The sequence below is a fragment of the Nicotiana tabacum genome, chromosome 19 (genome assembly GCF_000715075.1).
Source record: "Nicotiana tabacum cultivar K326 chromosome 19, ASM71507v2, whole genome shotgun sequence".
NCBI lineage: Eukaryota > Viridiplantae > Streptophyta > Magnoliopsida > Solanales > Solanaceae > Nicotiana > Nicotiana tabacum.
Window position 1 is genome coordinate 852,929 of NC_134098.1, and position 144,179 is coordinate 997,107.

General features: G+C 35.9%; 6 protein-coding genes, 1 non-coding gene and 1 pseudogene across 8 annotated transcripts; 4 read left to right on the plus strand and 4 right to left on the minus strand.

Moving 5' to 3' along the window:
• Window positions 1-11,116: 11,116 nt before the first annotated feature.
• Window positions 11,117-16,845, minus strand: LOC142173304 (zinc finger BED domain-containing protein RICESLEEPER 2-like). The gene is made up of 7 exons (XM_075238642.1): window positions 16,661-16,845; window positions 12,686-12,985; window positions 12,457-12,586; window positions 12,159-12,339; window positions 11,607-12,003; window positions 11,273-11,303; window positions 11,117-11,158 (listed from the first exon to the last, which is right to left on the minus strand). The coding sequence occupies exons 1-7, from the start codon at window positions 16,843-16,845 to the stop codon at window positions 11,117-11,119; spliced, it is 1,266 nt and encodes a 421-aa protein (XP_075094743.1).
• Window positions 16,846-22,052: 5,207 nt separating this feature from the next.
• LOC107794834 (protein EMBRYONIC FLOWER 1-like) lies at window positions 22,053-29,150 on the plus strand (annotated as a pseudogene).
• A 22,131-nt stretch (window positions 29,151-51,281) lies between these two features.
• LOC107832122 (uncharacterized) lies at window positions 51,282-53,069 on the minus strand. The gene is made up of 2 exons (XM_075239668.1): window positions 52,603-53,069; window positions 51,282-51,991 (listed from the first exon to the last, which is right to left on the minus strand). The coding sequence occupies exons 1-2, from the start codon at window positions 52,990-52,992 to the stop codon at window positions 51,374-51,376; spliced, it is 1,008 nt and encodes a 335-aa protein (XP_075095769.1). The 5' UTR covers window positions 52,993-53,069; the 3' UTR covers window positions 51,282-51,373.
• Window positions 53,070-65,152: 12,083 nt separating this feature from the next.
• On the plus strand, window positions 65,153-71,366 carry LOC107819108 (putative beta-1,4-xylosyltransferase IRX9H). Of its 2 annotated transcripts, none has more exons than XM_016645187.2 (5): window positions 65,153-65,508; window positions 66,054-66,998; window positions 69,214-69,463; window positions 69,617-69,827; window positions 70,703-71,366. In XM_016645187.2, the coding sequence occupies exons 2-4, from the start codon at window positions 66,082-66,084 to the stop codon at window positions 69,782-69,784; spliced, it is 1,335 nt and encodes a 444-aa protein (XP_016500673.1). In that variant the 5' UTR covers window positions 65,153-65,508; window positions 66,054-66,081; the 3' UTR covers window positions 69,785-69,827; window positions 70,703-71,366. The 2 variants fall into 2 exon arrangements, with proteins under 2 accessions (XP_016500673.1, XP_016500674.1); XM_016645188.2 differs by having other exon boundaries at window positions 65,153-65,482.
• An 817-nt stretch (window positions 71,367-72,183) lies between these two features.
• TRNAS-CGA (transfer RNA serine (anticodon CGA)) lies at window positions 72,184-72,265 on the plus strand. The gene has a single exon. It is a non-coding gene; the product is annotated as a tRNA-Ser (tRNA).
• Window positions 72,266-72,369: 104 nt separating this feature from the next.
• On the plus strand, window positions 72,370-77,969 carry LOC107819107 (uncharacterized). Its single transcript, XM_016645186.2, has 4 exons — window positions 72,370-72,711; window positions 73,889-74,002; window positions 74,119-74,189; window positions 77,458-77,969. Exons 1-4 carry the CDS (start codon window positions 72,535-72,537, stop codon window positions 77,714-77,716), a joined length of 621 nt encoding a protein of 206 aa, XP_016500672.1. The 5' UTR covers window positions 72,370-72,534; the 3' UTR covers window positions 77,717-77,969.
• Window positions 77,970-84,509: 6,540 nt separating this feature from the next.
• LOC107819109 (uncharacterized) lies at window positions 84,510-86,311 on the minus strand. Its single transcript, XM_016645191.2, has 3 exons — window positions 85,935-86,311; window positions 85,399-85,582; window positions 84,510-84,908 (listed from the first exon to the last, which is right to left on the minus strand). The coding sequence occupies exons 1-3, from the start codon at window positions 86,210-86,212 to the stop codon at window positions 84,636-84,638; spliced, it is 735 nt and encodes a 244-aa protein (XP_016500677.1). The 5' UTR covers window positions 86,213-86,311; the 3' UTR covers window positions 84,510-84,635.
• Window positions 86,312-95,518: 9,207 nt separating this feature from the next.
• Window positions 95,519-100,529, minus strand: LOC107819106 (pectinesterase 31-like). The gene is made up of 6 exons (XM_016645185.2): window positions 100,104-100,529; window positions 98,650-98,754; window positions 98,491-98,568; window positions 97,923-98,110; window positions 96,499-96,672; window positions 95,519-96,242 (listed from the first exon to the last, which is right to left on the minus strand). Exons 1-6 carry the CDS (start codon window positions 100,347-100,349, stop codon window positions 96,080-96,082), a joined length of 954 nt encoding a protein of 317 aa, XP_016500671.1. The 5' UTR covers window positions 100,350-100,529; the 3' UTR covers window positions 95,519-96,079.
• Window positions 100,530-144,179: the final 43,650 nt, after the last annotated feature.

Below are 144,179 nucleotides of genomic sequence, written 5' to 3' on the forward strand. Positions count from 1 at the left end.
GCGGTCTTAGTGGATTCAAAAATTTAAGTGTGGTGCATAAGGATTTCGAGTCCGTAGTATGGTTAAGTATCGAGCTTTTGCAGCAGATTATGAAAGGGGCTTAGAGTGTTCTACGTTATCTTCGGGTTGCGGTGTAGCATTGGAGAAATGGAAGAAAATGACTTCGGATTCATAGAGGAATTATCACAATGGGTGTACTAGTTGAAGATGTGAATATGTGCACAAGGAGGGTATAAGATGGTTCGTGGGTTTTGAGATAACGTGGTCTCGTGAAATAAGGTCACTCAGGATAAGTGCGGATTTAGTTCGTTATGTTTGAATGAAGTTGCTAGTATTTCTAAGGCAAGTGAAGAGTGAATTTGAAGAAGTTGGGTCAGTTAGTAATGGTTGAATCAGTATGATTGTGGCAGCGATCAGTTCCTTCAGCGTAAAGTTATACATATGATTTGTGGTTGTACTCGTGGTCTTGACATCCACCATAACTTGGTTTATTTGAGAGGTATCTGATTCAAATGGTTTTATTGTGTAAATAGATCCCGGAAGAGTTATGGCGGCTTAGATCGCGACTTGATTTTGGTATATCTCTGGGGTCTGGGAATTCAGTTGCATGTTTCATTGGTTCTTCGGAAATGAGCTAAGTGAAAGGCTAATGGAGTGACTTAATCCACTAGTAGTTCAAGGGTTATAGTGAATACGTGTATTATCGCGTAGCAGCATGATAGGTGTAGTAAGCGGCATGAAATTGGAAGTTGAAGGTCAAGGTTGATTTTCGATTTTGATAAGAATGTCATGTGCTCGGGTGAGCAGGAAAGAAAACTTAGATGTTTAGAGTAAGCTGGCGTTATCTTAGTGTCACATGATAATGGTGTTCGATGAAAGAAGTATTGTATATTGGTTTGCGGATTGTGAATTACCTTACAGATTAGCACGGTCGGTGGTATGGGAATGCAGCCATTGCCACATGGTGCAGAATGGTTGTGGGTGTGTACCCCACATGGAGATTTATATTGGTGTGGCGTGGTAGTCACCTGATTCTTATAGATTGAAACCAAGTATGGAGATTTTGGTGAGGTCGCTAACGTGTGAGTTTATGCAGAGAGGCGTTCTATTCCTTGGGTTGTGGACTGTATGATGTTTGTTCTGGATTTAACGGATGTTATTGTGTGTCATGGAAAAAGGTTATTGTGGATCTTTGGAAGGATATTGCCTAGTATGGTATGATCAGAATCGGCTTGAGGTTAGTGGATGGATCTAAATATGAATGTAGGCTCTATATCAAGTTGGATGTGTTCATTTTAGCATAACGTTGTTTTCGGAGGGGTCTTCGGGCCTTGGATATTATTTCTATTGTCGGCTCTTCAGTGTAGTCTCTATTGTGCCATGTGGGTTGTGAGGCGGTTTAATTATTCGCATTTGTATTGAGATCCCATATAGTTTGCGGTATTATATGAGCAGGATGAGTCTCGAGATGCAGGTCATTTATTGCACCTTAGTCGTGCTTGAGTTTTGTAGCGTATGGCGCTATATGATGGTATTGTGCACTTGGTGTGCTTATGGTTGACATTCGGATATTTCGTGGGTACAAGCATTTTAGCTTGATGGGTGCTTCCATATTTATTGTCATGTGTGGATCGGGTGGCACGCCACCACGGGTATGTTGTTTGGATCGAGTTGCATGCTGCAACGGTATCATGTGTGGATTGGGGTGCATGCTACAACAATGTGATGTTGAGTACAATTCCCTATATCTATTCTTGTGTGTTTTGTTTCTCGTTTATGAGGAAGGTTCATAACATCCTTTCAGTTGTTTAATTAGTTACGTGGGTTGAGTGGTTCTTTCCAGAGTTCGTTTTCTTTATGTATCACATTTGAGTTTGTAGTTGTTGGGCACATTGTGGAATCATATGAGATTTTTGGCAGTATCTAAGGTGGCTTATTGCCTGAGTAGCTTATGCTGGGGGAGACGAGATTATTGGACCTGGGATCAGTGCGATCAGATTTATATGAAACATATTAAAGAGCAAATATCGTTATTTGGTTCATAAAGAGGTAATGGTTCTTGTCAGAAGGATAAACTCAATGATTTGTTGACTCGGCAGTTGGTTATGAATTTCTACACATTTCTTCCATCGTGGAAACATTGCAAGAGTTGGAATAGGACTTATATGTGTTATGATGTGTGTTGTGGGCATCAGATTCGTGGAATTTTGGCTATTGTTGTCGAAGGATGTTATTATGGTCATGTGAATTATGCGGTGCATGGTTTAAATTCAACAAATATATGCAATCATGTATTGGTGCATCGTGTAGTGATTGGTACGGTGTTCGTATGTTGGAAACATGCCTGGTGGAGAATTTTGGAGGTTAGAATTAGGCTCTAAGGCTTATTTGCCCAAAATAAAGGGGAATATCTTTATATTGGCTCGAGCTAATGTGCTCAACTGAGTAGTGGTAGCACTGGAAGGTGCACAAGGTGTTAAACAGTGATTTCGGATAACTCTGCAGTAGTTCTTAGCACGTTCGAGGACGAACGTATATTTAAGTGAGAGAGAATGTAACGACCCAACCGGTCGTTTTGACTGTTAGAACCTCGTTCCCCTAAATAAGACTCCTCGTATGTGCTTTTACTAATTTATGACTTGCAGGGATGGTTGGTTCGGGATTTGGAAGTGTTCGAATTGAAATCAGAGCACTTGGTTCCTTAGTTGGCTTTAAAAAGGGCGAGTTTGACTTCGGTCAACATTTTTAGAAAATGACCTCGGAATCAGGATTTGACGGTTCCAATAGGTTCGTATGATGAATTTGGACTTGGGTGTATGGTCGGATCGGGTTTTGGATGAACCGTGAGTATTTCGGCGCCTATTGTGGAAAGTTGGCATTTTGGAAGAATTTCATAAATTTGGGTTGAAGTGCATTTCAATGTTATCGATGTCCGTTTGGGATTCCGAGTCTGGGAATAGCTCCGTATGGTGATTCTGGTATTGGAAGCGCGTCTGGAAGTGGATTTGGATGTCTGTAGGTCATTCTGGGGTCATTTGGCGAAAGTTGGAAATTTGGATAATTTTGAGAAGTTTGACCGGGAGTGGACCTTTTGATATCGGGGTCGGATTTCGATTCCGGAAGTTGGAGTAGGTCCGTAATGTCGAATGTTACTTGTGTGCATAATTTGAGGTCAGTCGGACGTGATTTGATAGGTTTCGGCATCGAATGTAGAAGTTTGAAGTTCTAAATGTCATAAAGCTTGAATTGGGATGTGATTCGTGGTTTTGATGTTGTTTGATGTGATTTGAGGCCTCGAGCAGGTTCGTGTTATGTATTAGGACTGGTTGGTACGATTGGACGGGGTCCCGGGGGCCTCGGGTGTGATTCGGGGTGGTTCCGGACCAAGTTTGGGTGTTTTGATGCTGCTGGTTGCTGGTTCTGGTGTTGTTCTTCGCGTTCGCAAGGAGACTCTCGCGTTCGCGAAGAAGGATTCTGTTGCTGGGACTTTGTTCTTCGCGTTCGCAAAGAGGCTCTCGCATTCACGAAGAAGGAATTTCTGTCGTCTGTCGTCTCACTTCGAAAGCTTATATCTCTCAATCTATAACGAATATGGAAATGATCCAAAAATGAAAGTTGTAGCCCTTGGTGTCTAGTATTCAGAAAGGTAAACCTTTTGTTATTTTGAGTTGTGTACAAAATTTTATGGTGGATATACTACAGACTATCCGGGAAGAGTTTGGAAATCTCTTCTGCACATGGCTGACTTTGGAAGCTTATATCGTGCAATCTACAATGAATTGGGAGATGAGCAACATATAAAACTTATAGCCCTTGATGTCTAGTTTCCATAAAGTCAAACTATTTGTAATATAGAGTTTTGTACAGAAAGTTATGACCATTATACTAGAGACTGTTTGAGAAGAGTTTGAAAATGGCTTTTGAGAATTTTATTCATCGCGAACGCGAAGAAGGGTCGCCTGGGCAGTGTATAAGTTTGCAAAAACGGGTTTGGATCATTTCATCTCATTTCCTTCATGGGAGCCGACCTAGGAGCGATTTTGGAGCTCCATCTTCATCATCTATGTTAAGGTAAGTCATTCCTACCTATTGCAAGTTAAATACTTGGTTTATATACGAATTTAGGCGTGAAAATTTATGGAAATTAGTAGAAATTTGGGGTTTTGAAGAAAAATCTAGAAGTTGGTATTTTTCGATTTTTACCACGAAATTTGACATGGAATTTGGAATAAATGATATAATCGAGTTCGTGGTGTTATGGGTAACGTTTATATTCAAACAATTTCGGAATCCAGGCATGTGGGCCCGAGGGTGAATTTTACCGAATTTTTTCAAGCGGAGTTGAAAATTATTTAAATTGATTAATAATGGGTATTTGAACACATATTTATTGATTTGCACATTGTTTGTATAGTTTTGGATCGACAAGCATCGGTTTGAGGTATTAGAGTGGCGTTGGAGCTGGCTATGGAGCTTTGGGGCGAAGTAAGTCTCTTGTTTAACCTTGTAAAAGGGAATTTACCCCATAGGTGATTTAAATTAATAATTGTTGCTAATTGTGGGGGCTATGTATGCACGAGGAGACGAAGGTACGTGCGTAGCTACTAATATTGCTATGTCCGGGTAGTTTAGGACTCAAATCATGAATTTCTTGTGATAATTGTATCCTTTATTTAATTAAAGTATTAGAATTGTACTGTAAGTTGTTAGAGAAAATATTAAGAGACTGAAATTTCACATATTTGCATTCTTGCGCAAAATATTTGACTGCTAATGGAAATTGTACATCCTTATGTGATAATCTTATAATATCTTCTCATTCAGTAGGATCATAAGAAAATGATCTCCTTAATTGTAGAGCGGGCCGAACGCCTTGGCAGTATAGATGCATCTATGGATCGTGTCGCACGTCCCTCAGCAGTGTATACGACTCTCTGGATCGGGTCGTACGACTACTGCGGAAATCGTGCCTAATAACAATAATTACACGATACCTTGATATTTTATTGCAGCCTGTGAAGCTAATTGATAAATTGAGAATTTTTGGAATTGAAAGAATTAATTATTTCTGCTTATTAAGAAAATTATTATTGTTCACAAAAATCATGTTTATTTAAATATTTCTATTTTAATATTATTGACCCTTAGTGAGTGTCAAAGTCTACCTCTCATCACTACTTCTTCGAGATTAGGCTTGATACTTACTAGGTACATGTTGTTTACGTACTCATGCTACATTTGTCGCATATTTTTGTGCGGGTACATATATATCTAGTGGCCTTGTAGGCGCAGAGGTGTGGTTAATGTGGAGACTTAGGTGAGCTGCATTCTATATTACGATCCGCAGCCAGTAGAGTCTCCTTTAGAGTTATTTATATTTTTCCTGTCTAATTTGTATTTCGGACAGTTGCTATATTTTATTTTATATTCCTAGCAAATGCTCATGCACTTGTGACACCGAGTTTTGGGAGTATTATGGGCTATTCTGTATTGAATTTGTTAAAAGTATTATTATTTACTCTGTAAATCCCCATTCTTTACTATGTATATTAAATGAAAATATAATTTCAAAAGTAATAAAAATGAGAACCCAATTTAGTATTTATTGTTGGTTTGCCTGACAGTGGTGTCCAGCGCCATCACGACCTTAATGAATTTTGAGTCGTGACACAGGCAAAATTTCAGTTTTATGGTCCTAAAGTGCCAGAAACGAGGAATTGTCATGGCAAAGAAGTGACTTACTTTTCCTTAGATCATTTTTGATGGGCTGGAAAATTTATAGGCGATTCGGGTTCGGTCACCAGGATACACGCACATGGTATGGGTTATAGCACACAAAAATTTGGGACTCGAGTCGAATTCTAATTTTATTACTTTAAAACACCAAAAATGAGGAACGATCATGGCGAAGTGGTGATTATTGTTCCTTAGGTTATTTTTAATGGGCCGGCAAAATTTTAGGCCATTCGAGTCTGGTCGCCCGGATGCATGCAGATGACGTGAGCTATAGCACACGAAAATCTAGGAATTGGAAAGAAAAAATGAGGAGCGATCACAGTGAAGTGGTGACTATTATTCCTTGGGTCGGTTTTGATGGGCCGAAAATTTTTTAGGCGATTCGGGACCAGTCGCCTAGATGTGCAGATGGCGTGGGCTATAGCACACGAAAATCTGAGAATCGGTTGAAGTTCTAATTTTATGGTCCTAAAATGCCAAAAAATGAAGAACGATCATAGTGAAGCGATGACTTATTATTCCTTAGGTCATTTTTTATGGCCCGACAAAAGATTAGGGGATTGGGGTCCGTTCGCCAGTTTGCACGTGACGAGCGCAAATCACAATACAAATTTAATGCTCGCTAGACAAAGATAGTATAGTTATGATTATCGTCTCCATAGTGATTGGATTTAAATAATGTTCAAGTAATTTATAGCTTAATGCTATTCAAGATGATTAACCCGTTGGTTAGGATGATTAATAACTAAAATTAACTATGAAACGAAAAAATTAACAATTAATCACTGAAAGACAAGAGTTGAGCCAATACCGAAATATCGATGGGAGAAATAAGGGCCGTGACATGATATGTGCAAGATAGCTATTTGGGATCTAACTCTTGTTCAATTCACACTAATGTTCAAATGATTCTCACGAATTCACTCGATGATTAGTTCAAATGTTTAGTCAAGAATCCTCTCTCGATTAAATCTTAACTCTACAAGGTGAACTAATATAATCAATATGAAAATGTGCAATCATGCGTTAATGGATTAGTCATCAGGAAAACGTCTCTCGAATTTTCTCCTAACTTGATTTAATCAATAATTCAACAAGCTCTTTCGCTTACTTAAGAGAATTATTGAATTAAACCAAACAAAATAATGCAAGATAATCACCACAATATTCCTTTTTTGATTAAATAAACTGGTGAATAAAGTTGCAAACAATTCAAAGCTCCATAAACGAATTCAAGCAAAGAACTAGAGTTAAAATCTATAAATATAAATCAAAACACCATATTCGTCAAACCCCAAGGGAAACTACTCCATAATCATGGATGAAGTCATCACCAATAGAATTAAAGAGTAAAAATACATCAATCTAACCTTACAATCCAAACTCTCATATTGAATTGATGGAAATATGATGAAATCTTGTGTCTTGTAGCCTCCAATGCTCTCTAAAAGCTTCCAAGGTCAAAAGTCCTTTAAAAATTATGTTTTTGGTGTATTTATACCATGTAGGAACGGACCCGGATGAAACTACCCTTTCCAAGCTGAAACAGAAGAATACTCTGAGAAATTTGTACAGGCGCACCGCCCCTAGCGTCGCCCCATACGGTGTTGTAGTGGGAAGTTCAGAGAGCAGTTTCTGACAGGCATCAGCAATTTACACAGCCGAGCCACCCCATGCGACGCGACAGTGTTAGTTTTTTAGAGTAATTTGTTTTCTTCACTTTTTGCCATCCAAACTTGTCTCCCGACCCCTAAACGCGATCCTAATTTAATCCCTTGGGCTTTTACTTAGATTTCAAAGCTCCAAATTGTTCGATTTAGCTCCAGATTATCTTTTAACTCGGAATCGCTTCCTAAAAGGCATAAAACACATAATAAATGCAATTCACTATCATTTAAGCTCAAACACAAGTAAAATGCAGTAATTAAAGTGCAAACTATGACTAAAATACGGTTTTTAGCCTATAATCAACACCCCACACTTAAACCATTGCTCGTCCTCGAGCAATCAAACTGCACTTTACATATAGACGACCTTCTTATCAGATAACTTTCCTAACGCATCATGCCAAGAATATTTAAAGTAGACTATGCACCCTATCATAACATCCTAGCCTCAAAACGTGACTCAAAAACACCACGTATTTACCCAAAACCTGCTCACCTACTCTAAAACAGAGGCCAAATACATTACCTTTCTTTCGCAAATCATGTGCCCTCACAACAAAGATAAAGAGTAGTTCCACACACAATAAAATTCAATAACAAATAGGAATTTAATATAGAAAGAATTAACTCACTCTCAGAAATAAAATTCATGCACCACAGAATACGTACCATAGGCTTGCCCGTAGTGTAGTACTCTACTAATTTGAGCTCATTCAATCAAGGATCAAGTAGGACTTTAATTGGTTGTAATGTAGGTTGCGAGACGGGTATGATACATTTGGATATAGTCACTACACCTCCCTGAGCACGTTAATACATACAATTTCACATTTTAAAACCCCACACTTGTGTTGAACCATACCCCAACCTTCATAACATAATAACCTCAAATTCCCAATTTCTTTAAGAACATACACGATGAGAACTACCACTAGAAAGGAATCAATTTTTTTCTTTCTACTACATACACAAACTTTTTTTTTTCTTTTTTAAAGTTCTGATTGATTTTTCTTTTTTTTTTTTTCAATCCCTTACATGTGGCTCTCACAAATTTTCAACTAGTGCACATTTCTCCATTATTCTTAGCTCCGCTCAAAAGCCTACCATACCTCCACTCAGCTCGTAACAAGCTCATAATAGTTTCAAGTGCTCACGAGAGAGAAAAGGTTCAAACAGATGGTCAGTTCAAACCAAGGGGCTAGGCTTGTAATGTGATTGCTAAAGAAGTAGGATTACATGCTCAAAGGAGTTAACTAAGATACACAACAATTAGGCGGGTCATAAACATATAATTGGTTTAACAAAGAAATGTCTATATCACTTCCTAGACTGAACAAGACTGCTATTTCGCTTTGCAAACATACATGGCAAGTTCTAGACATCAACTGACATGCACAAAATATCAACAAAATCTCACACACACGTTGGCACATAACTTACTTAGGACCGGATTTATCTCGACTCTCTAGTCAAAGTAGTTAAGAAACATCTAAATTAAATATTTTATGGCATTTATACATGTGTCAAGAGCTGAGCCGAGGTTTCACAACTAAGGCACTCACTACTCTCAAGGCACAAAAAAATCAAGAAAAGTCATCTCCATATAATACCATGGCACAAGACTTCAAATTTCCTAACAAAAGAAAAACTAACTACACCCGATTTAAGTAAAACCCTTGAAAAAGAACCACAACATAAAGAAAAACCAAGGGATAATTGTTACACTACCTAAGAAAAGCATAATATTTTTTCTTCGACTTTGATCCCTCAAGAAGACAGTCGAGGAAATCCATCGTCGGAAAAAGTCAATTTTCTTTCCAAACAAAACACAAGAAAACAAACACAAATGTACATATTTACATCCCCATCTCACACTTTAAATTGTAAACCAATGAAAATAAAGTGGTAAAGAAACTTTCCTGATTCATCTAGTCGGGGTCTGAATCAAAGTCGGGATATCCTTTGCATGCCCGACCTAGTGCACATATCCATGCTGAAAGTTTTTTCTCTGACTTCTTTGGGTACACCCCACACTTATCATGCTTACTCTCTCCAGCTCGTTCTTAGGGCCCCCATCGCTCCTTCCATCTTGAAGACCACCCTTTCTTCCCCCACTCTAAGCATAAGCTGTCTTTCCTGAATGTCCAGAATAGCTCTACCAGTAGCCAAGAAGGGTCTACCTAAAATCAGAGGGACCTCCTTATTCTCTTCTATTTTCACCATAATAAAGTCCACACGAAACACAAATGTATCCACCCAAACTAGCACATCTTTCACTTTTCCTTCAGGTATGATTGTGGTTTGATCCGCCAGCTGCAAGGACACGAGTATCAACCTGATTTCTCCAATCTCTCTCTCTAATTTCCTGAAAATAGACAAAGTCATAAGATTAACAGAAGCACATGAATCACACAAAGATTTTTCAAATTTAGTACTTCCTAAAGAGCAAGGTATAGTAAAACTCCCTAGATCTCCACACTTTTGAGGAAGCTTATTTTGCAGAATAACACTGCAATGCTCTGTGAGCTTGCCAACCGATGTCTCTTCCACTTTTAGCTTGTTGGACAATATCTACTTCAAGAACTTAGCATAAGCTGGATCTGAGAGAGCACCTCTGTGAATGATAGATTAGCATGCACCTGCTTGAGCACATCTAGGAAACGCCCAAATTATGTTTTTCAGCTTTTCTCATCTCTACTTCTGAGAGAAAGGTAGAGCAGGTATGTATTTGCTTTCCTCAGTAACCTCATTTATTGCATTCCCATCTTTCTTCTTTTTCTGAGCTCTAGCCTCCCCCTTCTTCTTCAGACTATAATCTACTACCCCTTCACCTTCTTGGATATTGCTTTTCTGCTCCTCCACAATCTCTACCTGTCTTTCAATCAACTCACCTCTTTTCTTTGCCCTGGGATCCTCTAATACGTGCTCACTCCTCAAAGACACTTCATTTATTATCTCTTTTGGATTTCTTTCAGTATCAGTAGGGAGAGTTCCTAGAACTAGGGCTAGTTATCGGGCGGATCGAGCAGTTATTTACTCCTAATGGTTCGCCTTATCGGTTATCGGCGTTTAAATGTATTAAACCGCTAGCCACAAGATAAGATATCGGTCGAATTGGTATCGATTTAGCTATTATCGGGCGGGTATCGGTTTAGATTGTGCCTTTTTAATTAGTAAATTATGTAATAAACCAAAGTAAAAATCTAACACACACACACACACAGAGAGAGAGAGAGAGAGCATTTCAGACCTGCACGAGTTCTAGCAGCAACAACACGTTTGCGACCTTTCTTCTTCAATGTAAAACTCGATCCAATGAACAAGATTGATACCATTGCTAGAACTAACCCTCTACTATTCTCCGAAAACCCCATCCTCTCTCTGTCACTTCTTCTTACTTCTCCAATATATATACACAATCAAATACTCAATTTGGAAGAATAATTGTTGCATTGTACTAGTAATTAGTAAATACCAGCAAAAATCCAACAATGCTTCAACTAATATAACAGTTAACACATCCTAACATGAAAATTACATCTGTCAAAATGAGTCTGGAATACAACTAGAGATAAAATAGAAATTTAGACATAAAATCTAGAACAAATGGAGACATCCAAAATACAACAACTACAACTAACGCCTAACAGTTCTTCAATTTCTGCAACTTCAAAGTTCAAACAACTTGCAATATTGGCTCCCAAGGATCCTTGTCACCTAACGCCATAGATCCTCCAACTAGTTCCACCGGTTAACTGTTAGAATTTAGAAACATTCAGTAACTACAATAGACATTTTAGCATGGCTTAAACATGAAACGAACTCAATACAACATAACTACAAAGTTTATTATGAGTTCTGAGTATTACCTTTCTTGGCATACGAGTCTTTGGAATCACTCTGCAATGGTAAAACAATTTACATTATTAATAACATTCAAGATAAAACAAACTGCTAACATGTATGGTAAGCCTTTTTTTGTGCTAAGAAATAAATTCTAACATATTTATTAATAATATATTACAATTCGAAGTCTTACCAGATTTATTAACACTACTCGTTAATTACGGAAGGTTCTTTTCCATCGCTAGCTAAATCTGAAGAAAAAAATTAAAATAATGAGTCGTGCGATAAATATAAGCATATCCACAACACTTATATACAACAAATATAGTAACAATATTATTACCTTGTTCAAGCTACTCGATTTTATCAAGATCTTTCTCAACCCTAACAGGTTGTTTTAATTTTTCATTTCGAAGCCAATCTTGAAGACACACTAGAGCTTGCACCAATTTAGGAGTTAATGAACTCCTAAATGAATCAAGAAAACGTCCTCCCGTACTAAACGCACATTCAGATGTCACACTTAAAACTAAAACATGTAATATATCACGAGCCATCTCCGCAAGAACAGGAAATCTAGCTGAGTTCAATTTCCACCAGAGAAGAACATCAAATTCTTTAGTGTCATCCTCAGTTTCTTCACCAAAATATTTATCTAACTCTGTTCTAGTATCCACACCTCCACTCCCACTTTTATATTTTTTTATATCTTTTATGAGTGATTCTAAAAGTCCTGTATTTTGGGTGCTCTTGACTGCCAGAAAGCCCGGAAGTAGAAGTGTCCAATGAAGAACAATCTGAAGATGAAGCAAGCACGACACCTTTTGAGTTGGACTTTACATACTCACTAAATAGTGAAGTCATGTACTTCTTCACTTCTGTTTGTATAGTTGCCCCCCAGATATTCACCAAACATCTTTACAAGTGCATAGCCAACTGATTCGAGCTTGTAACGTGGATCCAAAATACATGAGATGAAAATTATCTTGTTCATTTTCCCTGGATCACCCCAATACTTATCAAACTTTTCTTTCATCTTCTTTGCCATTTCACTTAAAACTATATCTTCATTTGTTATCAATTGCTTCAACTAAACAGCAACCGCACAAATTTCAAGAATATGAATATTCGATGTAACATAACGTGATCCAGATATTTCCAAAGTAAGAAGATAGATGATTTCAAGAAACTTTGTAATTCGCTTTACATTCTCCCAATCACTACTCAAAAATTCACATGTAGGAATTCCAATTTCAATATAAGAATGCTCAAGATAATGTCTTAGGACAATTTCACTAGAAGCATAATGTGAAAATACACTTTCCAATTCAACATCCCTACGCAACATCGAGTAGGTGGAATTTCACATAGTTGGAACATCCAAGCATAAAGTTTTTTTACAATTGAGTTTTTTATCATCAAAACATTCTTGAAACCTCTTCAACCTCGCAGGAGATTGCCTAACATATCTCACTGCATGCCTAAGACGTTCAATAGACACTGAAGATTCTTTTAAACCATCCTGGACCACAAGATTCATGATGTGAGCCATACATCTCACGTGAAGGTGATTACCGTTCATCAAATTAGTTCCCATTTTTGTTAATTGCTTAGACAATTCTTTTACTGTCACATCATTTGAGCTTGCATTATCAAATGTGACAGTGAAGATCTTATTTATCCCCCACTCACGCAAGCACATACCAATACCATTTGCCATATCTTTGCTTTTATGACTAACAATAGGACAAAAATTAATTATTCTCTTATGCATATTCCATTCACTATCAATCCAATGGGCAGTGATACACATGTAATTGATTCTTTATATAGAAGTCCAGGTATCCGTGGTAATACATACTCTTTGTTTTGTTTCTATAAAAGACCTCTTCAAATTTTGATTTTCTTCATTGAAAAGATCAAAATAATCCCTAGTTACAGTACTACGGGAAGGGATCTGAAAATAAGGTTGCGCCACTTTCATAAAGTCTCTAAAATCTTCTTTCTCAACAAAGCTGAAAGGAAGCTTATAAACTATTACCATACGACATAACACCTTCTTCTTGATCAAATTTCCAAGTAACAACAACTACGTCACCCTGACTGCCCTCGGAACAGATTGAAAGCCTAAATTTTATTGTTTTTTTATCAACAATAGTAGGGCGTTTAGAACACTTAAACATATGAGAAAGAAGTACCAACGTATCTTAAAACAATACTCAACAAAGCAATAGTCACATTTTGCTTTTGTACTCCCTTCGGAAGTAATAATTTCTGTAAAATGATCCCACACAACAGAACTTTTTTTTCTTTTTTGGTTATATTTGACTTCGTTGTTTCAGCTTGACTTATTGCATTTGAATTAGAAGCCCCACTTTCACCCGTCACCTTATCACTTTGTATATTTTCAGCCATGTTATGAGTCACTACAACAAGAAAAGAAAAGGAATGAAAATAACAAGTTCCTTAACGGATATTTAAACAGAAATTGTCAAACATCGATCTCAAAACAGCACAAGGTAGAGAAGGTAACATGTGGAATGTCAATTTCAGAAAAAATCTCAGTGATTGGAGATCCGTGAAATGGCTGAATACTTTGAGATTCTCTCTGATTTTAAAGGTGTAAACAACAGTGAGGACCCGATTTTTTTGGAAAGGGCAACTAGATGGTATCTTCACTATAAAGGCATGCTACAATATGTCTATGAATCAGGTGAACCATTCAGCAATCAATCCTTGGAAACAGATCTATAATACTTAAGCTCCTGCCAATGTTATTTGCCTAGAATACTAGGCAGATGTTATTTGCATCCGAATATTCTGAAGACATCAACAAGAAAAGAAACTTACCATTTGCTGCTCCGGCTATGGCGAGAGGGAGATGCGAGATGGCGAGTCGGCGAGAGGGAGAGGCGAGACTCGAGAGGGTAGTCCGCTGGGTTGTGACTTGTTGTTGCTTATGAGATCTGGCTTCTGAGGGAAATTAAGAATTTTAGATGTTAGGATTTCTAAAGTCTAATAGAGTAATACTGGTCCAATACTGGAAGTGGAAGTGTGGAAGGAATTTTTATTATTTAATATACATATGGATAAAAAATTTTTTTATATATATATATATATTCTTAACGGATTATCCATTAAGAAAAATGAATAATCCGCCCCCAAACCGATAAGCCGTTATTAAAAAAAATTCAATCCCTAGGAGAGGGAGTTTTAAGTATCTTGGGTCTATTATTCAGGGGGGTGGGGAGATTGATGAAGATGTCACGCATCATATTGGGGCGGGATGGATGAAATGAAGACTCACTTTCGGTGTTTTGTGTGACAAGAAGGTGCCACAGAAACTTAAGGGTAAGTTCTACATAGTGGTAGTCAGACCAACGATGTTGTATGGGGCTGAGTGTTGGCCAGTCAAGATCTCTCATATTCAGAAGATGAAGGTAGCAGAGATGAGGATGTTGAGATGGATGTGCAGGCACACCAGGTTAGATAGGATCAGAAATGAGGTTACTTGCGACAATGTGGGTGTGGCCCCTATTGAGGACAAGATGCAGGAAGCGCGACTTAGGTGGTTTGGTCATGTGAGGAGGAGGAGCACAGACGCCCCGGTGAGGAGGTGTGAGAGGTTGACATTGGATGGCCTACAGAGAGATAGAGGTAGGCCAAAGAAGAGGTGGGGAGAGGTGATTAGGCAAGAAATGGCGCAACTTCAGCTGACCGAGCACATGACCCTTGATAGGAAGGTATGGAGGTCGAGGATTAGGGTAGTAGAGTAGGTAGTCTAGAGTATTCATAACAGTAGTATTGGCACGCAGTTTTGCTTTCTGTTGGTAGTAGGTTTTTATGACTAACCATTGTTTTCTTTCATCGTTGATCACCTTACTATCTGGTTATTTTTATTCTGCTTTTATATGACTTCTTGGTACTGTCCTTTCTTGTCTATATTTTTATTAATTTGGTGCTTATGCTTTCCTAAGCCGAGGGTCTATTGAAAACAGACTCTCTATCCTCACAAGGTAGGTGTAAAGTCTGCATACACACTACCCTCTCCAGACCCCACGATATGGGATATTACTAGGTATGTTGTTGGTGTTGTTGTTATCCCCATCCATTAAACTGATAATCTAATACCAATAAGCCATTAAGCCACTTTTGCGGTTCAATTTTTGGTTTCGATTCGGTTTTGAAAACCCCTACCTGGAACCCTCTCAGACAATAGATTGACAAGATTCCCCACCTGTCTTTCCAAGTTCCGAATAGTCATGCCCTATCCTCGCATAGTTGTACCTTGTTCTCGAATAGTTGTTCCATGAGTTTCAAGCCTCTCATCTGTCTAGGCCTTCATTAGATCTTCCATGCTAGATTGACTAGACTTTGGAGGTTGATATTACTGCCCCTGCTAATTTTGAAAACCTCGATCTCCCTGTCCTTGGGGTCTGGAGTTATTCTGTTGCCATGCATTTGCACTACCACCTGGTGAACTCCAAGAAAAACCTAGGTGTCTCTGCCCCATAGAGTTAAAATTATTGCCACTTTGGTGTTGTCTCTGTCAAAGCTCCCCACAACATTTACCACTTCATCAGTAGTCGAGGCCTGACGCTCATGCGTTGGATGACCCATTCCACAGAAATCACAGGCTGAAGATGGCTGGCTATGGACTTTGGCAAAAGTTAACTTTCTTATCTCTCTGGCCATGATGTCTAGTTGTGATTGCATTGATGTGTTAGAATCCACTTGATGTACCACAACCTTTTTCCTTCTCTCGGTATTATCTACAGGCCATTGATTTGCATCTTAGATGATTTATTTAGAATTGTAACAATCTCCTTAAGATTTTTCTTCATAAGAGGACCCCGAATGCGTTGTTTAGCGTCCTCCTACCAGAGGGTATCAACCCATCCCAGAAATCTTGGAGTTGCATCCACAAGTCTACTCCATGATGCTGACATCTTCTCACGATATTCTTAAATCTTTCTCGTGCTTCAAACATCGTTTCTGTATCTTTCTACTCAAAGTTATGGATCTCTCTTCGAATTTTCCCTATTTTTGCCGCTGAAAAATATTTTTGAAGGAACTTCTTTGTCATGTCTTCCCAGGTTTGAATTGACCCAGTCGGCAAACTCCGTAACCAATGCTTAGCATCTTTCCTAAGTGAAAAATAGAATGTCCTTAAGTATATAGCATCTTTTGATACCCCGTTGTGCTGGAAGGTATTCATAATCTCATCGAAATCCATCAAATGAGTATTTGGATCTTCGTTGGGTTTGCCTCGGAAGACACAATTATTCTGAATAGCCTGAAGTAACCCTTACTTGATCTTAAAATTATTGGTTGCGATCATAGGAGGCCGCACACTAGATACTCCTTGGTTGTAGACTAGCCCGGCATAGTCTCCCAGTGATCGTCCACACCTAGGCATGTTATTTTCAAATTCATCTTCAACTAGAGGTCGGTTCAGGTTGAATTTTCGTCCTCCATTCCTGTCAACCGTTTTATCAGCTCTGAGAGCTTCCTCAGCAACTGCGTGTGCGGCTACTTCCTGTTGGGCTGCTTCCCGTGCAGCCAAATCAACTACCTCATTACTGTTTTTAGCCATGTTCTCTTGGGTTGAAGATTTCTCCAAGAATTTCCCGGTGAGATCTTTCTCTTTTTAACTGTCGCATATACTTTTCCACCTCTAGATTGTATGGGATCACTTCTTTTGAAAAAGATCGAGTCATACACACATAACTTAACTTGTTGCCTGCACATGGAAGAGAAAAAACATGAAGAAAAAAAATTGATTCCTGAATTAGCACCAAAAACTAATTTGAACACTATTGATTGCCACTCCCCGTCAATGACATCAAAATTTGACGAGCGCAAAACATAACACAAAATTAATGCTCGCTAGCCAAAGATAGTATAGTTCTAATTATCATCTCCATAGGGATTGGGTTTAAATAATGCTCAAGTAATTTCTAGCTTAACACTATTCAGGATGATTAACACGTTGGTTGGGATGATTAATAACTAAAATTAACTATGAAACGAAAATAATTAACAATTGATCACTGAAAGACAAGAGTTGAGCAACACCAAAATATCAATGAGAGAAATAAGGGTCGTGACAGGATAGGTGCAAGATAGCTATTTGGGATCCAATTCTAGTTCAATTCACTCTAATGTTCTAATGATTCTCAAAAATTCACTTGATGATTAGTTTAAACGTGTAGTCAAGACTCCTCTCTCGATTAAATCTTAACTCTACGAGGTGAACTAATATATGCATTGTAAAAATATGCAAGCATGCGTTAATAGATTAGTCTTCAAGAAAAAGTCTCTCGAATATTCTCCTAACTTGATTTAATCAACAATTCAATAAGCTTTTTCGATTATTTAAGAGAATAACTTAATTAAATCAAACAAAATAATGCAAGATAATTACAACAATATTCCTCTTTCGATCAAATAAACTGGTGAATAAAGTTGCAAATAATTCAAAGCTCCATAAACGAATTCAACCAAAGAACTAGAGTTAAAATCCACAAATATCAATCAAAACACCATATCCGTCAAACAGTAAGGGAAACTAATCAATAATCATGGAGGAAGTCATCACAAATAGAATTAAAGAGTAAGAAAACCTCAATCTAACGTTACAATCCAAACTCCTGTATTGAATTGATTGAAAGATGATGAATTCTTGTGTCTTGTAGCCTCCAATTCTCTCCAAAAGCTTCCAAGGTCAAAAGTCCTCTAAAAATCGTGTCAGGCGTGTCACACCTAGCGCTGCCCCATGCAGTGTTGTAGTGGGGAAGTTCAGAGAGCAGTTTCTGACAGGCAACAGCAATTTGCACAGTCGCCCCGTCCCATGCGGCGTGGCAGTGTTAGCTTTTCAGAGTAATTTGTTCTCTTCACTTTCTGACATCCAGACTTGGCTCCCGACCTCCAAATGCGATCCCAATTTTAATCCTTTGGGCTTTTGCTCATACTTCAAAGCTCTAAATTATTCGATTTAACTCAAAATTATCTTTTTAACTCGAAATCACTTCATGTAAGGCATAAAACACATAATAAGTGCAATTCACTATCATTTAATCTCAAACACAAGTAAAATACAGTAATTAGAGTGCAAACTATGACCAAAATACGGGTTTCTAGTCTACCATCAACATACACATAGTGTGGGCTATAACACACAAAAATCTGGGAATCAAATCGATTTTTAGTTTTATGACCTTAAAACGCCAAAAATGAGGAATGATCATGGCAAAGCGATGACTTATTGTTCCTTAGGTCATTTGTTTTGGGCCGGCAAAACTTTTAGGTGATTCGGGTCCGGTCGCCCCGATGCACTCAGATAGTGTGGTCTATAGTACACTAAAATCTGGAAATCGGCCGGAATTCCAGTTTTATGGTCCTAAAACACCAAAAATAACGATGAACGATCATGGAGAAGCGGTCACTATTGTTCCTTAGGTCATTTTTTATGGTCCAAAATATTTTTAGCCGATTCAAGTATGGGCGCCCGGATGCATGCAAATGGCGTGGACTATAGCACATGAAAATATGGGAATCGGATAGAATTCTAGTTTTATGGCCCTATAACGCAAAAAAAAAAAAAATGAGGAACGGTCATGGCAAAGCGGTGACTATTGTTCCTTAGGTCGATTTTGATGAGCCGGCAAAATTTTAGACGATTCGGGTCGTCCTAGTGTACTAGTATATAACCTCTTTCAATTACAGATACTTCTCTCTCTATCCAATGTTATCTCTCTCAAAGCTCGATTGATTTCGCTTGCAAATACTTAGTAGAATCTGTAGATTAATCTTAGATTCGCTAAGCTTACATAACCGACCCTTTGAAACTTCTCTATTATTATAAAAAAGAATACAGACGAAGAAGAAAACGGTACACGTTTATTGGTAGGTTTTTGGGTATTCAAATAACTTGAATGGAGACGTATTTTGGAAAAGTTTGAAAATTTTAGGTAGAAAACAATACATCTTAGATGGTCGAAACTTGGACTGCATAAGTGGAAATATTCAGTTGCCTATTATTTTTGATTTTTTCCAAAATTAGTCTATGATCATGTGCAAGTTAATGGGCATGTTCGCTTGTAGATCTATTTCCCTCGTGCACGATAGAGAGAACTCGGAATAAGATATATTTACAATAATTTTTTTAGTATGACATATTTGCAACAGATTTTTAAAAAATTACATTTCAAGAACTTATCGGATCTTATAATTAAGAAGTTTGTTCAAGGGTTATCTTACTTTTTGAAGAAAGAGAATGGGTTTAATATGTTCTAACACATATGTTCTTTTCCTCATTTTTTTTGTTTAACTTTATAACTGCAAAAGATTCTAACCATCTTATTTTTTTCTTAAAAGAATTTGGTTTGATATAGAATAATTTAGAAGTGAAAGTCATGCATTATAGACAATTAATTGCTTTCTTTTTGTTTCTCGTTGTTTAGTATTAAATTCGGATTGATGCGGGAAAATTTTACGGGCTAAAATATCATTTCATAATAGTAAATTCTATACCCAAAACTCAAACTCGAAATCTATTTAAAAATAGATAAATACTTACTATTCCATGCAACATATGCAAAAGTGAAAGAAAAAGAATACTAATATATAGTATTATTAGTTTTCTGTCACATCATTGGCTTTTCGTGGTAATACATAGGACAAAGTACTTTTGTTGTTGAGCATAATTATTTAGAAAAATCATTCGTTTAGCTTTCTTGTACAGAAGAGTACCGTAAGAATCATTTATGATTTATTGGGACCTAGTGAGAAGGTAAATAAAATGGATGGTAAGAATAATAAAAAATATCAAAATTATATGTTTCCTAGTATTCATATTCTTTTGCACTTATTGTAAGAATTATTGCAAGACAAAATGTTTCTTCAAATAAAAAGAAAGAGCATGTACGTACGGTCTACAAGGGCGGACCTAGTAGTATATGCGTGGGTTCATTTGAATTCATAATTTTTATTCTAGATCAGAATTTATCTCTATAAGACCCGCTAGAATTGCTGAAAATATTGAATTACGAAACCATAACTCAAATACTGTGATAAATACTTTAGTGGTTGAAACCCGAATCCTAAATCCATAAAATTAAAATTCTAGACCCGTCCCTATATACATATACAGATAAGGCTATAAGAATATAAGGCTATAAGAATAGTTAATGATGAACTCCCTCACCTTTACTAAAATGAATGAATAGTTTAGAATCTGATTCTTTTTCGTGAAAAAATGGCCACTTATCTAATTTGGAAACTTAAGTAATTATCTAAAAGACATATTATCATAGACGATCTATAACAAACAAAAAATAACAATAACTATGTTTCAATCCCAAATAGCAATTATTATTATAGAGAATCTATAACGAATTAGATAAATTTATAGTTATAGGTTTAGTTACTACCAAAAAGAAGTAAGTCAAGGTGGCAGTTAATTAATATAAACCTTGTAATTACATTCGCTATGTTACATGAATGATATTTTACAATTTGAAAGTCTATACCCTTTTATTAAACATCACTTTTTAGATGTGTTATGATCTACCTATCGATATTTCAATAATCTATTTGTTGGTTTATATAATTAGTTGGCTACCTTGTATAACCCGGAACTATTGATCGAGGAGCTCGGGAATGGAGCAAAAAAAAAAAAACGAGTCAGAGAACGGATGTAAGTCAATTCTGGCCCTGCTAGGGAAAGGAAGCAAACCCTTGCTCGACATAGGGTAGAGTAACTGTTTTATATATTCTATACTGACACAATATTCTTTTATATATATTTTAATAAAACTTAACTGGTTGTACTTGAATTTATAGTTAATATATATCAAGCATGACATGGATAGTATTCTATAGCCATAAGTCAATTACTCACAGTATTAAAAAAATTATACTGTTTATTGACAAAATACAAACTAAATTTAAAAATCTTAATCGTTGTTAATTACACGAAGTTTTGTTCTTCCTTGATGTTTAGTATGGTGCACGCATCACATTTTTAGAGGCAAATCTGTTGCATGCACAAAACAAACATGGTCAAAACAGAATATATTCACGAAAAATACGGGATAAGAATGTCATAAAAAGAATAAAAGCTACTATGAATTATATACATTAAATTTTTTACATATCATGTTATTTTTACCTGTTATAGCATACGGTCTATCTTATTTTAAAATTACAAATTTAATATTTTATAAAAACTTATCTATAAATATCTTTTGATAAGCATAATAATATAAAAAAATATTTTATGTTGTCGGTATATTAACTTAAAGTTGAGAGAAAATTAAGGAAATTATCCAAAACCAAAACCCTAATCAAATGTTTTTTATTTTTATTTTACATTTTGTATTGGGTCCCACAACTTACAGGTTCTATTTTGTGCCTTACGTTTTCAACAAGTTGTTCCCCTCTATTCAAGATTAGGGTTATCCACCCTCTTTACCCCTGCCCCCTTTTTTACCCCCCACCTCCCCAAAAATAAAGAAAAAACATTAGGGTTCGTAACCACGCGCCAACGTGGCCGCGTCAACACGGATCACTCATATCACCCCTAAGTGCGTGGCATCTGTCCTCAGACAAGGATACCCACGCAGTAACCCTACCTTCACTCCCGGCGCGTATAACACACGCGTCAGACTCATTTTTTACTAGGGTTTCAAAAATGTAGCATAGTTGTCACATTCCAATTGGTCAGTCTCTTTCACTCTCCTCTGTCTGTACACAATGCAAATCTCAAGAATCAGATTGATAAAAAGTTAAAAACTTTAAAAAACCTCAACACTCACTCCTCTTTCCTATTCTCTCTCTACAGCTTCATCTCAAAGCAAAATAAACCTAAAAAGGGTTTCGCTTTCATTTCGCACTCCCAATTCTTCTCATTTTTCTACAAATCACTTCAAGAAAATTGTACAATTGGCTTCATTTCAGTTTCTTATTTACAAAGATAGTCGCTTTATTATCAGCCGTGGGAAAAAAATATTCTGGGTTTTTCTGATCTGAGCTTTCGATTTAGGAAAAAGGTAAGTTTTTTAAAAAAATATTTAGTTTCTGATTATTGGGTATTTTATGTAAGGTGATTTGCTATATGGTCTTTGTTTTTTAACCCGATTTTTAGCTGATTCTTTGGACATCAAATGACTCCCGTACGTTTTAAGTATTTCTTTCTTTCTTTCTTTTTTTCCTTTTTATTTATTTGGTTGGTTGGTTTATTTTCCTCGTCTTCTTTTACCGTGCTTATTAAGGTTGTAGCTTTCGATTTGCTTTTAGGTTTATGCTTAGCTTATCGAGATAATTGGGTACTAGCAAAACCCTAATTTTGATTTTGATTTTTAAGCATGATTAATTTGTTAGGTATATGTATAATTTTATGTGAATTGTGGGAACTAATATAAATTAGTTCTCTCCTTTTAGCTTTGTAATTAAGTCTATATCTGGGGAGTGAAGTCAGCATTTTGCACAAACCCTAGAATGACCATAAATAATTGACCTTGTTATATGTATTCTTATAATGCATGTTGATTTTAAAATTGTTGATGGGAAAAGATTGAATTTTGCTTTCCTTTAGATTAGGGTTTCTAGCATGTGTTCAATTAGAAATTGCAGTGTGTTTTGTTTCCTTCTTCTTTTCATTATCAAAAAAGAAATTGCAGTGTGTTATTCCCTAAAAGGAGTCATGTCATGGATATTCGACATGGTAATTATGCTACAATTTAACTTAATGTTTATACTATTGGTGTATTTTAACCTGTGGTAGTAGTGGTAGTAGGTAACTTACTTTATTTTCCATTGCTACTTCTTCTTTTTTATCGAGTGACGTATAGTTTATCTTTTGGTGACCTGATAAACTCTTACTATTATTATCTGGCACTGCCTTTTGGTTTTTTATGAACTAAAATTTTCTGGTATCTGGCTTGAGCTGTTGCATGTATGCTCCTTAATTAAGTACCTTAAGCATGATTTGATGATAAAGTTCCAATCTTTGAAGTGTACGCAAACACATAAAGGCCCATATGTATTTCAGTAGTACTGCAGATGCAAAAGGCAAAATACATTTTGTCTACCTGATAAATATCTTCTTCTGAATAATCATAGCTGTTTGAAGTACTTTCTCTTTGAGTATCTGACCTGATTTTTTCTTTTTTTAGGCTTTTAGTTGTTCTCCCTTTTACATGGAGAAAAGTATCATAGCAGTGGAAGAAACTTCTCAAGCAAGTGATATCAATACTTCTGTGTCGAAATCTTTGGGATCGGTCATACAAATTGAATCAATATCTATAGACCTTGATATTCCTATGCCGAAGAAAGTGGAAGGGAACTGCCAACATTTTTCAATACGGTGAGTCTCTAATCTGTACAGTTTGTCTTGTTATGTTTTCTTATTTAAGTTTCTGTTTCACCTTTCCGTTATGCTATCTTCGTTGTTGACTTGATTTACAAGCCGATTCTTTTGTCTTGCATATTGATGGTCATCTTATGGATACTCCCTTATGGTATAGACAAATAGACAAAGCGTCTGATAGCAGATATTGGTTCAATAAAAAAGAACACTGCTATACTCGGGATTCATGTGAGTTCCCTTTTCTTCCTTTTGCATAGAAAAGTGACGGAAAAGCTCATGAAATAACCTTACTATCCATGGTTGATAAATGTGTACTCGTACACATCGGATAGTGTGGAAAGTTTTGTGAAGATCTATATCTGGTTTTACTAATATGTTCCAAATTTAAAGTTGGATGAATCGTGCAGTGGCACATATCACATTAACTGTATTGTATGTTGAACTTTTTCATCCGCTTTCACAAGTTCAGGATTGAGTAAAACCAAACAATCACTTGGGATATTGTCTTTCAGTGAGTTTATGCTGCCACGTCTTTTTAGCCAACTCCTATGTTCTCTGTGGCTTATAGTACGACTTCTATAGTCTGATCTCTTTCGGTGGATATCTTCTTGACTACATTTCTTATGCTGAATACAGTGGATATGTTGCTGAGATGAGAAAAAGGGACAGGAAAATTTGTTCACCTTTTGCATCAACCAGTGACTGCAGTACTATTTCTGAGGAGCAGCTTCGTCCTCTAGATGTTCCCAAATTTAGGTGGTGGCGATGCAAAAATTGCATTCACGAGATTGGTACAGAAAGTGCAGGAGAAGAGAGTGGGATCCTTTCTTCAAGCTGCAGAAGTAGATTGATCTCTGCAAACATGGCTTCTACTAGTGCTATGGCAAATGTATTGCCAAAGACAAAGCATGAGTTAACTTCACGAAAAAGTGGCAGAAACAAAGCTATTATTGATAATTCTCCCAATACCAGTAGTGACTATGACTTCTTTTATAAACCGAACAAAGGAAGGTGCACTGTAGTTGAAGACAAAGCTGTCACAACTGGTATATTCTTTAATAATTCATTTACATATTTTGGGTATTTTATTCATTTAGGATGATAATAATTTCTACCTATGTGTTTATAATCCTTATTGCTTTTCAGGCAACAGAACTGGTTCAGGAAATGTTAGAAATATGACGGGATATCCAACTATTGAGGTAGCAATATCTAAAGAACACTCAAGTCAAGAAATAGATACAAAGAGTCCAGGTAATTCTATAGCATTATTTTTTGGATATGTGTTAATTGATTGTCAATTTTAAATTAACCAGAGCTCTTTTGGTTTCCAAAACAGCTGCTAATCTCTCAAACAACAGCATACGAGTTGCAATCTCTGACTCAACCCTGTCAGCGGGTAAAATTGTTTCTCATAGAAATCTCCACATAAGTGCGGATGATGTAAGTGCTGATATTAGTCCAGAAACAGAAATGGATTCTCCAAATGATGGACAGAGCAAAGCCTCAATGGCTTTCAAGGGATCTGATGTACCAGGTAGCAACGGTAAAGCTCTTCAAACTAGCAAGATAAAACTAAGTAGGCTACCTTCCCTTGAATTGAGAGATTATGATGAAACATCTTCAAGAAGTGACATAATTTTGGCTGAAAAAGGACAGTGTGATTTGCACAATCATATTCCAAACGATCTACCGCGTCGAAAAACTCGAAAGGTGCGTCTGTTGACTGATATATTGGGTGGACAAGTCAATTTGGAGACTAGGCATGCCAAAGCAGAGCGTAATTCATCGAGTACGACGCCCTCTGTGCCTTCTGAGCTAGATACAGTTGGTGCTCCTAAGGATAAGGGATCCTTTCAGAAGAAGAGGAAGTTGTCTCAAGAAGATGACAGCAATCTGTCGGAGATGAGCATACAATGTAACGTGGCTAAACGGGTCAGGTCCTTTCATGAAATTGATGGTTCACGTTCAGATGAGAAGGAATCTGACGGAGAAGGTATACCGAGTGGCACCAAAAATCTGCGAATTAAGCATAGAAACGGTATAAATAAAAAGAAAAACAAGCAGCTTCGACCTGTCGGTGGATATTCTCCTGAAATGCCCTGGCAGGATACAACCATGGAAGATTGTGGTTCAAAGGGATATGGTGCTGTGAATAGCTTCATTCATTCTACGCAAAGGGATGGGAAATTTGAACCTCATTTAAGGAGTAGTTATCAGTCATTGGTAGGAACAGACAGAGACTCTGATTTGTGTTGGAACAGTAATAAGTTTCCTGAAGTTGGATGTGTTCCGTCAACTCTTATGCATCCAGACAATAATTTCCCGGGGGAAAGTTCAACCAGGAGGAAAAATCTCGTGCCTGTGACAACTGATATGGAAATGGTGACCTCTCAGCCAACGCATGAATTATCTGACAAAGTAAGGCTAGACCTGTCTTTGAACAGCTTCAGATATTCTGACAAACATGCTGAGAATGATATTACCCAAAGCAGAAATATGACAAACTGGCCATTCATTCTGCATAAGGGAAATAAGAGTAGCGATCCTCGAGGGAAAGATAATACTCTTGTCGAACAGTCAAATGTGCCTAAATCAGGTCAATCTTCAAGGAAAGGAGTGATATATGACCTCAACCAGGGAATTTCCCAGACATCATCAATGTGGCAAGAGATTCAAAGCTCTCCAATTCTCCTTCAGAAGGGGAACCTTCATGTTCCCGATATAATGGTACTGGTTTATTTCTGTGTTTTACTTGAGCTTCCCTTTTGTTTGCGATGATTTAGTTTTCTCCCCCTCCCTCCATTATTTCTGAGGATCTATATCAAATGGAAACATTGCTTTTCTTTGGTTGCTCAGGCTATAAAGTAAAGCTTTCTCGAGTATAGTTTTTCTTTACATGTGACTGCCTGCAGAGAAATTTGCCATTGCCTTCAAAGTCAATGCTACTTTATTCAGATTTATATGATGGAAAAGCAAAAATATTGATAATAAACTAGCAACGATGTCTTAAATAGACTTGAAATCCATATTGTAGCAAGATTAAGTCTTTTATTAAGCAAAAGAAAAAAAAGGAAAGTCTATGTCCTTCTCTCTTACATATCAGATTGACTATTTTTATCTGCCAAATGGGAATGAGGGAGGTTTACAGGCTTCTGTCTCGAAAACTTGTTCTTGATATCTTAGAAGATTGCCAATTTGATGAAAGAACATCAAACGTCAAAAAGGTAAGAAGAAATGGTGTTCACTTTAGACAGCCACGTCTCGCTTTTCTTTTAATTTCTTTTTATGTTCTTAAGCTACTGAAGTTACTGAAGTGACTAGCTGAATATCCTGTCTGGATATCAAGAGACAATATCAAAAAGAAGATATCATTATGTTTACCGGTATGGTTATGCTTAATACTACTCTATAAGTGCGGCTTATTGTTCTATTTTTGTGGTGTTTCATGAAATTTGTAGAGTAAGTCAATGCAACTTATTAGCACAAACTTTAAGGTAACTTCTTGTAGTCAGAGAAGTCACAGGGATTTGCCTTTGCAGGAAATGCCTCGTCGGCATAACAAAGAAAATCTTAACGAATTTCTAGAGCGTTCAGATGTAATTAAGCATCAAAGAAATCAACATTCTGAGAAGGCTTTAGAACGAGGGTTGTCAGATGATATACCAATGGAAATTGTGGAGCTAATGGCAAAGAACCAGTACGAGAGGGGTCTTACTGAGACCAAAACCAAATGCATGATGGAAAGAACTGATGGTATTGCAAGGCCGCATACTGAGATACGTGAGAGTGAAGCAGTGACATGGTCACGTCCTGGTGTAATTAGTTTCCATCCAGCTAATGCGAAAACAAACAATGATGTTGGAGCAAGCAGAGGAAGCACCCTCCAATTCTCTCATGTTAAGAGGAACCACCTCGGGATGGCCCAGGTTGAAAGAATGCCGGTCAAACTGTTTGGTACTTTTCCACAAACTCAACAAGAATTATCTAGTGGAGGGCACGGTTCTGATATGCATGCCATGCATATCAGATCCGGTTTTCAGTGTGGTGAAGAAGCAAACCCTCTATGGTTTTCAACTGTGCAGAACACGCCGTTAGGACATGGACTTGCACAGAAATCCATTGGTCAGCCAAATGACAAAATGATCCAGAAAGGGAGGACTATCAGCGACATAAAGAGTGGTGATGTGAGAATGCAGAATGAGCCTCATCTTCGTTTACCCGAATCATGATTTATATGTGGATTTGAACGTGAAAAGTATGGGGTCTTTAGATCCTTATAATAATGAGACAATCCCGGCTATGCAGTTACTCAGCCTTATGGACCGAAGGATGCCGCCATCTACTCCTCCTTTCAATCTGGATGCAAACAAGCTCCGAGAGAAACCTTTTTCTCCGTGCAGTTATCACCCGAGGTTTCATATGGATGGTAAGCAGAGTATTCTCAACGGGTCATATTTATCACATCATCAGTTTAAGGAGTCTACCGGGGTACACCCTGGTGGTCATTTTGCAGGTTAGAGCTCAAGATAATCTTTCTTTTCCTTTTTAGAATATTTCATCTTCACTTCCTGTACATTAATTGGTTCATCGGCATTCCGTGTGTAAATGAAACAAACTCTAATAAGCTTAGTTTACAGATCAAATATCTTTCAAGTCTCGAGGACAAGAGAAATCAAGAAAATCTCATGCACCTTCTCGATGTGGTGGAAGCAAACCGGAGAGATTTGTGTCTTCAAATGGACTGCTAAGCATGACTCGACATTCTTATCCTGAGAAGGATGAGCAAAACAGAATTCTTGGCACATCAAGTTCTCGGGTGCTTCCGCTGCAGGATCATAATGCTTCAAAATTCTTTGACCTGGAGGGCAACTGTAATGCCAGAGCTATATTGCCAGTCAACGGAAGTAACGTTTGCAGCCTTAACCGTAACCCTGCTGAATTTAGTGTTCCAGAAGAAGGGAACCCCTTCACCAGGAGTGTAAAGGATCCAAAAATTGGGAAGAAGCGAAAGCAGCGGAGAATTACAAAGGAAAAAGAAGGGAGACTACCATCATTAGGCCGTGCATTGTGAATGCCACCAATTACCTATCTTTGTTTGCTGTGGAGACTCAATTCTGCTGAAAGCACACCTCCTAATTATGCTCGGGTATATCAGCTTTTCTTATGGTTCGTGAGATTCATAGGGCATGGTTAATGCTGGTTGGTTTCCCAGCATATACTTTAATTTACTAAAGCAGCTAAAGTTTTCAGGGTAAAATACTCTTTATGATAATAAGAAATGTATCAAAATGTTCAGAAACTTTGAATAGAGTTATACTCTGGACACAAACTTGAACTGATTCAAGAAACCGGAGTTCTTGATTCCGGATCTTGATCCAGCTTGCAGGCATGGTGAATTCTAGATAACTTGTGTGTTGTTGCGCTTCTGTTGTCAAAATAAATAAGCTTAAAATGTGTATCTTTTGTATGTCCCAAGCATGTTGAACAGAGACAATATGAGATGGTACCTTCTATTTTCTGGTATATATTCTGTTGTCTCTTTTAATTTTCTTATAGCGGACTCTATCTAGTGTGAGTTTTAAGCTCTAGAGATGATGGTTACAAGCTTGTAGCTTTTATAATATGCAATTGGATACTCTTGGATGTTTTTTCCTTCAAAATTCTTAAGTGGAAAATATGGTTGGCCATAAAAAGGGAAGTCCGGTGCACTAAGCTCCCGCTATGCGCAGAGTCCGGGAAAGAGCCGGACCACAAAGGTCTATTGTATGCAGTCTTACCCTTCATTTCTGCAAGAAGCTATTTTCATGACTCGAACCCGTGACTTCCTGGTCACATGGCAACAACTTTACCAGTTACGTCAATTTCGCAGCCATACACTTACAATTTCAAAGTAATGCTAATGCGGAGGCTTATTTCTAGGAACATTTGTTCCTTGTAATTAACTCAATTGAAACACTTTGATGGTGGTCTCTTAAATTTTCTTGTTAATTAGAATAACAAACATTCAAAGGTAAATATTATATAGGGATAATTTCACTTTTGATCCCTCGATTATTAGTAAATTCTAATTTTGGTCCTTGTGTACATATATTACCTTGAATTTAGTAAAATATGTGTTTTTGGTCCTTTACATAGAACATAAGTCACATTTAGATTTTTTATTAGAATTATATTACCATCAAACTGACATAGAGTAACGCCACAAATTAACATACCACATGGGTATTTAATCAATTTAATAGTTAATGATTCGTTAATTTGTGAAGATTTCATATCAGAAGGATATGAAAGTTCACATTTTAATTAATTGAAGATTAAATGTGCTTAACAAGATACATAACGACCAAATCAAAAAATAATAATTCAAGGGCGAGAAGCGAGAACTTCTGATTGCTTCGCTTGCTTCTTATTATGGCGGCTATATATCTATACCAGGGACGAAAAGCGTAAATTTCCCTAATATATATAGATGTATTAGAAATTTCTCAACTTTCTTTGAGATAATTCTTTTTAATGAAAGAAAACTTACCTGGGTATTTTAATAACTACAGTATAATTTTATGTATACTAGACTTGATCACAACACATTTATTTGCTTCTTTGAATCATATAAAATCCAGATTTAGGGATGCGCGAATCTAGCGTAAGATTAAAGAGATCTAGATTGTAATTTCCAAAGAGCCCTTTTCTTGTTTAAAACAGTGCTCTGAATATTTGATTAATTCTAGTAGAATCATGTCGTGTTTTAATGTCATTCCATTTTCATAAAATTTTGTAAATTTAGAGAATTTAAACTCATTAAATTATTTGAATAATAAATTATGGTATGATATTCTTATTGTTAAACTAACTTCTCAATTACTACTACTTTAATACCGCCTCCCGTCCACATTAATTGATCGCTTTACCTTTGGCTTGGCACACTCATTAAGGAAATACGAACTCCTAGAGGAAAAAAGATGTATTCATTAAATTAACCTTAATTAATTATTACATTTACACATTAGAATATGTAAATAAGGGCAAATGTTGGAACAAAAAATTAATTCCTTCTTGATTATGTAAATGAACACTTATTTTGGACAAAAATAAAAAAGTAAAATGATCACTTATTATGGATCGGAGGGAGTATTATTCTTCTATATATTATTATTTAAAAAACTAATAACATCAAAACAACACCATTAATGAATATGATGAGATTGATGAAATCTCTCTACTCGGGGTGGAGGGTGAGTAAAAGCTACGGGTCCGATCGAATCTATTAGCTTTAGTCAAAACTACATATTTGTCTGAATAAATTGATTAAATATATAAAAATTATTAATTTAAAATTCGAAGGGATAAACTTCAAATCGTAGGCTTCTGTTTCTATTCCTCCTAATTCGAGTTCTAAGTCTTACAAATTCGAGAAATATCTAGTGGGAGTGCTTTCTTTTTACACAATGCTAATTTAGAAATTGATTGAATATAAAAATTCCGAATACTAATTAGTTAAATAAAAAAATAAAGTAGTATTTCTTAAGGGTCAAACTGGAAATAGTGAAATTTCAGAGTTTTAGACTTTAGTGTTGACAGCTCAACGTATGGGAACATCGACGACGCTCATTCTATGCGCGTGTGCAGCATGCAAGTGCGTACGGATACGCGCGCTCATGTGCGAGTCCCGCAAATTAATTTAGCTTTTTGTTTAAACGTTGTGTTGGTTAAAGGACAACCTCAAGTTAGGGCAAACGTACGATACGCGGTAAGTGTGTCACGAATAAAGCAACTCACGTACATTCTTCCCTATCAATAATTCCAATTTTTAACCAAAGTATTACTACTATAATTTAAAAATAAATAGAAAAAAAGTACTACTATTATTTAACTACTACCAAGGATTTTGGTGAGATGAATAAAATCTTTTCAGTTGTAACAAAATGTGTCGGATTCAAGTCTGAGAATAAAAAAATCTTGGTAGGGAACGCTCACGACGAATTCAAATTCGTTAGGATCCCAATATAAATATCTAACACCAGGTGAAAAATTAAAGAAACTACTTTAATTTTGGGTTATAATATGTCAGTTATTTTATCTCATACTCCGCATAAGAAACTAAAATAGATTCATGTTATCGAGAGAAAAAGTCTATACTTCTTTGTTGGAAAGCTATATGCAGTAGTGGAGCCAGAATTTTCATTAAAGAGAGTTAAAATATAAAGAAACAAACTCACCAAGTAGTCAAAGGGTGTCATTATATAGTATATATACATATTTAAAAAAAAAATTATCGAGCTATACAGTATAATTTTCCGACGAAAAGGTATTTGGCGCATGTGGCTCCGCCACTGGCTATATGTGGTTAAGTGGAACAATGTAAATAATTTATATGGTCCACGCTTACTATATATGACTACTTATAATTAGGTTTTAAATATAACCTAATAGTATAAGACTTTGGAAGAACTAAATATAAGTATTATCCGGAGCTAGTTAATCGTGTGTTTTTCATGATATTATTATTCTATCTTGAGGTTTGTAATACTAACGATCTTTTTCAGTTTTCCACTCGATATTCTGGATACGCATTGGACCTTAATTATTTCTGGTAAGACCCATTAAAAGAGGAAATGATTCCTATCAGAATTTTTTTTATTCACACCCAATATTTCTTATTTTTATTTATTAGGGATTGGCACGAAAACCTGATACTAATAAGTTCTTATTTCTTATTTTCTATCTTTTAAAAAAAATAAATCTGATGATCGTTCAACATTTGATATTGTTTTGAAAAAATTAGGAATTTAATTATGAATCCGGACCAAAAGAATGTGACTTTAAGTATGTGACTACAATCTCGCGCTAATTTAATTGAGTACTCAAAGCAGAGAACAATTTATAGGGGTATATATAGGATTGCATTGTCGGAAAATTATAGTATTATATTAATAACGTAAAATGATGATTCCATTTTTGATAATATATAAGTTACTGAATTCCCTTGGCAGAACAAATATCTTTTTGAATTCTTTTACTTGAATATTCCTGGTTCCGTTAAGGAAAAAAACCTGCTGACTAGTAAAGTTGCCCAGATCAGACGTTCTCTTCCTAAGTTAATTATGTGATGCTTTATTGACTCTTCAATTGTATTAAATTCATATCACATGAATATATTGTTGGGTTTTGTGATTAATAGGTGTGAATGGAAAATGGAAGAGACATTTTTTAAATCACACCGCTCCGTCTATCTTTTCATTGTCTATAAATTTAGAGACTTGTCCTCATTTTCCAAATATTGAAAATTCTAAAATTTCTCTCACTTTCTTTGCATTGCTTTTCCAAAACAAAACATAAGTGCCATGGGTGATTTGTTCTGACTTATTGCGTCAGCTGGAACACTAGGGTTTGAAGTACCGCTACATCAATATGGGTAATCCGTTCTATTTTGAGAGGAACTAATCCTAAACCTCGGATATTATGAGGAGATTAAGTTTATTAAGGACATACTGTAATTTAATGGGCTCGGATTTTGACGTTCTTACCTCTGCATTTTTTTTTCTATTTCTATTTTACTTCGCCGAATTTTCTATTTTAACACAGATTATTAACATATATTGCAAGACTACTGACTTGATTTTGATGGATCAACAAGACCAGGTCTGCTTGCTATTTTAGATTGAAAATGCCACTAAATATAAATAAGGTCCTCAATCTTCACTTTTGTGCATATCTGGAACAATTTGAGTGAGCTTTTAACTTGGATGATTGATTTTTTTCACTTTCATATATCAAATTTGGAAAGAGAGATCGAAACTCTTGCTCATGCAATGGGCGGATCTACCATAAAATTAACGAATTATTCGACAAAACTTAATAGATTTGGCACAAAATTTGTATTTGTGTTTAGATATTCACTCAATATATATAAATAATATATTTTGAACTTAGTAAGTCGTCTTATTCTAAAATTCAAAACTCATATACCTATTTTGCGCGTCTCTAGGTCGTTCAGAGCTAATAATTGCATTTTTTTTTAGAAACTTAAATATGACACTTTCCTTACCTACCTCGATTAATAGTAGTTTAAAAGTAAGCTGGTATTATCACTTTAAAGGGAAATTTTAATGTGTTTAATAAATTTCCTCGGTCCTTATCAGCTTATAGAGATGATGTTTTGCACCCATGGTTGAGTAAGAAGTATTCCTAATAAACAACCTTTGATATTCGAATAGAGAATCTTAAAGAAATGCTAAGCCACTAAATTTTAAGGAGAGAGGAATATAAAAGATTCCTTATTTAAAAAAAGAATCATTTCATATTCAAGTTTTAGTGGGTGGGTTATACAAGATATTCATGCTGAAGAAAGATAACAAATATCCATCTTCAATTAGAGACGTTGAGTTTGAGCTTTAAATATAGAAAAAAGCAATACTCTTTTAAGAGAAATTTTACATAGTTTAGTTAGCCCAATATAGCTACCACAACTACTATATATGGCTAGGCACTTTTTGGATATTTTCAGTTTTTCGTTGCACATCCAATCATTAGTTAGGTTCTCAATTAACCACTGCTATTTTCATAGGAAAGAAATACATGTATTGCTTTGTGAATCGATCGAGCAAAACAAAAGGTAAGTACGAGCGATTGCAAATTCATAATGTAGACGTTGAAAAGAGTGAATTCTGATATGTATATTTAAGTACTCTAGGTACATTTTGGATGGACAATAATAGTGTCCATCTTCTGAACAAATGCAAAGCCCTTCTAAGGCACAATCATCTTATTTTACAGATTGTTTTCTAAATATTACCTCGTTGGATATGGATACACATAATGATGAGTATATAACCTACAAAGATAAGTATTAAGAGTCCATCACATATATGGAATAACTACAAATATTAGACAAATTCTTAGAGTCCTAATATGCCCCCTCAATCTGGACTGGCAGACATGACAGACAAATTGTCACGTAAGAAGCTGAACTGAGATGATGGGTAAACCCTTTGTGAAAATATCAGCAAATTGTAATCAAGTTGGCACATATCGAACAATAAGATCCCCTTGAACATCATTATATATATATATATATATATATAGCTGCAGCAAACTTGTCAAAATTTGAATTTTTTTTTTTAAATAAGGCCAATGACATGATCATGCATGAACTTTTTCACCCGGGACAGATGTATACGAGTTCAACTGAACCATAACTTTCGACGCGAAGAATAAATTTATATATAAAAATAATTCGCTAAACTTATATTAAAGAAACATGAACCCACAACTTTAAAAAATAATTATTTAATGCGAAAAATCTTAAAAGTTTTAACTTATAGAGCTAGCTTAAATTTTAGATGATTTACCCCACCACGAGTTGCCGTGAGCTACCGTACTTATTGTTTATCTTTTCTAAGATTAGTGAAAGATATCATGTAATAAAAATAAGAATCCCAAATGACCTTGTAGGTTAAAATATATTATCAGCAATCAGTATGTAACTACTGATCCTCTAATTATTAAGTTTTAAACTAAATAAAATAAATTTGCTATATGCATCAGATGCAAGTAGAAATTTTCCATACCGATATTGAATTAAAAGGGGCCCACAAGGCCAGCAACAGTGGGTCCAGAGGAAATCATACTTCACACAAAGTAAATAAGAAATGCCTTTGCCCTTTACAACAGCAACTCTTCCATTACAATAATACTGGTGGAAAGCTCATTTGTCGTAAATTAATCTAATAATCAATATTAGATTATTAGGTATAAAAGCATATATATTAAGATCCACGAAAACTCCTCCGTTTGTGTGACATAAAATAATAACTAAACACAGAGGGGCAGGTTTAGGGGCGAAGGGATTCACCGAACCATTTGCCGGAAAATTATACTGTATATATAAGGCAAATCTATTTTTTTATTTTATCTATTATGTTTTGAATCCCCTTAGTATAGCCCAAAAGCATAGCTTAGTAGTCAAGAGTGTTCGAAACATTTGTAAGGCCATTGGTTCAATTCTCACTAACTATAATTTTTTTTAACTTTTTTTTTTTGAACCTCTTAGCAAAAATTCTGTCTCCGCAGCTGCACACGTAGATATGACATGCGAAGGCAAAGGTATGAAAGTAGGACCGACAAGGATATAATTGTGGTAGTGTACATATAGGATTCCTCCATTCTTATCAAAGGTCTAGAGTTTTAGGGCTGGGTACGAAAAAAATCTTGTCTTCCATCCTTCTTTGTTGTAGGATCTGCACAACAAGAACAAGAGCGCTTCCTCTTTCTTTTTCTTTGCCACCATTAGACTGAAAATTAATATTTCGTGCGAAATCCTTATCACTGTAGAAAACTGGCATTCTTCTATAGTTGATCAAGCTATTGAATCTGGTGATGACCGGTGTGATCATGCAATTGTTGCAGCAATTTCTCATTAGAGAGCGTAAGTATGATGGACAAAATTGGACGAAAAAATGAGCAGCAGTACTAATTTGGAGCTGTATGCATTCATCCTTTTTAAAATCAAGTGTAATTTTGCTACATGCAATGTTCAGTCAATATAGATGAGGTCTTACGACTGATCTAAAAATGTTTGATGATAGAATTAATCAAGACTTAGCGCTAGTAGGAGATTATAGATACCTTTTCCCCAAGATATTGGTTTTAAGCTCTTGCGGGTGACTTTTTGTCTTACGACACGGCACCCACTGCTGGAAGGAAAGTGCTAAAGGGCGGGCATGCTCGATTTAAAGGAGAGGAAAGCTTGAAAGAATCGATTACGTTTTTCGTATGAACTTCTCTTATAGATAGACTAAAAAATCGACCAGAGTTTTTTTTGTAGCACTTCGCCTCTCTTTTTATTTATTCTTTTATTTTTTCTGAAATTGAGTCAAAAAAATAAAAAATATTCGAGTTAGTTATAAATTATGAACTAATGAACTAGCCTTATTAATTAGAATTCAAATTCTTAATTTAATTATAATTATTACAAGATATCTTTATTTATATAATAACATAATAACATATACAAATAGTAAATCGCTTCTTAAGGGCCTCCAACGCCTATAAATAGAAGTCGGCAAAAAAACGCTTTGAGTGTAGTCATGGATTCTTTTATAAGACTTCAAGAAATTTCGCAAGAAATCTATAAAGTCGAAAAGGAGAAGCTCCAATCGGAGCAAAGGCTGGGTCTGTTCTGGGAGCATTTGCCTTCTCTCGGCCCTGAGGCTGTAGCAAAGATGATGCAAGAAATCCGGAACCACATTCGCGGTCTGGAAGAGAGGAAGGAGGCCCTCCTCCTCGAACGAAGGGAACTAACTGCGTGGGTCGCCGGCATAGCTTCGAATACCCAGAGAAAGTAGAATAGAAGAGTCCGTCGACTTTTTTTAGTTTTAGAAGGTTTAAATAAGTGTCTGTAAACGCAAAATAATGTGTTTTAATTTAGGGTGTTTTTTGTCTTTTTTAGTAGAGATCTACTCCAATGCCTACTAAAGATAGACTTCTATCTATGCTAACAATCTTTGTTTGGTTTTATTTATTATGTTTGCATGTATGGCAAAAACTCTAGTTTAAAATATTTACTACTTATGCTAATATAATAATTAAGACTTTTTCGTATAAATATGCTGAAAATGTTATTCTTTTCTTTTCTTTTTTTTTCTATAGTGGAGATATTCGCACGTAATGATAGACATATTATTAAAGGACTCTACCTTTGCTTCTTTATCCTTGCTAACTATAAATAAACCTTCACGAGTTGAGTAAAATCACCTAGCCTATCTTACTCTCCCTATGAAAAATAGCAGTTCGTCCAGACGTCTTCTAGCTTCGACCAACCAAGAGGGTTCCTTATATAAAGGAAGAAAGTTTCAAGAGTGATCCTCCACACTCCAACCATTCAGGTCTATGGCCATCGAGAGCTTTTTCCCACGTTGACTTGCTTTGTCTTGCTTACCGGCTAGGAAGTTTTCCAAAAAAAAAAGAGACTAACTCTAAGGATGCATATATTTAAGTAAGTAAACCAACAAGAGGAAAGATCACAGCTGGTCTAAGAGCCGAAAGAGCTCAACTGACTTAGTTGTAGAGGGTGGCTGAAAAGAAGACTCGACCCACAGAGAGAGCAGTGAACAGAGAGATATTGTGAATGAAAAGAGTAAAGGAAAAGTCATCTCATGACTGGAACTGACTCAAGGCAAGGGAAAATTGCTCTTACTTCTCGAAGAGAGGTTGAAAATCTGTTACAGAATAAGCTTCTCTTCTTTCATAAGCAAATGTACTTGGTGCTTTCGTATGTAGAGAATGCTTTTAGCTCTTTTCACGACTCTGCTCCTATCGCATCTACTACTCTAGCTAATTATCCACCCTTTTCAAGTGTGATTTTTATGTTATGTATGGCCGTTCCAAAGGGCATATCACACTACTAAAAATCTGCTAAAAACCGACCAACTATTTTCGACCAACGTTGGTTGGTCAAAAAATGCGACCAAAAACCGTCCAGGTTGGACGCAAACTGGGGAAAAAAAATATTTACATTTTTTTAAAACAAAATACCAACCAACGTTGGTCGGTAAATTGGTCAATAGCTGGTCAGACAAGAAAATTTTGGATTACCGACCAACGTTGGTCGGTAATCTGGATCCAATTTTTTAAATTTTAATAATTATTTTATTATTTAAAATATTTTATAATATTTAAGAATTTATATTTAAAATTACCGACCAACGTTGGTCGGTTAAAGATTTTAATTTTTTTTTAAAAAAAACCGACCAAAGTTGGTCGGTTTTTGGTCAAACGGTCAGCACTTAATGTACCGACCAAAATTACCGACCAACTTTGGTCGGTAATTCTAAAATCAGAGAAGTGAAAAACGGGGGAAACCTCCATTTCTCTGAAATTTTTCCCTCTTCTTCCTTCCCTTCTCTCCTTCTCCCAACCCCTCCCCCTCACCGTCCAGGCCTCCCCCTCGCCCTCGCCCTCGCCCTCGCCCTCGCCGCTGCCACTGCCACTGCCGCCCCTCGATCTCCTTCTCCATCTCCTACAAATTCTAGGTTTGAATTACAACCCATTTATTTATTATTTCCAGGTTTTGTTAATTAGTTATGAATTAGTTTCAATTGATTAGTGTTTCAATTATTTGAACATTGCATTTTATTGAGGATTAGGGTTTAGGTCTTGTTTTAATTAGTTTTGTTAATTAGTTTTATTAACTAATTAATTTTGTTAATTAGTCAATTATTTATGAATTAGTTTAGTTTAGGGTATGGGTTGAATTTCTTTAGTTTAGTTAGTTTATGTTTAAACTCGTAGGATATGAATTGAAATTTTAGTTTTTAGGATTTGTTCTTGTGAATTGAACTTTTAGGATATGAATTGAACTTTTAAGATATGAATTGGACCTTTTGGATATGAATTGAACTTTTAGGATATAAATTGGTGTAATTAGAAAAAAATAATTATCTTGAATTAACTAAAAAAGATATAATTAATTTATAATTGTAGAATAAATTAATTTATTCTTGTGAATCGAACTTTTAGGGTATGGGTTGAATTTCTTTAGTTTAGTTAGTTTATGTTAAACTCGTAGGATATGAATTGAAATTTTAGTTTTTAGGATTTGTTCTTGTGAATTGAACTTTTAGGATATGATTTGAACTTTTAAGATATGAATTGGACCTTTTGGATATGAATTGAACTTTTAGGATATAAATTGGTGTAATTAGGAAAAAATAATTATCTTGAATTAACTAAAAAAGATATAATTAATTTATAATTGTAGAATAAATTAATTTATTCTTGTGAATCGAACTTTTAGGGTATGGGTTGAATTTCTTTAGTTTAGTTAGTTTATGTTTAAACTCGTAGGATATGAATTGAAATTTTAGTTTTTAGGATTTGTTCTTGTGAATTGAACTTTTAGGATATGAATTAAACTTTTAAGATATGAATTGGACCTTTTGGATATGAATTGAACTTTTAGGATATAAATTGGTATAATTAGAAAAAAATAATTATCTTGAATTAACTAAAAAAGATATAATTAATTTATAATTGTAGAATAAATTAATTTGTTCTTGTGAATCGAACTTTTAGGGTATGGGTTGAATTTCTTTAGTTTAGTTAGTTTATGTTTAAACTCGTAGGATATGAATTAAAATTTTAGTTTTTAGGATTTGTTCTTGTGAATTGAACTTTTAAGATATGATTTGAACTTTTAAGATATGAATTGGACCTTTTGGATATGAATTGAACTTTTAGGATATAAATTGGTGTAATTAGGAAAAAATAATTATCTTGAATTAACTAAAAAAGATATAATTAATTTATAATTGTAGAATAAATTAATTTGTTCTTGTGAATCGAACTTTTAGGGTATGGGTTGAATTTCTTTAGTTTAGTTAGTTTATGTTAAACTCGTAGGATATGAATTGAAATTTTAGTTTTTAGGATTTGTTCTTGTGAATTGAACTTTTAGGATATGATTTGAACTTTTAAGATATGAATTGGACCTTTTGGATATGAATTGAACTTTTAGGATATAAATTGGTGTAATTAGGAAAAAATAATTATCTTGAATTAACTAAAAAAGATATAATTAATTTATAATTGTAGAATAAATTAATTTATTCTTGTGAATCGAACTTTTAGGGTATGGGTTGAATTTCTTTAGTTTAGTTAGTTTATGTTTAAACTCGTAGGATATGAATTGAAATTTTAGTTTTTAGGATTTGTTCTTGTGAATTGAACTTTTAGGATATGAATTAAACTTTTAAGATATGAATTGGACCTTTTGGATATGAATTGAACTTTTAGGATATAAATTGGTGTAATTAGAAAAAAATAATTATCTTGAATTAACTAAAAAAGATATAATTAATTTATAATTGTAGAATAAATTAATTTGTTCTTGTTTTATTTGTATAGATGGAACATCGTACTTGGATGTACAATAGAAATTATCCTAATCGGCGGGGATTGCGGGAGGATTTTGTAGAAGGGGTTGATGACTTTATTAGACATGCAATGTCACTTCCACCATACCAAAGTGAAGGAGTAATTAGGTGCCCTTGTGTCAGGTGCGATTGTATGAAGTTTAAAAAATCGGAGGAAGTTAAGCTTCATCTTTATAGGAAGGGGTTTATAGAGAATTATTTTGCGTGGACTAATCATGGAGAGATCGATGGTAGTCGTGGGATATTTCATATCATGGTTGTTGGTGAAAGTAGTAGGTCGGTGGAGAATACAAATCTTGATTCTAGAATTCAGGATATGGTTGCGGATGCTTTTGGGGGTGAGCCCAATGAAAATGTTGAACAAACTCCTAATGATGACGCAAAACGTTTTTATGAACAGTTAGAGGAAGCTAGTCGTCCACTACGTGAAGGAAGTCCGCACTCTGAGCTGTCTGTTGCAGTTAGATTACTAAGTATCAAATCTAATTGGAATATTTCTCAAGCAGCCATGGACTGTTTTATTGACCTTATGAGTGAACTAGTTGACCCTAATATCAACTTACCTGGTGATTTCTATAAGGCGAACAGATTGGTTTCTAAGTTAGAACTTTCGTCAATGAGAATTGATTGTTGTGAAGATGGTTGCATGTTATATTATAAGGATTATGCAACTTTAGACAGTTGTAAATTTTGCAAAAAGCCTCGTTTCAAGAGGCTTTCCAGTGGGAATATGGTCGCTGTCAAGGCAATGCATTATTTACCTCTTATACCTAGGTTAAAGAGGTTATATGCGTCGATGAGTTCTGCTCCTCATATGAGATGGCATTTTGAAAATAGAAGACCACCTGGTGTTATGTGTCATCCTTCAGATGGAGAAGCTTGGAAGCACTTTGATAGGACATATCCAGATTTTGCTAGTGAACCAAGGAACATTCGGTTAGGTCTGTGTGCCGATGGCTTCACGCCTTTTTCTATATCTGCGACACCATATTCATGTTGGCATGTCTTTCTTACACCTTATAATCTACCACCTGAGTTGTGTATGACTAGTCCATATATATTCTTAAATTGTATTATCCCCGGTCCACGTAATCCGAAAAGTTTGATTGATGTATATTTGCAACCTTTGATTGATGAGCTAAAACAATTGTGGTATGATGGTGTTGAAACATATGACATATCAACCAAGCAGAATTTTAATATGCGTGCTAATTTAATGTGGACTATTAATGATTTTTCTGCGTATGGAATGTTGTCTGGGTGGATGACTGCTGGGAAGCTAGCTTGTCCTTACTGCATGGAAAATAGTAAAGCGTTCACTTTGAAACATGGCCGAAAGAAATCATGGTTTGATTGTCACCGTCAATTCTTGCCTGATGATCATGAGTTTAGAAGGATGAAAAATGCATTCAAAAAGAATAAAGTGGAATATGATTCTCCACCTCCGATACTTTCAGGTGAGGAAATTTGGGAGAGGGTCCAGAACTTCAGTAAAGTTACTGAGGCTCCACCTTATAGATTCCCCGGATATGGTGTTAATCATAATTGGACGAAACAGAGTATATTTTGGGAGTTGCCTTATTGGAAGGATAATCTTCTCCGACAAAACCTTGATGTCATGCATATTGAGAAGAATTATTTTGATAATTTGTTCAACACAGTGATGGATGTTAAAGGTAAGACAAAAGATAACCCGAAGGCTAGAATGGACTTACAAGAATATTGCAGGCGGCCTGAATTATACTTGCAGACAGCAAACAATGGTAAGGTGTTCAAGCTCAAAGCAAGTTACACATTCACTTTGGAGGAAAGACGACAAATTTGTGATTGGGTTACGAAATTAAAGATGCCTGAGGGTTATGCGTCGAATCTTAGAAAAAAAGTAGATATGGAGGTAGGGAAGTTGAGCCATTTGAAAAGTCATGACTGCCATGTTTTCATGGAGACCTTAGTGCCTATTGCATTTTGTGGTTTGCCTGAAAGAATCTGGAAACCCATCACAGAGATTAGTTTGTTTTTCAAAGACTTGTGTTCTACCATATTAAGGGAAGAAAACCTACTTCGGATGGACCAGAACATCCCTGTAATTTCTAGTAAGATGGAAAAAATATTCCCATGTGGTTTTTTTGATGTGATGGAACACCTTCCAATACACCTTGTACACGAGGCACGACTTGGAGGGCCTGTTCAATGCAGATGGATGTATCCCTTTGAGAGGTAATATTATAAGTTTGATGTAATATTCTATTTTATTTGAATGTTATTGGCTAACATGAGATTATGTAGGACAATTGGCAAATGCAAACAATTTGTTAAGCAGAGGAATAAGATTGAAGGATCTATATGCGAAGCCTATCTTGCAAAGGAAACTGCACATTTTTGTTCTTATTATTTTGAGAGTAACGTGCCATGTTCTAGGAATAGGCCCAATAGGCACACGGTCGAATGTGTGAATGATCCATTATATCCACCAATGTCCATATTCAATCAACCAGGCCGATGTTCTAAGGATGTTAGAAAGAGAAGTTTGAGTGATATGGAGTACAAGTCAGCTACACTTCATGTGTTGCTAAATTGTCCCGAAGTTATACCATTTCTCAAGTAAGTATTGATTTATTAGTTATCAAAATATAAAATTTACTGTGACTACATATTGATGCAACTACTAAAAATATTTGATATGTCACAGTCACTTCGTGGGTCAATTTGGCCATGATGCTGTATATACGAGATTTGATACGTGGTTCAAACAGTTTGTAAGTGTGTTCAAACAGCTTGTAAGTGTGTGTGTATATATATATATACATATGTAGTGAATGTATAAAAATTGATTCATAAGTTGTGCTAACTTATGACTTTTTTTAACTCTATGTAGGTAAATAATCCAAATAATGGTGTAAATCAATTTTTGAAAGATATATCTTGGGGACCTGGGCTTCAGGTCACAACAATGTCTAAGTACGTAGTGAATAGTTATAAGTTTCATACAGAGGATTGCTCTAAAAATAAAAATAGCAACAACAGCGGGGTGTGGGTTCAAGGTGGTGATGGCAACCAAGTTGGAGATATTGATTATTATGGTGTGGTCAAAGAAATATTACAACTAGAATATACAGGTTGGCCATATAAGAAATTGATACTCTTTAGATGCAAGTGGTTTGACCCAAATCCAACAAGAGGTACAAGAGTACACAACTAATATAACATAATTGAGGTTAATCATACGAGGGAGTATGATCGCTATAATCCTTTCATAATTGCACATAACGTTAGGCAAGTGTATTATGCTCCTTATCTATTGCGGTGGAATAAGTCCGATTGGTGGGTTGTAATAAAAACTAAGCCTGTAGGTAGGGTGGAAGTCGAGAATGTGTTAGATGTTGCATATCAAAACGATATCTCCAATATTCACCAAATAGTGGACGATCAGTTAGAAAATGATTTGGAACATCTTGAACGCATATTGGAAGAAGTTGATATAAATGAAGTAACAATTATAGAAAATGAGGACGAGGAATCAACTGATGAAGCTCAAACAAGTGAGGACGAAGAATTCTCGGACGAGGAACAATACGTCGATGAGGATTAAAAAGTTGGTTTTTTAAAGCACTCTCGTTTTATAGCTAGTTTCTTATATGTTTCAATCTAAATGTGTATTATATTATGCAGATGGCAGGCAAGGGTCAAGGTAACAATGACCCTACTAGTTCTCGGGGTCGAGAAAAGGGTAGGAAGGGAAAGAGGAGGGTAGAAAATAATACTCCCTCTTGTCCACCCTTTTCAGAGATGCCTATGTCTTATCCTCCACCACACGGCTATTCAGACACCCAGTCTTCCATCACAGGGCCACATGACTATACGTCCGACATACAGTCCAGCTGCCTCACAGCCATCTGCATCACATCCACATGGATCACATACCTACATATCACAGCCACATGGATCGCATCCACCCATGTCACAGCCACTCAGGTTACAGCCATCGGTATCACATCCACTTGGGTCACATCCAGCTATGTCGCAGTCACAGGGATCGCAACCATCTTCATCATCGACTCCATCTATTGCAGGCCTTCGCCTGGGAGGCATTAGCTCTGACCCGCCTACACCGTCTTCACATGCCTCTGATACACATGCTTCGGATGGTGATGACGAGGTAGTGCATTATGATCGATATGGCAGGATCATCATAGTCCCTGAGGGTGATGGGTAAGTGTTATTCATTATTTTTGCGTCTATTGTTTTGTAACATTTTTACTAAGATATTAATGTGTTTTTATTGTTAAATTGAAGGTTTAGGCCGGGTAATAAGACTATGAGGATAATCACCAATGCCATCAGAAAGCTTTATGATGGCCCTTATGCGACTTGGACTGATTGCCCATTCTCACTGAAGGAGCAAATTTTCAATCAATTTAAGGTATAAATGTTCTTTTAAACAGTTTAATAATTTATATTTATGATGTTTCCATCTAATATTTAACTTTTGAAATACAGAGCAAGTGTGTATGGGAAGACCGCTATAGCGCGGAAGTGGCTACAAATTTTCATCATAAAGCTCGCAAGAGATTGGCAGATGCTTTCTCGGATGCTAGAAAGAAGAACAAGAGGCCTGGCTGGTTACTTGAGAATTTGTGGAATGATTTGCAAAGGCAATGGCTTACCGCAGAGTTCTTAGAGAGGAGCGAAAAAGGAAAGAAAGCTCGCGCATCCGAAAAGGGAGGCTCCTTGCACACTGGAGGTGCGATCAGCCTAGGGACAATAAAAAGAAGATTGGTACGTAATTGCTTAAATTATTTTACTTTTCTAAGTATATCTATTCTGTTTATTAACTAAATTAATTTATTTTCAGGAAAAGAAGTATGGGCGTCCAATGAGTCATGATGAGCTATTCAAAGAGACACATGTTGTGAAGAAGAAGAAAGAGGGGGATCAAGATAGGTGGGTCGAGGACCGGGCCTCGACTGCATATGTAAGCTTTCAATTTTATTTAAGTATTATAATTTACTTTTATAAATAACTTGAAATACTGATTTAATTTAAAATAATATAGGGTCGCTACCAAAGTAACGTGGAGGAATTCATCCGTAGTCATCCAGCTGGTGAATCGGGTGAGCCAACCCAACCTTCGGACGAGGATGCTGAAAGAATATGGTTGGAGTCTATTGGCGGTCCAAAATGGGGGAAGGTATACGGGCTTCCTACTAAAAACTTCCATCGCTATAAGTGTGGAATGCGAGGAATAGGGACTTCCTCGCAAGACGAGCAACTTAATAGGGAGAGCCTCTCCGCTATGCGGGAGACAGTGACAAAGCTCACATCAGAGCTAGAAGCGGCCAAGGAAAGAGAAAGGCTTAGAGATGCTCAATTCCTTGGCATGCAAGCTCAGATCAGAACTCTCCTATCTAGTGGAACTTTTCCTTTGCCCCGATCTCTTGAGTCATCTCCAGAGGGTCGACCTCCACGTGATCGTTCCTCCTGCCCTGCTCGTGATCGTTCCTCCCGTCCTCCCCGTGATCGTGCTTCCCGTCCTCCACAAGACCGTTCTCTATGTCGTCTTGTAGATAAAAGTTCATCAGACGGTGATGATGATGTTGTACAAAATACCCCTTGACTTTTATATACTTTGAACTAGACAAATAGAACCAGTTTTGAACTAGTTGTAATTAGTTTTAACTTGGTTTTGGATTTTTATGTTCAATTGAACTTTAATTTGTTAGTTTTAAAGTATTTATTGAATGTTTTGGTTGTTGTTGTTATTGTTGTTGTTGTGTTGTTGTTATTGTATTGTTGTTGTTGTGTTTTTGTTGTTGTTGTTGTTGTTGTTGTTGTTGTGTTGTTGTTGTTGTTATTGTTGTGTTGTTGTTGTTGTTGTGTTGTTGTATTGGTATGCTGGCAGGTGGTTTAGCTGCCAAAACAGGCATTTTATGCCAAAATTAATCCCAGAAAAACCGACCAACGTTGGTCGATTTTTAATTAAAAAAAATAAATTATTCCAAAATACCGACCAAAGTTGGTCGGTTAATGAACGTTGAATTCCCAGAATTCAAGACTACCGTCCAACTTTGGTCGGTATTTTGCTTGCATTGTTGAGATTACCGACCATAGTTGGTCGGTAATGTTTAATTTTAATTAGTTTTAAAAAATATATATTTTCAATTACCGACCAAAGTTGGTCGGTTTTTTTTAATTTTAATAATTAATAAAAAAATATAATTTAGTTAAACCGACCAACTTTGGTCGGTAAAATTAAATTAATAAAATATGTTTCCGACCAAAGTTGGTCGGTAAGTAATTAAACTTGTCAGATGGTCGTTTTAATATACCGACCAAAGTTGGTCGGTAATTTCCGACCAACTTTGGTCGGTAAGCCATTCCGACCATCAAAACACCGTCCACACCGTAATGGTCGCGTTTTGGTCGGTAATTTGTCATAACCGACCAACGTTAGTCGGTATTTTTGGTCGGTTTTTAGCGAATTTCTAGTAGTGGAATACAGTTAACACAAGTTGTATTCGTTGCGCGTCTGGATACAAGTGATACAAGCTGATACGAAAGCATGCGGCTTTCTGGATGTAGATGATGATATCTATATAGATGGATCTTATATATATCGTAGAATGACTTTTCAAAAGTGGATATATATATATATATATATATATATATATATATATATATATATATATATATATATATATATATATATATACACACACACACACACACACACACACACACCTACATCCTGGGTCTTCCCGTTCCGTCATCTGCACTTATGTTCTTCATGTAGTATTCAGACCGAATGACTCTATAAAATTACATCGATACTTTCACATATTATGGGTAACGTAGGAGACATCTCTATTTTCCCCCCGAGGAATATTTAAAATTCCCATTGCTTAACTTTCAATTCGCCTCTGGCCATCAAATGAAATGTGAATAACCCGTCTTCCTCTCTTTGAAAGAAGGGCGCTTCCGGTTTTGTCGGTGCTTGAAATAATTTTGTCTTCTCCATATTACTATATCTCTAGAGTCAATATTTTTATATGAGGAACTACTGAACTCAATCACTTGCTGCCGTTACTCTTCAGTTTTCTGTTGAGGTCTATCCTGCAGAGGTACTCAAATTGGATCAGTGATAGATTTCTAGGTTTCGTTGTAAACCTAATTGGTTATTTCCAATTACGTAAATCAATAGTTCAAATCGCACTCAAAGGTAGGGCATTTCCCAATTTTATAGGAACTTCTGTACCATAAATAATGGTATCTTAAATTATAGCCCCTATGGGATGTAAAATATATCTCTTCTCACCATTCCCATAGTGTTTGAGACAAATGTATGCATTTCGATTAGGGTCATATTCTATGGTTACGATTCTACCATATATGTCTTTTTCATTCCGTCAAAAATAGATTTTACGGTATAGACGCTGATGACCTCCCCCTCTATGCCTTGCGGTAATGATTCATCTGGCATTACGACCTTTACCATAATGATGTTGTCCATAGATCAAATTATTTCGTAGATTGGATTTCACTTGACTATCTACGATTCCATTGTGTGTACTCGGGGGTAAAAGTTTTGTATAAATGTATCGCCATACTATTAAGTATTTTTATTTAAGTTCTTTTCTTTCTAAGAGGTGGAATAGAATAATCCGGTTGAAGCGTAATGATCATACATCTGTAATGCATTGTATGTCTCATAATAGGTCTCATTCTTCTACTCTTTCCCGGAAGTCGATGACTATTCATAGCTATTACTTTGACACCAAAGAAGAGTTCGACCCAGTGCTTTATTTTTGTCCTAGTTGATCCTGATTCGACGTTAGAAGTATATTGATTTTTCCCCAATAACCGGATACTTTTGTCTGTAAATACTGCATATTTGATTCCATCTATAAATCGATTTTCTTCCCTATGAGTTAAAGTCTCAATAAGAATGCTAGTTCTTACTGTTCATTATGATATGAATATACCACATCAATTCGTTATGTATGGATGATGAGATTCCATTGATACAGAGCCAATTCCAATAGACTTATTGGAGGGTCCCATTGGCGTGCATCCAGTAGGAATTGAACCTACGAATTCGCCAATTATGAGTTGGGCGCTTTAACCATTCAACCATAGATGCAAAAAGACTCAGCGAGTGAAATAAGGTTCCAATAGTGTGATGAAGAATAGATCCGAGAAAAAAACTTTCATTTCCAATCTCTTATTTATTTATTTATTTATATTAATTTTTTGATTTTCTAAAAGGATAATTAAGGTGTCTGCAAGTTGACTTAAATACCAATGATATAATTAATGAGACTTGTGTGCTAGCTGGAGACAATAAATATTACCTACAAATAATTGAGACGTTTGCAAATTGATTTGGATACTATCCTCAAATAAAAGAAATTGCTCTCTATGAATAATATTGAAGGGCTCATCAAAAAGCTAAAAGAAAAATAAAAGTGTATTATTCCTTTAAAACGATTTCGAGAAAACAAAAAAGAGTAAAATAACTACTATATTCAAAGATTAGTTTGAGCGTAAAATATATAGGTATGATGCTCTTTTTGCTCTTTGATAATAACAAATTAAGAATAAATTATAATGATAAATTATTTTGGTTACCACTAAGGGTTGTGAAGATGTATAAAGATCATTTATACTTGGCCAGAGATTTCGGCTTCAAGCTCTGAAAATAAAAATAGAAATATTAGTAGTAGGGGTGGACATAGTTTGGGCAAACCCGAAATCCAAATCGAAATACGAATTGTTTGGATTTTTGGTTTGGATTTTCAGATTATGGATTGAATTTCGGATTTAATTTTAAAAATTTTTATTTTGGATTTGATATTGGATTTGGTACTTCAAATTTTTGGATATCCGAAAATTTAAAATTTTATATTTAGTTCATTATTCATATGCCAACAGTAACAAGCCCAATATTCTAATCATTAGACATAATCTCATATATTCAATACTAATTACTAAGTTACTATCAGAATACTTTCTATTTTGGACATGATTTTACTATTGCTACTTCTTATCGGCCTTATTAATATCTTTGTTGTATTTCTTTGATGATGATTTCATTACTTGAATACTTTATCTGGATGCTTGTTGTGAAAATGAAAAACTTTTTAAGCAATTTAAAATGAATACTTCATTTGGATGTTCATTATCATAGAAGTTAGAGAAGAAACATCTCAACTTATAAACTCAAAACCAAAAATCTAAAATATTCAAACCGATTAATCCGAGTCTAAACTTAAAAAGTTCGATTCAATCCGAATTTATTTGATTTATCATTTCTTCAATCCGAAAACCGAAATTTTTATGTCGAATCCGAATTACCCGTTAGTGGAGAATATTTCCCCCTCTGCTGACTGATGAGCCTCACGTAACATAAATATTAAGATTACTCCAGACTTCAAAGTAAATTTATTTCAGTGTATACGAAAAATATAAAAGTAATAATTCAGGTGCGGATCCGGCCTATTATATGTGGGTTCTCGTGAATTGAGTAACTTTTGTATATACCATGTATATGTATTAAGAATCCACTAAATATTTATAAATATTTGATTGTGAACCCTGATATATTTACTTAAAATCATTATAGAAACCCATAAACTTTAAATCTTGAATAAGCTACCGCATCTGCTCTTTCGCTCTTTGTGCAATAGTGCAATGTCCTACCTTTTTCAGTACCGATGAATGATGACCTAACTTCATTTCTGCCTCAGCAAACTCTGAGTAATAAAACTACAGACGATACAGTACTGCATGCAGTTTATATCAACCCCACCACCACGTGAAGCTGTCCCAAAAACCCAACACTTTTTTCAACAAAATTATGGTAAGTTTCAGGTGATAGTTTAATACTAAGGAGAATAATCCAAGACTACGTATATTTTATCCGTTTTAATTTATGTTAATTTATGTAAACTTATTTGACTAGACACAGAGAGTTTAAGAAAATAGAGAACACTTTTAAATTTGTGATGTAAAATGAGACACATATATTTTGTGTGAATATAAATCATTGAATAAATATAAATTATTTTCAAATAAGAAAAGATGTAATTTTTTTTTACATAGACTAAAAAAAAAAAAATTAAATGAGTATATTATATTATTATTGCATGGAAAGCTAGATATACCCTCTTATTTAATTCTTTCGTGGATTAACAACATAACAGGTTGGGTTCTACGCTTCTACTTCAATATATTGTGTATATAAAATCCAACCATGTATTGTACAACCATGTAAGGGTTATAATCGTATTCCTTTGATATTATTCAATTATTTTTTCTACCTATCGTTACTAAGTTAATTTTTTTAAAGAAAGTTAAAATTGACAAAATTAAAAGAGCAATAAACAGATATTAAAACGTTAAATTTAAGAGTTCAATCTTTAAAAATATTAGCATAAAACTTATTGTACATTATTCAGAATAGATTTTAGTGAATTTTCACCTAGTCAATGTTTTATGTCAAAAAATATCGAAATCGTTAAACAGATACAAGAAAATAGAGACAGTGAGAGTAAAATTATCCATTTAACCGGTTTTTACTTCCATAACATAGTAGTATATTGTTATAAATCAAGGTAATTTGTACTTATTATATTTCGAGGTCAAAACTCGAGAAATTACACTTCTAAGAAGTAAAGATTTCAATTTTTACGGTATTTACATTAAAATCTAAAACTAATATATAACAAATTATTAAGAAAAAAAAATTAAATGAAAATGGCTATTTTCACACAGAGCATAGGTCACTAGTTAAGCATTACATATTGAAAACAAACAAGGTTTCAAACGGGTCGGGGCTCCACTTCCTCCACTTCCTGGGTCGGGTCGGGCCGTCCATAATTTTGCAGGATTTTTAGAAGCTGAGCCCCTTTTCTCCTCCCTCTAGCACTACAATCACCTTGCAAAGCCAACATCACCGCACGGGCCACCTCTTCCGGCGGAGCATTCACCGGCGCACCGTCACACGCGCCGCCGTATATCACCGCCAACACACCAATAGCATATTCCTTCCCTCGACTCCCTTCCAATCTCCCCATAACTTCCACCATCATCGGCACCGCCAGCGCGTGCGTCCTTACTTCCTCCGCCCCTTCCGCCACCATACACAGCAGTTCCAACGCCGCTAACGACCGCTCTGCCGCCGCAACTTCCAAGTCCGACAAAACTTCCACCACTACCCCTACAGCTCCTGCCTCGACCGCCACGTGTCGGTTATTCTCCGACAAACAAAGTGCTAATAATACTTTGCTTGCTGATTTTGATATTTTTCTGTCCTTTAAACACCCCACTACCCCTTTCATCACTGTCTCCGGGCAGGTCACCGAATTTCCGCCGCCGTCAACGGGCGCCGCCACTGGGTTTGGAACAAGTGAATGCTCCAGCATGTGCATTGCCTTAACCTTGTTTAAAAATTAAATGAAAAATGAACAATAAGAACAAAGTAAAGGAGCGGTAAAGAAATTTAAAAATGGTATTTTAAAAAAAATAACATGCCTTTTTATAAGCATACATTCAAGCAAAAAATTCAAAAAAAAAAAATCAATTACTAGCACAATTTGAACGTATATATTGTATTATTATTTTGACTCATAGAAACAAGAATAGCACAATTATGTATTTCCATAGAAATTAATTATATATATATATATATATATATATATATATATATATATATATATATATATATATATATTAAGCGATAAATTCAGAATTTAAATTTAAAGGGTTTAACTTTTAAACTAAACATTAGCAAGAATATATTTTTTTAAATTATAGATTTAAAGTTCAATATTTTTTAAAAAATTTGCTCATTTTTATGTATATAAAATTCGTGTCGAGAATGCTAGTAGAGTTGAACTAGTTGATTGTATGCTCCTCATTAAACATGCATATTTATAGGCTTATAAAACAAAAATTTCGGAAAAAATCCAACTATTATCACAATTTAAATACCTATTCTATTTTCATTTTGACTAACAAATTGTTAAAAAAAAAGGATCATAAATACAACCTTGTCCAAGTCGGAACAAGTAGTCAACTGTAATTCCGCCACGTGGAATAACTCCTCCAAATTAGTGCACACAACCGGAGGTTTAACTTTCGTTATCTGCATATCTTCTCTTGGTGGGCGTTCTTGTGTGTAATTAGTGTGTAATGGAAACCTCCATTGAGTGAAACTCTGTGAAGTATTAGAAGATGATGAAGACTCCGATGAACTCGCCGGAGGCGGCGGTAATGGTAACGGAGTTGGCTCCGGTAGGTCGTCGGAAAGTGAAATGGGGAGGGTGGGTGGTGCGGTGGTAGTAGGGCTGAGAACGGTTTGAGTACAGCGGCGGAAGAAACCGCAAGAAAAGAGGTGATTTGGTGAGGTTTTGAGCTTGGTAGGGTTATGGGTTTTCATGTTGAAGAAAATAAAGAGTGTGTGAATTTGGTGGTCCAATAATTGTGCATGTGTGAATGAGATAGTTCACTCAATATAAATGCATATATTGATTCAAAATATATACTACTAGCTAGCACTATACTATAGTACGTATATTAGTTGGTGTTACATGAAATACAATGACGCAATATAGTATATCTTCTTGTTGATCAAATTTCGAACTTAGTAGTAGTTTCATTTTATGCAAAGGCGAACCTAGGGGTTATAGTGAGGGGTTACCGGACCTCGTAAGCAACTGGCGAAAATCTTGTATATGTATATGTATATATCTTGAAAATGATTAATTTAAAACGTTTGACACCTTGAACACTAAAAGTCTTTAGGGAACACTGATTGAGCGTAGAATAATATGCCTCCTTTGCGTAAAATTTCTGGATCCGTATATGATTTTACGTGAACCTGTTTGACTGGATATAAGTTTAAGCAGGAAAGTGTTTTAAAACTAGTGACTTAGATATGTCTTAGTCCAGTATAAAATGAAACAAAATGCCTATATAGAGATGTGTTATATTTTTAGGAACCGACTATAAAGAAAATAATGTCACATAAAATAGAACCGCCGGTGAATTATATACGAGTTCAAGTATGGTGGGCAGAGAATACTGTATAGATCTTTTATACTAAGCTCCCGTTTGGCCATAAATTTTGGTTTCATTTTTCAAATATTTTTTTGAAAATATTGTTTTGTTTATGAAATATGATCATGTTTTGGGAGCAAAAATTTCCAAGTTCTCAAAAACTTATTTAGAGCAGTTTTTGGGTGAAATTTTTTCTTTCACTCACAAAACTTCAAGTTTTCTTCAAAGAAAATGCATGGTCAAACACAAGTTTAACACAACTTCAAAAAATTCATTTTTCAAATTTGAATCAAATCTATATTCAAACGGTAGCTAAGTATTAGGTTAAGTTGACCTATAAGAAATAAGTAATTTTTCACTTAATTTCATAGGGAACTTGATATATGATAATGTGATTAATTGAACTAATACTGTAAATATAAAAAGAAAGTTTAAAGATATATTCAGTGATGTAGTAAAATTCAGAAGTAGCAGTGAGGTAGCTGTGTTTTTTAGCCTGCAAAAATGATGGGGACTACTCCATTTTTGACTGATCGAAAAGAAATATAGAAAGCCAGTATTCTCGCGGTGGTTCTATTGGCTGTAGGCACGTGTATGTGAACCCCATGCACGTGAACTCGGCAGAGGAACCTGTTTATTAAGTTACTCATTGAATTACATATTTATACTAGGTTTCAACTTTTAAGGAAATTTGTTTCAAAGGAATATGAAATTTTTGTAAGAAGCAACCTTTTTTATTAGTTTAATTTCTATACATTGATACCTAGAGATGGAGCGTCAATTTAAATTTTATGGGTCATAAATTTTAAGATAATGACATCACGTGTTACTAACTACAATATATCCAATATTAACCTATATTGTAGGGTCTGAGAAGGATAGTGTGTATGCATATCTTACCCCTACCTTTGTGAATGTAGAAAGACTGTTTCCAATAGACTCTCGACTCAGAAAAATATAAACACCACATTAATTAAGAGATCATGTATTACTAACTGAATTTTAAATTTAATTTTTATATAATAAATTTGAAATACAAATATAGAATTTTGACTAAAACCTACTGGATTTGAATTACACTAACCAGTGCGGCTCTAAGATAAGGCAGTTGAAGACCTTACCTTAGGTCCCCAAAAATAGAAAATACTATCTTAGTATTATATGAAAAATGCAATTTTTATTAAGAAAAAATTCAAATTTTTATATTTTTAAAAATTTGACTACGGTTATATGATTGAGCTAGTAAATAAATAATATATTTACCTTCTCTCTCATTAAATAGTGTACTCTTTTTTCTTTAATGTTTTGATTATTTTAGCCTTTAATTTCAATTCATATTCTCTGAATTTGTTATTTTTTTTTGTCATATTTGATTGATCCATACATCAAAATACAAGTTCTTCTGTGTCTCATCTTTTTTAGCTAAGAAATTCTCGAGGGCAATGGCACACAATTCGAACTCGAAAGATAATGAGTCCACCCCTCTATTCGTTTTCACGTAAATATTATACTTACGTATATGAGAGTTCAGAAGTGATGTGAGTCTAATCTACACATCACGCATTGTGCTCTTCTTACTAAATTTAAGTCATGCAGGTTTATTTTATGTCTCATTATCATATGCATTTCCATAAAAATTTAATGCTTTTTAATATATTTTGGCTTTAGGCCACAAAATTCATTAAATCACCCCTGCATTGAATCTGTCTGTTCATGCTAATATGAGTAAAAATATATATTTGGATGCAGGGGCGGAGCCAGCATGCTTCCTACAGATTCGGTCGAACCCAGTAGCTTTGGTTAAAATCCTCTATTTATCTTTAAAAGTCCATTGAATATGTACAAAGTATTCATTTAGAACCGAGTAACTTAAAAAGATTTTTCCCATAAAATTCAAATCATGGCTCCGCCTCTGTTTGGACGATCAAATTACTTATAACCTCTTACTAATATATTTTTATTGGTAATTTGGTAAAAATAATTAGTAATTTACTATTGTAAAATTAAACTTACTGATAATTAATATAAATAAATCTTTTCACGTGTGGATAACTTAACTTTTTTTTTCTTTACACCAGTCCACTCCAAGAATCAATGTCTTTTTATCTCTTTCTTTCACATGACTCGAACTCTTCCGAAAACGTTAGAAATCATTTTTCCAACTTTCCGAAAACAAGTTATTTTACCAAACAAAACAGATAGAAATGTTTCAATATTTCTAAAAACTGAAAGACGTCTTTTAGTTATTTATTTCAAAAACTAAAACACTGTACACATGGTGTTTGGAGTGACATTTTTGGGCCTTTTTCATATATAACAACTTTTTGGCCTACCATTGAAGTTATACCGGCAATGTACAAAGTTTGCAAAGTGTACCCCGCTCGAATCTTAAGTAGTTGAATCTCAACTTCAAAAATCAAATTAGAAGTTTTTCTATCTTTTAAATATAACTTCAGTAAATTCGAATTTGAAGTTGTTCAATCTCTTCGATACAACTTCAAAAATCAAATTTGAAGTTCTTCTGCCTTTCAAATGCGACTTTAGAAATTCAAATCTTAAGTAGTTCAATCTATTGATTCAACTTTAGATTTCAGATATTAAGTTCTGAAACATAAATTTGTTCTTCGAATTTTAACAACTTAATATACGACTCAATGCTCAAATCTACTCCAAATGAGCTCAAATTTGAAACATAACTTTCAAATATGGTAAAGAACAAATCTCAATCATCAAATTATTAAAACAACAATAACTTTAATAACCCATTTTACAACTAAGAAGAAGAAGAAGCTCTAAACATAAAGGAGAAGAAAACAACAGAAAAGTGTATGTATTTGAAGATATCCAAAAATTGGGTATCAGTTAAATTTTTTTTTTAAAGTGAGTACAAATTCAATGGGTGGCGCAAAACTGGCGCCACATGAAAATTTTTACCATTTTTTTTTTGGAAAAAGTTAAAAAAAAATAATCATGAAACTCTTTTTCTTTTACGATTTTCATTCCTAATGCCACCAATGTTTTAGAGTTTGCTTTTCAAAATCTCAATAGATTATCCCCAATCATTCCTTTTAAAAGTTTTCATAATTTGTCTAGCTCTCATAAAATGATTTTTTTGCCATTTATAGAATAAGATTGTGAGTAGGGGTAGATTGTAACCAAAATTTTTTAAAATACGAACCAGTGGCGTAGACTTATAGAGCGAACGATATAAAATTTTTCAGAATAGTTAAACACTTTGAACCCATGAAAATAATCAAAAATTTAAATCTCACTTTTAAAAAAAGCAAGATTAGATACTTATTAGCATCTCTTGTTTATATACCAAAATAATGCAAGTAATCTTAACAGTAAAAAATAAAGTGATAATATAAACTTTGGTTAAGTAAAAAATACATATAAAAGACACTTGTTTTATTTTTATTGATTTGATATAAATATTAGGTACAGATAAATGCAGCGGCGGATGCACATTGACATTTGTGGGTACTTAAGCACCCATTAATTTTTACCATATTTAGTAAATTACATAGGCAATCGTACAAATATTTAGATAAATATTGAGTTAGCACCCATAAGTAAATTTATTTTTCCTCTTCTTTTGGAGTCTTTATCGGCGAGCACCCATAACTTTAAAATTCTAGATACGCCGCTGGATAAATGAACTAGCTAAACTTGAGGATTTGAAATATTGAGTTAGCACGCAAGTGCGGGCACCAACTTGGTGTTGTTTTCTTAAAAATATGAAATTACAACTAGTTATTTCAAAACAAACCCAAAGCACTCCTAAACCATAATCCAATTCAAACACTAAAGGACGGCAAAGGGCCAAATATATCCTTGTACTTTCGAAAATAGTTTAATATTACCACTCGTTATACTATTGGGTTATCTATACTCTTGCAGTCATACTTTGGGTTCAAATATACCCCTCATTTAAACGGAGACACACGTGTCATCGTCATGTTGGTCAATTCTAAATATCTCCTAATTAATTAAAAAGACTCATTACCCATACCCGAAAATCAATTTTCTAAAGCAATTTTTTTTTGTTGTAAAAACTGAAAAAAACTGAATTTTTTTTTACTAAAAACTGAAAAAACGAAAATATTTTTTTTCCAGTTTTTACAAAAAAACTTCTTTGAAAAATATTGAAAAATATTTTCTAAAGCAATATTTTTGTAAAAACTGAAAAAAAAATGAAAAGCAATTTTCTAAAGCAATATTTTTGTAAAAACTGAAAAAAACTGAATGTTTTTTATTAAAAACTGAAAAAATTAAAAATAATTTTTTTCAGTTTTTAGAAAATTATTGCTTTATAAAAGCTGAAAAATAATTTCTAAAGCAATTATTTTTGTAAAAACTAAAAAACAAAAAACTGAAAAGCAATTTTCAAAAGCAATATTTTTGTAAAAACTGAAAAAACAAATATTTTCTTTTTTTCATTTTTTAGGTAAAAAGATTTCAGTTTTTAATTGCTTTAGAAAATTATTTTTCAGTTTTGTTTTCAGGTTTTACAAAAATATTGTTTTAGAAAATATTTTTCAGTTTTTTTTAAAAGCAGTTTTTGGTAAAAACTGACAAAAAAAATATTTTTGTTTTTTTTCAGTTTTTAGTAAAAATAATTTCAATTTTTACAAAAAAAAAGTTGCTTTAAAAAATTGATTTTCGGGTATGGGTAACGTGTGTTTTTAATTAATTAAGATATATTTAGAACTGGCCAACAAGATGATGACACGTGTCCTTCCGTTTAAATGAGGGGTATATTTGAACCCAAAGTATGAATGCAGAGGTATAGATAACCCAATAGTATAACGAGGGGTATTTTTAAATTATTTTCGAAAGTATAGGGGTATATTTGGACTTTCGCCGACTAAAGAAAAATAAACTGAAAAGTCCACGTTTCATCCCTTTCTTTGCTCTCAAATTTGGTAATTTCAGTCTAATTTTTTGAATATTTTTTTGAGTATGAAAAGTTATTCGAATGCGAACATAACTCGTGGATGATGCCCGTTTAGATTGATATTTGAGATAGATATATTTGGAAATCAGATAGTTGCCTTTCCTTCTCAATAATAATACTATAATATATATATATATATATTTGGAAAAATAGAAAGGATTCCAGTGAAGACATATTTTCGTCTTGTAAAATAATTAATTATTAAGAAAGCAGTGTAAGTGTTTCAATTGTCTTATTCTGTAAGAATATTGAAAAGGAAATGATAATGATGGAAAGAAGTTTTCTGCTCTTTTCCCGTGCCTTTACATTGTTATTTACATAGTATATGAAAGAATATAAAAACAACTACTTTATTCAATAAATGTACTATTCTTATTTGTGGGTCACGTGCTCACATGTACTAAAGTGAAAAGTGGACAGCTGCTTTGTATCAAAAGCAGATAAAGAGTTTTGGTCAATGTGACCAAGCTTTTGTGCAGACCAAAGCTCCAATTTCTCTTTCCTTGTCTCTTCTTCTTTCATCTTCAACTTTCTCGGTCATGGAGTCTGGTTTCAAACAACCAGCTCCAACACCCTCCCTCAAGTTGGAGGGGGGTGTAACCACACCCAACTTGCCAATAATGGAGTTGTGTGCCGGTCCTGCTAAAGGTTTAGTAAAAATGTCAGCCACTTGAGAACGTGAAGGAATATAAGAATGAGAGATGATTTCGGCCAGAAATTGTTGTCGGACAAAGTGACAATCTAACTCCACATGCTTGGTACGCTCGTGAAAAACTGGGTTTTTCGCGATGTGAATGGCAGCCTGACTGTCGGAGAAGAGATCTATTGGCAATGGAGGAGAAATCGAAAGATCAGTCAATAGACGAACTAACCAGGTAACCTCTGCTGTGACTCTCCGCATAGATCTGTACTCTGCTTCAGCAGAGGATAATGACACTGAGGTTTGTTTCTTTGATTTCCAGAAAACGGGAGAACCCCCAAAGCTGATGAAGAACCCGCTAATGAACTTGCGAGATTGAGGACAAGATCCCCAATCGGAATCACAGAAAGCAAGGAGCTGATAATTAGGCTTTGAATTCAGAAAAAGCCCTAATCCTGGGTCCTTGAGGAGATACCTGAGGCAATGAAATGCAGCATCTAAATGGGGTTGTCGGGGTATTTGCATGAATTGGCTAAGATATTGCACCGCAAAGGATAAGTCCGGCCTGGTGTGTGTTAGGAAATTCAACTTTCCTAACAACCGACGATAATAAGTGGGATCTTGGAGCAAAGTCCCTGCCTCTGCTCGAAATTTCTGAGTAGGATTCAAAGGAGAAGAAACTGGGCGCATGCTCATGCAATCAAATTCAGACAAGAGATCTAAGGTAAAACGCCTTTGAGTCAAAATTATTCCATGTGCTTCCCTTATAATCTCAAATCCCAAAAAATAATGTGCATCCTCTAGGTCCTTTATTTTAAATTCAGAGTGAAGGAAAGATTTGAGGTCTGCCTGCTCAGTAGGGTCATCCCCTGTGATTAGAATATCATCAACGTAAACTGCAACTATGGTAATCCTTCCTGCTGATTATTTAAAAAATAAGGAATAATCATTTAAAGAATGTGAATATCCTTTAAAATTTAGGGCTGCAGTGAGCCTTGCATACCACTGCCTTGAGGCTTGCCGCAGTCCATATAGTGATTTTTTCAAAAGATAGACATGATTGGGTGAAGGTGGTGTTGTCCCTGCTGGAAATTTTATAAACACTTCTTCTTGCAAATCCCCATGCAAGAAGGCATTATTCACATCTAGTTGTGACACCTTCCATCTCTTTTTCACTGCAATAACAAGTAAGCACCTAATTGTTGTCATTTTTACAACTGGAAAAAAAGTCTCAGTAAAGTCTATCCCCTCTCTTTGAATATCTCCCCTAATAACCAAACGAGCTTTGAATCTTTCCAAATATCCATTAGACTTGTATTTCACTTTGTAGACCCATTTGCAAGGAAGAGCTTTCTTTCCACTAGGTAAAGGCACAACCTCCCAGGTTTTGTTAAGCTCTAGAGCTTCTAATTCTTTTTCCATTGCTTCCTACCACCCTGGGTGTAAAGATGCCTGCGAGTAAGAAGTAGGTTCAACAAGGTAGGAAGTGGAATTAAGTATAGACTGATTGATAGGAGAAAGAGCTGTGAAGGGTAGAACCATGGGCTGGATTGGTGCATTGAAGCAAGAGTTTGTGAGGTCTGTAAGAAAGACTGAGTTGCACACATATTCCTGGAGATATGAGGGTGGATTATGTGTTCTAGTGGATTTCCTGACTTCAGGAAGGGATATAGGTAAGGGTGAATAAGGAAATGATCTAGGTTGGGAAATAGAACTTGTACCTGAGGTTGAAGGAAGAGTGCTAGAGTTGCTTGGGTTTGAAAAGGTGGGCAGTGAAGGTAAGGGTGAGCTAGGAATAACGGGCTCATCCTTTATGTGTTCTGATGAAGAGTCTACACTATGTTCTAGGGATGATGTAGCAGGAAAAAAAGAATCTGTAGGTGTAGTAGTAGAGGCAAAAGGGTACTGATTTTCATAGAAGTATACATCTCTAGATACACTTACTCTTCTTGTATCCAACTCTAGAACTTTATAACCTTTCTGCCCCAAGGGATAACCTAAGAACACATAGGGTTTTGCCCTTGGGTCAAACTTACCTCTTCCGCTAGTCAAAGTAGATACAAAGCAAAGACAACCAAAACACTTCAATAGTTCATAAGAGGGTTTTTGTTTGAATAGAACAAAATAAGGTGTCCTTCTTTTAAGCACTCTAGAAGGTAACCTATTGATCAAATATGTTGCAGTTAGTACACATTCTCCCCAATAAGAAAGAGGAAGCTTAGATTGAAACAACAAAGCCCTTGTAATTTTCAGAAGATGTCTGTGCTTCCTCTCAGCCACTCCATTCTGTTGAGGGATTGCCACACACGATGTTTGATGTAGCACTCCTTGAGAGGCTAAAAATGCTGCCTCCTGAGAACCTTTCCCAAGTTCAAAAGCATTATCTGTTCTTACTTTTTGTACCTTTACACCAAACTGTCTTTCCACCATCGTGAGAAAATTTTTAAGGAGTCCAAAAGCATTGCTTTTGGTGCTTATAAGGAAAGTCCAAACTGCCCTACTATAATCATCTACAACTGTCAAGAAATACTTAAAACCATTGTAAGTTGACTCCTTGTAAGGCCCCCAAACATCTACATGGATTAACTTAAACGCCCTTGTTGATTTAATTTGACTTAATGGAAAAGGAATTCTGGTTTGCCTAGCTTTAGGACAAATTTGACAGAAACAATCAGAGCTAGAAGGTAAAGAAATAAAACTGAGATATTTCATTGCTGAAAAGGGCAAATGTCCTAACCTAATGTGCCAAAGGCTTACATCTAAAACTAAGCTTGCAGATAAGACTGGCAATTGACTAAAGACATTTTGATTTAAAACTGAAGGTGGTACCAGACTTATGCTATTTCTAACTCCACTTGGTTCCAAAAGGTAGAGCCCATCCCTTGCCTTACCAAAAACTCGTGCCCTCTTCACTAAAAGCCCCTGTAACATACAGTTACTAGAGGTAAAAAAGAGGATAGAATAAAATTGTAAACAAAACCTGTTAACAGATAATAGATTATATCTGAAACTAGGTACATGTAATACATTTTCTAGAATAAAATCAGGAAGAATAGATATTCTTCCTATGTGTGTGACAATGACTTTGAAAGAATTAGGCAGATTTATGTTTAATGGAACTGGGAGAGGTGTCAAGGAAATAAAAGCATTTGAGTCAAAACACATGTGTTCAGATGCTCCAGAATCAATAATCCATGAACTAGAATTAAAAACTGAAAGACAAGTTCCGGAATATCTAGCAATAGTACCAGCCACAATATTTGCATTGATATTTGTTTCAGAATTTCCTGAATCTGCACCTTTAACCTGCTTGATCAGTTGTACCAGCTGTGAAAATTGATCATGTGAGAGGTGTTGATTGAGTACTTCATTTTGATTGTTGATGTTCTGATCTGATTCTTCAATTTGAAATGCTCCATTGCTTCTGGCGTGAACTTGATTTCCCTTTGTGAATTCAAAGTCTTCTGGGAAACCTATAATTCTGTAGCAATCACTGACAATATGACCTACTTTCTTGCAATGACTGCATGTTACATTAGGGTTAAACTTAGTTTTCTTTCCCTTGAAAGTTGTGTTCCTTTGAGTAGAGTTAGTCACTTTTTGGATGTTGTTCCCAAACTTTTGATGTTGCATTTGGTTCCTTTGCATCTGCCTTGCACTCCTTTGTGCAAAGTCGTTTTGATTTGTTGCCATGAAAGATGAAGAATCTGGAGAAATGAGTGGGTTAGAAAAAACTTCTTTCTGGCTTTCATCTTGCAATACTAGGGAATATGCATGGTTTATGCTTGGTAGGGGGTTCATCATTAGGATGGTTCCCCTTGCTTGGCCATAACTATCATTTAAACCCATAAGAAACTGAATAAGCCTTTCATCATCTAGTGACTTTTTCAATTTTTGCTTCCCTTCACAGACACACAAACAACTACACTTCACATCACAATTAAGTGAATCCAATTCATCCCATAAACGTTTGAGTTTTGTAAAAGTAGCTTGCTATGTCACTAGTTCCCTGTACTAACCTTGATAATTCCTTCCTCAGGTGATAGAGCTTAGCTCCATTTGACTGACCAAACCTATGTTCAAGGCTGGTCCAGAGATCTTTAGCAGATTTAGAGTAAATGACACTGTCTCCTATGTCTTTGGACAATGAGTTGAGCAACCAGGATGTTACCATGTCATTACACCTGCTCCAAGGCTGATAGTCTCTAGAAGTGAGAGTTGGAGCAGGGCAAGCACCATTGATGAATCCTATTTTATTTTTAGCAGATAGTGCTATAAGCACAGACCTTCTCCATCCTTGGAATCCTTTTCCATCAAAAGTTGTGTTGACAAGAGACATTCCCGGTGCATAAGAAGAATGAAGAAAGTATGCATGGTTTGAGTCGATGGTGGGGATTCCTCCAGTGGTGTTCAGAGCCACTGTGTTTGCAGTGTTATCCGACATTGTTTACAATTGATATGAAGATGAGAAAGACGACTGATGGATCGAGCTTTCACTGCTCTGATACCATGTAAGAATATTGAAAAGGAAATGATAATGATGGAAAGAAGTTTTCTGCTCTTTTCCCGTGCCTTTACATTGTTATTTACATAGTATATGAAAGAATATAAAAATAACTACTTTATTCAATAAATGTACTATTCTTATTTGTGGGTCACGTGTTCACATGCACTAAAGTGAAAAGTGGACAGCTGCTTTGTATCAAAAGCAGATAAAGAGTTTTGGTCAATGTGACCAAGCTTTTGTGCAGACCAAAGCTCCAATTTCTCTTTCCTTGTCTCTTCTTCTTTCATCTTCAACTTTCTCGGTCATGGAGTCTGGTTTCAAACAACCAGCTCCAACATATTCATAATTCATATAGGTCTCGCTTGATCTCTAAGTTCCAATCCTACATTTTTCACTCAAAAAAGATATACGTTCAATCTTAAACAAATTTTAGTTAATTTATTTCTTTTTACTAAAATTTAATGGATACATGCATAACTATAAGACTTAACAAATAGACACATATCTTTGCTAATTTCTACTATCCATGCACCTCATAAAGATGTGGAAATGTGTTACCATATATCTAATATTAAAGCTATATTTACTATAAAAAAAACAAATAACTATTAACATGCATGCACAGATTTTATATACTTTGCTAAAATAAACTAGAACATTGAACCCATTACGAATTATCAATACATGCTACCAATCACAATGATTAGCTCACAATACCAACAAAAAAAAAATAGAAAATTTTAAAATGAAGATGGGAGAAAAAAAAAGAAAAAAAAAGAAAAAGAGAGAAGATAATTCGAAAATTTACGTATGTCTAAATTCTATAGTACTTGCTAAATACAAATTACATCTGTCTTCCAATTTAATCATATGATTACTTTTAGCATGTTATAAAGTATTCTATACCCTAACATTATTCGATATGAATTTAAAATTTGTAACGAATTCAAATTTATTTACTATGAAAAATTTAAAACTCGTCGTGGTATATTATTTCAATATTTTTTCTGTTTCTACTGCTAATATATTACATAAAAAGAGAAAAGGTCTAAATTTAGTATATTATTCGAAATTGTTCAATTTTGTCCTTCGTTACTAGTCTATTCATATTTTTTATTGTTAGTAACTCGTCTCATATTTGTTCCTCAAGGATGAAATGACGTTCAAATCCTCAAGAAAAAATATTTAATTTTACCCCTCAACTTTTAAATATAGTTCAAAATTATCCGCATATTAGGGGTTAGGAGTAAAAATAAGATTGTTTTCTATCGGTGGGGGTAATATTAGACCAATAATTTAATGTTTAGAAAATAGAGATCACTAAACATTGTACTAATGTACTTTTGAGTTAGTGGGACATTTTGCTTTTGTTATCCTTTGTGTTCTTTATTTGGTAAATGAATAGAATTTTAATAGTCCAATAATAAATTTGAATTAGCCTCAGCATCTTTGTCATGTGCTGAGCTCTCATGTACTATTTGTTTCTCCCCTTCTCTCTCTTTATACTTTCTCAAAACACTTTCAACTCAACTATGCATTTGATTTAAAGTCCCAATAAAAGTTCCTCTGTACCCCAAAAAAGAGAAACAATTGGCTTAGTAAATTGTTAAAAAAGAGGTTTTTACATAGCCAAATGAAGTGAGAATTTTATTGTTTCCTATTCACTTGAGTAAAAAATATCAAATACCCAATTCATATTGAACAGAAATGCAATGACCCTTTTCATTTGAGCTCAAGATTTGGTCATCTGAAGTTGAAATCTGGTACTCCTGCTACTTTTGGCTAATGGGTATTGGTTTTCTTGACTTCTGTTTATGATTTAGTTGAAAAAGTTTTGATTTTTCTTTAACATAGAGTGTCATTGGTTGTGTTTATATCACTACTTGCTTACAAGAATGTTTGGAATGATTAGAAATTGAGCTGTGATTAGTTGAGTAATAATCCACTTGACTCTTGTTGTTAAATGAGTCAAATGTTTGTATTTCTGCTGCAAATCCTCAAAAAGAACTGATTTTGCTGTAGTTTTTAGGTAGTTTGAACTTGTATTGAGTATATCAAAACTGAGCATAGTGTTTTGAAAAAAAGATGGTACATAGCACTTGAACTAGCATGGAGTATTTATCTGTTCTGATATTTTCAGATTTTTTTAGGTGAGTTTTAGCTATGTATTCTTTTAGAAGTTAAGTTCATGTTGAATTATTTGGTATGACGAGGACATGAGTTGAGCTTAAGAAACATGGTCAGTGAGTATTCATATACCCGACCGCGACTTGTTTGGCACTGAGATGTAGTTGTTGTAGTTGTTGTTCATATTAATTCAATTTTGCTTGCCAGTTGGAGTGAAGGTATTTTAAGCAAATCAATGGCTTCAATTAGAAGAGCATTGTCCCCAGTACCTCGCCCGGGGAATAGAATTAATGGAGAAGCATGTTCTGTTGCGTCTCCATTGTCCAAGTCATCGTCGTGTAATCAAAGTTATACACCAGCTGCAGGGTTTCTGTATTCTTATTTTGGTTCATTGGATTATGCATTCTATAAAGTTCGGACATTTGTAGTTGGTATTTTGTCGCGAAGATCATCTAGGCCATTAGAGAGGTCAAAGTTAAAGGGCCAAATTTGGAGGAAAGCACTTCTCCAATTTTTAATGTGCTTTGTTCTTGGAGTTTTTATTGGCCTCACTCCATTTGTTTCTCTGAATTTGTCAGCAAATGTAATGTCGAAACATAAAACTTTCTCCTTTGAGGTGTTCCACCCTTACGAAAATGGCAGCTTATTTGCTGATGTGTCTAGAAATATGACATCAACTGTAAACAGTTCGGATTTCCTTGATAATTCTACGTCAAGGACTAATTTAATATACAGTGAATTGAAAGCTGAAACTGCCGTCAATGTGTCTGATAACCAATCGCTGGATCAAGATTTGACGGTGTCCAGAAAACTTTTGATCATTGTGACGCCAACAGAAGCACGGTCATTTCAAGCTTACTATCTAAACCATTTGGCCCATGTATTAAAATTAGTCCCGCCTCCTTTGTTGTGGATAGTCGTGGAGATGGACTTTCAGTCAACAGAGACAGCTAATATATTGAGGAGAACTGGAGTTATGTACAGGCATCTCGTATGCAAGAAGAACTCAACCGAAGTAAAGGATAAAAGTGTGAACCTAAGGAATGTGGCACTAAACCACATTGAAACACACCGTCTTGATGGGATTGTTTACTTCGCAGATGATTCCAACATATACTCAATAGATGTCTTTGAACAAATGCGGCAGATCAGGTAGTCTATTTATTCGTTTTACATATAACTTTGTATGCTAGCTATCTTTCTTTTATTTTTTTTATTGGTGATTAGCCTGCGTATTAGCAATCTTGTGTTTTGAATTGTGATATGTTGAGCGATTCTTGCAGCAGATTATGTCGTCACAGAACATTGAGATTGCTCAGTTCTATTAGTGTTTGCAAATCTCTTTTCCTTTGATTCTTGTGAAGTTGTTCTTATTTGATTTTAGCAGTTATGGAATTGGAATCCATTTTTAAATGCATAATAAATCCATGAGCCGAGTGCCTATCGGAATCAGCCTCTCTACCTGCACAAGGTAGGGGTAAGGTCTGCATACACACTACCACTCCCTAGACCCCACTTATGGGATTATATTGAGTATGTTGTTGTTGTTGTTTAAATGCATAATAATGAGGTAAATAATACTTGTCAAAATATGGTAATGAGGTAACAATATACATCCTCTTGAGATATTAAATATTTGATCTATGTGCCTGGATAGGTTCATTATGGCACATGGTTCTTTTGTTTTCGTTGGGGCAGGGAAGTGACAGGGGAGGGGTAACTGGATTTGGTCATAATCAGGACATGTATATCTAAATTTCTTTCATGGTAGATTTATTGCCGTATATGCATGTTAGCTATGAATTCTCAAGACTTCTTGAAAGATTTTAAACTGAAATGTCGAAGACAGCATTCAAACTGTAAGTTCTATGACATAGTGAAAGTTGGATATAAGAAGAAAATTCCACTTAAGACTCTATATATGTCAAGTCATTGGTTATGATAAAGAGATTGACTACTTGTAGTTTATCGTCACCAAATAATCAGAAACGATAAACAGTAAGTTGGAAATTATGGTTCAATTTTTTTCGATAAAGTGCTTGTCATATTATCCTCACCCGTTTCAGTGAAGTTCTGCACTGACAGGAGATCCTGAAATAAGGACGACAAAAATGCTATTAAATGTTCCAGATAAGTAGGAAATAAAGATGAATAGAGCAAAACCAAGTTTGACTCATATTCTCTAATTGGTGATAGCTCTTGTGCCCTTTGTATATATACGTATTTTGGTTCAAGCTAAACTCATAAAAGTGTACTAGTGAAATGAAGGTTCAAGAAAGCAATCAGCAGCTTAATATCACATTTGTTCTTAACAGTAAAACTCTATACATTAGAGCAGAATAGAAATAAAAGATTCATATAGCCGACCCCAACTAATTTGATGATTGAGGAGTGGTTGATCTGTTGATGATTGCGTACATAGAAGAATGAACAATCAAGGATCAAGGTAGTCTTGAATAGGAAACTGCAATGGAGCGGATTGGATAGAGACGATTCATATAGTCGACCCCTAGTAGTTTAGGATTAAGTCATAGTTTTTGTATATGATGACTAACGCCATGGCTAATATGTCAGAAAACAGACCTAGTTGGAAATATGACATTCCCTTATGGAATCCAATCCTGAAACAACTATTCATTTTTTCTGTCATTTTCTTGGGTTCCCAGTCACTCGACAAATCTTTCCACATGTGAGAGTGATCAGAAATGTTTTGTCATGTCTATGGTCTTATAGTATTGTCAAAGGTGAAAAACACAAAGAACTGCTGGGAATTTAACCGAAAATTACAACCGAAGTTCACGTTTCGGTGAACATAACCGCAACATGAAAAATAGTAGTGATATTTATACAACTGCAGAAAAAATTACTATACACACAAACAACAATCATATAAGTTGAGGAATTGAAATTATCCAATTATGTGAAATATATAAAGTAAAAGAACATTTAGTTGCTCACGTACTACTCTGCTCTATAGCTTCCCTGATTTTGTACCTTTTTCTACAATAAAGGTTTCTAGAACAAAAATGAAACTTGGCCGTGAATTCTCTGCCAGTTAAAAGCTGATATATATGAAGACAAGCACTAAAAAGAAAGTATAAGAAATGCACCTAATTGACTCTGAGCCGTCATACAATTATACATTTAGCAAATATACATCCTATGGTGGATTTTCTTTTTATTTTATAAATGTTGCAGTTTGAGACAAACCATACTATTTTACCTAAGCATTGCCCCCCCCCCCCCCCAAACAAAAAAAAAGCACTTACTGGATCTCGTTGACAAAGCTGATGAAATTTGGTCTACTTATTCTCTGACTTTATCATTCTTTCGATCAGCTTTCTTGACAGAGAATTGTTGTATGCAGCCGGTTCGGGACATGGGTTGTGGCAAGACTAGCTGAAAATAATAGGAAAGTTATCTTGCAGGGTCCAATCTGTAATGGCTCTCAGGTTATAGGTTGGCATACAGATGGAGCGGCAAAAAGATTCCAGAGATTCTACGCCGAGATATCAGGATTTGCATTCAATAGTACAGTACTTTGGGATCCAATGAGGTGGAATCAGCCAACACTAGAGCCCATTAGGCAGCTCGATATAGTTAAAGGTGGCTTCCAAGTGAGTTTTGCCACTACTATTGTAACTCTAATTGGATGTCCAAACAATTTTTTTATTAGTCGAGACATGCGTATACATCACAAATAACATGATTACTTACTAGCACCTTGTAACTGTAAAGATGAACAAGTGAGCGCATTACTGCAATTACAGGTGAGCTCATTTATTGAACAAGTTGTGGAAGATGAAAGCCAAATGGAATGCTTTCCGACGCACTGCTCAAGAATCATGGTTTGGCAATTTGACACAGAACTGCTCTATCCGTACCCTCATGAGTGGTGGGTAAAGAATTACTCAGGCACTATTACTGCAAGTGTGTGACAATATCGACATAGACAGACTGCAGTTCTACAGCGTAAACAAGGTGAGCAAATTGTGTTCTTAATTTTCCAGAAGGAGCTTATTACTAGCATTCTTTTCTTTTGAGCAGTATGATATGATTTTACAAAGGAACTTCTTAACATTCTTTTATTTTGGAACTTTCAGATTTTGTTACAGAGACAAATCACAAAACAATCCATTTCAATTTCTTTTGAAATTTTATTAGCACTTATCTATGTTGCAGCTTTTGTTTTAAGTGTCTGCTTTTGTTGTAGGAAATCCATTGTTTTCACTTTTTTTTTTGCAAACAAATATTTTTTGGAATCATAGCGAGGGATTAACACGTTAGGTGCACACCCTGAATACAATCACCATTTCAAAGCTAAAGTGGTATATGTCAACTCATCGTGAGAGAAACTTTTGTTGGACACAATTTCCAAGATAGCGGAAGTAGTACATAACTAAAGCTTACTTTTACCAGTTAATCGAGCAGGAGAAACTCCTTGCATCTGCCTTTTCATTGGAATGCTGTGATTCCCTTCCTGCCACATAGTATTCAAAGCGCAGACAAAGGTTAATTTGAATAGCCTTGGATTAAATTGCTCCTTGTTACCTGAATCAGCAAGTAAACTTCCTCCTAAATAAGAGTTTCTTCCCCTGTACCGTACATTACTCTAGCAATTGGTACCAGATGAAATGAGAATGAGGAATATGAAAAAAATTAAGTCATCTAAAGATTCTTGTTCTCGAGCACGTAGACAGCAAAAAAACCCATGCCTTAAACTTACAGGTGCTGACTTCTGTTGCACTGCCAGCCTTAGAACAAACAAACAACTTTTTATCCAGTTATGTTTTACTTCTCAATGTGTCATGATTTTGGCTTGTGTAATATACCTTGTTCTTTCCTTCTAATCGCAGGGAGAAATATTTAAGATTACGAGCATCTACTACAAATATATATCCCGACTGTCCGCTGGTCGTTATAGGAATGCTGCCTCCCCACTTTTCTTGTTACAAGGGAACATTTCTGTACAGTTTCTGAGTTCGTCGCACTTTACAGATCTGGCTATTAAGTGGAAAACCCCAATAAGCCAGGTTGTATACTGATTGGTGAGAAGATATCATGGTCATCTACACAAATGTAGAGTTGCAAAGTATCCGGCCAAGTCTTTCGACTAAAGATTTTTCTCAATACAACTAAATGGTTCAATGGAGGATTCAAACCCCATTGAGCAGCTTGCAGATTAGTTGCTAGACTTGTGCATAGATATATCAAGATGCTACTTATTAACTTTGCAAGATTGACTGTAATGTTTAATGCTTTCTTGATGTAGATTGTGTACTAGAGGTTTCATTTTTATGGCTGTTCTTTTAAAGAGCTAAGGAGAGGTTTTCTTGATTGTAAGATGAAAACTACAACAACGACGACCCCAGTGTAATCCCACACAGTGGGGTCTTGGCAGGGTAGTGTATACGCAGACCTTACCCTTACCTTGTGGAGATAGAGTGGTTGTTTTCAATTGTAAGATGAAAACTATGTAATACGAAACAGCCTAGCTAATCAGAAACGAGCCAATTCAATTAATGGTGCGAACACAGTTACATTCTTGTCAACTTCCAAAATCTGTCCTCTTTGTAGTGTATGTATGCCTTTTGCTTGTGAAAAGTTCAGGTAAATAGATCTTGTTCTGTTGAAAAAGAACCAAAACATTTAGTGAATGAAGGTTAAATTGTCACTGTTTTGTTATTGCATTCTAAAACTTACTACAACAACAACAAATCCAGTAGTTTTTCACAAGTGGGGTTTGGGGAAGGTAAGATGTACGCAACCTTACCCCTACCCCTGCAAGGGCAGATATTGTTTCCGATAGACCCTCGGCTAGACTAAAACTTACAACAACAATAAAAAACCCAGTGTAATCGTACTAGTGAGGTTTGGAGAGGATAGTGTGTATACAGATCTTATTCTACTCTGAGCAGAGTTGTTTCAGATAGTTGCATTCTAAAACTTGTTAAAGATAAATCATATAAGTAATACATTTACTCTAAAGTAAACTACTAAAATATAGTGATGTAAGAGCGAAATGTGAGCAACCTAAATCGTGAAAATGGAAATGATGGGGGGCGATACACGCGTTGAGACACATGGACGATTTTTCAAGTATTATCCGGTCTAGTGAGGGATACACATTGGCTAAAGTGATGTCATCCAATAACATTTTACTCGATAATTTTATTAAGTGATATATATATACGTAAAATTAACATACAATAAATTGACACTGCTCGAGAAATAATATAAACCAAGAATTGGTTTGATATGAAAGCAAAGTTTGATTAAAACCCCATCTATATAAATCTAAGACTAATTAAATTAAGTGAAAATAAATCAATAACCTGTCGATATGTCCGAGTGGTTAAGGAGACAGACTCGAAATCTGTTGGGCTTTGCCTGCGCAGGTTCAAATCCTGCTGTCGACGCTTTCTATATATATATATATATATACTTTTTTTTATAAAGTTTTTTAGTAACAGTTGGGCGTGGTTGACGAGGTTAAAAGCAGTTAAAACCTACCTACCAAAATCACCACTTTTCCCATTTCACTTTCTTTTGCCTCACTGTTAAATCTATTTTTAGCAATTTTACTCACAAAGAATTTACAGTAACAAATCCTGATGTCAATGAACCACTGAAAAAACCCAGCAAAGATAAGGGGCATTATCAGATCTAACTTCTAAGGGACTTAGATATGGCTACAGAGAGTAAATCTAGTGTTGTAAAAGTGAAACCCAGTAGTAGTAATCAAGTTGGGTCATCTTCAAAACCCAAATTTGATTCATCTATTATCAAGAAGAAAGTTATTCAGATCTCATCTAAGCAATCTGCTGATTTAAAGGGTAAATCTGCCATTTCTGTTAAAACTGAGGTACCCATCTGCAAAAAGATCCTTCCTTTTTTTTTTTTTAATCAATGAATTAATATGAATGTTCTATGTGAATTTTTGTTATATTTGAGATGCATTTAGTTCTAATATTGAAATAACATCTGCAAAAGATCATCTTTTTATGCTACAAATATTGATATTCTTGAAAATTTGAGGTACCCATCTGCAAAAAGATCCTTGTTTTTCTTAAATCAATGAATTAATATGAATGTTCTATGTAAATTTTTGTTATATTTGAGATGCATTTAGTTCTAATATTGAAATAACATCTGCAAAAGATCATCTCATTATGCCTCAAATATTGATATTCTTGAAAATTGAGGCACCCATCTGCAAAAAGATCATTGTTTTTTTAAAAAAAAAATCAATTAATTAATATGATTGTTCTATGTGATTTTTTGTTATATTTGAGATGCATTTAGTTCTAATATTGAGGTAACATCTGCAAAAGATCATCTTTTTATGGTTCAAATAGTGATATTCTTGAAACGTTGAGGTAAAAGATCATCTTTTTTATGCCTCAAGTTTTGATATTCTTGAAAATTTGAGGTACCCATCTGCAAAAGATCCTTGCTTTTTTTTACAATTAATCAACTAATTTCAATTCTAAACTAGTTATGATCAGTAATATGAATTTTGATATATTTGAGATGCATTTAGTTCTAATATTGGTAAATAATTTGTATATTGGTAATAGATCGGAGGTAACATTTGCAAAAGATCCTTTTTTATGCTTCAAAGTTCAAATTTTGATATTCTTGAAGCATTGAGGTAAAAGATCGTATTTTTATGCCTTACATTTTGATTTTCTTGAAAATTTGAGGTTAAAGATCATCTTTTTATGCCTCAAATTTTGATATTCTCCTCTCGTTGTTGTATGGTTTCTTTATTATTGTGATTTGGATGTGTGAGGTTTCTTGTTGATTTGTTTTCCATGTTGACATGATATTGTGTGCTGTCTGAATAGGGTTAAATTTAAATACATATGTGACTTAAGAAAGTTATTATGTGAATGAACCATGATTTAAGTGTTTAAACTGATAATCTGAGAATATAACCATGAAATTAAGGCTCTATAGAAGTTGATGACCGAAGCTTATTCAGCTTTTGATTTTTATGGCCTTGATTAGTTCTTTGAATCCTTGTTGTCCAAGTAAAGGTGAAAGGAAAGACAACCTCAAGTTCATCCAAGACTGTCACAAAAACGCAAACCAAAACTCGAGTGAAGAAAGTTTATTCCTTGGCTGGCCAGAAGTATGATGTCCCTGAAGAGGTGATAGATCGATTGATTTGCTCGTTATTTTCTTCATGATCTGTTAAATGTTTCATTATGATGGAAACCCGAAGTGACTTGTCCACTCTTTTGATTTTGTATGTACTCTTCAACAGCGAGAACCGTTAAGGTTATTCTATGAATCATTGTCAAAGCAGATACCTTCAAGTGAAATGGCAGAGTTCTGGTGAGTTTTCTTGACAATTATATCTGCATCTTTTACTTTTAGAAGGAACAAAAACTTGTCTAGGGACCTGACGTGTATAAGTTATATTACACTTGTATAGGAATCAATTAATTACCTCTCATATCAGAATCTTGCCATTACCCATTTTGTTGGGGAGGTAGTGAAAGGTCGCGTAGAAGACTCGGAGTACGAACGAGGTTTGTTTTGAAGGCAAGGAAGACTAGCATTTGCAGTAATTTTAATATAAGAAAGCCTATACATTAAAATCCTTACTTCAATGCTATAGGATGATCCCCCACCAAAATCACCTTAAATCCGTAGCTCAAAGTCTCAAAAATGGAGTTAGAACTCTAAAATTTGTGAAATCAGATCTTTTTTACTCAGGGGTTTTGCTGCAGTTGCGGTGCCCTTGCCATGATCGCAGTATAACTGGACTTCCTGAACCTGGGCCGGATCCAACTTTGCTGCGACATGGACACCCTTCCATTTCCGTGCCATGTTTTGCTGCGATCACGGGCTACCAATCGCAGTCGCGCTACACCTGGCTTTTACATTTCTCTCTTTGTTTCATTGCAGCATTACTGTTTTCTGGTACCACACGAGAATCTTCTGTCTCCAACACCCCCACCCTCCCCACTCGAGAGGGGGAGGGGGCTGAAATCCAACCATCCACACAAGTCATAAATAGTTGTATAAACTTATTAGCATGCTCAAATGCAGTTTAGAACACTAATAGCCAAAATGAGGGGTCGGGATGTTACATCAACTCGGACTTTTAAAACAATATTCTGAGCCTCGGGGTGTTACATCAACTCGGACTTTTAAAACAATATTCTGAGCCTCGGGGTGTTACATCAACTCGGACTTTTTAAACAATAACCTCAGCTTATACTGCACATGAGTTGTGTATCTAACTGGTGGATTTAACATTAAAATCTTAACATTGCTGTTATGTTTAAATTTAAGTAAAATCTCTCAAAGAATGCTTTCTTTTCCAACTTACCATTTTATTGATAGGAAAAACCTAATTTACACGTAAATAAGTATGATGAACGGGACTTAATAACTTCTTCTAAATTGGATATACATTCACTTATACCTACCTGAAGCATATTGCTGAAATTATCCATGGAAATTTAGTTCGTGCATTGTGAAGGTCTTCCTTCATTATCTGTCACAAGACAAGACATTGGCATTATATTTAGCATTTGCCATGAACAGAAGCGTGCTATCACAGTAAAGCTATGTGCTTATAGTGCCCTGTAAAAATAATAAAACAATGAGGATCTTCAATGACAATCCATAGGTTATATCCTAAAATCTCATGACACATACTCAAAAATCACATGCTACTAAGCGTCTTCTTCCGGGGGTCTGTTAAGTTTTCATTTCACTAAAATGTTTTAACTCTGGAGGTCGAGTATCTTCTTCTTTTTTTGAAATAAAAATTGTACTACGAGCTATTTTGCTCGGACTCTCCGAAAATGTTGTCTGGTGTGTATAGGATCCTCCAAAAATAGTGCATTTTTAAAGGATCCGACACGGGTGCGGCAACATTTTGGACGCAACATAGGCTACGAGTTAGAAGTGGTTGTTGGTTCTTATATTGCTCCTCAATAAATAAGGTCAAGGTCCATTTAATATGTGCAATTGGGTCTAACTCGATTTTCCATCATCATCTACTGTGGGGTGTGGATCAAATTTGTGAACTTTGTTAGGTATTTTTTCTTGGAGAATAAATTAAGATTTGGGCAAGTTAGCTAGCAGAGTAATGAACTGATAAGGTTTATATTTTCTGGTGAAGAAGGCACAAATGTACATTTAGACAAATGATCTTAAGGTAGAGATAATTACCATAATATTCTGCATCGACCAATAAGCTAAGTGAAAGGAACAATTTATTGTTTGTTAAAATGAGACACTTGAGGCTTTCTTCATTCGATATAGCCTCAAATGCTTGCCCGATTCGATGTTTGTTTGTGTTTCTAAATGACTGGTATTTAGCTCTGCTCGGCATCAACAACTATATCTTTTGCATTATAGCCATTATATATTCTCAAACATGATTTCTTTTAGACTCCTGAAACTCTCATTTACCTGTATTAATTGAGAGAAACGAGTAAAGCGGGAAAGCTATCATTTTTTGTTTTTATGCATTTTGCTTAGCTAACGTTTGACTGAAAGAGAAAACTATCTGGTCCTAATATACAAGGATGTGTACCCCGCCTCTTTAAGTATTATGCGGCATTTCACCATATTTTCCTTAGCGCTTTAGCATCTCAGCCCTTCTACTTTGTTCTCTTTTACACGAAAATATCATCATATCTTCAACATGGCCAATGACTTCAGTAAGATGGCAGTATCTTTCCAATAAGCTGGATTCTTTTAATCAAAAGTAGCAATTAGCTGCAAACATCCCAGAAAAGTCAGGTGTTTGGTTGCACATCCTTTAATGCACTAGGAACTCTCTACATAAGAGCCTTGTCGCTTCAGTCTCCAGAACTATGCTATGATTTCCTCATTCCATAATTAGTGGAATGAGGAAAGGCATTTGTCATCCTTTAAGATCCTTCTTTCGATGTGTGACTATCTACATCCTATTAACTGCTATTATTCTACTTGGGATCATGTTGAGCATAGGTCTTCTTGTCATAAAAAGAAAAGAAGGGCTTGGGCGTTCTCTTTACCAATTATCGTGATAGCATTTACGTCAAATTTGTATGTGTGATTGTGGTCTCAAATAAATGCATAGAAGTTATGACAAGTTTCTGACAAAACCAGGTTAGTATGAGTAATGAAACAAAAAGGGGATTGTATACATGAGTGCCTCTATTCTCACCATTGTTAGTTGACCTTGAGTTTTCATAGGAAAGAAAAAAGAAAAAAATTAACCGTTTGTTCACTGATCATGTATTTGTTATCAGACGTTGGCATATCGGAGATACGATATTTTCTCAAGGATAATGAATTGCTTTTTTTAATATGTTTTTTGGTACATAAATCTATAGGTTGTTTGACTGCTTAATTTAGCATGTGCTTTCGCTTGGTTTCCTGATTGGTTTGCTTGTCATTGCCCCCTCCCTTTATCTTTCCTGAGCCGAGGGTCTACCGGAAACAACTTCTCTGCCTTCTTAAAGGTAGGGGTAAGGTCTGCGTACACACTACCCTCTCCAGACTCTATTTGTGGGAATATACTGTGTTTGTTGTTGTTGTTGCTCCTTCCATTTTCTTAATGGAGTTGAAACACGACTAAGGCATGCACATGCAGGTTGATGGAGCATGGTCTGTTGTCACCAGAGAGATCAAAGAAGGCATTCGAGAAAAAACAGAGAAAGCAAAAGCAAATCCGCATGGGGATTCCTATTAAATCTCCTCCTCCACGGCCATTGTTAAACAAAGCTGAGAGTTCAAAGAAGCAACAACAAGTATCAAAGAACGGTGATGTAAAGGCGAAGAAACGACTAAAATCTGATAGCAGCGACGACGATGATGATTTCATTCTGAGTCCAAAGAGAAGAAAAGGGTAAAAAGAATGCTCCTAATACTGCAATCTTGTATGTATTTGAAAGATATTTGGTCAATTAGATTTAGTTAACTTTAGACTGAGGAGCCAGCCATTCTTCATTTTCTTTATCATTGGAAATGATTAATCAAATAAAAGATACAATTGGCCAACCTGTACACAGTGAAACTATAGTTGTACTTTATAGAACCACAGTTTACTGTTTAATGTAATACTATTTGCTTAGTCTTTTTGATATTAGAAGATAATTCCAAAAATTCAGTTCCTTTGTGGTTTCTTATTTTCTGTTTTTCTTTGTGGTTTCTCATGAGATTAGGTTCCAACATAAAAGGTAACTTATCCACCTTTTATGTGGGACAGTGGCGGATCCGGAGCATGAGATACGGATTCACGGAAACCTAGTAGCTTTTCTTTAGACCTTGTATATATATTAAAAAAATTCACTAAATATCTATAAATATTTCTATGTGAGCCTATTATTATTGTATATTAACTTGAGGTCACTGTAGGGACTCATAAACTTCAAATTCTGGATCCGTCTCTAATGGAGTATCAAGATTTTGGTATAAAATAATGCCAGCTTTAGTTAATACCTTCAGCTAAATACGGAACAAATTTAATCCCAGAATTTATACCGTGATAACCCACCTTAGCCCTGGAACCAAAGGGGCCCCTAACAACATATACTAGAGTCCATTAGGTGAAGTATTGTTTGTAGAGTAGATCAAGAAACAAGGGTAATTTTCTGAGATATACTGCAACTGAATTGTCCGAGTAATGCAGATGGTCTGTTCAGCTTATTTCTGATCTTTTTCTAAAGCCTTCTTGGTCATTTTGATGAGCAAGGTTGTTGCATCATGACTTGGCACTTGTGTTATATTGGACATTTTGTTCATGGGAAGTTGCAACGAAGCGTTTAATACGTCTTTTTGCTTTTGGCATTTGGTATTCAAAATTTATTGGGCCGACTAGTTCAGATTTGCATCGAATTGTGCTATGCGCCTAGCCCCTATAGAGCGAAAGAGCTTCTTGGTGATCCCTACGTTGGAGCACGTCCGGTTGTTAATTACTCCTCGTGCCATTGCCACCCTTTCTAGGACCGACCAACACCTCCTCTGTACAGGTACTTACGTGGTGTAGTCTCGGTTACACATTCGACATAACGTTTGGGCTCATGTGCTTTCTAGAACCAAAGGTATTCGAGCGTGCTGCGTAAGATTGGATGAATCTATTAAGAGAGGTAAAGTGCTCCCTATTAAGAATTTCTTTCATTTTTCGGATTCTGAATTCACATGCCTTTAATACTCAATGGCAAGGATAGTTACTACCACATGCCTTTAATACTCAATGACAAACACAGCTAATAACATGTAACACCATACTATTATCAAGGTGTGCATTGGAAGCACATTGAATAGAATGAGTATCTCAGTCTTGGCACTAGCCATAGCAGATGTTGCAGAGCTTTGATTATAATGCAAAATGGCATAAGGTTCATGAACCCGTAAATTTTAGTCTAGACTTGGATTTATCTGTGTAAAATCCACCGGAATTGCTGAAAATACCGAACTATATGAACCAAATAACTCAAACAAAGTGATGCTTCAGTAGTTGGAACTCAGTCCTGAATTCAACAACAACAATAACAGACCCAGTGTAATCTCACAAGTGGGGTCTGGGAAGGGTAGTATGTATACAGACCTTACCCCTACCTTCAAGAAGGCAGAGAGGTTGTTTCCAGAAGACCCTCGGCTTAAGAAAGATAAAAGAAAGGGCAGCAACAAGCGCACCAATTAGAAAACCGAAGCAAAAATACAAAGATAGAAAACTAAAACTGAGTATTGCAATGAGAAGGCCGGAACGAAAGCAACAACAAGTAATCACATAAGTCAAGCACCTGAGTCCTGAACCCATAGAATTAAAATTCTGAATCCGCTTCTGCGTATTGGAAGCTCATTGAATAGCATGAGTATCTCAGTATTAGCACTAGCCAGTAGCAGTAGCAGAGCTTTGATTATAATGCAAAATACACCATAAGGTTCATGAACCTGAATTTCAGACGATTGACATGTGAATGGAGCAGAAGAAATGGAGGATCATCTCGAAGTTGACATTATATTAGATTGTCAGGTGCCTGTGCCTAACTAGCTCGTTTCCCAAAAACAGGAAGAAGAAGGTCTTCGAATTGGCTAGAAGGTCATTTAATTTAAGGATCGTTTAGTATATAGTCTAGCTAGTTATGTCGAGATTATAATGCAATGAATTGCAGGAGTTATCACATGTCGAGAAAAAAAAATTAAATACAAAAAATTATTATGTGACGAATAATTATAATGTAGGTATTATTAATTATGCGATGAATGATAACGCAGGGATATTGCTTAATTTAAAGGCATCTTTGTTTGTGATAAGAGTATTTTTCGAATAAAATAATACATCGATTCTCATATAAGTTATGCCAATATAATGTATGATTTTCGGTATTAAATTTCGCATAATTTATACAAAGTTTAATACCAAATTTTAATGTTACGTTGCGTTAATTAATTATATGAAGATTATGTTAGTTATAAAATATTAATATTGATACCATACATCGTACAAGTTATACAAAAGTTTATACGAGTAAGTATCGAACATTACATGAGAAACTAATAAAAAAAAAGTTAGCTGTGTCTTATTTTGTGTAACGCATGCATGCAGTGACCATAACCCCCTACACAGTGACCAATGAAAATTGTAAAGAAGGTGGTAAAGTAGCACTTTTAATATATTTGGTCTGGTAAAAATAATTACAGTCATTGATAAATATATAAAAGATATATATTGATTATGTATAAAATACATATATTATATGTATATCATATATCAATATACAAAAATTATATATATTGCCTGCTTTGAGTGACGACTATATTCGGGGGCGTATGTAGCACGTAAGTGACGGGTTCAATTGAACCCGTAACTTTTGATGCAGAACATAAATTAATGTGTAAAAATCTTCTTAAATTGCAACAAATAGTATAGATGAACCCATAACTTTAAGAATATATTGGGTTTAATACTAAAAATCTTAACGATTGAACCCATAAAATTTCGATATATTGGATAAAAATCTCAGCAAAAAGTCACCGGTTTTGGCCCTCCCTTGCTTAACTTCTTGCATGTATTAAAAATTGGCAATGCATCTAATCAGGAGAGAAAAAGTGAATTACATTGCATGGCTAGCATTTAAAGTGTACCATTACCGTATTTATTTGATAGACATGGGATAAACTGTCATTTCTTGATATTTGGAACAAATAGAATAATTTTGACGAGGATAACGTATTACTTTAAGAAAGCGAAAAAATATATTTTAAAACCGCCCCAATATTTTACTCTTAATTTATTTCCTTAGTTAGCCTACTCAATGAGAATTTGAATTGATCACTACTTCAAGCGATAATAAGTGATTTTAAATTTAATATTTATATATATTTAATAAAAAATTTTAACACAAATATATTATTTAAACAAAAACTATTAAGTTTCGCCGAATAATTAATCGTACTTCTAGACCGGTACGTGATTACTACTTGAAGTTGAAAGGTTGAAATTGATGGGATTGCTAGCAGCCTAGCAAAACAGGGGTAGAATCGAATCCAAATTTTAAATTTATGAGTTTTTATATCGATCTTAAACTAATATTATAATAATAATATAGCCAATATTTATAGATAATTAGCAGCTTTCTTAATATACGTATTGAATCCGAGCATAAGTAACAACAGTACAAAAAACTGAAAACTTTGACCAGGCGTTTTCGACGAAATTCGTCAAAAATATGACAAAAATTCCATCGGCAACCGCATGGACGGGTCATATTTTTATTTTTTATAGTGTTATTGGGTTCACGTAAATTCATAACTAACATCGTAAATTCGCCACTTACAGGAGTATAATATAGTCACCCATTCAGGGGACGAGTTAGTGTGTAGGTTATGAGTTCGGTCAAACTCAATAATTTTGGTTATTTTAAGAAATTTATTGGATATGTACAAAATTATTAATTTAGAACTCATAACTTAAAAGAATTAGTACAGAGGCAGATCCAGGATTTAATATTTATGGGTTCCTGCAACGAACTCGAGTAAATTTTTAATAGTAACTGGGTTCACGTTCAAACATTTATACATTTACACTATGTGGACAAAATCTACTAGGTTCACGTGAACCCGTAGGTCGGGAGGTGGATCCGTACCTGGAATTAAAATCTCGAAACCATAAACTTCAAATTCTGACTTCGCCCCTTCATTTCTTCCCTGGGTCCCTCCCCCCTCCACCCCACACCCCTTTGTCCACCCTTCCCTCCTTCCATAAGTATTGCAGTTGACTGATATAAAAATAAAAACCAAAACCAAAACTTGTTCTTGAATGAAATTTCTTTCTTTCATTCTGCATTCTTTATGCTCTTCTATATATAGCTTATTTTTGTTTATTCCTTTCAAGAAAATGGAAGCAAAGAAGATAAAAAGAATTCGAGAGAGTAGCAAACACCAGGTATATCGAGGTGTTCGTATGAGAAATTGGGGAAAATGGGTTTCAGAAATACGAGAACCACGTAAAAAATCCAGAATTTGGCTTGGAACTTTCCCTAACCCAGAAATGGCTGCTCGAGCTCATGATGTTGGTGCTTTAGCCATCAAAGGTAATTAGTCACAGGTTTGAGCCGTAGAAACACCTTATCGCAAAAATGTAGGGTAAGACTGCGTATAATAGACTCTGATGGTCCGGCGCTTCACAGGACCCCGCGTATAGCGGAAGTTTAGTGCACCGCCCTTTTATTTCTTAAATATTTACTCTCTCCGTTCACTTTTACTTGTTTACTGTACTAAAAATATATTTTTACTTTTATTTGTCAATTTTAATAAATTAAAATAAAGACAATTTTTTTTTTCTTGTTTTACCCTTATTATTAACTAATTATTTCTCAAAGCTTTTTGAAATGCTAGTACTATTATAAGTAAAATTGTAAAGTATAGGTAAAGGGTTCGAATCACATCACTAGTATAATAATCCCTTCCCGTTTCCCACAACTCCTCTGTAATAAAAAATAAAAAATAAAAAAATTAACTTGCTATTTTTTACTGAACGAAAAATGGTCAAAATTTGTCCTTGTACCATTCAAAATTATGCAACTTTATTATACGTTAAGCTTTTGATCTAATATAATATTGTCCTTAATTAGAAAAAAGTCTTATTTTTGTCCCAGTCGTCTAATGGAGCTTCAATTTGAGAGTGATTTAAACTTATAATCAAAAGTTGAGAGTAAATTTAATTTTTTTTCCTCAAAAGATTTGGACACGTGGAGATCGTCTATTTCACACTGAGTTACTATATAAGGCAAGGGGAAACACGAGACGAATTGCTAAAGCAAGGATATAAACGGATCTAAAGTGCAATGAATGACAAAATTAAGCAATTTCGAATTGTACATAGAAAATTTTAAACTTGTTTCTTAATTATATGTCTTCAACATGCCATCTACGTGCGAACTTGATTCTTATATGAGTGAAACGCGTAAAATTTATTCTTTTATGTGTGTGATAATCTCACATAAAAGCTTAATTAAGTTGTTAGAACAATAACATATTATTTAATTATATTATGTCTCAACAGGTAACGGTGCAACCCTCAACTTCACACAGCTTGCAAGTTCTCTTCCAAAACCCATATCACTAACCCCCCGTGACATTCAAACAGCAGCAGCCAAAGCAGCTTCGATGCAAAACTTTGATTCTTCATGCAAAATCGATGTTTGCTCAGGGTAGACTATCTACGTCACACCAGTTGCAGTGCGACCATACGTGAATGCGAGATATTTCGTATACCGAGCTGTTCTTTATCATCATCTCTGTCAACTTCTTCTTCTTTCAACTTCTTCTTCTTTGTTAGCAATAGATTCAGCAATGGCAGATTTGGGGACAACGTCCGAGGAATTAACACAAATCATTGAGTTGCCTAGATTGGGAACTAGTTTTGATGACACGTTCGATTTGAAAAATGATTTTATGTGTGCTGACTATCCTTCTCCAATATGGTTGAGCTGTGAAGATGAATTAGGAACGATATCAAGCTGTTTTGAGCCGTCTCTACTCTGGAATTACTAATTACGTCTCTGTTTCAAATAGGTTACGTTCGGTTGTATGAATCCTTACTTTATTCTTTAAGTTAAACTACAACTAAATTATAGAAGAGTAGAATAATTTAGTATTTTTTTTTATCTTTGTTAAATATGAATCCTAATTTCCATGCATGCCGCAACGAGCCTTATGGATATATATATATCTGTTTGGTCTATGTATATGTATAGAAATCTTCAATCCTTTTTAATTTATTTTTTTCAAAAGGTACTAAAACGACATTTCATTCATTCATTGAAACTTCTTTATCCTCTCATTTGGTGATGTCCTTTAATTTACCAGTGTAAACTTTATTTTGCAATATTTCAAAATCTTATAGTGTTAGGAGCGAAAGAAATAAATGTCATAGAGTTTACCGTCAATGTAAATAATGCTAATATTATTACATGATTCAAAAATATTTATAGATAAATCGCTTTAAAATATGAAATTTATAATTTTAAAAATAAGATAAATTACTTATTATTACATTCAAAAGCTTCTGCCGCCACGAGAATGTCAACACATACCCACAAGGCGCAGCAAGTAACGATGGGTACGTAGCAAATAAATAATAATTAAGAAACTAGCTAGCTAGAACGTACAAATCCTTCTCTTGATCAAGAAATTTACGTACCCAAATACTTGAATTTCTTTTGAAATTATATACAGTAATAATCACATCCTATCCAACAACTTAAATAAGTAAACAAATTAGTACATAACGACTTTGATTGTAAAAACTACACTAATAATTAATTAATCCCTACAACGACTTTGATTTTCCTCCAATATTTCATTTACCCCACTAATATATACAGATAAATTCAAATATTTCTCTCCCTCTTCAGCCCTAACATCTTTCCAACGTGCACGACAAAGCACACAACTAATAAATCTTTTTCTACTACTTCTTTTCCATGCCATTAAACACTTTTCATGTATAGGGTTTTTACATGTCCCACAAGCAGCAACTTGTTCTTCTTTGTTCATCTCTTCCAAACACACCGGACACGTGGTCCCATCTTCGACCTGTTGAAACATAATTAAAAAATTAAAAATGTGCATTTTCTATTAAATTTTTAAATGAGTAATTGGTTAGATAATTTACAGCTTGTTTGGATGGTTATTACCTATTGTATTGTATCGTATTGTTACTTTACATACAATGTTTGTTTTGATTGTTACTTAAATTTTAGTATATCGTATTGTTAAATTCACGACGAAAAGTGTCACTTTATGGAACAACGGATTTGTTGTGATGAAGTCGTTTACTTGTTTCTTTCTCTCATCTTGATTTTATCCTTTGCGCTACTTTTTTATATAATAATTCTACTCCGTATCCTATTTTTTCTTAGTAATGTTGCAAGTTTATTCTTCATATTGTTAGTATGTGACATGATAAAATAACGACAAACGATACAACTTATCCAAATATTGTATTCATTAAACTATATAATACAATACGGTACATTGTAAAACGGCACGTAACTAACAATCCAAACAAGTTGTTAATGCTAACCTTTATTTGTATGGGCGAAGTCCTTTGGCGCCATTCTTGAGAAAACAGATGATGAAACATTCCACGTATTTTTTCGGTTGCTAATGCTTCAGTTGAAATAGGTAAGTTAAGAAGATGCTGAAGCTGACATGGCCGAAGAGTCCTTCTATAGAGACACGTGTCATCAATGGATACACCCAATACCCTAATAATTAAGCACAAATATTATAATAGGGCATTAATAATTTTAATTTAAATTTAATTCACTTATAATGTATGATGACCTATATAATTACCAAAAAATACACGGAGGAGGACATAAATCATTTCTTGCCAGGAATATATGATGAGTGAAACAAAATGCAAAGTGTAACTATTAAACTTAGAGAGGATTTGCTTATATTTAGGTTACTAATTATTTTCTGTAATTATATTTTAGGTGACTTGATAAAATATTTTATAATGTCAGTGTATAGGAAATAAACAATATTTAAATATTTCATTAAAAGAATGAGCAAAAGGATTGGAAAATTGAAGAGAGAACAAAATGCTCTCACCTAATAAGCACAAACAATATGTGTTTGCAAGGGGTGGTACGATCAGGGCAGCTGCATGAAGGGGTGGTGGAGAGAGTCACGGTGTAGACATTACACGTGGCACCTAAGACGAAAAAAGTGGCGTCACAACGGTGGAGAAGGCGGAGGTGGTGGCTGAGAGCTCGGAATATTCTATCGGCGAGGGGTTGAGTTGGCGTTAAGCGGCGGCGAGGACGGTGGTGGTGGTGGTGGTGGTCGGAAGAAGAAGAAGGGGTGGAACTAGAGCCAATGGATTCCATATTTTTGGAAAGGATAAAGTAGTTGTTATTACGATAGTTGGTTTTGGCATATTATACTGTAAATAGAAAGAGGGGATTATATTTCTTTAGGAAAAGGGAAAAGTGTGGAGCAGATTCTTTGTAGAGTTTGAAGGGATACGTGAAGGATAATTTAAGGTTTAGCATCAATGTATACCTTTGACTTGGTCTTTTCTATAAATTAGGTTACTCCTTAAGCACGTCTTATACAAATCCCAAAAGTAAAAGAAGAATCAACTCAAATTAAAAATAGAATTAAGGGCGGCTCAATAAGTTTGGTCGCCTAAAACTAAACTTTAATGATTTTTTGTTTAAAAAAAATACTACCGATATATTTTTATTTGAAGTAGATTTTTCTAGCTTTTTCATAATAAACATTTAAATAATATTTTGCATAAACCATTTAATCTCTGTTGTAACATTATTGATCATAAGTAATAGAACCCAATTCAAAAAGTTGATAACTTTATATCAGAATTGTTTTTTGATGTTTCAACATACTTGTTGCAATAACGGAAACCAGAGAAAAAAAAATGGAGTTTAAAAGTGTATTACAAATTTTTTAATGATAAATGTAATCTTTTCTTTATATAAAATATTTTATTTTTCTACTTTGAAATACTTAAAATTTTCTAAAAAAAAAGAGTTGGGGCCTCACAAGAAGAGTTGTAATGGGATGGATAAGATCTTTCCTTCCTTAACCAGAGGTATTCAGTTCGAGTATTGAGAATGAAAAAAATTCTTTCTAAGGAATAATTCTCACTTTAATGGACTTTACATGGTACAAATTCAAATTAGTCAAAGCTTCTAATCAAATACCCGTCACACCTCCTTTTCTAGGGGATATGGTAGTTTTTCCAATTAAAGTGACATTGACTCTATTTATGGTCCTCGAACACAGAAGACCGGGTAAGAAATTCTGTTAACCTGGGAGAAAGTGTGAGGCACTTTCAAGTTCCGTGGTTTTAGCACGGCCGGTTAACAATTAATACTTGACCTAATGATCTAATTTATTACATGTTTTAAACCTATTGTGCATTTTGTCTTGTACCGCTTTTAATATTTATGGAATTTATTTGAACAAGTCGCGATGTCGCGCACTCGTTATTTTTTTACATATTGCAAATCGCGCCACGTGAAACGCACCCGCGATTTATAACATATTTATTTTAATTATTTGAAGTTGTGATAAAGTCGCGTGAAATGCGCACTTGAGTTGGGATTTACGTATCATGACTATGCTACGAGAACCATACCCATAGTCATATAATTTATTAATCGCGCCTAAAGCAACTAGCACATGTTCATAATTTATTTTTCCTTACGAGTTTGAGATCTTTGTAAGGTCAAGAGCTATAAAAATCAATTGTGAAAAATGGGTCAGCTTTTGCTCTTACTAAATTGAGCCTCACAGAAACTATTTTGGCACAAATAAATTAATATTGATCGTAGTACAATTAGTTGTTTAAAACCAACTAAAAAGTAGGACGAGTTACTAGTTCACCAAGCTACTCCATTAGTCCATTGGCCATTTTCAGTAGTACATACTTCATTAAATAAACCCAACTCCCTTTAAATCTAATTAACACTCATGTCCCAACTATACAAAATGTGCTCATCAAGACATCTTTGCTTTAACATGTACAAATTATTCTATCTCAAATTTAAACAGAGAATACGTGCCTTCCTACTACTACACATGACTTTAGATTCATATAAATCAAAAATAAATATACCTTTAACCCCAAAATGCTCAACAATCAAACCAACTGATAATGAAAATTAAAACACTAACTAATCATGGAAAAAAACTAAAACACGGAATATTATGATAAAAATTCATGCCAAATAAAGTCAACAAAGAACTACCATTCAAAGAGATATGACTAGAGCATGGCAATAAACATTACTGAAATGAAAAAGAAACGGACCTTTGAGGTGAAAAACTTTCTTCACTATATTGATAAAATAATAACCTCAAGTTTGAATTAAAGAAGGAAAGTTCCGACTACAACTCGAAGGAGAACAGGACATCGAACGTAGTTTGAACAACCTCGACAGAACCGGATTCGGATGAACGAGAATCACGCTGAAAATAGACCTCGAACAGGACCTCTTTAAACCTCACGCAAACGGGAGAGCGAGGTTGGGACTTGGCTGGATTTTTATGGGTTTCAGGGTAATTTTTGGGCGGTGAAGCTGCTAGTTTTTTCGAAAGAAAGACGAAGAAAGAATGACACAAATAGAAATTCCCTTATCGTAGAAGAAGCAAAAACATTTCTCTCAAATCCCTCCCCTCTATTTGTTTCCTCTTTTCTCCTCACATTTCTCTTCTGTTTATAGAAAAAAAATTTGAAATTTTTAAGAATTTTATTTTATTTTATTATTTTTTAATTAAAAAGAATTCCATTTTTTATTTTTCTTCTTTTTAAAAAAAAATAATTTTCCACTTTCATTTAATTTATTTTTTATTTTCTCACTTTTGTTTACCTTTTTTTTATTTTTCACTTATTTTACTTTTTTTTTTAATTTCCACTTATTTTACCTTTTTTTTTTTTTTTAATTTCCACTTATTTTACCTTTCTTTTTTTTTTAATTTCCACTCTCTTTTACTTTATGTTAAAAAAAATAATTTCAGCTACTTTTACTTTTATTTTTTAATTCCAACTTTCTTTTACTTTTCATTTTTTAAATTTTCACATTCTTTTACTTTTATTTTTTTAAATTTTCTGCTTTCTTTTACTTTTTTAAAAACTTTTACTTTTTAATTCTATACTTCTACTTTTTTCCATTTTTTATTCAAATCCGAATTTTTTTTTAAAAATATATAATTAATTTTTTTCGGGTTTTTAATTTATTATATTTTAAAATAAAGATAAAAATAAAAATAAAAATAATATTAATAGTAATAATTGACCTTTTAAATTATTTTTAATTTTTACCCTATATATAAAAAAATATAACAAAGCTAAAAAATATATATTATATTTCTAAAAATATTTACATAGTAGAAGGTGATAAAAATTTAAATATAGTCAAAAATTAGGTGCTCACAATACCGAATCGAATAGGAATTAGAAAACATATTTGGGGCCTCTAAAATTCTGGGGTTTAAAGCCCCCGCTTTAGTGGTTTCACCCTTTGGCCGCCCCTAAATAGAACAGATATATAATATATGTAATAATCGCCTAGCAATTTTTATTTAAATTAAAAATAGCTGACTGATGTATAATATATGTGTAATTCATAAATAATATATGTATAACCGTATATAATCATTGAATAATTTATATATACCGACAAAAAAAAAATAAAACCGGTCAACTATTTTGGTAAGATTTCTAATTGAGACAATGATAAAACTTGTACCTTTTCTTGTTACCAAAGAATACAGGGGTTAATTAAGGAAGGGGAATCGTATGGGGATGAACGTATGAGAATAATAGTAGAAGAAACAGGGGGCTGAAGTTTTGGGGGCAAAACACCATAAACTAAAGTTGTGGGTAATTTATGTCATTTGATAAAACAAAACGGATATTCACATACATATTAACAGTGAAACATTAAATTAAGGGTTAATTTCATAGACCCTCCCTCAGGTTTGGCCTCGTTACAGTCACTTTCCTTGTGGTTTACGATATTACGCATACCTCCTTTATTTTAATTTTTTTGTAACAATTCTCTAAACTTATTTATTATTAATTCCTAAAACTTGTAATATGGCTAATTTACCCCTTTTTAATATAATCTTCTCTTTAATTAAGTTTTCAAACATCTTTTCTAACCCCAGTCCGTTTCTATCCCACAGGTTCTCTCAACACCAAGAATCTTGAAAAGCAAACTTCAAAAGCCAATTGAAGTATCCAAACGTTTTGGCCCGCCATCTCTTGCCATGGATATTGGAGTATGGAGATTATAAGAATATCCCTAAATAGCAAATTAGGGATCATATGGCCAAATTAAGGATTTGATACTGTGAGAGAGTAGACATCCAAAGGGTGATGATGCTAAGGAGGAATTTTGGGCAAATTTGAAGTATTTATATTTTTTGGTGTTAAAAGAGTGGAGATGAATTGACAGGATTTCGAGTCTTTGACTTATTCATGATTAGGTTAAGCTAACGATCTACCATTAAAGTATGTGGTGTAGCGGATGAAGCTGCTTTTCTCTTAACCAGAGGTCTCGAGTTCGAGCTCTTGATATGAAAAAATTATTGGTAGGGAGCGATTCCCCCGAATGGGGTCCCACGCGGCGCGAATTCAGATATAGTCGGACTCCAATGCGAATGACATACACTGGGCGAGAAACCAAAAAATAAAAGTTAAGCTAACGATCTTAATGGTTTTATTGGCTTCTATTTCTTCAATCAATGGATTAGTATAACTTTGTCCTCGCATTGCATCGCCATAGGACCATTTTAAGCATGAACAAGAGATTCTCGGTTCAAGAGATTTCTCTTGCAAAATAATTTTTTCAAAAAAGATGTTAGTAAAATTAATTAAGAGAAGAGTATATTAGAAAAGGGCCCATTAGTCATATCATAATTCATAAAAATTAATAATAAATGGCTTTAGAGAATTGTTACAAAAAAAAAATTAAAATGAGGGAGGTATGCGTAATATCGTAAACCACAAGGGAGATACTGTAATGAGGCCAAACCTGAGGGGAGGTCTCTGAAATTAACCCTTAAATTAAAGAATCAATTACTTAAATAGTCACTCAAATTTCAAGTGTAGTCATATTTTTTTCGTTTGTAACAGAAATGTCACTTAATTATGTCTATAGTTATCAGAAGGTCCCTAGACCAGATTTCTCAAACTTTTGATTGTCAGATACCTATTTTACCCTCTAAATTCAACTTTTATTTTATTTTTTTTTACTTTTTAAATATTAATAATTTTTTCTTTTAATCTACATTATAGACTTCAAGACTTTGTTGGATAAAATGGTTGGTAGGATAATCTCTTAGACTTCAAGACTATTGTCTTATGCTGGGATATTATAGTTAATAAAGTTTGCTATTTTCCATACAAATATATTGGTCCCAATTGTTTTTGCTGCCTAAGAAACTTGTCTATATGATTGAGCAAATCTGTAGAACCTTTCTGTGGGCAGGGAATGTAGATGTTTCTAAAAAGGCCTTATTAGGAAAAGATTTGCATGCCTAAAGCTGCAGGTGGGATGAACATTCTGAACATACACGTGGAATAAAGCGGCATTGTGCAAATTGCTCTGGAAGTTATGTAAAAAGAAAGATATCCTTTGGGCCAAGTGGATTCATATGTATAATGGGAAAGGGGAGTCAATGTGGGATAAAATACCTAAACAAGTATGTTGGATGATACCGAAGGTATTCAAAGCCAAACTCTACATTGAAGAAGCTGGAATGACTAAAGAAGATCTCCTTTCATGTGATTCTTTCTCCACCAAGAAGATTTATCAACAATTGCTTGGCCAGTTGTCACGTCCTTAGTAGGCGTTTGGATATAAGAATTGTAAAATTCGAAAAAATGGTGAAAAAAATTTTCAAGTGAAAATGGTATTTGAAATTTAGAGTTGTGTTTGGACATAAATTTCAGTTTAGGTTATTTTTGATGTTTTGTGAATGATTTGAGTGAAAATTTTGAAAAATAACTTTTTGCAGTTTTTCAAATAAATTTTATGAACGCTGATTTCGAAAAAAAGTAAAAAAAAATTGGAAAAATCTTCAACCAAATTTTATGTCCAAACGGGCTATTAGTCTTCAACTAAGCGCACGTGCGGCACTTGACAACTTGCTCACGTTCTTGCTGTGCCAAGTCAGTCTTACTACACTAAAGATCGCTAAGGGAATGTTAAAACACAAGAGAATTGCCAAAGGAAGCTTTTGTATTAGAGAAAACTTGATTGTTTTGCTTGATGAATTACAAATGAATAGCCCCATTTATTTACTAGTCTCCTAGGGGCTAGTGAATAGATAATAATTATTACACAAGTCCCTTATTATTTACAAGTAAGACCCCTCTCTAGAATTCTCCACATAACTAGAATCTCCAAGGACTTTCCTAGCAAATCCATAGGGTTCTAGGGTCTTCCTAAGGAAACCTCTATATTTCTCTAGTACTTTCCTACAAGTTCTAGCCTCTTTCCTATGTAAGCTTTCCATATGGCAAAAATATACGCCAAGTGGCACCTACGTGGCATGATGATGTGGCGGGTCATGACACTCTCCACACCCAATTTTGTGCCGCCCTCGGCACAAAGTATCAACACTTACGTGCGCAACTCACCTTGGCGTCACCGGAGATCTTTGTCTTTTAGCCATGATGCCCTATGGAGCGGTTCGCCTTCCCAAGTCACAAGGTACTAGTCACCTTTCTTCTTGCCCCGTTTGTACTTTGGATGGCTAGCAATGATGGCTTCGATCCTCCGCCCATCGGATGCCTCTCCTTGCTCTTGGCCTGAATCTCCCCATGACTCAACCAAGTCTAGCAGCTTCTCAAGCATCGGGTACATGCTTGCACTCCCTATTTGGCTGCCCTCCGTGGTCACAGTTTTACTGGCAAACTTGACCCCTCTGTTCGGTGCTTCGTCTAAGTCCGATAGAGTGCCATCACTTTGTAACTTGTCATCCTCTTCAACTATGGCCGCCCAACTTTTCTTGCTACCACCACGCTCCATTTGCATGGCGCCAAGATAGGCTTTGGAATCCTCTACCTTCGGCTTAGATTCCAAGAGCATCCCCTCAATGCAGGCGGTTTCTCCTGTATCACCCTTATGTGCCTGAGCAAAGTTCTCGATCATCGCTGCAAGCTTCCCCAACTCTGGGCATTCACTTGCCCGATGTGATCCTTTACAGAAGTAGCACCCTTCCTTAGGCACGTACTCGCTACCGTTTTCCGGCCCCTTGCCGTTTCTCTTGGACCCATGTCCGTTATGGTACGGCCCCTTGCTATTGCCCTTGTATACCTCGGCTATGCATTTTCCGTTGTCCTTGTCATGATCTCCCCTAACTCTTTCGGCATTGCCTTCTTTGGACTTGGCAGGCTCCATCTTGAAGTCAACGAGCGACTCGGCTACCCTTATGGCATCGTCCATGTTCGCTACTTGATGCCTTTTTAACTCCTTCTTTACCCAATTTTGCAACTCATCCATGAAGTAGAATAAGGAATCTTCCTCGGATAATGATGTGATTTGCAACATTAAGGTAGTGAACTCGCGTACATACTCCCGAATAGTGGTCATCTGTCGGAGCTCCCTTAGCTTTCGCCTAGCCTCGTACACCACATTCATCGGGTAGAATTGCTTCTTCAACTGCTCCAATGACTCAACCTTGTATAGCCCCTTCTCCGTGTCAGTACACTTTCGACGCCACCATAACGTGGCAACCTCGGTCAAGTACATTGAGGCGTTGCGTACCTTAACAACTTCGCCATCCTCCTTGACTACCTCAAAGTACTTGTCCATCCTCCAATGTAAGTCTGCCACCTCGTGTGCGACCTGTGCACCGCCATACTGCTTTTTGTTAGGACCTTCACATTGGTCCCTTTTGCAAGTACCACGCCCTTGGTAATTCCAACCATGATTCCCTACAAAGCTTCCTTCTAGCAATCTCTTATATTCTTTCTAACATTCCTTTAGTCATAACCTTTGCTATGATACCACATTGTCACGTCCTTAGTCTTCAACTAAGCGCACGTGCGGCACTTGACAACTTGCTCACGATTTTGCACAACTTGCTCACGTTCTTGCTATGCCAAGTCAGCATTACTACACTAAAGATCGCTAAGGGAATGTTAAAACACAAGAGAATTGCCAAAGGAAGCTTTTGTATTAGAGAAAACTTGATTGTTTTGCTTGATGAATTACAAATGAATAGCCCCATTTATTTACTAGTCTCCTAGGGGCTAGTGATTGAATAATAATTATTACACAAGTCCCTTATTATTTACAAGTAAGACCCCTCTCTAGAATTCTCCACATAGCTAGAATCTCCAAGGACTTTCCTAGCAAATCCATAGGGTTCTAGGGTCTTCCTAAGGAAACCTCTATATTTCTCTAGAACTTTCCTACAAGTTCTAGCATCTTTCCTATGTAAGCTTTCCATATGGCAAAAATATACGCCAAGTGGCACCTACGTGGCATGATGATGTGGCAGGTCATGACACAGTACACAAAAGTTGCATGGAGAAGATTCATATGTAATAATCCAGGTTCTCCTAAATGGCTATTCATTGTGAATTTGGTGGCACATGGCAGATTATACACAAGAGACAGATTAGCTCAGTGGGGGATGGTGGTTGATCAGAGTTGTCCTCTCTGTAGGGTAGAACAGGAAGTATTGATCATTTATTTTTCAAATGTATTGTTTCTGCATATATATGGGATAAGTTACTACAATGGCAGGGGGTTCCAAGGAAGGCAATGAGCTGGACTGATGAATTGCACTGATTTGAAAGGCACTGCAGAGGGAAGAATTCAGGTGCTACTATCTAGGGTTGTGGTGCATGAGTTACTGATGTAGTGCACAACTAGGGTTGTCCAGTTGTGTTGATTTTCTTCTTTTTTTGAGTTGTACTAACCAGTTTTGGTAATAAAATTAATTACTTACCAAAGAGAAATCTGCATTATAGACTTACTAATAGAACAAATATATTTTATTTATAAAATAAAAATAAAAGATTAATTTTCTAGCTTATATAATGTCAGAATAATAATATAATTGAACACACTTTTCAAGAATATATAATGCATATTATAAAAATACCTTTATTTTAAATAATTATTTTTTATATTACGTGCATGGAATATATATTTTACAACTTTTATTTTCTTTTTCAATTGTGTAAATAAATTTTTGAATTTACATTGCTCATATCAAAATCATTATTATGAACAAATTATTCTAATTAATTTTTTTACTATGTTTAGTATATTTTATTATTGCAACATCATATATACTTAAATAGTATTTTTATTTTTCAATATCCCAGATTTGGTAATGGGGGGATTTGGTCTGTTTCAAAAAAAATAAAGGGTGGGCTCTTGCGTTATAAGTAAAATTTATTTATTCTATAGGTAAGTCCATATTATAATTTAAAAGGAAAAAATCATAATATTAAAAAGTTTTAAAAACTAAAAAAAAGATAAAAGTTAATAATTTAGAGGGCAAAATAAGTATTTGGCAGAGAATCTAGTTGAGTGACCTTCTAAATGTTATAGACATAGTTAAGTGACATTACAAACAAAAAAAATATGACTTAAATAGGTAATTTTAAATAGTTGAGTGACCATTTGAATAATTGACTCTAATTAAATGAGGGAGTTTCATTAACTTAAAAAACTTAAGGTACCACCATTTTATTCCGAACAAACAACATACATATTAACAAGAGGCATAATAACTACAGGAAACACTTACCCGCACCCTAGTGTTTACATCAATTAATGAAAAACATAACACATGTCCTTACACACACTGTTGTCACTAAACCATAGTTAATTAACATATTCTCGCCTCAATTTATCACTTAACTATGGTAATGTATCACACGCTTTTTGGTGTAAACATTTGGTGCGGATAATTTTTTACCATCTCGACCCCATAACTGCTGTATGGGGTTCTTTCCAATGGTGAAGCTCAAAAGATGATCTTCATAGAAGAAGATATACTCTCCCAGATGCTTTAGTAACTTGGTACAATAATGAAAGCAACATAACCACTAAAATGTAACCTCACTCTCACTAGACCTTCCACATTAATAGAATTTTATTTAAATTGCGTGGAATATCAAAATTCATATCAGATGTTGTAGGCGTCGATCTGGAGAGAAGAGATATCTAACAAAGTACAGGCGAGACACCTGAGCTTCACGCGGAATATGGTATGCGCAATGCCATCCTCTGACAAAGCCAAGGCCTTTGTTGATCTGGATCGATGAAACCATGCATGAGAAATTGCTCTGCTTCATCATCCATTAGTTCTCTGGCCCAAGTCACACGTTTTGACGGGCAACTACCCGGTCCAAAACACCTGCAACAGTTTCAACAACAAGCTAAACTACCTTAGAGATGATACTTAATGATAGGATATCGATAAGGGTTCATTAGCTTCTTTTATGAATCGACTTGCACACATCTCATCAAGATTTTAGGGAGGAGTTTACGCCAGAAATAGATCATTCCTACCTCAATCTCTACTATGCAGTATATCACTAAAATGTTATGTGAAATAGTAGTAAATATGATTGTTTGAAGCTTGTGTAAATTGAGGATTTCAGAAGACTAACCGGTACTCATAGAAGCAAGCAGTTCTCTCATTTTCTGTCTTGCCCCAGTTATTCCAACCGTCATGTTTAATACAGTGATCCATATGACAATAGGCATAAACCACCCTCCCGAAAGGCCCCCATGGGCGTCCAAGATGTGCATATGAAGAGCCTCCATTACCGGTGATCACACATCTGCATAATCCCAGGAAAAATGTTTTGAAAAAATAAGGACGAAAATTTGCATGAAAAATGGAAAAAAGTTCTTGCAAAATAAAGTCTCTAGAAAATAATCTGACATTGAAAATCTTTAGTGAATCAAACCGAAGAGCGAGGTACAATCTTAATGTCGAGCGGCTGAGATAAGCTCAATATCAAGCCTATCAACCAAGATGATCTATCTAGATACAGCTACGGGCTTACTTTAGATTTATCAAAAGTACTCCACAAGTTGGAATTCCCAATTAATTCTGGTCGTTGAATAAGTGAAAGTTTGACAAGATTGAGGATTTGGCATCACAGTAAGCGGATTTAAGCTTTTAGCTGGAAATTTTCCAACAATAGTTTCCTTTGAATGAACGACGAGAGATCTTAAAGATAATGATGAAGTATAGCCTTTCTATAAGACCCCATGCCTATAGCTAAGATCATCTAACCGAAACATTGTGGAAAAGGCTAAACAACTCTTAAACAATAAATCAACATATTGAATAAAAGATCTTTTGACCGAGAGCGCAAAACAGAAGAGCACTCCAAGTCAGAAATCATCAAGACACAAAGCTCCTTTGACAACTCAAAACTAGAAATTTTCCTCAGTGGATTGAAAGAAAAATAGACTATCGTCTAGTTCAAGAAATGACACTATAGTGATAGACTGTCATTCCATCTTAGCTTCTGGCTTCTACAAAATGACAGTGCTTTTTCTCTGGTCTTCTTTTCCTTCTGCTCAACTCATAATACGTGTCAACCCTTCAAGTTCCGGAAAACATCACAGAAAGACTCCCTTTTGTAATATTGAAGTATGACTTCTTTGGAAGTTATGCTTTCAACATTCTTTATTAAAAAAAAAAGTTATGCTTACAACATCTAAACATTCCAGATTGGTGGAAACTCAGTGATGTAACAACATCGGATATCAAAGAAAGGGCAATGTACCCGAGAATTAGGAAAGAAAGCCAATATCCCATAGATTGGGAAATTCAATCGCCCACAACTGGATTAATGTCAGGCAGTCAAAGTTTCTTAACAGTGCTGAGGGTTTTAGATGTCAAGCGATTTCTTATAGCCTATTGGTATAAAGGTAACATTGGATCTGCACCAAATTTACCTAAAGAGCAAACAGAATGAGTGACAAACATAAGAACCAGCATGAAGACAAAATGAAGTGCTTCAAACTCTAAATAGCCAGAGCTCTGAAATAATAACCAATCTAACTACTCACAAACCTCAGAAACACATAGCCAGTCGTCTCTTGAGAAGATTTCCTGCTTTGTGCAGTAACGAATCCGGCCGATTTGCAGTGTATGTGACAATGCTCTAAAAGAGCAGTGCTATTACCAAAAATAAAATCTACGCTTCCTTCAATATAGCAATCTTTCAAATATTGCTTCCCGTAATGCAAATACAATGTATCCTGTAGACATAAATCAAATAATTTTCTTTAGAAAAATGTAAAAACTCTCAAAGTCGTCAAGCACAGATGCTACTGAAAAATGAGTATGTTAAGCAACAATATTCCATGTAACCAAGAAGTAAATGTGATATACACATCCAGAAGGGGGACAAATTGGCTGGGAATTAATTAAGGCAGCTGTACATATTTGGGCATGGCAGGAAAATGAAAGGAATTTATAAATGATCCTAAAACAGATGAAATCACTCTTGGGGAAATCAGAGCACATATAAGCTACAAAATTTCTTCTTTGACATGGGGTCGTCGACACTTGCAGGAACTGGGAACTGACTATTAAATTGGATTTTCCAGAAGGTGCATAAGTAATGTAGTATACACACCTGCCAACCAAGAAATCTGCAATTATAAAAGGCACAACGATCCGCTGTAACTCTGATTGCCACTGCCTGTCCTGATCCCTGTTGGAAAAGAACAAAAAGAAATGAAGCATAATAAACCGAGCTACATGGAGCATTTGTAAAGAGCAAAAAGGACATTACCTGAGGAGCAGAGTTTTCAAAGGTGATGTTCTCAGCAATAAAATCCTCTCCTTCCACTATTGTACTTCCACACCCAAATGTCCCGGTACCAATTAGCCTTGCAGCCTACGTGTCAATCGAACTGAAAATTAATAACTGAATAGCGCAATAGTAAGCATATGAAGGAGAAATAAATATCGAAGTAAATGCGAATGTTTCATCTAATATCTTAAGCTGCTAAAGATCAAAACTTTTATTTACTTATGTCTTACCACGTCTATCACCTGTTTAACAAATATAGATCCAATGCTTCTGTTTCATCTAAAGCTGGATGCAGACATTTATTTGCTTATTTATGTCTTTAACACATCCATCATGTGTTTAACATGCCTGATCGAGTTATGCCGTTACATTTAATCCCGTTTGGCCGTACAATATTTCCTTATTTGCAAAAACTACTGAAGATCATTTGCAAATAATATCAACATCTGAACTTCAGTGAAATATTGAAAATTCTTATTTAAAGAGTATCTCAAGTGAAATAATGATTTTTACCCACAAAACATCAAAGACATTTTCTCTCTGAAATTCATGTGCAAACACAACTTCAACATTCAAATATTGTTGTTCAACTTCAACTGCAGATACTCCTTTTTTTTACTTCAACCAAATATTGTCCAAACACCGACTAAAACCATTAAAGATAGATATCTCTTTTCACTTACTTTAACACATCTCAAGTTAAATTCTTCTGTTCAACTAAACGTTGAAACCGTTAAGATAGGACACTTTTAATAACTTCATTACGTATTTTAAAATGTCTGTATATATGCTATCAAAATTGATAATTTTTTGTTTACTTAATTATGTAGTCAATACATTGATCACATGTATTCCACCAAAATGCGAAGAAAAAAAAAGGGATAATAGCACTTCTGGTTCCCCCGTTATTGGTAATATATGATTTTGATCCTTGTGATATCTAACTTAGCACATTGAACCTTCATAAAATTACTGAATTATCAACCGTGACACTACTTAATTACCAATGTGTCATATTTAAGTTTGCATTACTACTCAATATCTGACATTATAGTTCTAAATTGTTAATTGAAAGTTAAATATGCTAAGTCAGATATCACAAGGACCAAAATATAATTTACCAATAACTGAGTGACTAAATATGCTAACCCCCCCCCCCCCCTAACCCACAGAAAAAGAAAAAAAAACCTTTTTAATGACTTTGAGACTCAAACCCACATACTAAAGTTGTGAATCTTATTCTCTAAAATTTTAAAACAGAAAAAACAGTTTAACAGTGAAATGTAATCTCTAAGATAAGCATTGGTAATAACTCAATAAAAATAATCATTAACATGTTATAACAGGTTACAATCCACTAAAACTCTAAAAAATCTTATTATGTCAGTGTATATAACTTAAATCCAAAAAAAAAAAAAAAATTGAAGATATACCTGATGATGATCAATTTTAGTGGCGGTATTATCCCAAGTGAGGACAGTGTCTTCGGGATTGAACCCAGCAAGCGTGATGAAATTCTTCGTTTTGGGAACGTAAATTGGCTGCTTGTAAATACCAGGAGTTATGCGAATCACAGTGCGACACTTGTTGCTTAACGGTACGGCGTCTATTGCTTCTTGCACTGTGCAGTAATCGCCGGTTCCGTCCTGAGATACTGTAACGGAGACCCTCGATGACATTTTCTAGAGACTTGACGGTGGAAGAGGGCGGTGGTGGCGGCGGTGGTGATTTGGGATCAGGTTGCGGAGGAAGAAAGCAGAGAGGGAAATATATAGGAAGAACAAAATGATAAGCGATTCCTCCTTATTAAGTCGCATTTGGTCGTTACGATTTGTAAGTCTAATGATGTTTTACTCTTTAGAAGTCGCATTTGGGCATTTGATTTATAAGTCCGCATTTTTGGATTGCGATGTATAAGTCGCAGTTGAGTATAGCAAAATCACATTTGCATATTGCTTGCGATAACAATAAATAATAAAGACTAGAAAATTGCGTAACAAATGTAGTATTTGATTTCAATAAATATTGCATGTTACAATCTCTATGGTATTCTTATGATTCTTCAAGAATGTAAAGTATCTTAGTGAGCCTAATTTTGATTTTGATTCAACTGCTTGTAAAGCTTGGTCTTGAATCTCCTTCTTGAACTTGAATTTGGATTTGATCACGAACAAGTAATTTGATCTCGAACGCCTTGGTATTTGATTTGGCTTCGTTTTTCATCTTGAACTTGATTGTAGCTTGAGTGCTTGAACTTGTAGCTTGTAGAGAAATCTGCAACATTTGATTCACGAGCTCTTTGCTTGCTTCTTGTTCTTAATTCTAGTGTCTTCTAGCTTTATGGGGACTTCTATTTATAGTTGTAGGGAGTGGTGTGGCTCTGCGATTTGATTGGTCCGTTTGAACTGACCTATACCATCTAGACACTTGGACAACTCTACTTGTTGTTGATTTGACTTGGTATGCTACCCTTTCTTGACTCATGACATGATTTCATTGGCTCACTTATTTGACTTGGATTGCCACATCATTTGACCCGTGACATGATTTTATTGACTCGTTCCTTTGACCTGGATCGCCACATCACTTGATACGTGGCATGAGCCTGGACTTTAAGATAGGCTAATATCCATTTGGACCTTGGGCTAATGAAGCAGGCTTATTATTTAATTTGTAGTCCAATTAAATGGACTAGCCCAATACATATATATTGGATTTAAATAATTAGTCAAATTTACTAGCCACGACATTTATTTGGACTAATGTCTTGAATTTAATATGGTCCAAATTATTTTACGAATTTAAATTCTTACAAATGCATCCTACTTCAAGACGTGTTGCAACTGGCTTTCGAAGATCAGTCTTGAAGTACCAATGACGTTCACTCATTTAAAAGAAGAGAAAATGCCTAAATATGCCATTGTACTTAACGAAATGGCTTATCCATGCCACTCGTGAATAATTGGGCCTAATGGTGCCATGGACGTTACACTACTAGCCTATCTATGCCATTGTTCATTAACGGACAACTCATAGTATTAAAAAATAGAAATCTAGTTTTTTAACACCTGGTTTGATACGTGTCAACTACCTAAACCACTACATAACTCTACCTCACTTCCCACTCTAACCCCAGTTACCCCAACTAATCCAACCCCATTTATTCCCCAAAATCCCAAACACTACTTCATATCAGTCGACTAAATTCTCTCCACCAAAATACCCAACTAGTAACATTAGGGTTTCCAAATCAATTTTAACGGGTCAAGGAAAATTTTCCGTTTATCTTCCTTACTTTTCCACTGTGGGTGTGCAAAATATGTCTTGAGGGGTCGAGTGGCTCAATTGGGTCAAAGAGAAGGTGTGGTCGTGGACTTGTAGCGAATAATTTTACGGTGACGACTCCCATGAATGTTGGTAGACGTTTTTTCAAGTGTCCAATGCCCGAAGTAAGTTTATTTTTCATTATTTATTCATAAGTTTTCTATGACTTTTCAAGATTTAGGGTTTTATTTGAATAGAATTGTGGGTAATTTTATTGTGTTAATTTTTTTCGGGCAGAAACAAAGTTGTGGTTATTGGGAATGGCAGGATAAAGAATTTCTCCCTAGAGTTGTAATTGTCATCATCAGTCAAAGAAGAAAATTGGATGCTCTTGAACTTGAAAAGAATAGGTTGTTGATAAATGGTGAAAAGTGCATGTTTTGAGTGTGTTTGTGTGTTATTTTCGTATGAGAATTGCGGGAATTCACATCGTTTTTGAAGTGAAAATATGCTCATTATGTGTTTCTTATGTGTAGGAATAAACTTGCGCGAAAAAGGATCAAATGGGAGAAAAATTGGTGAAAAAAGAGATGAAGAGAAAAGTCCAAGATAACGAAGCGAGGTTCACTTCGCCAGACCAGGACCGGAAAAAAAGAAACCAGGAAAGTCTCAGACAGCGAAGCGAGGTTCACTTCGCCAGACTGAGACCGGAGCAGAAAAATTTAACTTTTTAAATCTGAATTAGGAGAAGAAAAATCCAGCCCAACTCAACCCTAAACCATACAAATATGAGAGTTAGCCACTTTTAGAAAGGATATAAGACTTGGGAGAGGCAAGAACACGCCTGGAGCAAGGAGAAGGGTTCAACTTTCGTCTTTCTTCCTAATTTTCCATTGTTATGAATTCTAATCTTGTATTTGTGCAAACAATTATGATTAGCTAAATTCCCATCTAGGGTTTGATGGAAACTCTTGAATGATGACTTTTCCACTGCATTTAATATGAATTTTCCATTTACTTTTCTTTATTTGTTCAACTATATGATTATTGTGGTTGATTGAAGGGCTCTCAATTGACTGTGCTTATTTAGTGTGTATTGCTTGGAAAAGGGAACACTTTTAGGTAGTTATTGACCAACATCACTCCTAACGTATATGAGGAATCAATACATAGGGTTTAAAGGTGGGATTAGGAATAAAGAAACCTTGGTGCGGTCTTAGTGAGCGGTAAACTAGTGTCAGCTAGCGTAGTTCGGAAGAATATATCTAGTAAATTATTGTATTTGATCAAAAGATAATTACGACACTTAAAGTACTCACGATCGATAGAGAATATCTAGGAGAATTTATAGGAGACATGGCGGGAGGATTCCGACAAGAGGGAAAATTATAACCCTAGACCTTTCCAATCTTGTCTACAACATTTGCCTTGTTAGTATTAAAATTATAGCTTTTTAATTACCTTTCATATAGTTAGTAAATACTCAAACCATTTTTTAATATTTCTAAAGGTTGATTACTTGAATTTTTGCGAAACTAGTGGTTGTGATTAGTAGGTTAATTCCCTGTTGTATTCGACTCCGAACTTATAAACCGAATTATATTTGTAATGACCACTAGACCTCTTAGGAGGCATAGTTGGGCGTGATCAAATTTTGGCTTTGTTGTCGGGGAATTAACAGTGTTATTAATTACGTCTAGAAGAATCGCTAGAATTCATAGTGTAGCCAGCTTTCTCGACTTAAAATTCATATATTGAAACTATAACGTTTGTAGTCTTGTGTGTTATAGGTGCATGCCTAGAAACTCCTCAAGAACTGGTGAATTATACGAAGCATTACCGGACCCTGAGAAAGCTTTGAAGGTACTAAATCGAGCAAACAAGAAAGACAAACGACAGCAGAACTCAACAGAACAAATCAAACTAGACATGGGAGACACCAATGGAAATCAAAATAATAGAAACACTGCAAATTAACCGAACAATCAGGGTGTGACACCTCTTGAGCGAGAAGCAGCCTTGTATGATTGGGCTCAACCCGCTGTTGAAAATCTGGCAATCGCAATTGCAGTCCCTCAAATACAAGCAGAGCCACTTCAAATCACAAACAACAGGCTACATCTATTGCAGAACAAGGGACTGTTCTCGAGGCCTTACATTGAAGATCCCCAGTAGCATCTGAAAAAATTTCTAGTGATTTGTGTCACGCAAAGGCAACCGAACGTGACATCGGAAGCAATAAGGTTGTGGTTTTTTCCATTCTCAGTGACAGGAGAGGCTCAGATTTGGCTTACTTCACTCCCCATAAACTCTATCACTAATCGGGAGGAATTAGTCAAGTAGTTTTTGAACAAATTCTACCCACCTAATAAGACTGCCAAGCAAGTTGATGAGATATTGAGCTTTAGGTAGAAACGAGCTGAAACATTGCAAGAGACATGAGAGAGATTCAAAGTGATGTTGGTTAAGTGTCCATACCATGGCATTTCGGATCAGATGTTGGGATAAAGGTTTTACATGGGATTGGCAGACATTTTGAAAGCCAGCGTTGATGCTTCAGCATGTGGACCATTTTTGAGCAAATCATTCAGAGAGTGCAAGGTTTTGCTTGATAAAATGGCTTAAAACTCAGGATGGATGACAAGGGACTCTACAATCACTCTGGTAGTTCACTCAGTAGCTCTAGATCCAAACAACTCTATGGCTGAGAATATGGATAATATGTTGACACAATTGAGTATCCTCACCAAAAGATTGATGAGTTGGGAAAAAAACAGGTGCACATAGTTGACACGACAAATGGAGGAGTATGCACACCATGCATTAACCAACCATATGTATGCTCATGGAGTGGTAAGAGTGACAATCAGAACTATCAAGAGAATATGAACTATGTGGGAAATTATGGAGGCCAAAGGCAAGGTGGTCAGAATTGGGGACAGTAGAATCAACAGTACAGACCAGCAAGCAGCAGTACAATAACAACAACAATCCCAGAGCTATGCGACCACAGAGTCAAGTCGTGCCTTACCAAAGGCAGCAGGGATACAATCAGCAAAATCAGCAGCCAACTTATCAACAGCCTCAACAACACCAGATAGCGAGATAAGATGAAGGGTTGTTTGAAATTAAAGGAATGTTGTAACAACTCATTGGGTTCAACAGAAAAATGGAAGAAAGGGTCCACTAAATACAAGAAAAGATAGTATCGCATGACTCAGTTATCAAGGGAATTGAGATTCAACTTGGGAAAATATCCATGGCCCTTAACAATCATCCTCAAGGGACATTACCTGCAAACACACACGTTAACTCGAAAGAGCAGGGCCTGAAGCAGCTGATGGTTGTGAGTGTGAGAAATGGGAGAGATCTTGATTTAGAGTAAGAAATTTCTCGTGAAAGCCAACCAGCTGAAACACTTGTGCCAGTACCACTTAAGATAGATGAGTCAATTGATTTAACAAAGGTAACAATGCAACAGGCCCAAGAGAAAACCAGCAAATAAAAAGAGATGGCAAAGGAGACTGAGCAAGTGCAAGAAAAGGTACCAGAAAAAGTGTGTGAGCATGATTCAACTCAAGTCACAGGAAGGAAGCGACCTCCAGCACCCTTCCCGCAGAGGTTGGCTAAATATTTTAAGAATGAGCAGTACAAAAAATTCATGGCGATGTTGAAGCAGATTCAGGTGAACATTCCTCTGATAGATGCCTTGTGAGAGATGTCAGGTTATGCAAAAATGATGAAGGACTTGATGTCTCGCAAGTTTGATTTTCAAGACCTGGCCACTATGACATTGACCTACATTTGTAGTGTTATGGTGACAAGACCAATAGCTGGAAAGTTATCCAACCCTGGAAGTTTGACAATTCCATGCACCATAGACAACTATGCTTTTACTAAAGCATTGTGTGATTTGGGGGTAAGCATAAACTTGATGCCATTGTATATCTATAAAAGGTTAGTCATTGTAAGAGCAAGGCCCACATCCATGTTACTACAGCTAGCCAACCAAACGGTAAAAAGTCCATCAGGTATACTTGATGATGTACTTGTGTAGGTTGGAAAGTTTGTGTTTCCGGCAGATTTTGTCATTCTGGATTGCCAGGTTGATGGAGAGATTCCCATAATTTTGGGAAGACCATTCTTGGCCACATGGAGAGGTGTGATTGATTGTGAAATTAGGAGCTAAAGATGAGACTAAATGATGAAGAAATAACATTCAATGTGCAGAAGTCTATGCGGCGACCCAGTGAGTTTGCTAACTACTATCTGATTGAAGTTGTGGATGTGATTCTGGAGGAGGATGATGAGACACTAAATGCAAAAGACCCTCTAGCAGCCTGTCTGATGAACTTAGAAGAGATAAATGGTGAGGACTTGGCTGAATGAGTTTTGGTCCTTGATGGTCAAGGGTACTGGAAACGAGAGCTCAAATTCGAGCCCTTACACTTATAAGAAAGAAAGACCTCTCTAGCTAAGCCATCAATTGAAGAGCCACCACAATTGGAGCTAAAACCATTACCGTTACCTCAGGTATGCTTTCTTAGGAGATAGTTCGACATTACCTATTATTATCTCATCTGGTTTGTTAGATGTGCAGGTAGAACAACTTTTGCAGGTTCTGAAGGAGTGCAATACTGCAATTGGGTGGACCATTGCAGACATAAAGGGTATCATCCCAACATTTTGCATGTAGAAGATTCTACTAGAATATGGGCACAAATCTTCTATAGAACATCAAAGAAGGCTGAACCCAATATGAAAGAAGTGGTGAAGAAACAAGTGATCAAGTAGTTAGATGTGGGAATCATCTTTCCCATCTATGACAGTAACTGGGTCATCCCATTTCAGTGTGTGCCAACGAAGGGTGGAATGACTGTAGTGCAAAATGAGAACAACGAGTTGATCCCAACAAGAACAGTCATGGGATGGCGAATCTGTATGGATTACAGAAGACTGAACTAGGCCACCCGAAAAGACCATTTTCCGTTGTCGTCCATTGATTAGATGTTAGATAGATTGGCGGGAAGGTCCCATTTTTGCTTCCTGCATAGATTCTCGGGGTATAACCAGATCTCTATTGCCCTGGAGAATTAGAGATAAAACATCGTTCACCTGTCCATATGGTATCTATGCTTTTCGGAGAATGTTGTTTGGCCTTTGTAATGCTCCCACCACATTCCAAAGGTGCATGATGGCCATCTTCACAGATATGGTAGAGTACATAATGGAGGTTTTCGTGGATGACTTCTCAGTGGTGGGAAACTCATTCGATGACTTTCTTATGAATTTGAAAAGAGTATTAAAAAGGTGTATGGAGACTAATTTAGTACTGAACTGGAAAAAATGTCATTTCATGGTACATGAAGGTATAGTCTTGGGACACCAAGTGTCAAGTAAGCGCATTGAGGTGGATCGTGCTAAAGTTGATGTAATTGAGAATGTGCCTCCACCTACTTCCGTAAAGGTCATAAGAAGTTTCCTTGGTCACGTCAGCTTCTACAAGCGATTTATAAAATATTTTCTAAAATTGCTAACCCTTTGTGTAAATTGCTTGAAATAGATCACTCATTTGTGTTTTCTGATGACTGCATGGTAGCTTTTGAGGAATTGAAAAGGAGGCTAGTGACTGCACCAATCATAGTGGCACTTGACTGGGAGCAAATTTTTGAGTTGATGTGTGATGCAAGAGACTATGTTGTGGGAGCAGTTCTTGGGCAGCGAAAAGATAAACTCATGCATCCAATCTACTATGAAAATAAAACCTTGAGTGGTGCCCAACTAAATTACACATTGACCAAGAAAGAGATGTTAGCAGTGGTGTTCGCATTTGACAAATTCAGGTCATACATGATAGACTCGAAGGTAATTGTGTATACTGATCATGCTTCTATTGGGAACCTAATTGAGAAGGAGTCAAAACCGTGCCTGATTCGATAGGTGATATTGGTGCAAAAATTTGACTTTGAAATCCATGACCGAAAGGGAACGGAGAACCAAGTAGCTGATCACTTGTCTAGGCTGGAAGGGGAAGAGAAGAAGGTTAAGGTGGAAGAGATTATGGAGACATTCCCGGATGAACAACTATTAGCAACGAGCCTTGAGGTAGCGCCTGGCGAGCGGTATTGTCCATTATGACCTTTCCTCTGTTCAAAATAAAATGTTATTTCATGACTGTCGCATGTATTATTGGGATGAGACTTATCTATTCAGGATTTGTGTTGATAACATGATCCGGAGATGTATCCCTGAGACAAACCAATCCTTTGTTTTGTAGGCTTGTCATGCATCCACATATGATGGCCATATCAGGGGAGTAAGGATAACCGCGAAAGTGTTGGAGTCGGGATTCTACTGGCCGACATTGTTCAAAGATGCACACCTCTGGGTGAAGGGTTATGATGAATGCCAAAAAACCAATAATATTTCTCGCCGACATGAGATGCCCATGAACCCAATTCAGGAGGTGGAAGTGTTTGATGTATGGGTGATCAATTTTATGGGGCCTTTTGTCAGCTCATATGGAAACAAGTACATACTTGTACCTGTAGACTATATGTCAAAATGGGTGGAAACTGTGGAACTCCCTACAAATGATGCAATGGGAGTCATTAGTTTTTTGAGAAAGAATATATTCACCCAGTTTGGCACTCCAAGGATAATAATAAGTGATGGAGGCACTCACTTCTGCAACCGAGCTTTCGTAAAACTGTTAGAAAAATATAATGTTCACCACAAGGTTGCCACTCCATATCATCCACAAACAAGCGGGCATGTGGAAGTGTCGAATAGAGACATAAAGAGTGTGTTGACAAAGATTGTGAATGCTACAAGAACAGATTGGACGAAAAAGTTAGACGATGCACTCTAGGCCTATCATACTGCTTTTAAAACTCCAATTGGCATGTCTCCATATAAATTGGTATTTGGGAAAGTGTGTCACTTACCCGTAGAGTTGGAGCATAGAGCTTTGTGGGCATTAAGGTAGTTGAATCTCGACATGGAAATAACGGCTACACGTAGAGTCACAGAGTCATGAGCTTGATGAATTCCGCTACCATGAATTTAAGAGTACAAGGCTATATAAAGAGAAAATGAAGATGATGCATGACAAAAATATTCTTGAGAGAAATTTTAAACCTGGAGAGTGGTATTGCTATACAATTCAAGATTGAAGTTGTTTCCGGGAAAGTTGAAGTCAAGATGGTCAGGACCATTTTGTGTGGTAGAGATACATCCCGCTGGAGCCGTAGAAATTACATCACAAGATGGCTTCTACAAGTTCAAAGTTAACGGGCAAAGGCTGAAATATTATTAAGGCATGATTTAGGAAGATAAAGTGATATCGACCATGTACTTGAAAGATCCTTGATAAGGGATGGCCCGAGTCGTTCCGCGATAATAAATCAGGCGCTTTGTGGGAGGCAACCCATTGTAATGTTATAATTCATTGTACCACGATGTTAAATCAAGCGCTTGTTGGGAGACAACCCAATTTTCTTATTTTTTCTAGTTATCATTTATTTTCAAAAAAATGAAAAAAAAAAAAGAGAATGTGGGGAGGCATCAGCGAAGCGCAGTTCGCTTCGCGAGACCGAGACCAAGAATGTTGAGGAGCTAACTTTTGGGGGCAATGAAGTGTGTCTCACTTTGTGAGACCGGGACCAAAAGAGAGAAAAACAAATATAGAGTGGACAGCGAAGTGCCCATGGCTTCGCGAGTCCGGGACTGGCAACAACTGAACAAGTAAAAGGGTGTGTCTCTAGGTCGCGCGGTCCTGGTGCGACTCCAGGTATTTTCTTAATTTTTTTTACTTTGTATTTTTCTATTTTCTAGTTAGTTTATAAAATAATAAAAAAAACTCTCTCGTTCCCTAAGGTCATGTCATTATTGGCAAATTGAACCAAATGAAGCTTAACAAAAATTGTGCACATAGAGTGTTCGATGAATTGCCCGAATAAATATTTTTGGTGAGGTTTAGTGAAGTTTGAGTAGTTAACCTACCTCTATTGGCAATACGAATATATATTAAGTGTGGGGTGGCCGTTGGGTGTCTTATGAACTTCAATTGTGTTGTTTCTAAGATAAGTATCAAGCGGCCAACTTAGGCATGACTGGGGTGTTGCCTTACCTACATGTTGTTGAATTGTGCTAATTAATATGGAATAACGATCAAGTTACATATTGATGCAGAGGGGCTCTAGACAGTTAATTTGAGTGCTACTTATGGCACTACTGCAGAGATCGAGGGTCACTACCGGTCCTCACCACAACCCGAGTGATTTTGAGGGAGTTTCTGACACACACTCTACTTTTGATCTTACTTATTTGTATTTTGTGATATTGTGCAACTGAGGACAATGCACATTCTTCAGTGTGGGGTGGGGTGTCAGACTTTAGTTTTTGTGGAATGTGCCTAATTGCTAGTGATACATTTTGAATTCCATGATCACTCTTATGGCCATTGTAATTGTATAATTGTAGTAGTTTTTTTGTAGTGGCTTAATCCTGGATTTTATTTATACCATGGTTCTTTCCCGAGGATGCCATTTTATTGAACCGGATAGTTTTAGGGAGATTTTTTTTCAAACTTTCTAGAGAATTGTGGACTTTTTCCGACGATGGATTACCTATACAGTTTTCTTGAGGGACTAAAGTCTAGAGAAAATACAAAAAGATTTTTTTTGTTTCTCTTTTATTTTGTTTTCTTGTTGAACTGACAATGGAATTGGAAGGAGCTTGAGTAATTTGTGCTTTTGACATGTTTTATATCGAGGCTTAGGTCTGGAGCATTTGAACTAAGTACTTTCTTCATGATCTCTATAATTGCATGCCTTGACAATATGTGTGGCTTTCTTTTGACACTGAGGCTCATCTCTAGACTCTTGTGATTAATTTTTGTGTGCTGGAATTTTATGATGACTGTGCTAGTTGCTTTAACTCGAGAGTCAAGTCCGAGTCGTCCTAAGTGAGTCATGTGCATTGTGTGAGGTGAGGCTTTAGTGTACTTTGTGCCATCCTTGCTAGTCTAGAACTTGTCCCGTGTGTGAGTCAAAGCAAAATGATTAAATCTTGGAAGTTTGGGAAGTCATATAGGCTTTCTTTGATTGGCCATTTAGCCTATTTGCCTACTGGTGTTGATATTATCCGTAGTCACCCCTTTTGAAACTATAGACCTTTTCTTTGGCAACCACATTACAAGCTGAATCCCCTTTGTTCTTAATCAAATCTTGCTTAGCCTTTACCTCCAAAAGTACTTAAGCAGCTAGAAAAGTAAAGAAGAAGATTGGGTAGCTTTTGAGTGGAACCATAGAAAGGCCGAAAATGTGCACTTGTATATAAACAAAAAAAGGTAGTTGCCGAAAATACCAAATTAAAAAGAGTGAAAAAGAGAGAGAAAATGAATAACACCTCTCATATATTTGTCTGGACTAGTAAATATCTATATGTTGATGTGCTTAATGAAGAAGGGCTTAAATGTGCATGGTTTCATGGAAAGACATCGAATTGGTCAAGACAGGAAGGTGCTTAAAAGAGAAGTGTAGTGTATTAAAGTGCTTAGGAGGGTTAGTCATTATTTTATCAAATATATCATACTCGTCCATTAGTCTACATTACAACCTATAAAGTCCTACTTGATCCTAGACTTTGCAAGCTTAAATAAGTACAGACTTACACTACTAGCGAGCCTATTGTACGAACTTGGGTAGCATAAGAGTTTATTTGTGAGAGTGAGAAAATTTTTCCAATTAAAGAGTCCTTAAATTATACTTGAACTTATATTTGAGTGCATGGAATACTTTCTCTTTATGGTTTGTTGGTGAGGGCACAAGATTTGCAAAGGATTAGTAGAGACCTTAATTTTTGAGTAGGCACAAAGAGCGAGTCATAGTGTGGAATGCATTAGAGTCAAATTTTGAGGCAAGAATGTTAGAAAGGGCCACATGAATATTTTAAATGATCTTGGCATGAGTTTAAAACTTGAGTAAAGGTATGAAGAGTGCAAATATTTGGCTCTTAAGTGTTGATATAAACTGAGTATGTTTTGAAAGGTGTTTCTTGCTTATGTGCTTAATTTTAAGTTGCTCGAGAACGAGCAAAACTTTAAGTGTGGGTGGTGATAAATAATAAAAAGTATAAATTTTGAGTGTGTTTGTGTGTTATTTCGTATGTGAGTTGCGGGAGTTCACATCGCTTTTGAAGTAAAAATATGCTCATTACGTATTTTTTATGTGTAGGAATATACTTGCACAGAAAAGGATCAAATGGGAGAACAATTGAAGAAAAAAGAGCGAAAGAGAAAAGTCCCGGACAATTAAGCGAGGTTCACTTCACCAAACCGGGACCGGAGTAAAAGAAACTAGGAAAGTCCCGGACATCGAAGCTAGGTTCACTTCGCCAGACCGGGACCAGAGCAGAAAATTTAACTTTTCCAATCCGAATTAGGAGAAGAAAAATTCATCCCAACTCAACCCTAAACCATATAAATATGAGAGTTAGCCACTTTTTGAAGGGAGAGAAGACTTGGGAGAGGCAAGAACACGCCTGGAGCAAGGAGAAGGATTCAACTTCACATTTGTTTTCTCTTTCTTCCTAATTTTCCATTGTTATGAATTCTAATCTTGTATTTGTGCAAACAATTATGAGTAGCTAAATTCTTATTTAGGGTTTGATGGAACCTCTTGAAGGATGACTTTTCCACTGCGTTTAATATGAATTTGCCATTTACTTTTCTCTACATGTTCAACTGTTTATTGTGGTTGATTGAAGGGCTCCCGATTGACTGTGCTTATTTAGTATGTATTGCTTGAAAAATGGTACATATTTAGGGTAGTTGTTGGCCAACATCACTCCTAACGTATATTAGGAATCAATACGGAGGGTTTAAAGGTGCTATTAGGAATAACGAAACCTTGGTGCTATCTTAGTGAGCGGTGAAGTAGTACCAGATAGCGTAGTTAAGAAGAATACGTCTAGTAAATTATTGTATTTGTTCGGAAGAGAATTATGACACCTAAATTGCTCACGATCGGTAGAGAATATCTAGACGAATTTATATGAGACGTGGCGGGGAGAATTTCGACGATAGGAAAAATCGTAACCCTAGACCTTTCCAATCTTGTCTACAACATTTGCCTTGTTAGTTTTAAAATTACAGTTTTTTAATTACCTTTCCCTTAGTTAGTAAACACTCAAAATATTATTTAATATTTCTGAAGGTTGATTACTTGAATTCTTGTGAAACTAATGGTTGTGATTATTAGGTTAATTCCTTGTGGAATTCGACTACGGACTTGTAAATCGAATTATATTTGCAACAACCTCTAGACCTCTTAGGAGGCATAGTTGGCCGTGATCAGTTGTTGAAGAAGATAACTGATTTTGAGGCTTCTGTTGTTCTTGATGTTGAAACGACAATAGAGTTGAGGGAAAGATTGGAGGCTCTTTAGTTTGAAAGAAGCATTTTGATGAAGAAGGTGGCCGATTTAGAAGCTTTTGTTGTTGAGGATACATTGATGATAGTAGAGTTGAGGCAAAAAATTATTGAGACAACTGATCTTCATGATTTTGTTGTTTTGTTGCCTTATTGCGTTCATTGAGGAATGGGTTGGGAATTGAACATTTCCTTTGGGATTTAATTTAGTGTTGTGTTATATTAGTTCGGGATACTGTTTTAGTGTTATGTTATTTTGGCTTCATGACATTTTATGGTGGTATTATGTAATGTAAGTTTGTTAGTTGAGTATTAAGCTTTGATGATTGACTCATCTCACATCTTAATTTTGAGTATTAAGCTTTGAGTATTATGTAATGTAAGTTTGTTAGTTGAGTATTAAGATTTTTTAATTGCGCCCTTTAAGACGACTCATCTCAAATTGCATATTTTATCTTCCACCAAGTCAAATATATAGGAGTAGTTAATATCGGTGCACTTGACATAGTTTCGAAGCTTCCTATTTCATCTCTTATTAAGTTCAGGTTTGTATACCAAACCTGGAACATGTTAACACATGATTCACGCCTTGTCGATCTGCACATGTCTCTGCATTGAAGATCAATCCATGTATCATCTTTAAGACTTACCATCCTAAAAAAGAACATCTTTTCTTTGTCGAATTGTCTGATCATCATGATGATGAACGCATATTGAGAGAGATTCAGATTCCCTTTTCAACATCCATGGCTATAGTTTAATATCAACGTTACTCAACCTCGGCCTCGACTCTTGTTGACACCTCGACTACGGCTCTCGTTGACTCTTCGATCTCAGACTTCACTGCTCTTTGGGACATTTCGATAAACGACGACTTGAAAACTCTTCCCTTAGTACTATCTTGACTCAAACATTCTAAAGTCAGATTTTGACCCATATAAAAAATTAAGCTCATTAGTTATCCGTTGGTTATCAATTTTCTAAATGGATAATTTGGTTCTTATTCATATTTAACCCGTTTTTAAAAAGTTTATTATCCAACTTGTTTTTTAATGGATCGAAAATGTAAAGGCCCGTTATGTGTATGTGGCGTCTATGACCATCAAGTTGTGTACATATACAATCCTTTCACCATAGAGCACAAGAAGTTGCCACATTTGCTCCTTAAAAATATCAACATCCAAGTCTCTTTGCCTCTATGCAGAATACACACCAATGATGCATCTCAGATTCTCCATTCAGCTACATACCATGGATAAAGTGAGTCGGCACCATAACCTTAAATAATGAATTATAAGAGAACATTGTAGATAAAAAATTCCAAAGTAAAACTCATTGTACAAAATAAGCTCATCTTTGTAAAGCTCATTGCAACAACTATTGCCAAAGTAAAGTCATTGCAACAGTTGATAAAATTTCTCCGGATAGAAGTGAAACAATAAGTTGTCCAAATAACTTCTTTTTCATACTATCTTGTTCAGAGCATACTTAAAACACAACCATCCTTTAGAACATAACTAAACTACAACGTAAATATAACTGAAATTGAACATACTTATCATCTAAATAAGATGACTAGCATCAATTGTCATCACAATACAAAACTTTTAGTTTTTAATGACATTTAAAGGTTAACTGAGTGTAACAACAAAAAGCCAAATTTCAACTATTGTTACCTTTAAATGCCAATAAATAAGCTTCAAATGTCTAGCATCACACTAGCCTTTACAAAAAGATGAATAACAAACAAAATAACATGCAGATATGGTTCAATCATCTCCTGGAATTTCTTGCCCTTTCCTTGCCTTCATTTTCATGTTCCTTTTCCTTACTTCTGCTTGTAGCTGAAGTGATGTTACTGCTTCCTTCCCTTTCTAAGTGAGTTTAGTTGGTGAATAAGGCAAGCTTATTGGTATTGCCACTCCAGTTGCATCTCCAGTAAAAGGGATCCTTCTAGTACCAGTTGTTGCATCCTTGTTTGACTTTCTCATGGCCAACATTGTATCACTCTCAGATAGGATCATTGGCCTTAGTGTTGGATCTTCATCATCACTATTTTCAGACTATTGAGTGTCAAAAATTAATTGTTCAGACTGTTGAGTTGCAGCTTCAGGTTCATAGCATCTGCTTACTGAACTCTGCCCATGCTGTTGATAATCTTGAGTTGCAACTTCAGGTTCATAGCATCTATTTACTGAACTCTGCCCATATTGTTGATAATCTTGTGCTGCAGCAGAGTTATTTTCCATGCACTTATCTTCTTTAAACTTTTTCCATTAATATTTCCCTGTCAACCAAAGAAACAGTCATACAAATGCTTCACCAAACTTAAAAACGGTCATCAAATGCTTCATAAACTAAATAAAATAGTCATATAAATACTTACCTTGTAACAACCTCTTGCATTGTGATTTTCTTCACCACATTTACTGCATGTCATTATTCTCCCCTTTCTTGATTTGCACCGCTCACCCTTCCTCTTAAGAGCTTCATCTGGACCCCTATTTCTCTTTACTTTGGGTCTTCCCACCATTTTGACCATTTCGGGTGGCTCCATGACCTGGCTAGGGTCAACTTTCCAAAATTTTACCCCCTCTAACAGGCTGAATTTTTTGCTTATATGTTAGTAAATAAGCTCCTTTACTATACCACCAGTGTATTTTTGTGACTGGCTCAATCTTTATGTGCAACATTGCCATAATAGCATGAGGGAAGTGTATTCCAGACAAGTTCCACAGTCTACAGGTACATCTATTTTGTTCCAGATTCACAGTATGTTTGTCTCCACCTTCTGTGATCTCATAACCATAGTCACCATTGAAGTTCAATTTGCAACCATGTGCTATTGACCTATAGTCATTGTAAAGCTTCATACTTTGTGGACTAAAATTAGCATTTCGGCTTCTAGCTTTGTCTTCATATTTCCATTACCTTGATCCTTATTTCCTCCAACATCTTGATAATTGGCATCTTTCTAGCATTCAAAATCTATGCATTAAAGGATTCGGTGAAATTGTTATCCACCATTAGATTCTTACACTAAGTATCAAAGTACGCTCTACACCATGCCTTTGGTGGATAATTAATCAGGTCCTTAGTAGCATCTTCAGACATTTTCCCAAGCTTCAACAACTGGTCTTTAAACTCTTCCTCATATGTGCTCCAAGAACGCCACCACATCAACTTTCTCATTTCCCACTCTTCCATGTCCCTTTTCTTAACCAGTTCGATTCAATGTGTCTAGCACAAAACCTATGATGAGCCTCAGGAAGCACAATGTTCACAACATCCAATAATCCCTGTGGTATTGAGTAAAAACAGAAATGGTCAGTCAAAAGTGCAAAAATACATTAAGGACAAAATGAAACAAAGAACAGAAAGATAAACCTTTTGCATGTCTGATATAAAGGTTACTCCAGCCCCATATTTTAGGTCCAATGACCTCTTCAAAAGCTCCATAAACCAGTTCCAGGTCCTACTGCTTTCCTTGTCAACTACTGCCCATGCAAGTGGGTAGAAGTGGTTCATAGCATCCTGTCCCATGGCCACCAACAATTTTCCCTTACACATTTCCTTCAAGAAAGTGCCATCCAAACAAATAAATGGTCTCAAGCCAATTTCCAGCCTTGCTTCAAAGCTTGGAAACAAATGTACATCCTCAAGAACCTCCTTTTAACTTGCTCAAGAGCATCCTTTGAAATGCTGATTACAACATCAGTCCCCGGATTAGACTGTCTTAATTCTTGGCCATATGCTTCAATCTTGTCATACTCATCCTTAAAACGCCCCTCTAGCGCCTCAAGGGCCAATACCTTTGCCCTTTTAAGCTTAGATTTTGTCACATTCAACTTAAAATAAGCATGTAATTCCCCTCTCATGTCCTTTACCTTGTACTTGGGATTGTTTTGAAGTTTTCTTTTGAAATACTGAGCTAATGTAGCAGCATCAGCCCTTGGGTTTTTTTTAACAAGGATCACAATTATGATTTTCTTTTAAGGTTTTAATACTAAACCCAGCACTATTTTTATCCCTTGAGATAGAGCATCTAAAAGGGCATCCAACATCACAGTGGTACCTAGCCCTAGTAGGATCAGTGTTTTCAATCTTCAATTCATACCCATTAACCATTGCATAGAAATTCATTACCTTTCTAGCTTTCACAATATCGTTAAATGTCATACCTTTCTCTATGTCCTTAAAATTCTCTAACCTATCACTTACTACCCTCCTTCTTTGTTTACTAAAAACTTCAAGTTCTTCAGAATTATATTCAACATCAGATTCATCAAACTCATACTCCCCAAGGCTATTTCCACAGTCATATGCTACATCAACATCAACATGATATGTTTCACTGTGATGGAGAATGTTTTGAGTAAAGACAGTCAAATGCGACTCATCCACAATAAAAAAAATTGATAGACTTGAACTGCCCACATATAAGGAATTGTAGAGACCTAATACCATCATCTCCATCTATTATATAGTGCCTACCCGAGGGTCCAGCAACTAAAAGTTGTTTTACTTCATTAAACCCTAATTCTTTTGTGAAATCTTGACAGATAGTCTTAAAAACACATAATTTCCGGGTCATACCCATTCCACATATGCACCAAATTCTTATTATATAATAATTCAGGGGAAAAGACCCATTTACCCGCATAGTTGAAGACAATGTTCACTTTGTCAATCATTCTTCAATAGAGTAAACATGCAAATAAATTGTAAACGAGAAAAAAGGAAACCCATTAACTACCATCGACAATAATAGTTCATATAAGAATAAAAAATCATAAAAAGACAACACATTTTGCGACCATAAAATAAAACAAATAAAAATATAAAAAGACTCAACTTTACAAATTAAACAAAGCTTTTAGTGCTTTTAAACAGACAAGAAGAAGAAACATCACATGATATGAACCCCACATGACACAAATCTCACATAGAAGAAACCCTAAATACAAAATACGCCAACTTAGAAATACTAAATAAGATACTAACCTTGATGAACTAAATAATCTTGACCCCATAAATTGATTTGAAAAAGAACTTCAGCCAGATCTCTATATTGTTGGAAACCTTGATTGTATAGTGACAGTCTATTTTGTATATCTTTTGTATAGTGACAGTCTATTTAGTATATATATTATATAGTGACGTTCTATTTTGTATAGTGTTTGTATAGTGACAGTCAATTGTATATAAATTGTATAGTGACAGTCTATTTAGTATATTTTTGTATAGTGACAATCTATTTTGTATATATTTCGTATAGTGACACTTAAAAAATCCACTGCCACTCTTACAAAGTATATATAAAATAGACTGTCATTATACAAAAATTATATAAAATAGATTATTACTATACAATTTATATACAATAGACTTGTTATTCCAAACTTAATTTAAGTGCGTTACTATTTTGTTATTCAATTTTTAGAGCAAAATCTGAAATCACTTTGCATAGTTCTAGAATAAATTTGACCATTTTCTCTTGTAAAATAATCCATGTTGAAAAACTATTGCTGGTAGTCAATGAGGTCAAGTTTGTCACCTGACTGGTAGAATCAGTACCTTTAGGTGTGAGTATATTGCATATCCATCAAAAATTCAAAATTCAAGACAAAATCAAATAAAAAAGGTCATTTTCATTTTTGAAAAAATTGCTGAACCAAAAAGCCTAACACATGATTATTTGAAATATCATAATCACATTAAAGGAACTCGTCATTGCTACGTAATGAAAAGTTCTCCACAATTTTATGAACTATAATTTACGAAAGTGAGCAACAAGTAAGTAGCGATAAAAATAAAAACAAGATAGGAGTATCTTTCAAGTGCCAAGTGGGAAAAAACTTATTTTTAAATTAATATTGGCAGCTAATGGAACTGTAAAACAAAAGGAGATGTCTAAAAATGTCCAAACAATTTAATTTGAAATTCTCTAAGTAGGTGGCAGAGTAAGGGGAAGGTATGAATTAAAGTAGGTTGTGGAGTTGAAAAGCTTGAAATTTGAAGGGGGAGAGAGTGGCAGTGATTTTGGGCTAGCCCTTTAATTGGTTTTGGGCTATTAATTGTATGATTTATATTGTGGCTACCTATTGTCGTTATTTTTTTCCCGGATGGCTACAAATGAAGTTTAAAAAGAGAAAACTACCCTCTATAGCCCCTTAAAATTTTAATAGCCAATGTTTTTCTCCATTGACACGAAATGGCCCTCCGGCCCAAACATATTACATCTAATAGCCCGAAATATCTATTTTGTATACTTTTTGTATAGTGAATGTCTATTTTGTATATATTTTATATAGTGACAGTCTATTTTGTATATTTTTTGTATAGCGACAGTCTATTTAGTACATTTTTTGTATAGTGACAGTCTATTTTGTATAGTGACAGTCTATTATATATAAATTGTATAGCGGTAGTCTATTTAGTATATTTTTGTATAGTGACAGTCTATTTGTATATATTTTGTATAGTGATACTTAAAAAATTCATTGTCACTCTTACAAAATAGACTGTCACTATACAAAACTTATACAAAATAGACTATTACTATACAATATATATACAATAGACTTGTTATTCCAAAATTAATTTAAGTGCGTTACTTTTTTTGTTATTCGATTTTCAGAGCAAAATTTGAAATCACTTTGCATAGTTCTAGGATAAATTTGATCATTTTCTCTTGTAAAAAAATCCATGTTGCAAAGCTTTTGCTTGTAGTCAGTAAGGTCAAGTTTGTCACATGACTGGTAGAATCAGCACCTTCAGATGTGAGTATATTGTAACGACCTGACCGGTAGTTTTGCTTTTTAGATCTATGTTCCCCTAAATAAGACTTCTCGTATATGCTTTTACTATTTTATGACTAGTGGGGATGGTTAGTTCGGGACTTGAAAGGGTTCGGGTTGAAATCGGAACACTTGGTTCCTTAAGTTTGGCTTTAAAAGGATAAGTTTGACTTTGATCAACATTTTGAGTAAACGACCTCGGAACATGGATTTCACAATTCTAATAGGTTTGTATGATGATTTTGGACTTGGACGTATGTTCGGATCGGGTTTTGGATGACCCGGGAGCGTTTCAGCGCTTAATATTGATAGTTGGTACCTTGAAGGTTTTAAACAACTTTAATTTTGGTTTGGAGTAGGTTTTGATGTTATCGAGGTCCGTTTTAGATTCCGAGCCTGGGAATAGTTCCGTATGGTGATTTAAGAGTTGCACACAAAATTTGGTGCCATTCCGAGTAGTTTAAGCATGTTTCGGCACGTTCGTAGCAAGTTGGAAGAACTTGAAGTTCTTAAGTTGATTCGATTTGGTTTGGGGTCTGGTTCTTAGTTTCGTGTTGTTTTCCGCATTTCGAGGGCTGGAGTAAGTTTGTCTCAAGTTTACGGATTTGTTTGTATGTTGGTAAGAAGCCTCGGGGGCTTCCGGTGCAATCCGGGAGATGCACTTATTGAATTAGGTCTCAAAAGGGATACTGGTGCACCACTTCTGGTGTGCCCGCACCTGCGAGCTTTTGGCCATAGGTGTAAGCCCGCAAATGCGTGATTTTGGCCACAGAAGAGGCTTTGAAGCATTTGTCCAATGGTCCACAGAAGTGAAGGGGTATGTGCAGAAGCATACTCGGTTCTGCGATGAGGAGCCGTAGGTGCGAGAAGGCCGCAGATACGCTACTTTGACCGCAGAAGTGTGACTGCAGAAGCGGGCTCACGTCCGCAGAAGAGTCCAGTGCTGGGCCCGAGGAGTTCTGCAGAAGTGGACCTAGTACCGCAGATGCAGCCCAGTGACTGCAGAAGCGGATGTCCTGGAGGCAGTGAGGTCCATTTATTTCGGGACTTATACCATTTTTACTCATTTCTTCCATTCTCTAGGGCACTTTTGGAGCTTTTGGAGAGGGGTTTCCACCTAGCTATTTAAGGTAAGTAATTTTTACCCAATGTGAGTTAAATACATAGATTATGGGTAGATTTTAACCAGACAATTTATGAAAATTATGGGTTTAGATGAAAAGCCTAGGTTTTGATAAAAATAGGATTTAGCCTATAGATTATCGGCAGTGTACACATTATTCTGAATCGGGCCGTACGACTTCGGCATAATCATGCGTGATAACTCTCAAACTGTAACCTTGTAAGAGGAAATTTTTTCCATAGGTGATTTAAATTAATAATTGCTTCAAATTATAGGGGTTACGTACGCACGAGGTGACGAGAGTCCGTGCGTAGCTACTAATTATGCTTATGTCCGGGTAGTTTAGGACCCAAATCATTAATTTCCTGTAATATTTGCACCCTACTTGTTATTTAAAGTGCCTAAATCACATTGGAACTTGTTAGAGGAATTGTAAAGGACCGAATTTCACTTACTTGAATTTTGAGTGGAATACTTGACCGTTAATAAGAATTGTGTATTACTCTTGTAATAACTTTTAATCTAAGTGTTTATAAAGTATCCCCTCTTCTTGTGGAGCCGGTCGAACACTTCGGTAATAGATAGATGCATCTATAGATCGTGTCGCACGTCCCCCGACAGTGTACACGTTATTCTGGACGTCGGACGACCTCGGCATAATTGTGCGTGATAATACTTGGATTTTTAATGTTTATATTTGATGTTATTTCATGGTTTGAGAGGTTAACATAATACCATATAAGAAGTTATTTGAGATTTATCATGTGTAAAGGGATTGTTTATTTTCTGGTTGTTATTGAATTGTTGTAATTGTATGCATAACCCATGCTTATTTAGAACTTCTTTATTTATTATTGTTGGCACATAGTAAGTGTCGATGTCGACCCCTCGTCACTACTTCTTTGAGGTTAGACTTGATACTTACTGGGTATGTGTTGTTTATGTACTCACGCTACACTTCTGCACTAACCGTGCAGGATCTGAGGCATGTGCATCTAGCGGTCATACCGGCGCGCAACCCAGATATTCCGAGGCCTAGTGGTGAGCTGCTTCCTGAGCCGTTCTGCAGCCCCTAGATTCTTTCTTTTATACTTATTTTCTGTCTATATTATTTCAGATAGTAGTTAGAGTTTTGTATATTCTACTAGCGCTCATACACTTGTGACACCAAGTCTTGGCACACACTCTAGTAGACTTTATAGTTTTGGAGTATTTACATATTTATGCTTGCACTCCATTGCTTTCGTTTATTTATTTGACTCTCTATTTCTCAAATTTCTTAATAAATGGAATTTAATTACTTCGGAACCTACTAAAATTAGTTAGTTCACTGTAGGCTTGCCTGGCAGCGACGCTGGGCGCCATCACGGCCTATAGGAGAAATTGGGTCGCAACAATATGGTATCAGAGCTCTAGGTTCACGTAGGTCTCACAAGTTATGAACATGCCTAATAGAGTCTTGAGGATTAGTGCGGAGATGTCTATACTTATCTTCGAGAGCTATATGATATTAGGAAACTACTCTTCCTTCATATCCTATCGTGCAGTTGATGTGGTACTAAGTATCTTTCTCTTATTCTCTCACATATGATAAGAACGCGCGCAGCGGATGTTCCAGGCCTTGGAGGAGCTACTCCCCTTATTGATAGAGGCCGAGGGAGGGCTCCAGCTTGTGGTAGAGGACGAGGGCATCCTAAGTTGCTCCAGTTATGCCACCGGTGGGTCCAGTAGAGGATACTATTATCGAGGAGTAGGGGAGGTGCCTGCATCAGAGCCAGCCCCGGTATATTTCATGTCCGCACCGGGATTCCAGGAGGTCATGGGCTGTATGCTACTGTTCATATACTCTATGACTCAGGTTGGTTTATTTCCAGCAGACCCGGCCACATCTCATGCGAGAGGGGGAACAGACCCCTACCGCTCAGGCTCCAGGGCATGCATCTATCGTGTATCAGACCCCCGATGCACTACCCATGGGCGGATCCCAGCCAATAGCAGCATCTTTACCCGAGCCTAGATCAGCTATGGCCGGCAAGCCGCAGGAGCTATTGGATAGATGGACCAGGCTTTTTTCTCTTGTATTTAGAGGTGAGTGACATGAGGACCCCCAGGACTTTATTGATTGGTGCAGGGATAGAATGCATAACATGAGGATATTGGAGACCCATGGGGTGGATTTTACTACTTTCCAGTTGGAGGGCAGGGCCCGTAGATGGTGGCAGTTATATCTCCTTGGCAGACAAGCAGATTCACCTCCCATGACTTGGGACCAATTCACCCATATTTTTCTGGATAGGTTTATCCCATCTTCTAAGAGGGAAGAGTTACGGTTTCAGTTCGAGAAGCTCCATCAGGGCCAGATATTAGTGACCGACTATGAGGCGAGGTTCTCTGAGTTGTCTCGCCATGCACTTATGATCATTCCCACCGATGCAGAGAGAGTGCAAAGGTTTGTTGTTGGTTTGCACACTGGCTAGATGTAAATATAGCTCGGAGATTCGAGGGTGTACGTTAGTGTAGCCGGGAGCAGGCTACAAGGGATACACGATTTCAGTATTCTAGAGAGTTTAGAGGTTCCCCGGTTGGGGACAAAGGCCAGTTTGTGAGGGGTCAGTCTAGCAGGCCCATATATCCAGCATCGCCGCCGCATCGAGGTGCTCTAGTGTGACCTTATTTCAGCGCCATGCCAGAGAGTTCCTACCACCCACTAGCTATTCAGGGTTCCTCCAATGGGTATTCAGGCCATCAGGATCAGACTTCAGGTCAGCAGCCCACTGTACCGAGAGGTTGTTTCGAGTGCGGGGATCTCAGTCATGTACGAAGGTTCTACCCTAAGCTTCAGGGTAAGGCAGTACAGTAGGGTCATCAGCCTATGATTACAGCACTAGCTTCCCCACCAGTTGTCCGACCGCCCAGAGGTGGAGGGCAGGTGGGTAGGAGTCGTCCTAGAGGTGGAGGCTAGTCAAGTGGCGCTCCAGCTAGGTTCTATACTTTTCCGACCAGATCAGATGTAGTGGCCTTAGATGTCGTGATTACATGTATTATTTTTGTCTGCGATAGGGATTCTTTAGTAATATTTGACCCAGGATCTACATATTCATATGTTTCATCTCTGTTTGCTCATTTCTTGGGTATTCCTCGTGAGTCTTTAGGTACTCCTGTCTATGTGTCCACTCATGTGGGTGATTCTGTTGTTGTGGATCGGATCAAGCGGTCCTGTATTGTTACATTATGTGGTTATGAGACTAGAGAAGATCTTATGTTGCTCGATATGACCGACTTTGAGGTCATCCTCGGCATGGACTGGTTATCTCCATATAACGTCATCCTTGATTGCCATGCCAAAGTTGTTACCTTGGCGATGCCAAAGTTGCCTAGATTGGAGTGGAAGGGTTCGTTTGTTAGTGCATCTAGCCGGGTTATCTTTTTCTAAAGGCTCGACACATGGTCGAGAAAGGATGTTTGGCTTATCTAGCTTATGTGTGAGATACTACCGCAGAGACTCCGACGATTGATTCAGTGCACATGGTCCTAGAGTTCTCCGATGTGTTTTCTTATAACCTACCAGGCATGCCACCAGATCGTGATATCGATTTCTGTATTGATTTGGCTCCAGACACCCAACCTATCTCTATCCCACCGCACTATATGGCTCCAAAGGAGTTGAAGCAGTTGAAGGAACAACTTGAGGAGTTGCTAGCAAAGGGGTTCGTCAGACTGAGAATATCGCCTTGGGCTGCACCAGTGTTATTTGTAAAGAAGAAAGATGGGACTATGCATATGTGCATTGATTGCCGCCAGTTGAACAAAGTTACCATCAAGAACAAGTACCCGTTGCCGCGTATTGATGATTTGTTTGATTAGTTGCAGGGTTCCAGGGTGTTCTTTAAGATCGACTTGAGATCGAAGTACCATCAGTTGAGGATTCATGATTTAGATGTTCCGAAACGGCTTTCCGAACTAGATATGGACATTATGAGTTTCTAGTGATGTCCTTCGGTTTGACTAACGCCCCGACGACGTTTATGGATTTGATGAACCGAGTGTTCAGGCCGTATATTGATTCGTTTGTCATTGTCTTCATTGTTGACATTTTGATCTACTCGCGCAGCATGGAGGAGCACGAGCAGTATTTGAGAGTGGTGCTTCGGACCTTGCGGGAACAGAAGTTATATGCTAAGTTCTCCAAGTGTGAGTTTTGGCTAGATTCTGTAGCATTCTTGGGGAATGTTGTATTAGATGAGGGTGTTAAGGTAAACCCCAAGAAGATCGAGGCAGTTCAAAGTTGGCCTCGTCCTACCCAGCGACTGAGATCAGGAACTTCTTGGGGTTGGCAGGTTATTATCGCCAGTTTTTGGAAGGCTTCTCATCTATTGTAGCACATTTGACTAGATTGACCCAGAAGGGTGCTCCGTTTCGATGGTCCGATGATTGTGAGGTGAGCTTTCAAAAGCTCAATACCGCATTGACTTCAGCACCGGTATTAGTGTTGCCTTCCGGTTCAGGGATGTATACTGTGTATTATGATGCTTCACCCATTTGTTTGGGTTGTGTATTGATGTAAGAGGGGCGAGTTATTGCATATATTTCACGTCAGTTGAATCCTCATGAGAAGAATTACCATGTACATGATTTGGAGTTGGTCGTGATTGTTCATGCTCTTAAGATCTGGAGGAATTATCTTAATGGGTGTCATGTGAGGTTTACATCGATCATCGTAGTTTGCAGCATTTGTTCAATTTGAGGTTGTGCATGTGGCTTGAGTTCCTAAAGGATTATATGATATTACCATCCTTTATCATCCGGGCAAGGCAAATGTAGTTGCGGATGCCTTGAGCAGAAAGGCGGAGAGTATGGGTAGTTTGGCATTCATTTCAGCAGAGGAGAGGCCACTATCTTTGGACATTCAGTCCTTGGCCAACAGACTTGTGAGGTTGGATATTTCAGTGCCCAGCCGAGTTCTTACATGCGTCGTCTCTCAGTCTTCACTATTCGAGCAGATCTGATCTGTACTTGTTGGTTCTCAGAGAGACGGCACTACGGGGTGGTTCCAAGGAGGTTACTATCGGTGAGGATGGTGTTCTGCGACTCGAAGGTCGCCTATGTGTTCCTAATATTGATGGCTTGGGGAAGAAGATCCTAGAGGAGGCACACAGTTCTCGGTATTCTATTCATCCAGGTTCTACGAAGATGTATCATGACCTGAGGCAGCATTATTGGTGGCGGCGGATGAATAAGGACATAGTTGGGTATGTTTCAAGGTGTATAAATTGTCAGCAGGTTAAGTATGAGCATCATAGGCCTGGTGGCCTAGTCCAGCAGATGACCATACCTGAGTGGAGGGGTAAAAATTGAGGTCCAAGAAGATTTTTGCGGTAAATATTCAGTGGAGGGGTCAACCAGCCGAGGAGGTGATTTGGGAGATCGAGGAGGACATGCGGAGAATATATCCACACTTATTCCGCATCCAGGTATGATTCTAGACCTATTCGAGGATGAACGTTTGTTTAAGAGGTGGAGAATGTAATGACGCGACCGGTCGTTTTGCTTTCTAGATCCCCCGCTCCCTTAAATAAGACTCCCCGTATGTGCTTTTACTATTTTATGACTAACTGGGATGGTTAGTTCGGGACTTGGAAGGGTTCGGTTTGAAATCGAAACACTTGGTTCCTCGGCTTTAAAAGGCTAAGTATGACTTTGGTCAACACTTTGAGTAAACGACACCAGAACTAGAATTTGATGGTTCCAATAGATTCGTATGATGATTTTAGACTTGGACATATGTTCGGATCGTGTTTTGGATTACCAGGGAGCGTTTCAGCGCTTAATATTGATAGTTGGCTCCTTGAAGGTTTTAAAGTTCTTTAAATTTGGTTTGGAGTAGGTTTTGATATTATCGAAGTCCGTTTGGGATTCCGAGACTGGGAATAGTTTCGTATGGTGATTTAAGACTTGCACGCAAAATTTGGTACCATTATGAGTAGTTTAAGCATGTTTCAGCACGTTCAGAGCAAATTGGAAGAACTTGAAGTTCTTAAGTTGATTCGATTTGGTTTGGGGTATGGTTCTTAGTTTTAGTGTTGTTTTTCGCATTTTGAGGGTTTGTGCAAGTCCGTCTCAAGTTACAGATTTGTTGGTATGTTTGGACGAGGCCTCGGGGGCCTCAGGTGCAATCCGGGCAATACACGGATTGAATTAGGACTCAAAAGAGTTGTTGGTGCACCGGTTCTGGTGTGCCCTCACCTACGAGCTTTTGGCCGCAAGTACGAACCCGTAGATTCGTGATTTTGGCTGCAGAAGCGGCTTTGAAGCATTTGGCCAGTGGTCCGCAGAAGTGAAGGGGCGTGTACAGAAGCGTACTCGGTTCTGCGATGAGGAGCCACAGGTGTGAGAAAGCCGCAGATGCGCTGCTTCAACCGCAGAAGCGTGACTACAGAAGCAGGCTCACGTCCACAGAAGCGACCAGCACTGGGCCCGAGGAGTTTCGCATAAGCGGACCTAGCACCACAGATGCGGCCTAGTGACGGCAGAAGCGGATGTTCTCGAGGCAGTGATGTCCATTTATTTCGGGACTTAGACTATTTTTACTCATTTTTCATTCTCTTGGGCGATTTTGGAGCTTTTGGAGAGGGGTTTCCACCTAGCTATTTAAGGTAAGTAATTTCTAACCAATGTGAGTTAAATACATAGATTATGGGTAGATTTTAACAAGAAAATTTGTGAAAATTATGGGTTTAGATGAAAATCCTAGGTTTTGATAAAAATAGGATTTAGCCACAAAAATAATTACGGGGTTGGGTGAAAACTTATATATTTGAGTTCATGAGGTTATGGGTAACAACTTTGTTCAAACAATTCCGGAATATAGGCACGTGGGCCCGGGGTTGAATTATAGGAATCTTTCAATTTGGATTGAGTAATTACTCCAACAGCTAAATCATTAACTTTCGAGCATATATTGATTAACTTATACTACATTTGACTAGTTTTGGATTGTTCGGCATCGAGTTGAGGCTTTAGGGTGAATTTGAGGTCGGAAAGCGAGCTTTGAGACAAGGTAAGTCTCTTGTCCAGCCTTGTAAGAAAGAATTTATCCCATAGGTGATTTAAATTAATAATTGCTTCAAATTATAGGGGCTAGATATGCACGAGGTAACGAGAGTCCGTGCGTAGCTACTAATTATGCTTATGTCCGGGTAGTTTAGAACCCAAAACATGAATTTCTTGTAATGTTTGCACCCTACTTGTTATTTAAAAGTGCCTAAATCACATTAGAACTTGTTAGACGAATTGTAAAGGACCGAATTTCAATTACTTGAATTTTGAGCGGAATACTTGTCCGTTAATAGGAATTGTGTATTAGCCTTGTAATAACTTTTAAGCCAAGTATTTATAAATTATCCCATATTCTTGTGGAGCGGGCCAAACGTCTCGGTACTAGATAGATGCATCTATGGATCGTATCGCACGTCCCTCGACAGTGTATACGTTATTCCGGATTAGGCCGTACGACCTCGACATAATCGTGTGTGATAATACTTGAATTTTTAATGTTTATATTTGATGTTATTTCATGGTTTGAGGGGTTAAAATTATATCAGACAAGAAGTTATTTGAGATTTATCATGTGTAAAGGGATTGTTTATTTTCTGGTTGTTATTGAATTGTCTTAATTGTATGCATAACCCATGCTTATTTAGAACTTCTTTATTTATTATTGTTGGCCCATAGTAAGTGTTGATGTCAACCCCTCGTTACTACTTTTCGAGGTTAGACTTGATACTTACTGGGTAAATATTATTTATGTACTCATATTACACTTCTGCACTAACCGTGACAGATCTGAGGCAGGTGCATCTGGCGGTCCTATCGGCGCGCATCTCGGATATCCCGAGGCCTAGTGGTGAGCTGCCTCCTGAGCCGTTCTGCAGCCCCTAGAGTCTATCTTTTGTACTTATTTTATGTCCATGTTCTGCAGCTCATACACTTGTGATACCAGGTCTTGGCACACACTCTAGTAGACTTTATGGTTTTAGAGTATTTACATATTTATGCTTGCACTCAGTTGCTTTTGTCTATTTATTTGACTCTCTACTTCTCAAATTTATTAGTAAATGGAATTTAATTACTTGGGAACCTACTAAAAAAAGTAATCACGTAGTTAGTTCACCATAGGCTTGCCTGGTGGCGACGTTGGGCAACATCACAGCCTATAGGAGAAATTGGGTCGTGACATATATAGTAGATATAGGGGTGTACATGGGTCGGGTTGGTTCGGATTTTTGAATCACCAAACCAAACTAATTGTGTCGGGTTATTAAATCTAAATACCAAATCAAACCAATAAAAGTCGGGTTTTTTCATCTCGGGTGTTTCGGGTTTTTTTTCATAAAGTCTTCATAGCACAAAACGTAAAATTAATGCTTCAAATATTTCTTTAATCCTAGTAAGACATAACTATATAAGGTGTTTTTCAATAAAATAACATATATATGAGATGAGTCATGGCATTGTACTAAAATATTCAACAATAAAGATAATAAAATCGCATAAAATAAATATTGTTAATAAGCCAGAATGAAAACAAACATAATTTTAAATTATGACTAATAAGTACTATTATATTTACATGACTAACCAGTAAAAGAAAAATAAGTTACACATTTTATCTAAACCATGGAAAAACTAAAAGATAAATATCCAATACTATTTTCGTTCATAGTACAATTGGATTGAATGTATTTTATTAGCATTAGTATTGATTTAATTTTGGTTTAGTGGGCTATAGCACACAAAAAAATGAGAATCATGCGGAATTCTAGTTTCTTGGCCATAAAATACAAAAAAATTAGGAACGGTCTTTGAATAACTTTGATGAAGTTTTATATCATTCGAACTTTCAAATTGTATAATACTTTATATGTATTCAAGTATCATCTATAATTTATTTAAGTTACTAATATTTATGGACTATAAAACTTATTGGAGCATCCAAAAATTATAAGCCCAAGCTTGAAGTAATACGTTAAAAGATAAAATTATGAAATAACATAAGAAATATTTATAAACTACACTACCATAAATATTTCTATGTATTAATATATTTAAAACTTCTATACATATAATGTCGGGTTGATTTGGTTTTGGTTTGACTTGTTTTAGTTAAAACCAAACCAAATCAAATATGGTCGGATTTTTTTGTCCAACACCAAACCAAATCAAACCAAACCATAGTCGGATTTTTTTCTCGGTTTGACTCGGATTATCGGGTTGGTGCGGTTTGTAGATTTTATTTGTACACCCCTAAGCAGATACATCAAAAATTCAAAATTCAAGACAAAAGCAAATAAAAAAGGTCATATTTTCATTTTTGAAAATATTGCTGAACCAAAAATCCTAACACAGGATTATTTGAAATATCATAATTACATTAAAGGAACTCATCATTGCTCCGTAATGAAAAGTTCTCCACAATTTTGTGGATTGCAATTTACGAAAATGAACAACAAGTAAGTAACGATAAAAATAAAAACAAGATAGGAGTAGCTTTCAAGTGCCAAGTGGGGAAAAAAAACTCATTTTTAAATTAATACTGGCAGCTAACGGAACTGTAAAACAAAAGGGGATGTCTGAAAATGCTCAAATAATTTGATTTGAATTTCTCTAAGTAGGTGGTAGTGTAAGGGAAAGGTATGGATTAAAGTAGGTTATAGTTGTATGGTTTATTTTGTGGCTACCTATTGTCATTAGTTTTTCTCGGATGGCTACAAATGAAGTTTAAAAAGAGAAAACTACCCTTTATAGCCCCTCAAAATTTTAATAGCCCATGTTTTCCCCCGTTGACACGAAATGGCCCTTCGGCCCAAACATATTACATCTAATAGCCCGAAATGTCTATTTTGTATATTTTTTGTATAGTGACAATCTATTTGTATATTTTTTATATAGTGACAGTCTATTTAGTATATTTTTTGTATAGTGACAGTCTATTTTGTATAGTGACAGTCTATACTCTATTGTATATAAATTGTATAGTGTAAAATATATCATTTTATCTCTCTAAAAATGCGATTCCCTCTCAGTCTCTACTGAAATGGCAAGGAAATCCAAGACGGGAGGGAGAGCGCCACAAAACTAGAGTGTACTAACGAATAAAGTGGGGAAAAGAGGAATACCCCAATCAATTGATGCAACGAAGACTAGGAATCTGAATGTTATTCAAGGAATTGTTCCATTAGGGTTGAACGGGGCATCAACTTCGTCAACTCCAATTCAAACACCAGGGATGAATAACAAGCAAGGGAGTAACTCACAAACTCAATCGACAACATCATGGGCGGATATGGCAGAAGAGGAAGAAGTAGAGAACAGAACAAAAAAGGCGACAAAGAATATGAACCCTATAACTAACTCATGGAGCAGAGTAGTGGGGAACATAACAAATTCAGAGGGCTTGTACCTGAGTAATAAGGAACAAAGCAGCAATAATGTTAAAATAATAATGGAAGATATCAAAGAGGAAATAAAGTTCTGGAATTCAGCAGTGATATGTTACATATTGGGATCGAACCCGCCTCAAACAGTGATGGAAGGATATTTCAAGAGAATTTGGGGATAATTGGGTATTGATAAGATATCGCAGGTGAATCGTGAAGTCTTCCTAGTCAGATTTCACAGTGTTGAGTCCAAACTTAAAGTGGTGGAAGATGGAGTTCAAATGTTTGATAAAAAGCATGTGGTAGTCAAGCCTTGGAAGTCGGAGATAGACATGAAAAAGGAGATGGTGGATAAAATCCCAGTGTGGATCCAACTAACAGGATTGGATATCAAATATTGGGGGAAAAGAGCATTGACTAAGATAGATGGATTGGTAGGGAAACCACTTAGAGTTGACAAAGCAACAACAAAAAATGAGAGGTTATCTTTTGCAAGAGTGCTGGAGAAAATTTCTTTGAATCATAAGTACCCCTCAATGATAATGTTTGAAAATGAACATGGGAAAATAGTGGAACAAGAGATACATTATGAATGGAAGCCAACACTATGTCTAAAATACAAAAACTTTGGGCATGACTTGAAAGAATGTAGAAAACAAAAAAGGAGGAGGCGGAGAAAACAAAGCGGGACAAGGAGAAACAGAACACAACAACGACTCCTCCAAAAGAAGCAGAGAAACAACAACAAGGAAATACTGGGATTGGGCGTGTTTCGGAAGAAAGGGAAATAGGAATGTGACTAACCAAAGTTGTGCCATATAGAAAGGGGGTGAACCTTAGAACTCGAGTTATATCAATAGCGAACACATTTGATGCTCTGAACGATCAGAAAACACATGATCATACGCAAAAAGGAGATGAACAAGCCAACACTTCTCACCCTAGGGAAGGACTAGTAGATGTTGGACCTAGACTAGGTCAGGGTAGGGGTTTGTAACGACCCGATCGGTCATTTTGACTATTGCAATCATGTTCCCCCATTTATTGCTCAAATTGAGAATTACAGTTGTTATTTGGCTTGCCGGGGTAATTATTTTGGGTCCGGTGAGGTTTTGAAATAATTTAGAACACTTAGTTCCAAGATTTAGAATTTATGTTGAAAAGGTTGACCGGATGTTGACTTATGTGTAACGACCCCGGAAAATTTTTGCTAAGGAAATTAAGGTTTGGTGGTACCGAGGTAGATCAATTAGTACAAAGATTATAGAAATTTCTCTCAGCGAGCTTGCGAGCCGCGACTCGGACTTTTTGGATTGAACAATGCACCGATGTGTAAAGGAAAATTTTGTCGGAAAAGGGTCATTTCGGCGACCACTATGCGGTCGCATAATCACTCTGCGGACCGCATAATGGTCGCAATGTAGATCAAGAGAGGGGCAAGATTTGAGGAAAATCTGCGGTGCACTATGCGACCGCGGACCTATTTTGCGGTGTATTATGCGACCGCAGAACAAGTATGCGGGCCGCATAATGACCGCAAACCAGGTCAGTAATGCCCAGCTTTGGAGGCCAAATTTTGCGACTCGTATGCGGACCGTATACCTGTTATGCGATCGCATAACTGCGTCGGAGCTTCCATTCTTTCTAAATTTTGACCCAACCCAACTTCGATTTATAGTCCTTGAAGCTTATTTTTGAGCCAAAATCTGACATTTTAGAGAGAGGTGAGAGAATTTTAGAGAGAGAAAGCGAATACTTAGTCATTTATCCATCAATTCTTGTTCAAGGTTTGAAGATTTCACAAAGATCTTGCTATGGCTTCAAAGAGGTAAGAATTGCTTTCCCTAATTCTTCAATTTCGGGTTTGGAGTAAAGATGGGTAAATAATAGTATGATTTTTGGGTGTAAGAGTATTATGTATACATACCCATAAGGTTGTGAAATGATTGTTGAGTTCAAATGGGTAAAGATTGAGTTGAAAATGGTAGAAATCTTCATAGACTTTAATTAAAGATTTGAGGGTCGAGTTGATATCGAAATTTGGTGAAATTTGTACGGTTGAACTCGTGGTTGGATGAGCGTTCATACTTTGTAACTTTTGTCGGGTTCCGAGTAGTGGTCCCCACAGGCAATTTTGAGTTAATTTCGGATTTTATTGAAACTTAGTATTTCCTTATGGAATTAATTACAATAATTTGTATTGACTGAATCAAATTAATTGTGGCTAGATATGAGGCTTTAAGAGACCAATTCTCGTGGCAAGGGCATAGCGGAATAAAGAATTACACGGGTTGAGGTAAGTAACGATTGTAAATCTAGTCCTGGGGGTATGAAACCCCAGATTTCGTATCATTATACTATTTTGAGGTAACGCACATGCTAGGTGACGGGCGTGTGGGTGTGCACTATTGGGGATTGTGACTTGGTCCGTCCCGTAGCAACTGTAAAGTTGCATATTTTGTTAAAACTATATGATCCTTATATGTTTTAGAAAGAGTTTCTGTAAATTGGGTTGAATGCCATGCTTTGGGCCTTGTGCCAGTGTTGTGTGGACCCTTAGGGGCCGTTTTTTACTACCCTCTCACTGTTTTCGATTGAAAATCTATACTCACTCATGGTTATACCTGTTTACTGCATAACTCAGTTTTTATTACTCGGTTTTGATGCATATAAATGTTGTTTCGGGTTGAATACCCTATTTTTACTGAAATGCCCGAGTGGCTTGAGAGGTTTATTGATAACATCCTAGGAAGGTCAAATCTATTCAAGGACAAGAATGAAGCTTTGGAATCTCAAAGAGGGCCTTTAACAAAATGTCAAGCTAAAGAGTTGCAAAACAAGGTCATTAGACTTCAAGTGCAAATAAAGAAGTTGTTAATTGGGATGGAGAGCTCAAGGATAAAGGATATGAGTTGTCTAGGTATTATAATTATTTTATGGTCCAAATTCATGTCCAAGAAAAGGTGGATTAGATCCCAAGAGACATCCTCTGAAGAAGGTCCAAATCAGGCCATTATTGGACCTATTTGGCACCTAAAAATATGTCCAAACTTGCAACTCAATAAGTCCTACATGAATCCAAGTTTTTATAGCATAAAAAGGACTTACTTGCTACCCAAGAAAGGTTCAATAGGCGTGATAGAAGTTGGGTACAAGTTGCTTGCAAGTTGCCTCCAAGATTTCCAAGATCCTATCCATGATTGGTTTGCGACCTTCAAGATTCTATCCAAGATTGGTTTTAACTTATTTTCATATATTTTGATACTAGATTTATTGCTTTCCTAGATAGTTAAGGTTATGTTTTCCTTTTCCTAAGATTGTTGGAGTTACTTTCCAAGATTGACTTGGTTTTTGTTTTCTAGTATTTTTTCTTTTCCTAAGGTATTTGGACTTGTTGTCCAAAGTAGTTTAGGACTTTATTTCCTTGTTTTTAGGTAGGAATTTCGTGACCCCCTCTCTATATAAAGGAGTATCTTCTTTGTTTTTTGATTTTAGATTATAGACTATTATCAATAAAAATTATGAGATTTTCTTGCACTCTTGTGTGTGGCTACTCTTGGATTTATTCTTCAACCTTCAAGATTCAACTTAAGGTGGTAAGATTAAACTCTTTCAAAATCTTAGATCACTTCTAGGTAATCAAGAAAGGTGATAAGTTTAGGCTTATTGTTGTTCTTGTTATTCTAAAGGGTCGGGTTTCACAATCTATCTCTTGTTTTTAATTCTCTACCAAAGGCGATTAGTTCTTTGTTAGCTAATTGTTGTTGTTAGGATTTAACTTCAAGAATAGACTTCTTGAATTCAAGAAACTCTTTCTTGAATTCAATCTATCTTTAATTTTTCGTTGTTTTTTTGTTTCTTTATTTTCTTTTAGCTTCCACACGTTTCTTTATTTTCTTTAGTAATTCTTGGACCTCTATCGTATTGTTATCAAGTGGTATCAGAGCATAGGCTAATCAAGATTTCAATCTTGATAATCTTGGGAGGTTCTTGAGCAAAACAAAAACAAAAACGAAAATCAGCCAAAAGAAAAGCATTATGGCTCATTATTATTTGTAGAATTCAAGAGTTATTTGGTTTCCAAGTCAAGAAAGGAAACATGAAGAGGGGATCCTAGTTCTTGAAGATTAAGGTAACTTCTTTCCTTATTCTTGTGGGTTTTGGGTTTCCTAAATTCTTTCCTTATTTTTTCTACATAACCAATTCCTATTCTTCCAAGGTTTGGTCCTTCACTTTTTTTTTCTTTTTCTAACTCCACATTTTTATCACTAAGGGTTGTGACTAGTAAGGTTTATTAATAAATCTAAAGTTTAACGACCAAGAGTTGCTTTAAGTGGAAAAAAGGCAAGAGAGGCAAGAACATTAGAGGAAAAAGCCAAAGTTTGAGAGATACATAATTCTTCTAATCTTTATTCAAAATGTTTCAAACAGGTAGTTATAGTGAAAGGAGGCGAGCTATGACTCAACAACCTGAAAAGTCGAACTTACAGTAAACCGAATGGAAGGAAGACAATGGTAAAATTATTTTTCAAACAAAAGCTAAAGTAATGTCTGCGATTTGTGCCCTTAGAATTGACAAAGAGTTTGGCTATAACTCAATTAGCACTTATATGGTTGAAAAATTGAACTTGCCTTGTGTTGAGCATATTGAACCCTATATGTTGAGAGGAGTAAAGGTAGATAAAAGAGTGTTATTACTATTCTCTATTGGAAGGTATGAGGATGCGATCTGGTGTGATGTGATTCCCATGAATAATTATCATATCTTGTTGAGAAAGCCATGGTATGCCTATAGAAGAGCTTCATATAACATGAAAAAAATAGATACTCTTTTGAGGTTAACGGGAAGAAATTAATTCTTGGACCTTTGACTCCCTCGCAAATTTATAAAGATGAAAAGACTATTAAAGAGAATATGAAAAAATATGTGAGAGAAAAGAATGAGAGGAGTAAGGGAGTGCAGGTTGACATCCCAACAGAGGAAAAAGGAGAGGTTGTATTGAGTGAAGAGAATGGGATGTCAATTGAGAAAAAGAATGAGCTTGAGGGAAAAGAAAAGAGAGAAGGCAATGAGATAAGAAAAATCTTTGAGGTAGAGAGAGAAAAACAAGAGGGTTTGAGTAAAGAAGAAGAAAAAAAATTTAGTGAGAGAAAAGAGGCTAAGGGTGAGGGAAAAGTTAGTTTTGTGATAAAAATCAAAGAGAGTGTAAGCAAGAATAAAATTTCTTTACTTTCTAACCCATTAACTCATTCTTGTTTTAGTTCTTGTGATTTTGTGCAGTCACGTGTTGAAAGACCTTTTGAAAGGAGAGGTGAGGCGCGAGAAATGGTTGCAAAGGATCAAATTGGATTCCAACATGAATTAGGCGAAGTTAATTCTTGTTGGATGGTGGAAGATAAAAGCTTGATTAAATTCTTTGTTATTGAACCTTTTGACTATTTTAATTCTTATTTACAGGTTTATGACATGGAGTTTCCTAAAGCCATTGCTAAGCTGGAATCATTGCATAAAAGAATACAAGGTGATGTTGTTCCATTAGTAAATAAGTCCAAGTATGATATGTATAATTGGTTCATTCACATTCTTGGCCTTCCTAGAACACCTAAGGTATTTTTGGAGGTAATGAACTATACTCTTATTTCTTATGTTGGTGACTTTATAATTTTTGTGGATGATGATATTTTGATGCATATCAAGTCATTAACTGTAATATCTAAGTTAAAGTGCAAGAGTAATTTGCTTCCTTTTGAAATTGAGTATGACATAGATGATTATGCATTTCAACTTGGTGGAAAGAGGCATGAAATTTATGAGACGAGGCTTGCTAATGAGTTAAATGTTCTTTCTTCTCTTATTCAAGTGTCTAATGAGTTTTCATGTGATAAATTACTAGAATGTGAGTTTTGTTGTTTGATGGGAAGTCATTCCTCTAGGCATGTTGATTGTGAGCCTGTAAAAGTGTTTGCTACTATTAAAGAGGATATTCATGATTATTGTGACGTTAGTGATCAAATACTCTTTCATGAACCTATCTATGACTCTTTCTGTGATAGTTTGAGCAATTATGTAGAATCCATTGATGTTGCGAATGTTATTGGGGAAAGTTATAATCATGAGCTTGAATGTATTGAAATTTGTATTTTGGAATTTATGGATTCTTCTGACCTTTCTGAGAATTTATGTGCTTCTTTGAATAACTTACATGTAGAAGAATCCATGAGATTTATAATTGATACTTGGCTATATCATAAGAGTGTTTTATTTAATACATGTGGCAGAAATACTTGTATTAAATGGATGCATGACCAATATTTTATAATTTCTTTGGCATGCACATGTTTGGACTACCTTATTGACAAGATCACATTGCAAATTTCATTACATAGTGCATCTAAGAGAGGTTTTTATTGGAGAACTCTAAGTAGGCATAAATTTTATTGGGATGATGATGTCCATATGCTTTATAAAGGAGTATTTACACCTATTAGGCTTTATTGGGTTAAGTGGACACATGGTCACTATCTTATTTTATTCCTACCATTTTTTCATATTAGTGGATGCCATTTACTAGTGCGTAACTTCTTTTTCTTGCAAGGTCGAAATTCGAGGACGAATTTTCTTCAAGAAGAGGGGAATGATAGCATCCTAGGAAGGTCAAATCTATTCAAGGACAAGAATGAAGCTTTGGAATCTCAAAGAGGGCCTTTAACAAAATGTCAAGCTAAAGAGTTGCAAAACAAGGTCATTAGACTTCAAGTGCAAATAAAGAAGTTGTTAATTGGGATGGAGAGCTCAAGGATAAAGGATATGAGTTGTCTAGGTATTATAATTATTTTATGGTCCAAATTTATGTCCAAGAAAATGTGGATTAGATCCCAAGAGACATCCTCTGAAGAAGGTCCAAATCAGGCCATTATTGGACCTATTTGGCACCTAAATATGTGTCCAAACTTGCAACCCAATAAGTCCTACATGAAGCCAAGTTTTTATAGCATAAAAAGGACTTACTTGCTGCCCAAGAAAGGTTCAATAGGCGTGATAGAAATTGGGTACAAGTTGCTTGCAAGTTGCCTCCAAGATTTCCAAGATCCTATCCATGATTGGTTTGCGACCTTCAAGATTCTATCCAAGATTGGTTTTAACTTATTTTCATATATTTTGGTACTAGATTTATTGCTTTCCTAGGTGGTTAAGGTTATGTTTTCCTTTTCCTAAGATTGTTGGAGTTACTTTCCAAGATTGACTTGGTTTTTGATTTCTAGTATTTTTTCTTCCTAAGGTATTTGGACTTGTTGTCCAAAGTAGTTTATGACTTTATTTCCTTGTTTTTAGGTAGGAATTTCGTAACCCCCTCTCTATATAAAGGGGTATCTTCTTTGTTTTTAGATTTTAGATTATAGACTATTATCAATAAAAATTATGAGATTTTCTTGCACTCTTGTGTGTGGCTACTCTTGGATTTATTATTTAACCTTCAAGATTCAACTTAAGGTGGTAAGATTAAACTCTTTCGAAATCTTAGATCACTTTTAGGTATTCAAGAAAGGTGATAAGTTTAGGCTTATTGTTGTTCTTGTTATTCTAAAGGGTCGGGTTTCACAATCTATCTCTTATTTTTAATTCTCTACCAAAGGCGATTAGTTCTTTGTTAGCTAATTGTTGTTGTTAGGATTTCTTGAATTCAATCTATCTTTAATTTTTCGTTATTTTTTTGTTTCTTTATTTTCTTTTAGCTTCCGCACGTTTCTTTATTTTCTTTAGTAATTCTTGGACCTCTATCGTATTGTTATCATTTATGACTGAGTGAGGCTGAGGGCCTGATTTGTGAGGATATTTATGGATCGGGCTGCATGCCGCAACATGTTTGATATAGGCCGAGGGCCTGTGTGATTTATGTCATGATTTGGCTTGATGTAGCGCTTGGGCTGAAGGAGCCCTTCCGGAGTCTGTACACACACCCAGTGAGCGCAAGTACCTACTGAGTGCGAGTGCGAGTGCGAGTGCCGTGTGCCGAGTGCTGAGTGATTGTGAGGTATACCCGAGTGGCATGAGTGATGGTGAGGTATGCTCGAGAGGCATGAGTGACTGTGAGGTTTGCCCGATGGGCTGTATATGAGTGATGTTTTGCCCGAAGGGTTGTTTATAATTTCATCATTTTTGTTCACCTTTGCATTTAGTCTTTGTTTGAAAACTGTTGAAAAATAGCTTTAAATGATTTGACTGGAACTGGTTTTAAACGAGATGTTTTGATTCAAATCCTGATTTTTAAAGCATGTGATATTTTACGGAGATTTCATGCTATGAACTTTATATGCTTTATTGCTTATCACTACTACTCAGTCTTTATTTATTGTTGTTACTTACAGAGTTGGCGTACGCACGTTACTCCATGCACTTTGTGTGCAGATCCAGATGTAGCTAGACACGGTAGCGGTTGTTGATTATTCTGGTTGTAGATTTTCTCGGGGATAACAAGGTAGTTGCTTGGCGATCGCAGCCCCTGCTCTTCTCCCTCTTATCTTCCTTTAATAGTATTTAGCTATTTTCAGACTGAGTTAGTCTTGATATTGTCAGACGGATTGTAGTAGATGCTCATTACTAGTGACACCCAGATGTCGGGCTTTTATTTTCCGTACTTTTATTTTAATTTGAACTCCTTTACGAAGGTTTTTACGCTAAATAACCTTGAAATTATCCTTAAAATGAAAATATCGGTTTATTTTAGAAATGAGTCGGCTTGCCTAGTTCCACGATAGGCGCCATTACGACATGTTAGGTTTTTAGGTCGTGATAAGGTCATCCCCCTTCCAATGGATAATATAGGATTTTTGAACACCAGAGGCTTAAACAAACCAAAAAAGCAGAAAGAGGTTCACTTATTTCTGCACAATGCTAAAGTTGGTTCATTTGGCCTGCTGGAGACAAAGATTAAGAAGAATAAAGTAATTGCAGCTTCTCTTAATCTTTGTGAGAATTGGTCATTTGTTACTAACTTGTCCCATCACCCTGGAGGGAGAATTTGGGTACTTTAGAATCTCTGAATATATGATGTAAACATTGGAAGAGTCACTGAGCAACTCATACATTGCAAAGTAAAGCATAGAGGGACAAGTAAAGAATTCTGTACAACTGTGGTGTATGGTGTCAATGACCATGCATTTAGAAGATCATTGTGGAAGGAAATAGAAGATATACACAACCAGATACAAGGAGCATGGGCAATCATGGGAGATTTTAATTGTATTCTCAATTCTAATGAGAGAATAGGAAGGCAGCCACAGTGAAAGAAATAAGGGAATTCAGGCAATGTGTAGACCAATGTGAACTGCATGAATTGAAATCATCGGTAACCTTCTACATATGGAATAACAAACAACAAGGGGCTGATAGAGTGTATAGCAGGATTGACAGAGTGTTGACCAATATAGACTGGCTTACTCAATTGTCGGTGTCAGAGGTTCATTTTATGAATGAGGGTTGTATGACCATTGTCCTGCAATCATAAAATGGGGAAAAGGTAGCCAGAATAATATAAAATCATTCAAGTATTTTAATATATGGAAATTAGTCCTTGAGTACAAGCAGAAAGTGCATAGCAACTGGACTACATCATTACCAGGTACAAAGATGTTCCAACTAGTTGGCAAGTTGAATGACCTGAAAAAATCCTTGCGAGAGTTAAATAGAACAAGAGTTAGCAATGTTAAAATGAAAGCAGAAGAAGCAATGGACATCTGATGGCATGTCAATGCAATATACAACAGGATCCACAGAACATGGCACTACTAGAGGAGGAAAACAAGCTAATTCAAGAGTGCTAGAGGTTGAACATGGCAAGGGAATTATATTTACACCAGAAAAGCAAAGCACAATGGCATGAAGAGCAACAAGAATGCAACAAGAGTATTTACAATTAGAAATAACAAGGGAAAAACAAAAACAGAAATAGAAGAGATTGCAATAACTTTTCTGGATTATTACAAAGAGTTGTTAGGAACAAAAGCTACACAAAGAGTTCATGTCAATAGCAATTTGGTCAGGAAAGGAGCAACGATATCAGTGGCACAGAGAAGCATGCTGGAGGCTGACTTCATAGAAAAGGAGGTTAAACAAGCCTTATGGGCAATACCAAGAGACAAATCCCCAGGTCCTGATGGATATGGAAGTCAATTTTTTAAAGACATCTTAGAGATAGTAGGGAAAGATATATGTGATGCAGTGTTGGAATTTTTTGACAATGGTAAACTGTTGAAGATAATGAACAACACAACCATTACTCTCATACCTAAAAACAACCATCCAGAGTCAGTAAGTGATTACAAACCAATAGCCTGCTACAACATAGTCTACAAGATAATTTCTAAGATGCTATAAAACAGACTCAAGGAGGTACTTCCTACAATCATATCACATAACCAGAGTGCATTTGTGAAAAACAGAACCATTATGCAGAATATACTTATATGCCAAGATTTAGTGAGATTGTACAATAGAAATAATTCTACAAAAAGTTATCTTATTAAAGTAGATATCAGGAAGGCTTATGACACTGTCGAGTGGGAGTTTGTTCAATAAATTCTATATGCTCTTAATTTGTCTGGAAGATTTATAAGATGGGTAGTGATTTGCATCAGTTCATCATAATATACACTGGCTCTAAATGGAGGAATGTATGGAAAAATCATAGGCATAAGAGGATTGAGACAGGGGGATCCCATATCCCCATTATTATTTGTAATATGCATAGAGTACTTCACTAGGATTATTAAGGTTGTAGCTAATCAGGAAGGATTCCAGTATCATACAAAATGCGAAAGTTCGCAGCTCAACCACTTATGTTTTGTTGATGATGTTCTATTATTCAGAAGAGGAGACTTTCATTCAGTCTTGTTGATGCTTAGGGTCCTGAAAAGTTTCTCTCACTCATCAGGGCTATACACTAATGCTAATAAGTCAAATATATTCAATGCTAATATGGAGGAGTCATGCCTAGAGGACTTATGTGAATTAACAGGAAACAAGAAGGTGACACTTTCATTCAGATACTTAGGAGACCCAATATTACCAAGAAAGATATCAACAACAGATTATGATTTATTGGTACAAACAATTACTAGTAGAATTAGAGGATGGGGGACAAGAAATTTGTCTTATGCAGGTAGGGTGCAACTTATTAACTCAGTGCTCATGCATGTGCACACATACTGGGCATCGATCTTCATTCTTCCAAAACTGGTGATGAAGAGAATTACAGCAATCTGCAGGAACTTCCTTTGGGATGGGAAAGTAAAAAAAATAGAACACCGCTAATGGCATGGGATGTGGTTACTAGACATAAAAAGGAAGGATGATTGGGGATCAGAGACTGTGTAAAATGGAATAAAGCTGCAATTGGGAAATATGTATGGGATATAGCAAAGAAAGCAGACAACTTGTGGGTAAAATGGGTTGGTCATGTGTACCTAAAGGGGAAGGACTGGTGGGAATATAGACAGCCCCATGACTGCTATTGGTACTGGAAAAAAATCAGCATAATGAGAGATAAGTTGGAGACTGGGTATATCCAGAATGGATGGCTAACTTGCACTGGCAAATACACAATTGGTGGGGGATATAGCTGGCTTAAAGGGAATGCACCAAGATGGTCTGAGAGTAGATGAGTGTGGAACAATATGAATATACCCAAACATAGCCTCATCTGCTGGTTGGTTGTGCACAAGAAATTAAAGACAAGAGAGAAGCTGAGCAGAATGGGAATATGCCAAAATACTACATGCCTTTTATAAGGGAGCTTACCTGAATCAGTAGAGCACCTAATGTTTGAGTGCCAATTCTTTAAGATATGCCTAACTGAAGTCTTCCAGTGGTTGAAAATACGTGTGAGAAACACAGAGATGCTAGGCTTGTGGAGAAGAATCACGAGAAATGTGAAGGGAAGAGTGAATAGATCCTTTATGATGGCAGTACTAGCAACACTTGTTTATGGAATCTGGAAGGCTAGGAATGAAGCGTTATGGAAACGAAGGGCTCCTCATCCACAAGAGGTGATAAAACAATTGAAGCAAGACTGTAAATATAGAGCAATTGGAAGTGTAAATAGAGTACAACATAACAAGGCTAGAGAATGGATAGAAGAACTTTACATGTCACAACCCAAAATCCTAACTTGTCGTGATGGCGCCTATCTCAGTACTAGGCAAGCCGACAACGTCAATAACCCACATTTTTCTTTAAGTTTGAAAACATAATGTTTAATACAATACCAAAACAAATCTCGCAAATTCTGATACAAACACTCCCAAAACTCGGTCTCACTAAGTACATGAGCAACTATACATTACAAGTCTGAAAATCACGGTCTATAATAGTATGAGACCAATTACAGTAAACAGGGAGGTAGGGAAGGAGAGACAAGGTCTGCAAAACACATCAGCTACCTCTGAATCTCAGG

What these genes read in the sequence shown, in the direction of transcription:
- LOC142173304 (XM_075238642.1), bottom strand. Translation starts at nt 16,845, where the DNA reads ATGGCTAAAAACAGTAATGAGGTAGTTGATTTGGCTGCACGGGAAGCA. An exon ending in TTTGAAAATAACATGCCTAG is followed by an intron (nt 12,986 to 16,660) that starts GTGTGGACGATC and finishes TCCTATTGTTAG; the next exon opens with TCATAAAAGCAAAGATATGG. An exon ending in TGAGTAGTGATTGGGAGAAT is followed by an intron (nt 12,340 to 12,456) that starts GTAAAGCGAATT and finishes GTTGCTGTTTAG; the next exon opens with TTGAAGCAATTGATAACAAA.
- LOC107832122 (XM_075239668.1), bottom strand. Translation starts at nt 52,992, where the DNA reads ATGAAAACCCATAACCCTACCAAGCTCAAAACCTCACCAAATCACCTC. An exon ending in CTTGTTCCGACTTGGACAAG is followed by an intron (nt 51,992 to 52,602) that starts GTTGTATTTATG and finishes TTTTTAAACAAG; the next exon opens with GTTAAGGCAATGCACATGCT.
- LOC107819108 (XM_016645187.2), top strand. Translation starts at nt 66,082, where the DNA reads ATGGCTTCAATTAGAAGAGCATTGTCCCCAGTACCTCGCCCGGGGAAT. An exon ending in GAACAAATGCGGCAGATCAG is followed by an intron (nt 66,999 to 69,213) that starts GTAGTCTATTTA and finishes TGTTGTATGCAG; the next exon opens with CCGGTTCGGGACATGGGTTG. An exon ending in TAGTTAAAGGTGGCTTCCAA is followed by an intron (nt 69,464 to 69,616) that starts GTGAGTTTTGCC and finishes CTGCAATTACAG; the next exon opens with GTGAGCTCATTTATTGAACA.
- LOC107819107 (XM_016645186.2), top strand. Translation starts at nt 72,535, where the DNA reads ATGGCTACAGAGAGTAAATCTAGTGTTGTAAAAGTGAAACCCAGTAGT. An exon ending in CCATTTCTGTTAAAACTGAG is followed by an intron (nt 72,712 to 73,888) that starts GTACCCATCTGC and finishes GTCCAAGTAAAG; the next exon opens with GTGAAAGGAAAGACAACCTC. An exon ending in AGTGAAATGGCAGAGTTCTG is followed by an intron (nt 74,190 to 77,457) that starts GTGAGTTTTCTT and finishes ATGCACATGCAG; the next exon opens with GTTGATGGAGCATGGTCTGT.
- LOC107819109 (XM_016645191.2), bottom strand. Translation starts at nt 86,212, where the DNA reads ATGGAATCCATTGGCTCTAGTTCCACCCCTTCTTCTTCTTCCGACCAC. An exon ending in ATATTGTTTGTGCTTATTAG is followed by an intron (nt 85,583 to 85,934) that starts GTGAGAGCATTT and finishes CTTAATTATTAG; the next exon opens with GGTATTGGGTGTATCCATTG. An exon ending in CTTCGCCCATACAAATAAAG is followed by an intron (nt 84,909 to 85,398) that starts GTTAGCATTAAC and finishes ATGTTTCAACAG; the next exon opens with GTCGAAGATGGGACCACGTG.
- LOC107819106 (XM_016645185.2), bottom strand. Translation starts at nt 100,349, where the DNA reads ATGTCATCGAGGGTCTCCGTTACAGTATCTCAGGACGGAACCGGCGAT. An exon ending in GCAGATTTCTTGGTTGGCAG is followed by an intron (nt 98,111 to 98,490) that starts GTGTGTATACTA and finishes TTATGTCTACAG; the next exon opens with GATACATTGTATTTGCATTA. An exon ending in ACTGGCTATGTGTTTCTGAG is followed by an intron (nt 96,673 to 97,922) that starts GTTTGTGAGTAG and finishes GGGATTATGCAG; the next exon opens with ATGTGTGATCACCGGTAATG.